The following is a 121,896-nucleotide window of genomic DNA, read 5'->3' as shown; positions in this document are numbered from 1 at the left end:
TACTCCCTTTACTTGATAAACTATTCCCAGGAAATGATCCTTTTTCTTTATCAGTTTTTGACTTTACTTAAAAATGAATGCTTGAAGCTCACTATAAGCTCACAATATCCCGAGTGCATCAAAAACACCATTCACAAGCATCATAAAAAATAATTAAATAAAAACAATATTTCAATTATGGTGGCCTAATAGAACAATTTAAATGAAATTAAGAAATTCAAACAGGGCCTACCTAATATGACAGGAAATTAACACTGATAATCTTGGGGAGAAAATACATACATACATGTGCGCATGTGCATACTATCCTGTATCACCTGAAGGACAATTACTAGCATTAAATATTTGAAGTAAGTTATTACTGGTGACACCTTTAATTTTGAATACAGGATTATCTGTGAGGTCTAGCTTTAATATAAAATTATGTGTACTATTTTCGCTGCTTTTTCTAGTCTGATTATCAAATTAAACCTGTCTCCACACTGAGTGGCCGTTTGTATGTGACGTCAGAGCAGAAGATGCAGGAGGGGCGGGTTTTATCCAAAAGGGGCTGGCGTAAATCTGAGATAACCATTCAAAACCAACAGAGGGAAATTAACTTCCCGTGTCCATCACATCACTCCAGCCGAAGCATCAGCAGCACCACTAGCAGCACCACTTTGCCTACACAGCTATCAAGATGGCCCCTATCTGCATCAGGACCGTGTTAATCAGTGAAAGTGTGGACCCCCGCTGCAGGGCCATTCTGGAGGAAAATGGCATCCGGGTGACGGAGAAACAGAACATGAAGAAAGATGAATTAATCGCGGAAATAAAGGTGAGGTTGTCACTCAGTGATGCTCAATGAATTTCACGTGAATTCTGTGCTTTTAATTTCCTCTACGCAACAGAAAGTTTGGACGCTTATGCTAGCATCATTGTGAGAGCTCGTGGTTTTTTTTTACCCCTGCACTTGTCTTGGGGGAGTGTTTGTGAAGCTAAAGCCCAGAAGCACTTGTTTTCTTAATAGAAAGTTAAATGAAAAGATGTTTGCACTCACTGTGCTTTATTCGTGGTTTTAGATAGTGTAGTTGACGCTTTTGTCTGTGAGCCCTGCACACGTTTAGCCAGGCTGAGGTGACCGGACTGTAATGGTAGTACCGCCCCTTGTAAAGCTGATGCAACTCATCCCAGACTTTACCGAGTCTCCCATCACTCTGAGGACCACACGCTGCAGGCTTTCAGCAGCATGGTGCACGGGATGCGTATTGAACAGAAACAATGTCCCCTACTGTATGAATCAGACGTGGCAGATAAGGAAGTAGGGACTTGTATTTATTTGCGCTGTGGGAATAAACGACTAGGGCCCCGTTTTGGCCTAGTGACCCCCCTGTAGATACCCCCTGACAGACTAGAGCACAAAAGATATGTTGGGATTTGTTTGTTTTCAGAAAATGAATATATTCTCCACACATGCCTTCATTAGTGAAGAACATAACAAATAGAAAATACTGTATTTTAAATGTGTTGCAGTGAGCCCTTTAAATCCAGAGGACAGCAGAATTAACTCTGGCTTTTCACATTTCTGCTGCTACAGTTGCTTCTCCCAGTCTACAAGCTTGAAAAGGGAGGGATTCGTTACCAACTCTGTGCCATTAAATCCAACACACTTGTGCTTTCAAGTCTCCAAAACAACGCTACCACACCTAAATTTAGGTAGTTGAGCCAAGAACAAATAGGAAATTTTACACAGAAATAACAAATTATTCTGCAGAAGAACACAAATGAACCTTTAATGATTTAAAACTAAAATATATTTAAGCCTGTATAAGAACGACAACTGTGCAAAAAGTTAGAGCACAGGAAATTTGAGTTTTATAGAGAAAAAAATAAGATGTGAAAAACTACAAGCTTTTGTTAGCATTTTTCTAGAATAAAAGTATGTGTGCATTGTTAGTGGGTTTCAATATGTGCAACAAATGCTGACTAGACATAATCAGAAGTATGAAATATGCAAGCATGTAGGCAGGTTTACATGAGGTAGAAAGGATCACTTAAGATAGTTAATAAGTGCAAGTGTGCTTATGAAGTGAGGATTTTACCACAGTGAGCTTTCTTAGTGTATTTGAGTTATGGTGAATAGAGTTATGACTTGAAGCATTTGAATATTGTGAAAAGATTAAACTACTGTTGTATAGTACATAGATTAAATTAGTAGTTAGTATGGTAAATATATGAAATAGTCACTATTACCGCAGTAAATAGATTAAATTGGTCAGTATTACCGAAGAGATTTAAGTTACATTTGCACAGGATGCGTATGGAACAGAAACAATGTCCCCTATTGTATGAATCAGATGCGACAGATAAGGAAGTAGGAACTTGTATTTATTTGCACTGTGGGAATAAATGATTTGGGCCCTGTTTTGGCCCAGTGACCCCCCCTGTAGATACCCCCTAACAGACTAGAGCACAAAAGATATATTGATATATAACAAATAGAAAATACTATATTTTAAATGTGTTGCAGTGAGCCCTTGAAATCCAGAGGACAGCAGAATTAACTCTGGCTTTTCACATTTCTGCTGCTACAGTTGCTTCTCCCAGTCTACAAGCTTGAAAAGGGAGGGATTTGTTACCAACTCTGTGCCATTAAATCCAACACACTTGTGCTTTCAAGTCTCCAAAACAACGCTACCACACCTAAATTTAGGTAGTTGAGCCAAGAACAAATAGGAAATTTTACACAGAAATAACAAATTATTCTGCAGAAGAACACAAATGAACCTTTAACGATTTAAAGCTAAAATATATTTAAGCCTGTATAAGAACGACAACTGTGCAAAAAGTTAGAGCACAGGAAATTTGAGTTTTATAGAGAAAAAAATAAGATGTGAAAAACTACAAGCTTTTGTTAGCATTTTTCTAGAATAAAAGTATGTGTGCATTGTTAGTGGGTTTCAATATGTGCAACAAATGCTGACTAGACATAATCAGAAGTATGAAATATGCAAGCATGTAGGCAGGTTTACATGAGGTAGAAAGGATCACTTAAGATAGTTAATAAGTGCAAGTATGCTTATGAAGTGAGGATTTTACCACAGTGAGCTTTCTTAGTGTATTTGAGTTATGGTGAATAGAGTTATGACTTGAAGCATTTGAATATGGTGAAAAGATTAAACTACTGTTGTACAGTACATAGATTAAATTAGTAATTAGTATGGTAAATATATAAAATAGTCACTATTACCGCAGTAAATAGATTAAATTGGTCAGTATTACCGAAGAGATTTAAGTTACATTTGCACAGGATGCGTATGGAACAGAAACAATGTCCCCTATTGTATGAATCAGATGCGACAGATAAGGAAGTAGGAACTTGTATTTATTTGCACTGTGGGAATAAATGATTTGGGCCCTGCTCTGGCCCAGTGACCCCCCCTGTAGATACCCCCTAACAGACTAGAGCACAAAAGATATATTGATATATAACAAATAGAAAATACTATATTTTAAATGTGTTGCAATGAGCCCTTGAAATCCAGAGGACAGCAGAATTAACTCTGGCTTTTCACATTTCTGCTGCTACAGTTGCTTCTCCCAGTCTACAAGCTTGAAAAGGGAGGGATTTGTTACCAACTCTGTGCCATTAAATCCAACACACTTGTGCTTTCAAGTCTCCAAAACAACGCTACCACACCTAAATTTAGGTAGTTGAGCCAAGAACAAATAGGAAATTTTACACAGAAATAACAAATTATTCTGCAGAAGAACACAAATGAACCTTTAACGATTTAAAGCTAATATATATTTAAGCCTGTATAAGAACGACAACTGTGCAAAAAGTTAGAGCACAGGAAATTTGAGTTTTATAGAGAAAAAAATAAGATGTGAAAAACTACAAGCTTTTGTTAGCATTTTTCTAGAATAAAAGTATGTGTGCATTGTTAGTGGGTTTCAATATGTGCAACAAATGCTGACTAGACATAATCAGAAGTATGAAATATGCAAGCATGTAGGCAGGTTTACATGAGGTAGAAAGTATCACTTAAGATAGTTAATAAGTGCAAGTATGCTTATGAAGAGAGGATTTTACCACAGTGAGCTTTCTTAGTGTATTTGAGTTATGGTGAATAGAGTTATGACTTGAAGCATTTGAATATTGTGAAAAGATTAAACTACTGTTGTGTACAGTACATAGATTAAATTAGTAGTTAGTATGGTAAATATATGAAATAGTCACTATTACCGCAGTAAATAGATTAAATTGGTCAGTATTACTGAAGAGATTTAAGTTACATTTGCACAGGATGCGTATGGAGCAGAAACAATGTCCCCTATTGTATGAATCAGATGCGACAGATAAGGAAGTAGGAACTTGTATTTATTTGCACTGTGGGAATAAATGATTTGGGCCCTGCTCTGGCCCAGTGACCCCCCCTGTAGATACCCCCTAACAGACTAGAGCACAAAAGATATATTGATATATAACAAATAGAAAATACTATATTTTAAATGTGTTGCAATGAGCCCTTGAAATCCAGAGGACAGCAGAATTAACTCTGGCTTTTCACATTTCTGCTGCTACAGTTGCTTCTCCCAGTCTACAAGCTTGAAAAGGGAGGGATTTGTTACCAACTCTGTGCCATTAAATCCAACACACTTGTGCTTTCAAGTCTCCAAAACAACGCTACCACACCTAAATTTAGGTAGTTGAGCCAAGAACAAATAGGAAATTTTACACAGAAATAACAAATTATTCTGCAGAAGAACACAAATGAACCTTTAACGATTTAAAGCTAATATATATTTAAGCCTGTATAAGAACGACAACTGTGCAAAAAGTTAGAGCACAGGAAATTTGAGTTTTATAGAGAAAAAAATAAGATGTGAAAAACTACAAGCTTTTGTTAGCATTTTTCTAGAATAAAAGTATGTGTGCATTGTTAGTGGGTTTCAATATGTGCAACAAATGCTGACTAGACATAATCAGAAGTATGAAATATGCAAGCATGTAGGCAGGTTTACATGAGGTAGAAAGTATCACTTAAGATAGTTAATAAGTGCAAGTATGCTTATGAAGAGAGGATTTTACCACAGTGAGCTTTCTTAGTGTATTTGAGTTATGGTGAATAGAGTTATGACTTGAAGCATTTGAATATTGTGAAAAGATTAAACTACTGTTGTACAGTACATAGATTAAATTAGTAGTTAGTATGGTAAATATATGAAATAGTCACTATTACCGCAGTAAATAGATTAAATTGGTCAGTATTACTGAAGAGATTTAAGTTACATTTGCACAGGATGCGTATGGAGCAGAAACAATGTCCCCTATTGTATGAATCAGATGCGACAGATAAGGAAGTAGGAACTTGTATTTATTTGCACTGTGGGAATAAATGATTTGGGCCCTGCTCTGGCCCAGTGACCCCCCCTGTAGATACCCCCTAACAGACTAGAGCACAAAAGATATATTGATATATAACAAATAGAAAATACTATATTTTAAATGTGTTGCAATGAGCCCTTGAAATCCAGAGGACAGCAGAATTAACTCTGGCTTTTCACATTTCTGCTGCTACAGTTGCTTCTCCCAGTCTACAAGCTTGAAAAGGGAGGGATTTGTTACCAACTCTGTGCCATTAAATCCAACACACTTGTGCTTTCAAGTCTCCAAAACAACGCTACCACACCTAAATTTAGGTAGTTGAGCCAAGAACAAATAGGAAATTTTACACAGAAATAACAAATTATTCTGCAGAAGAACACAAATGAACCTTTAACGATTTAAAGCTAATATATATTTAAGCCTGTATAAGAACGACAACTGTGCAAAAAGTTAGAGCACAGGAAATTTGAGTTTTATAGAGAAAAAAATAAGATGTGAAAAACTACAAGCTTTTGTTAGCATTTTTCTAGAATAAAAGTATGTGTGCATTGTTAGTGGGTTTCAATATGTGCAACAAATGCTGACTAGACATAATCAGAAGTATGAAATATGCAAGCATGTAGGCAGGTTTACATGAGGTAGAAAGTATCACTTAAGATAGTTAATAAGTGCAAGTATGCTTATGAAGAGAGGATTTTACCACAGTGAGCTTTCTTAGTGTATTTGAGTTATGGTGAATAGAGTTATGACTTGAAGCATTTGAATGTTGTGAAAAGATTAAACTACTGTTGTATAGTACATAGATTAAATTAGTAGTATGGTAAATATATGAAATAGTCACTATTACCGCAGTAAATAGATTAAATTGGTCAGTATTACTGAAGAGATTTAAGTTACATTTGCACAGGATGCGTATGGAGCAGAAACAATGTCCCCTATTGTATGAATCAGATGCGACAGATAAGGAAGTAGGAACTTGTATTTATTTGCACTGTGGGAATAAATGATTTGGGCCCTGCTCTGGCCCAGTGACCCCCCCTGTAGATACCCCCTAACAGACTAGAGCACAAAAGATATATTGATATATAACAAATAGAAAATACTATATTTTAAATGTGTTGCAATGAGCCCTTGAAATCCAGAGGACAGCAGAATTAACTCTGGCTTTTCACATTTCTGCTGCTACAGTTGCTTCTCCCAGTCTACAAGCTTGAAAAGGGAGGGATTTGTTACCAACTCTGTGCCATTAAATCCAACACACTTGTGCTTTCAAGTCTCCAAAACAACGCTACCACACCTAAATTTAGGTAGTTGAGCCAAGAACAAATAGGAAATTTTACACAGAAATAACAAATTATTCTGCAGAAGAACACAAATGAACCTTTAACGATTTAAAGCTAATATATATTTAAGCCTGTATAAGAACGACAACTGTGCAAAAGTTAGATCACAGGAAATTTGAGTTTTATAGAGAAAAAAATAAGATGTGAAAAACTACAAGCTTTTGTTAGCATTTTTCTAGAATAAAAGTATGTGTGCATTGTTAGTGGGTTTCAATATGTGCAACAAATGCTGACTAGACATAATCAGAAGTATGAAATATGCAAGCATGTAGGCAGGTTTACATGAGGTAGAAAGTATCACTTAAGATAGTTAATAAGTGCAAGTATGCTTATGAAGAGAGGATTTTACCACAGTGAGCTTTCTTAGTGTATTTGAGTTATGGTGAATAGAGTTATGACTTGAAGCATTTGAATATTGTGAAAAGATTAAACTACTGTTGTACAGTACATAGATTAAATTAGTAGTTAGTATGGTAAATATATGAAATAGTCACTATTACCGCAGTAAATAGATTAAATTGGTCAGTATTACCGAAGAGATTTAAGTTACAGTTTACAGATAAATTAGTGCAGGGGAGGCATTTTACCACAGTGAGCTCTCTTACAGTGTCTGAGCTACAGTGAAAAGATAAATTACTCATACTATTTGAGTGCAGTTAATACATTAAATTAGTCTTTATTACAACAGAGATTTAAGTAACAGTTTATAGATTAATTAGTGCACATGTGCATATGAGGTGAGGCATTTTACCACAGTGAGCTTTTTACCGTACATGAGTTACAGTGATTAGATAAATTACTCATACTACTTGAGTATGGTAAATAGATTAAATTGGTCATTATTACCTAAGAGATTTAAGTTACATTTAATAGATGAATTAGTGCAAATGAGCATATGACGTGAGGCATTTTACCACAGTGAGCTTTTTAAACAGTGAAGTTTGAGCTACAGTGAAAAGATTAACTAATAGTATTTGAGTACGGTATATAGATTAAATTAGTCACTATTACTGCAGGAATTTAAGTTACAGTTAATAGACTGATTAGTGCAAATGTGCATATGAGGTGAGGTATTTTACCCCAGTGAGCTTTTCTTACAGTATTTGAACTACAGTGAATTGATTAATTACTCATACTTCTTGAGTGTGGTTAATAGATTAAATTTGTCATTATTACCGAAGAAATTTAAGTTACATTTTATAGATAAATTAGTTCACATGTGGATAAGAGGTGATGCATTTTACCACAGTGAGCTTTTCTTACAGTATTTGAACTACAGTGAATGGATAAATTACTCATACACCTTGAGTGCGGTTAAGACATTAAATTTGTCATTATTACCGAAGTGATTCAAGTTACATTTTATAGATAAAGTGCTTAACTTAGTACAGTGCTTCTTGGGAATAAATCTTGTACCATTGGAAAGTTTATTTCCCTTTTAAATGGTGCAACATTTGTAAGGATCATGCATTTGTGGGATGAGCAGCAGAGCTGATTATGTGGGTTGCGCCCATGAAAAATTTGCCAAATCTTGCCAATGCCAAACGGCTTATTTTGCTGCTGCTATTGACTCTTGTTTTGAGCATACAGGATATGGATTTTACACTGACTTGAATTTAAACCATCAATCTCTCAGACCAAAGTCAGCAGGCTAACCCATTGAGCCATCCAGCCACCGGAGAGCAGAATATGTCACATTAAGCCTTGCGAAGGTGCTTATTTAATGGAAGTTTGATGTTCTGGCACCCTGTGACAGTTGAATTAAAGAATGGGACCCATTTGGTTTTGGTTTGTTTCATATTTGTGGTTGCTCTTAAAAAACGAGTAGACAAGGCACACACTATGAAGACTTTTTCAATTAAGTGGATTTTTAAGCATGTAAACAAAAAAAACAAAAAAATTTAAAGCTGTGACTGGACCTATTCTGTCAGAAATAGTCACAGATAGGACGCTGGACCAAAAGATTCTCTCTCAATAGTATTAAAATAAAGCTACTTTTCTGGTGCTCCCTTTAACCCACTACCTATTCTGTATCTGCCAAAATATACACAAGCCAATCACACCTCTGGCTTTACTTCCCTTCACTTCCCAGCATGAGAAAATGTTCAGAGTAATAAGCTGAGACACATGGTTGTGACAGCAGTTACTGAATAATCTTGTTGTATAGGCTGTGGATCACTTTCTCTGACCGGGAGACAGCTCTGCTGACACATGCATTTGTAAGGATTTGTTTGCTTTCATGCAGCAAATGAACCACACCAGTGTCCCTTCTTTTTCAGGGGGCTGTGGTCGAGTAGAGAATTCTGCTTTAGAGTCCTGACTGCATTAATACAACAAGGAAGAAAATGAATATAATACAAGGAAAAGCCCACCAGAGACCAGCTCTTTGGTTAGATTTTTTTGACCTTATGTTTAATAAGGAAACTCAGACACAGGAGGTTTATATCATGGTTCAAATTCCCTTAAAGCACCAATGTAGACTTTTTTGACTGGCTGTGGAAATGACCAAAATTAATGCCTTAGATGCTTAATGATCATTGAAAGCAAACAAGGCCATCATCAGCATATATATTGACTGTCTCTGTAGGATTTTTAATGTCTAAAACCGATGCCACAGGGTAGGTGTCAGACAAGGTTTTTTTTTTTTTCATTTTTCAAGGCATTTATTCTTAACAAATCAAACATTTGACTAAAGAGGAAGCATAATAAGATTTTTTTTGGTTAGATAAAACAACAACATATAGGCTACATGTAAAAAAACCCAGCAACGACAGAAGAATCAACCCGTTATCCACAGGGGACGCCAAATTTGATGCGGACTGAAAAATTCCTCACAAGAACTTTAATTTGCTGGTTTTTATTGTTGTATCAAGAAAAAAAGTGATAAATTAAAGACCCTGTAAAGTGAAAAATAAATCAGTATTTAGTTTTTTTGTATGACAGGTCACTGTGTTATGATCCCCCAGGTTAAATTTCTGTCAGATTAAACATCTCTACGTTTATAAAATTAAGCTACATAATCATGAAAAATGAAGCAGTAAAATCTGCTCCGGGATAGTGTGGGCGTGTCTGAATGAGCCGAAGCCACGCCCACCCAGGAGAAATGCGATCCTCTTAAATTTAAAAATGTTACAGTACGAATGGAGGAAAAAACTCATGCCATTGGCCTGCCCTTTGACCTACGTTGACCTTATCATCAAATTGCAGCTGCCTGGCTCTGTGCCAGAGAAGGGACAAATTCTGTTTTCTGGCTCAAATCTCTGTTATGATACTTTCAGTGTTTCATAGACCAGTGGTTCTCAACCTTGGGGTCGGGACACCCTTGGGGGTCGTGAAACACTCTAAGGGGGTCACCAGATGCCTTAAAAAACAAAGAATATTCTTAAAATTACACTGTTTCAACTTTACACCAATTTCCCCAAATGTCAACCTTTTTTCATCACTTTTTATTAATTTTGCCAATTTTAGAACATTTTTGCTACTTAAAACCCATTTTTGTCCATTTTAAACCCTTTCCATGATTTTTTTCTGCCTGTTTTTGCCACTTCTAAACCATTTCTTGCCAATTTTACCTTATGTTGCCTCTGTTGACCCATTATTGCCTCTATCCATCACTTTTTACAAACCTTTTTGCCCATTTTAACCACAGTTAACCAATTTTTGCCAGTTTATCAAACTTTCATCCCATTCCACCAAATTTCCACCAATTTTTTGCACTTAAAAGCCATTTCAGCCACTTTTTAATCCCCTCTTACCACTTTTTGTGCCTGTTTTTGCCACTTTAACCCAAAAATCAATTTTTTGCCGCTATTAACCAATTTTAGCAATTTTAACTTGTTTTAATTATGTTTTTAACAAAAGTTATTTTAATTTTACTACACAAATGAACAAATAAAGATATTCGTCTCGTTGATAAGAGTGGTTGTTATTCAGGTCAAATATAAAACATGGTTTTCAAGGCTTAATTTCACAATGGACCATGGTTTTGCTGACCTCCATGGGCCCCAGTTTGGCTGGGTCCCAGAACTGACTTAACTTTCAATAAAGGCAGTAACATCAGCTAACAACAGACTGCACTGACATGAACTGCTCTGTTATTTTATATTATAGTGCTGTATATCACCAGCCCACATATTTGCCCCGCCCACATTAAACCCAACCTGGAAAGAGGTGAAAAACGTTGTAATGGTCGAAAAAAATCCGGTCACACATAGATCTCAGTGTTTTTGCATGTTTACAGCAACCTTACTCCAGCATATCTAGAGTGTTAAGACACAAATTTCAGATTTCACTTTACAGGGTCTTTAAATTTAATTACCAGAAAGGTAATTGTCACATAGTGAATCTGTGGGCTTACAGTTTGCTTTCCTTATCCTAGAATTATGACGGCCTTGTTGTAAGATCTGCAACAAAGGTAACCGCTGATGTCATCAATGCTGCTGATAACCTCAAAATTATTGGGAGAGCTGGGACTGGTGTGGACAACGTGGACGTTGATGCTGCCACCAAAAAGGGTATTATTGTCATGAAGTAAGTCTCTGATTAGTGCTGAATCAAAATAAATTTCACTGTGTCTTACCCTGGTCATTAACTGTGGCTTGTTTTTGCAGCACGCCGAGTGGCAACACGATCAGTGCTGCGGAGCTGACATGTGCTCTCCTGATGAGTCTTTCAAGGCAGGAAGAGTCATGTTTTTATGAGCTACATGCTCAGGCCTCTTTTTATTTACTTACTTACTTCGTGGTGAACCACTGAAATGTTACCTTTGTGCCTCTGTGCTGTTTTGCAGACATGTGCCTCAAGCTGCAATGTCGATGAAGCAGGGCAACTGGGATCGCAAAAAGGTCAGCACAGATTATGGTTTGTGCCTGTGTTTGAAAGACTGTGCAGACAAAGCAGTTACTGCTGCATGATTGCCTCCACTGTCCGGCCCGTCATTGCTGATCAAATGTGACACCTCAGGGTTTTTGTGCAGCTTTTAATCTTTGTTTTTGTTTCTGATTTACAGTTTATGGGTGCAGAGCTGTACGGAAAGGTGCTTGGCATTGTTGGACTTGGAAGAATAGGAAAGGAAGTCGCTTCAAGAATGCAGTCATTTGGCATGAGAGTGAGTAGCAGATTATACAAGACAACAGTGAGTGCTTACATTTCTATGTGAGTTATTGTCTCTGTAAAGCTGACAGATTTCCTCTTTTCTCAGACTATAGGTTATGATCCAATCACTCCTCCTGAAGTGTCAGCCGGCTGGGGCGTGGAGCAGATGTCTCTGGAGCAGCTATGGCCACTGTGCGACTACATCACTGTCCACACTCCCCTGATGCCCTCTACTGTTGGTGGGTTATCCGCAGGTTTTCTTCATTATATATCTGTCTTAAAGTGTCACTTCATGATGGATTTTTTATCTGTTTTTCCAAAAAGGTTTGCTTAATGATGAAACATTTGCTAAATGCAAGACGGGAGTTAAGGTTGTGAACTGTGCGCGAGGAGGCATCATTGATGAAGCTGCTCTCCTCAGAGCTCTGCAGACGGGACAGTGTGGAGGAGCAGGGCTGGATGTCTTCGTTGAGGTAAGATAATAATAATGATAATAATAATAATAATAAATTTTATTTATAACACACTTTTTATTTCAAGAAATCTCAAAGTGCTGCAAGCACACAGTAAAAAGGAACAGTACAAACATAAAAATTTAAAAAGAGTACTTAAAGTAAATTAAAAGCCTCCTTAAAGAGGAAGGACTTTAGGTGTTATTTGAAAGCATCCACGGTCTAGATACCTCTCATACATAGTCAGATTCTCTTCACAAGCCACTTTATGGCAGTATGGAAGTTTACTTTACAAATTAAACTGTTATTTAGCACATGTTGCTCTAAAAGAAGATGTCGGGTGCCAGTTTAGCTCAGGTAGTAGAGCAGGTGCACATCTACAGGGCTACAGTCAGGCTAGACTTGTACATTTCTTCTCTCACTCTCTCTACCTGCCTAAAAGCTCAATTTAATCTTAAAACAAGGGATTCTGTAAATCATATATAGACTTTTGTGTGTTTTGCAGGAGCCTCCTAAAGACCGCTCATTGGTGGACCATCCTAACGTCATCAGCTGTCCTCACTTGGGAGCCAGCACCAAGGAGGCTCAGGCTCGTTGTGGGGAGGACATTGCTCTGCAGATTGTGGACATGGTGAATGGCAAGAAGCTGATTGGAGCGGTAAGTTCCACTCTGAGTAGACTTTAGAAGTCAAACTAAGTTTTATTATTAGTGTGAATCATCACTGTATTTCCTCTAAGTCGAAGGAACTGGCAAGGCAGCTTAAATTATGGAGCACCATATCCTCCGAAGACCTGAGCCCTTGTTTGAAAAGCATTTTGAGTTTTTCCTTATTATTTGGGATAAGGAGGGTCTGATGAGTTAAAACATCAGGCCGGGTTTTTGAACAGGAATTTAATGGAAAGGTTTTCTCTCCAAAAACCAAAAGAAAAAACTTTAAAAAGTACCCCAAAATTCCTTTAAATAATAATCTAATCTTTTATTGAAGCTTTATCAGAAAGCCTAAATAGTCCTTTTAAAAAAATCCCTCAAAATTACATGCAAATTCATGATCATTTTCAAGCAAATCCCCCAAATATCTAAGAACATTCAACCTTAAATTTCATAACAAATTCTGAAAAAAATTACCAATGCATTCTCCAGAATTTCATGAAAATGATGCAAACATCCAAATAAATTCCCTAAAATTTCCCTGAAGTTCCTAATTCAACTACCCAACATTTACAAATAAATCTTCCAGTTTCCAAAAAAATGCAAAAACAAAAATTCAAGCAAATTTACCCAAATTCTCCAGAATTTACCGACATACAGTGCTTAACAAATTTATTAGACCACCTGTCATAAAAATGAGAAAACATAAATATTTTAGAAATCTTTCAAAACTTTTTTAAAACTAAAAACTAAAACTAAAAACGTTTTACCATTTTGAACAGGAATGAGGAATTTCAAACTGAATTCACCTTTTTAGACCCAAATCTGAGCCAGCTCACTGGGCTTCTCTGAGAACTCAGAAATTAATCAAGCATAACATTCAAGCACTAAAACTAATTTTTCTGTTCAGGAATGCAAGTAAATAACTGTAATTTGACATATTAATCAAGAAATAATAATGTGCTTTACTATTTCTTCAGTTTTTTGGTAAATCAGTTATCATGGATAACAATAATAATTATATTTTAGCATTAAAAATATCATTTGGGTTAAAGAGGTTCTACATATTAGTGTATTAACCATTGCAGAAACATCAAAAATGATTTTGGTAATTACCAATGTTGTTAATTTAGGGCAGCTGTGGCATAAACCTTACTTTGGGTGGTGGTCTAATAAATTTGTTACATTTTTTACTTGCTAGTATCCAAGAAAAGTCCCTACAATATCCAAAAAAACAATGCATCCCAACATTTCAAGCAAATTACGTACACTAAAATGGACATTCCGGACAAAAATCTCAAAAATTCTAATAGCGGAAATTACTACTTTGTTGTAGGGAAGCAAACATGTAATGTCCTCGTATGTGCATGCTGGGTCTTAGGAGGATATATGCATATAGCTATTTAAAGTGCCTACAGAGCTAAAAAAGAAGGCATTTAAAACAATAAATTAGAATTTAAAAAAAAAATTGACCAAAGACAAAATAAAAAAGATATTGATAAAATTTGCTGTGATGTGCAATTATCATTAAGATTATATTGCAAATAAGGGTTAGTTGCAAAGCAGATATAATATTAGACTGATTCAAAAAGAATATTATATTGAATTAAATGAGGTGTTCAAATTAAGATGAGATGAGCGTGAACTTTTGGGAAAGCAGCAGCACCTTAAGGTGTGGTAGAAACTTAAAGCTGCCTTGCCCTGCTTGGTTCTGGGAAAAGTATGTAAACTGTAAATGCTTCATAAGGGATAAAAAGATCAGATAGTTATTATGGGCAAGAGATGCATTAAGATTGATCATTTAAGGTCAGTAGCAATATGAGCAAGAAATCTTCAGTTAAAAGAAGAATCAATATGTGACATTCCTCTCCTAAAACCTCACCTTCCCTATGTCTCTACCATTATCTTACAGGTAAATGCTCAGGTTATGGCAAGCACATTCTCACAGGAATCCCACCAGCTGATCAAACTTGGTGAAGCTGTTGGAGCTGTGCTGCAGTCATGCACTACTGCAGAGAAACCGTTCAGTCATGTCCAAATCACCACTCAAGGTAAAAACCACTGGTCCAACCAGTTTTTAGTAAACAATGATTAGAAAAGGAGAGGGTGGATAGGTTTGGAGTGCAGTATTTTAATGGTGCCCTTTCTCCCTCTGGTGGTATGATTGTGAAACTGCAACTGTATTTACACTTAGGAAGATGCTTTCTGCTGTCAGGAGATCTTTTGAAAATCCATTATTTTGCTTAATGGCAATACTGAACTATTTTCTGAAACCAGGTGATTGCATGAAGTCCTCCACTGGTTACATGACCTCTTCAGTCCTGGTCGGCCTTCTGAATCAGAAATCTGGCTGCTACCCGAACCTCATAAACGTGCTGAGCCTTGCCAAGGAGTCTGGAATCACGGTACAGCAGCAACTTATTTAGGAAAATGCATTAAAATGAAAATGTGTATTTTTTTTAGTTAATTTCATAACCATGTCAACTGACTCTGCAGGTAAACCAGAGCCACTGTGCTTCAAACGAGGCTTCCAGCGGGCTCTGTAGGGTGGAGATCATGTCAAATGGTTGCAGCTACAAAGCCTGTGGTTCGGTTCAGGGTGGTGTTCCCGTGCTGCTGGAGCTGAGTGACAGTGTGTTCAGACAGCCGGTCTCTCTCACTGGAAATCTGCTGTTCTTCAAGGCCTCTGCAAATCCTAATCTCCTGTCCTCAGTGGCTGGTAAGAGTTTAGTTTTTAGTTTATTTATTATTATTTCATTGTGCCATAAACCAAAAGAGGTGCCCAGCCCTCACAGACGTACAAGACACTGAAATACAAAACAAATAAGAGCAATCAAACAATGACAAGAGCAACTCATCACAGTACATATCAGACAGAAACAGATCAAATGTTAACACAGTGTTGCTCAATGGCTATTAGACCTTTTACTTCTTATTAGACAGCAGCTATTTAGGTCGTTTCCACTTAGCGGTCCGGCTCAGTTCGGTGCGGTACGGCACACTTTTTTTGGTGTTTCCATAGAGAAAGGGTCCCAAAAAAACGACCCGTACCATCCCACTTTTCGGCACCCTTCCGTAGGGGTGCCAATCTTACCTAACCGTACCAAAAAAGGTGGAGCTACGCACACAACTATGGGGCTGCACTGACGTTACGTCAGCGCGCGACTCAGCTGCTCGCCTCTGGGCTTCAAACACGGAAGTCTGCACTGTGAGAAGCAGACAAAAACAGGAGAAAAATGGACCAATATCTGCCTAAATGGGAAATATTTGGACTCAACGGAGATCCAAACTGTTTCCTAGTCTGTGGATATTGGTATCTGGCCACAAATCAAGTTTCCTGATGTTTATCTGGATGATTTTAAGAACACAAAGCCGAGCCCAAAGGCTCACATCAGCCTGATCCATCCGCGATGGATGAGAACCTAAATTAATGCAGAAGTTTTGTGAATATGAAGCCTTAGAACAGTTCACTTTTATCTGTAACTAGTTATTACTCTACGTCTTAAATTAGATAACCTGTGAAAACATCACTCTATGGTTGTTAAATGGACTCGTAAAACTTCGGGCTGCAGACTATTTTAAAACGAGATCAGCGCACCCCGGATTTCTGACTTAATCTACCTTGATTTTAACACCAGCTGAACTTTTACTTTATTTTTAATGTGGCAAATTCTCACAGTACAGCTCTAAACTTTCATGTTTTTCGTATAAACTGTTCTAGAATAGGTATATTCACATATAAACGTAGCGTTACAACTCAAACCGTCTCTGTACACATATTCCATCAGCTGAGGATCTTAACTGACAGCGGTTAACATCATTAAGATGTAGTTATTTTTTAAAAAGCACTTTCAGCTGAAATAAAGCTGTTCACTGCTTATTCCTGACTGATTTCTGTCACTCATCCTTTCTATAACTCTGCAGCTGGAACAGCAGACTCGCGCTGTCTGTGACATGCATGCTTTTACAGCCCCGCCCACCCAAGTGAGAGCACGGGTGTCTGTGGAAACGCAAACTATTTGGGGGTTTAGCGTACCAAACCATACTAAACCAAACTGAATCAAACCGGACCCACTGATAGAAACACGGCTTTAGTTTTCTTAAGTCAAATATAAAGTGTCCTCTTATGCTGTTGAAAGGCATTCAACAAGAATTGTGCAAGTTGAAACACTTGGTGTGAAAACAGAAAATGGAGTCTATCTTAATCAGACATATAAAACAAATCAGAGCAGCCTGTAGGCAAGACAGAATTAAAATGTTAGAAGATTAATTAAACGTTACTACTCTTTCTGAATGAGAAAATACAAGAATGAGAAAAAGAGGGAGAAAGACGCAGCTGTTAGCTGAATTAAAATTTATTTAGCAAACCCTCGGCTAGAAAATAAAAGAGAATATTCATATTTAATTTGATCATCTTGATATTGTTTAGTTATTATGTAACTCCTGACTTGAAAATATATTTCATTTTAGGCTATTGCTATTAAATTAACATTACATTACCTTTCTATGAGAATATAGATATCAACAATTATACTTCTATGTGATAATCAGAAATGAAGGCCTGGCTCCAAATAAAGACCCTCCATCTAATAAAGGCCTGGTACTCTCATCAGTTTTGTAAGTAAAGGTCCTGGTCTTTATTTGAGGGTTTACGGTATTTCTTTGACATGTAATTTGTCAAAATACAAGACTTTTTACTCAAGATTTTTTTTTATTAATTCTCTGATTCAGGCTTTAACATACATGTTATTAAGTTTCATCAGTCATTTCTTTCATCCTGCCATATCTAAACACTTTTCCTACATATTAAAGTCAAAAGAGTGGGAAAATTAAAGGTAAATAGAGGACACAAAAAATACAACAAAAAATAAACAGATAAAAAAAGAAAGAGAAAAAAAACCCTATATTTGAATTCATGTAATTATTTTTTTTTTCTATTCTATCTCTCAAGTCCATCTAATTCTTTGACCCATTTACTCCTGATTTTTGACTGAAATTTTCATATAATAACAAAATTGCAGCGATGAATGATCATTAAAAAAACAACCAGATATTAGTTCACATTAGAGCAGCTGACACCTACATCTCAGTTTAACATAAATTCAACAAGCATGGATAATAGTGATATTAAATGTGAAATAAAAAAATTTATTCTTACAGAAACACATAATAAAAACAACCCCTCCCCAGTCACTACCAACACAACACGCACAAAAAAAAAACAGTTAAAAAAAATGCAGCAGATATGTTAGTCCAAGGGTGTCCAGACTTTTTCCACTGGGGTCGCATACAAAAATATATATAAGGATGGTGGGGCCACTTTCATATGCCTCATCTTGAGGATTGTAAAGTTAGCAAAGCCAGTCTTATGGTGGTTAAAATATGCTTAGTTATTGGGTTTGCTTAAATGACTAGTTAATGGATGACAAGGCAAATAGCCAGTCATCTTAAGGATTTTAGGAAGGCCAGACATATTTCAGGGGGCCCTGGTCAGCCCTGGCTACTGCTGGTTCAGCCCCTAAAACACCATCGATACTGCATCATAATCCATCAGGGCATTATATATCAAAATATTGCTATTATGTTGGTTGCCAATGTGTTTTCCATTTACAGGGTTGTCCTCATTTAGTCACAAAAAACTCAAATCTATAAAGTCTTCTTGTCAAAATGTTCGTTTACCAAAATAGCATGGTAGCACTGCCTTGTGCTGAAACAAAAAAGTAAGATACAATCAAGCTCCACGTTTAAATGCGGGCCGTACTTCATTTAATGTTTAGAATTTGCTGAGGTCCAACCAAAAGTGGGCCACAGGCCACATTTGGCCCCCGGGCCCTAGTTTGGACATCCGTGTGTTAGGCTAATAATAATAATAATATTAATAATAATAGTTTGTAGTTTAATGTAACAAATAAAATATATTTGATGATCCTTTGTTTCCAGTTTTAATAGAAAGATGTGAAATTGAAGCTTCAATCACAGACACCTCTGAGCTTAAACAAGAGAAACCAAAGGCAGATAAAATGCTCTGCTGTTTTTTTTTTCAAAGAATTCTGCTATATATTGTTTCGTCACATCAATTAAATTTCCATATTTGTATTGATTTTTTATTGTAATGTGAGATGTCATCTACTTCCTGTTTGAAATCTGCTTTTACTTGTTTTAAAATATGCATATATGCCCTTCATTTTTGTAAGTAAATTTTACAAAGCACATAAATCTAAGCCCAAATGTCTCTTTTGTGGCTGCACACAAATTGGACGTGCTTCAGACTAGCCATGAAACATGAAGACAAATTGGTACTTGGTAAAAGAAGCTGAAGTTGATAGTTATGGTTGAGGTGTTGGCGCTCTATCATTGCTGGTTTTGAATCTTCATTTTGATGAACGGTTGGTTTGAGTTATGACCTCTTAGGACAAAGCGGAGGGATTTTTTTCTACTCCAAATCACACCTATTTTCTCTTCTTTGTGGTTCTTTGTTTAGGATGTCTGGCTTCTGAGGGAGTGGAGATCGAGTCCTTCACTGCTCCTGCAGACCGCACCGGGGATCTGTGGTTCTGTGTGGGGGTTTCCTCCCTCCTGCGTGACCTCGGCGCCTTAAAGCCTCTGGTGAAGGAGGCGGCACAGCTCACCATTTAAAGAACAGCTGCTGTAGAAGGAAAAAAAATCTCTGTGTCCTCAAGGGTGTCCAACCTTAATGACCCAACCTGGTCCCTGTGTTTACAACTAACAACTTGTTTAGAAGTTGAACTTTTGATAACATTCCACTGTTTAGATGGTTTACATGCACTTTGAGTACATCTGAATGAAAGGGTACTGCTTGCTGGTTAGTATGTTGTTTGAGTTCAAGATGTAAGACTTAATAAAACCACTGTAAGACTCCACATCTGGCAGCCGAGTATTCCTTTTTTAATTCACTTGACACTCTGACCTCTTTAGTTTGAACAGAAACGCACAGGCTGAATACATCTGATACAAAAAATAAAATGCCATTTCTAAGGCTTCTGTGAAGAGATTTATCTTGTCATGAAACATAGAAGCTAATATAGATTTCTACATAGACAATGAATATAGATTTTATTTACATGGTCACACCCCATGTACTTGGGCAGCCAAGGTGCGAGTCTGGCCTGTGGCCCCTTTCCGGCATGTCATTCCTCACTCTCAACCCTGTTTCTAACTCTGTCCACTGACATGAATAAAGACATTAAAAACCTGAAAATTATTCTTTGAAAAATGATGCCAAACACAAATTCCCACAGAGACTCCCATTATTGTATCTATGGAAATTAACTAAATCTGGTTGTTTGTACAAGTAATAATGATCTGCGGCTCTGAAAGTGGAAGCTAGGACCCCCTGGGTGGACATGAGCAATAACAGGGTAATGGAGGCAAAAACTGGCAGAAGAAAATGTGAAAAGGCATCACAAGTGGCAAAAACAGTTTTAGAATGATGAAAGTGGGAGTAACAAATAGTAAGAATTGGTTAAAATTGTAAAAATTAGCACATAAATTGGTGAAAATGGGTTAATAGTGGTAAAAATGGGTAAAGAGAGACATCATTAGCCGGAAAGTTGCAAAAATGGCTTAAACATGGCAAACATTGGGTGATGAGTAGTGAATGGGATTAGAAAGTGGCAAAAATTAATGGAAAATTTGGTGAAATGGGATTTTAGAAGCAACAACAATTGGTGATAAGTGACAAAATAGGCTAAAGTGGCAAAAACTAGCAGAAAAAAAGAAAAAGGTGTCACAAATGTCGAAAAATAGTTTTAAAGTGGCAAAAATGGGAGTAACAAACAGAAATGAGCACATAAATGGGTGAAAAGGGGTTAATTAGTGGCAAAATGGGTCAACAGAGGCATCATTAGGCAGAAAGTTGCAAAAATGGTCAGACAATTTAGTGAAATTGGATTTTAAAAATAGTAAAAATTGGTTAAAAGTGGCAAAAATGGGCAAGAAAGGTGGTGAAATGGGAATTTAAAAGCAGCAAAAATATAAAAGTGTGAAAAAAAGTGTTATAAGTGGGTAAAATTGGTTAATAGAGGCAAAAATTGGCATGAAAAATGGTGAAAAAGGCAACACAAGTGGCAAAAATAATTTTAAAATGGCGAAAATGGGGGTAACTGTGATTTGGTGTAAATGTAAAAATTAACATAAATTGATGAAAAAGGGTAAATAATGGCAAAAATGAGTCAACAGCGGCATCATTAGGCAGAAAGTTGCAAATAAGGCTTGAACATGGCAAAAATTGGATAAAGAGTGGTACAATGGGGTTAGAAAGCAGCAAAAAAAAGGCAAAAATTGACAGATAATTTGGTGAAACAGGATTTTAAAAGTAGCAAAAATTGGTTAAAAGTGGCAGAAATAGGCAGGAAAGCGGGTGAAATGGTGATTTTAAAGTAGCAAAAATATAAAAGTGTAAAAACGTGTTAAAAGTGGGGAAAATTGGTTAATAGACGCAAAAACCTACAGAGAGAATGGTGAAAATGTATCACAAGTGACAAAAAAATTGGTTAAAGAAGCAAAAATGGGTGTAAAAGATGGTGAAACTGGATTTTAAAAGAAGTAATGGGGGAAAAAATTGCAGCAATTTGTTTGAAGTGGCAAAAATGGCCAGAAAAAGTAATGAAAAGCATTGAAATATGCCAAGAAATGATTTAAAGTGGCAAAACTGGTCGGTAAAACACCGCGGTTAAAAAAAGGCAAAAATTGGGCAAACTTAAATCTTAAAAAGCGGTTAAAATGGGAAGAAGAAGTGGTTAAGATGGGGTTAAATGTGGTGTAAATATGTAATGACAACAGTACCCAATAATAGTCTGATGCACTTTTCAGCTCGAAAATAAAATAACTGTTAGCCGGGATGCAGGCTAGCATTCAACGTAACCACGAGGCACAAACATCTCATTTTAACGGTTCCCCATTTTTCCTTCCCAATCCATGACAAATTCCTTTTTTCCTTGATAAAGTTCACGTCATTATCCTTGAGTTACCTAGAGTTCCTCTTTCAAAATAAAAGCAGGTCGCTATCCAAACAGGAAGTCAGTAACCCTGTATTCAAGACAGTATAAAAATATAACATGAAACAAAAACGTTTTAGATGCAGAATAGCGAAATTACAGTACAGAAATCCCGAGGTTAACGCTTAGAAAAACACCGTTTCGCCGTTCTGATAATTATACAATTAAGAACGAGTTCTAAAAATAATGCTAGTTGTTGTTTTTATCATTTTTGGCATCAGAACTATTTCAACCTTGTTTCATCACCTGCTATAAATTCCTCACAAGAGCTTTAAGTCCAACTTTCATTGAAAGAACCACACTGAATTAGTTATTAAGCACATTTAATTGATTTTATCTAACGTTTCAAGCCTTGTAACTGTCTCGTGCAAGCTTAAATTCCATCCTATTTTCTATAAAACGACCAGAAAGCGGCTCATGTGGTCTGTGGTCTCGTGCAGCATGAATATCGAGCTGTGTGCTGGTAATCCTTGTCAGGATTAGGTAAAGCTTTGGCCACCCTGGAATTGAGTTCAAAATGCCATGGCAACGACAAGAAAAGGAGGAAAACATGAATGGGGAGCACTGGCTTCATGTCGAGCTGCTCTAAAGGCGATGCTCATTTCTATTAGATTTGTATTCTGTTAACGTTGCTCCTCCGCCGCCTGTGTAAACTAGTGTGCCGTCCGTGAATGCATCACGAGACTATGTGTGGATGGAGGTTATATTTAGACCCAGGGAGGAAAAAAAATCGCGTTGTTGTGTTGAGGGTGATTCCTCTGAATGGTCGCTTGGTTTTGTCAAGGACCTGCTGTAGGAGAGGAGGAGGAGGGGGATGGACGAGACGCAGGAATACCAAAATAGGATCGAGCAGCGTGCGACTGTCCTGCAGGAGCTAAATTAAGATTCATGTGTTTTTGAAGGGAGCATGCAAAGAGAAGACAGGGCCGAATGTCTGTGGACAGCACGAGTCACTCATGAAAACGAGGTTAAAGGTAAGCCTTTTGTGTTTCCAGCCATTTAAAGCCTTTTGTTTTGAGTTAAAAGGTCATTAAAAGGGCATTCGCATTGCAATCAATTATGAATGGGAAGGGGACACCTTGATATTGCTTTGTTTTCAATACTGCAGGTTATTTGAGCTCTGGCATGTGTCATCCCTGCAGAAACAATGTCACATACCCAGAGTGAGATCTACACATACGACTTCTGTGATGGAGACCATGCAGCAGAGCTCCTGGATGCTCTCAGGCATTTCTACGTGGATGGCCTCTTCACGGACGTTTCTCTGCAATGTGGAGAGTCTGGACAGGTGTTCCACTGTCACAAGGCTCTGCTGTCAGCCCGCAGTTCCTATTTCAAAGTCATGTTCACAGCTGATATGATGGAGAGGTCCAACAGTGTCATAAAGCTGACAGGGGTGGACTGTGTTGTCCTGGGTGCTCTGGTGAACTATGTGTACACGGCTCAGGTGTGCATCACTGAAACCAACGTGCAGAGCCTGCTGGAGGCTGCAGACCTCCTGCAGTTCCTCTCTGTGAAACGAGCATGCGAGGAGTTTCTCATTCGCCTCCTGGATGTGGGGAACTGCTTAGGGATGCACGCTTTTGCACAGCTGCATTTGTGTACCAGCCTGGAGAGGGAAGCCCGCAGGGTGATGCTGAGCTGCTTTACAGAGCTCATTCTGCAGGAGGAGTTCCTGGAGCTGGATTATGAGAGGATTAGATCAGTCTTGGCAGCTCAGAGCCTCACCGTGCAGAGGGATGAGGTGTTGATAGATGCCGTAGTTAAATGGGTAACCCATGACTTGGATAACCATGTGCACCATGCTGCAGAGTTGCTGCGCTGCATCCATCTGGACTTGGATGAAGTTTACTTAAAGGCTGCTTTAGAGGTGCATGGACAGAGTTTGCTGCACAGTGAAGGTAAATTGAAAACACTGATCAATCAGGCTTTAAGGTCAAATGGAAAGGAGGTGTCTGCATGCAGAAAGATGTCATCAAGCATGTACATAGTTGGTGGATACTACTGGCACCCTCTTTGTGAAGTCCACATATGGGATCCCATCAGCAACACCTGGGTGCAAGGAAAAGACATGCCTGACCATGAAAGAGAAAGCTACAGCGTAAGCTTACTTGGAGCAAATATCTATGTGACAGGAGGTTACAGGACAAACACGGTGGAGGCTCTGGACACGGTTTCAGTTTATAACTGTGACGATGACGAATGGACAGAGGGCTGTCCCATGATAACAGCCAGATACTACCACTGCTCTGTGGCTTTGCACGGCTGTATTTATGCAGTTGGAGGCTACAGAGGAGGAGCTCCGGAAAAGGAGACAGAATTTTATGATCCTCTGAAAAAGAAATGGTTCCCTGTGGCCAAAATGATCCAAGGTATGCAAAATACAGAGCGAGACATGAATCATTACACCAGAGACAGCAAATTACTGAGATACTCTTGAACATTTCATCACATCACACTGATCAGTTTCTAAATCAGAATGCAAGGGATTTGATTAGGTGTGAAACACTGAAGTAGAAAAAAGAAGTAACACCATTTTTATTAAAGAATATAGTATAGACCAGTGATCATCAACTGGTGGCCTGGGGGCCACATCAGGCCCTCTACAGGTTCCCATCTGGCCCCCAGAAGATTTTTCAAATCAGAAAATGTGCAGAGGAAAAATATGTTCTTTCAAAAACTCCTGATAGGCTTTAAATTGTTGGCTTAATGTTTGCATCCATTTTACAGAAATCCATCCATCAGTCATTTTTAGTGAAAATGATGTGTGATAACACTCATCAGTCCGTTCTTGAATCAAGTGCCTGTTTCACTTGTCAACTTTCCACTTCAGGCGCTTTGATGGTTAAATTTTTCCTGCCATAGAAGCACAACAATAGGTCGGTTTCCCGCTCATTTTCCCCACAAATCACAACACATCATTTTGGTATCAAACCCAGTGATGGACAACATAAATAAGCAGCCAAAATATCACAATCGCCCCTTGTGGCAGTTGCAGTTCAGGCATTTGAGGCTGATCACCTTTGGCTTTGTCTGCTCTGAGGCTGCCAAAATAAGATTAGCAAATTCCGACTAAAACCATGATAAAGCAGTTATTTAGTAGTTTATACAAAGGTCTTTTGATAAGAAACGCATGCATAGGCCTTTTATTGGGGTTTATCAGTGAAACAAGTAAAATTTTTGTTGATTTTTGGTGGCAGTGTTTATATTTTTCTTCTCTCTTGGGTCCTGGGAGGCCTTCACTTTTCTTAGGTACATGGGGGGGTACAAGGAAAAATGGTTGGAAAACACAGGTATAGACATAAGTAATATAGGATTAAATATTAAAACACAAAACTGACAAAAGTTGCAGAGTAGTAGCTTTACAGGTGTGCAGCCTAAATGTAAGTTAATTAACCCTTAGAACTCAGTTATTTTTTTAACCATCATATCTCGTCTGGACTTTTTGTCTTTTTAAAAGCTTGTAAAACATCAACCCTGTGGTGCACAGCCAAGCTCTATACATGCTTTTTTTTCCCCAGGACAACTGGGACTTTAAGAATATATCTAATACAATAATGTCACTGGAATTTTTAAAAAGTTACAGGACTCTAAAGACAAAAGAAAAAAAAAAACAAATTGGAATTTGAAACTCAAAGATTTTTATTGCTAACGCACAGTAAGCAAAAATGACTAAACCTTTTCTTCGCACAGACTTGTTCCTCCATCTCTTGGGGACAAAACAGTGAAAAAATAAACATTCTGTGACTAACGGTTTTTCAAATATCTACATATATACCAAAAAAGTCCATGTGCTTTTTTGCAGGTAGATTAATTTGTGTCAAATGATTATTTGTTCCTCAGAGCAGTAGAGACCCAACAGCTTGCCACTGGTCAACAGCCCCTCCCACAATGCATTGCAGGTAAACAATATGGCGATGCCCGTGATATTCAGCCGAAGTGAAAGATTGAAAATGGATTAAAAATGGGTAAGAAAAGAATGCGTATTATCAGATCAGATGACGTGGATTTAATCTTGCAAGACCTTGGAAAGTCACTAAAGTTCCAGGCTAGCAAGAATGGCTTCCTTTAGGTCTAAGGAGACATCAAGTGCAACAAATAAACGACAAAAAGGTCAGCTTTCAGGGGAAAACAGAGTAAATATCTGTAACTTATGGTTCAAAAGTTATTAATGTTTTTATAAACTTGTCACTTCTTGTATACTACAATGACCCCAGTCAAGTTCTGGGCTTACTAGAAAATGTTTCGGAAGAGCTACAAATGCATGAAGATCATAATCAGTAAAGGCACAATGCAGAGCTTTCATAGGAAAAAACAAGTTAACGTCTATGACTTACAGCCCAAAAGTTACCAATCAATTTACAAGGAGTGTGCCTGCAGCACAGATCCGTACCTCCTGAGCTCTAAGGGTTAACGTCACAAAAACGTCACCTAAGCATTGGGAAAAAAGCCTGTTTTTTGTACTGGAATGAAGTACCTTTATCATAGAGATGCATTGTTTTTTGGTGTTGTTTTTGGGGGCTTTTCATGCCTTTATTGATAGAGGAAGACAGTGGATAGAATCAGAAACAGGGATGAGAGAGCTTGGGAGCAACATGCAGGACAGTGCCACAGGCCTGATTCAAATCTGGGCTGATGCCTCAAACCACTAGGCCACCTGCACCCGTAGAGATGCATTGTTACCTGTAAAATGTCCTGGATTCAAACCTTTGATATAATGATTGGAGATAATAGCATTGAAATGTGTTTTCCATTATGCTGATGGCTTTCAAGATGAACAAACAAATAAAAGCACCAAACTGAATAATTAAAATAAGCAAAACTGTCAAAGTCTAGGAGCTGAGCCTCCTTACAGGTCTGATCCTCACATTTCCACTGAATATGAGTTATATTAGTTAAATATAAGTGATTGATTTACATGTGTGACCTCTGTTTCCTTTAAAGGTGTAGGAAACGCCACGGCCTGTGTAATGGGAGATAAAATCTATGTGACTGGAGGCCACTATGGTTACCGAGGAAACTGCACCTATGAAAAAATCCAAGTCTACAGGCCAGACGTGAATGAGTGGAGTATCTTCACAATAAGTCCCCATCCAGGTGAGTAACAGAGGAAGAGACAGCATGAAAATCATGCTGAGTTTGTCTCTGATTTGAATCCCCTGTTTCCCAGAGTATGGCCTGTGTTCTGTGTCGCACCACAACAAGCTGTATCTTGTGGGTGGACAGACGACTGTGGCGGACTGCTACGACACAGAGAGTGATGAGTGGAGACAGATGCCAGTGATGAAGGAGAGGAGGATGGAGTGTGGGGCAGCGGTTATAAATGACTGTATTTATGTAACAGGAGGCTATTCTGATTCAAAGGGGACTTACCTACAGAATATTGAGAAATATGACCCTCAACTGGACTCCTGGGAGATCGTGGGGACTCTCCCAAGCCCATCAAGATCCCACGGGTGTGTTTGTGTTTTCAGTGTTTAGAGTCATTATCAGTTCTGTTGTCATTTGTGCCGAACCGATCAAAGAATTACCGGAATCTGTCAAAGTGTGAAAATGCCAGGTCCACTACGCTTTTTTACTTCCAACTCAGGGGTTTCACAGTCAGCATTTTTTGTTAAAATGTTTACAGATGGAAGGAAAAACGTCAAGTACTCCAACTCAGAGAAAAAAAATAAGTGGTCTACTTGGCTGTTAAGTGGTTGAATAATAACTGCCATCATAATGTGATTCCTGCCTAAATGAACCACTGTTTTCCACATAAGGTAAACTGGATGTATGGTTTTATTTTTTCTGTTAACTATTTATTAAAAATCTAATATATGAGATTGGAAGTTTCATGTGAACAGTCTAAATTTTAGCTTCTTTTAGTATCAGAATTAAAGTAACTGAGACATGCAACAATTAATGCTTTGCTCAGAAATGAAGATACAAAAAATACATGAAGTATGATTTCAAAATAGTTATGTGCAAACTGATTTAATTTTAAAATAAATGTAAGAATAAAATGTCACATTCCTATAATACAGACATGTTTTTGTAACATTCAAAGGCAAGAAAGGTAACCCTCCTCAAGAGCACAATCTGATAATATTGAATATTAAAACTAGAATTTTTGAGCCAGATTACAGCAGCAGAGTAACAAAGGAATTAATGAGACTGTATTTTGCAGAAGAGCCACACAATGTTTAACTGATTGCCACTGCACTAGAAAAACAGATTATTTTTGTTGTAATTAGATATAATTTTTTTTAGAGTTATTACATATTTGTCACTGTACTTTTAAAGTATTCATTTTTATTTTTTTGTTTAATTTTGGCTTCAACTGTTGCTACCATTGATGCCAATGAAGCATTTTGAACTGAAATGAACTTCATTAAGGAAATAGAGAAACTTATCAAAAACAAATAGTTTCATGAAATTGTGGTGTATAAAATTTAGAGGTAGAAAAGTGCATGACTATTGTACTCAAGTAAAAGTAAAATTAGAGGTGGCCTTGACTTTCCCCCCAATTCCAAAGTTTCAGACAAAATTCCAAAGTTGGAGTAAAATCATAGGAGTCTTGCTAAAGTTGCAGTTCGCTCCCCTTGTCTCAGTCGACTTGATTTTAGCCGTTTTAAGTGGCCTTTCTCCAGTCTTGGTGTTACAACAATATCAAACGTGTTTGATATTGTCTTAAATCTTTAGTCTGGTTGTATGCAAATTGTGTTTCTCATTGACGTAACTGTCTTTCACGACCAATGGGAGCTGATGTTGTGCGTAAGCACATTAACACACTTCATTTTTCAAAATATGAACGTGAGCGAAGATCATTCTAGAGCTGCTGAATGTCAACTCATCCAGGGCGTAGCTAGGGATTTTGGGCCCCCAGAAGGGATATTACACAGGGAACCCTGAACTGGCTAGCCAAGCAACAAATGTTGCATCCTTTCTACAAATATCTATCCATTTTTATGTATTTTTCCAACCATAATTTCCCCATTTATGAGCAATACATTTTACTATGTTTAAATTAAATTTACTGTACCATACCATCTGTAATATTTTTAAGGGAGGAGCAAGGACCCCCCTGTATTTTATTTCACTCTGATACAAATATCGGTCTGTTAAAGGTGCAATGTGTAAAACTGAATATCAACAGCTAGAAGTGGGTTCTAGATTGCATTTCTCTGCTGGAAACTGTGGCAACCAGTTGAATTTAATGTGTATCTGTAATGTGAATACAATACAATACAATAAAACATTTTTTTACCCTTTTTTCCTTTTTTCCTCAATGTTACCATGGAAGCATGTAAAAATCCAAGATGGCAGCATCCATGGAGGGGACCCTCCCTATGTATGAATTAAAGTTTTATTCTGATTTTTTTTTTTTTTTTTTTTTTTTTTCAAAATAGCTATTTTTGAATTTAGATGACTAAACACTTCTTTAGATAGACCGTCTTAGAAAAGTTTTGCTTTATTTTACCAAGTTTGTTCAGCTAAATGCTACTAGGCTAAATATTACACACTGCGCCTTTAACCGATTCATTTGGTCACTTTTGATTCAATAATGACACTAATTACTAAGAAAAAACTAATAAAAACATACTTCTCATTGCAGGCTTCTCAAGCGCCCCTCCCTACGGTGGGCCCGGGTTATCAGTCCCCTTTTTCCCCCCGTGCTACGCCCATGCCGCTCATAACTTAAGAGATTAAAGCACTTCTCTGATCAGAGCTGCTGTCAGATCTCTGCACCTGTGAATTTGTCTGTCAGTTAATTCTAGGCTGACATGACAGGAACAATAAACCGCCACTGGGATTTTAAAAGCAAAAGCCTGATCAGTTTGTTTCTGTGGTGAGATAGTATTTTTATTCTGAAGTGTTTCTGCGATACTTCCTCGGTCGTTGCAGTAACATGCAAAGGTGCTTTGGGGTTTAACTTTCCTTTCGTTTCTACTCGATGTAATGATTTTAAAACATCTGATTAGGAGAGATATAATTAGGAGAGATATAACGCGATCTCCATCTCTTTCTACAGCTTGTTCCCTAATCAAAAATTGCTGTTGAGGATTTCCACCAGATGCATGATGGGAAATAATCTTAAAAGCAATTGTATTTTTGTCTTGTAGTTTGTGGCACCCAGTCTGCAAAATCTTAGCCTGAGACTAAAAACTCAACGGCTTGCCGACAAATTGTCTTTGGATGTGAGAGGGTCTCTGATGCCAGTCTTTTAAGAGTTTTAGAAAACTCCTCTGGTGTAAGGCCAGCATTACACTGGTTTTAAACAGACTTAAGTAAAAGTACTCATCTATAAATTGACTCAAAAGTATTTCATTTAAAGTTTACATTGTATATTGAGAAGTCAAGAACAAGAAGAAGAGAATAGATCTCCAACCAGGCTGCTTAGATAAAGTCAGACCTCAATAATAAAGTACAATACACTGCAATATTGACAGTGTTAACTGAATTCATGTTGACTTAAATATAACCTGGTAAAAGTGTCCATATTGGTCCACACTACTTGTTGTTAAACCACACTTTTGAATGTGTTTGAGAATAATACTACTAAGATGCAGTAACTCTGTATAATTTGTGGCAAGAACAAAGCAGAGTCAACCGTATAGCAAAGCATACAGACAGATGAAAACTATGGGTACATTAGAAGCACCATGAATCCCAGGCATGTAGCTCTAACCCAGTGGATAACTTCACTCATGGTGCAAATGTGTCCCACATTAAAAACAACAATAAGCCACTAGAAACATGAGCAAAAGGAACCCAGCAGTGATCACTGTAAAACAGGCACCATCCAACACAACTAAACACATATTAATTGCATCTAAACACTGTCCAAGGGAATAATGAGGAGCTCCGCCCACACATCCCTCAAGATTTGAAATTGCAGTTGGCTAAACTTAGATCGATTAACTCTTTACAATTCAACTAACACTGGTGGATCAACACTGTCAAATAATATCATTCAAATAAAGGTACTAAAGTGCAATGTCTTCACAAAAACACATGCACACATGACATCTTTACTTACTTGAAATAGATCTAATAGTTCCCGTGTAGAGAGTAATCTTTAATTCAGAACAATTTAGCCCTCTGGCTTTGAAAATAATATAAAAAGACCTGTTTGATAACCAAAGTTGCTCAGCCCTGGCTTAGAAGAAAAGTGCTGCAGAAGACAAGAAGTATTTAATGATGTTCCTGACATTTTTGAGGGAGATGTTTCAAGCTATTATTCTCCCTGCATGTTTAAACCTTCATACATTATAAAAAATTGAAGAATAATAGTTTATGCAATCTCAGCAATCTTATATTCATTTTGAACCACGTTATTACAACCATAATGACAAGAATTATTTCAATAATTTTATTAAATTCAAAATCACATAAAATCCGTTGTCCAAGAAAAGACTTAAACCCTGAAAGTGGTTAAAAATCTTCCCAAGAAAATTGTTTCGAAGAGTAGCGACACCTGCTGACCAGATGGTGCAATGAATAAGAAGTATTTTGAGAGTGCACAGAATTTAATTTCATCAAATCACTCAAGTAAAAGTTTAGTTACTCTGGAGAAAACTTATTTAAGTAGAAGTAAAACTCCATATTTCAAAATGTACTTGAAAAGTAAAAATACCAAAACAACTACTCAAGTAGGCTACTGTAACTTCAGTTAACGTAAGTAGTACCGCCACCCCTGTATAAATGAAAAAATTGACAGTATCAGTGTAATCTACTCCTCTGTGTCACAGCGACACCCTGTGGCTGTGAGCTCACATTGTAGCCTGCTCAGATTCACACCACGGGGTGGGCCGGGGAGCCACAATCGCGTATGCGCTAAACGTTGATCTTTTTGGTCCTCGCTGCGCTCCGTAGCACGCAGTTGATTCAACAACGTGCAAGTAGGAAAGTGAGGACTTTTGGTTTGAACAATTTTAACAGCAGCAGCTAGAGACTCAACGAATCGTAAGTATGCTTTTACACAGCGGTATTATGGGGACTTAACGTTTGAATTACCTTGAAATGTTAAAAATAAAAGTAACAGAAAATATTCTCACGTAGCACGTTTCCTCATCATGTTTTTTTCCTGTAAAGGGGTTGAGACTGAGTATTAATGACTGTTTTAACCCAGTTCCTGGAGAAAACTCAGCGTCCACAGTATCTTAACAGCATCAAACATATAATGAGAACGTAGGTTGTTCTAATAAGAACGCTGAGTTTGCTTTTGACGTTTGTGTTTGGACGCAAGCATGGCCGGTTTAACGTTGCAGCTGCGTTACACAGGAAGCTAAGCTAGCAGGTTAGCCATCAAGCTAGCATTAAGTGCAAAATGACATCGGATAGAATGAAAACTGCTGACTGTACATTCAATGTATGCAGCGTAGATGTTTCAGTTGGCTTTCAAGGTCTCGTTAATTTTGTCAGCTAATTGAAGACACGGTCTGCTGCCTAGATTTGTTCATTTACTGCTACACAGCTGTACAAAATGAGAGTTTCTCCATTTACAGGTACATCCCAAAAAATTAGAATATCATGAAAGAGTTCAATATTTTTTGTCACTCATTTCAGACAGTGAAAATCATGTATTATAAGGTCAATAAAAAAGGAGGCCCAACCGAGTACTGAAGGCATAAAAGTGAGCATACTTTATAGAAGCCTGACATTTCTGTTTAAAATATCCTTTTTTTAATTGATCATATGTAATATTCTAATATTTTGAAACACTGAATTTTGGGTTTTCTTATCTGTAAGCCATAATCAACATTTCAAGAAATAAAGGCTTGAAATATTTCACTCTATGTGTGATGAGTCTATATAATAAATGGGTTTCAATTTCAGAGAAGAGTGACAAAAAATATTGAACTTTTTCATGATATTCTTATTTTTTTTAAATGTACCTGTAGTCCAATCCCATATTCAACCCCAGAGTAGAGCTGCTGTTGGTTCTCACTACAGCAGATTGATAAATAAAGGTTATCAGCAAATCAATACAGACAAATATTATGGTCCCAGGCCCAGTAGATCATCTATAATGAGTTTCTATTTTATAATACACTTTGAATATTCTTTTTCACTGAATGACTCCCAGGTCAGGGACACTAGTCAGCCTTTGATAGAATAAAAACTGTCAATATTATACATTCATCAAGCACAGAATGAATTAAAATGCAACAATATGGGTACGTATAACTGACCTATTAAATATTTTGCCTATGTACCATAGCCTTAGGTGCATTCCTGTGAGATTGTGTGCCTGAACAGAGGAATCAAATAATTATTGATTCACTCATCTGTCGTCTTCTGTTTCTAAAGCTTAGGTGTGGTTACTCTGGAAAAATGAAGCAAGCTGATTATCAAAAGAATTAAACCAGCGAAACGTGAAAGCTTTGGCATAGGGGGAAAGTGCATCATTTTTACTGTTAATTGCATCAGACTGCATCTTCTGCTGTAAAAGAAATACTCAGTACCCACTGGCATTGGATTTACATCCTGAGTCATTACAGTTGAATGTGTATATGATTACCAAAAAAAATCCATGGATATAACTCTCCTTCTTACCTATTAAATGAAAAAGTATGTAAATTTCTAATAGTTGTTGTTTCCTTCACAGAACAATCATGGCAGAAAATCAAGAGATGTCTCCAATTGAGATGAAAGTGGCCCGACAAATTGAGGTAATCATGATTTGAAATGCATATTTTCTGAAGTAAGAGCAACAAGAGAGAAAAAAATCTAACTGAATATTTCATTTAATTTCTGCTCCTAGTACTACTTTGGGGATCACAATCTTCCAAGAGACAAGTTTCTCAAAGAACAAATACAACTTGATGATGGCTGGGTCACTTTGGAGACGATGCTTAAATTCAACAGGTTTGTCCTAACTTCTTTTCCAACCCTTTCCAATTCATTACATTTTCAATTGCTTGTGTTATTTTAATTGGAAAAAGCACAATATTACTACTTCCACTACATATAATCGGAATGATGCGTTCTAGTCTTAATGTGCTGTAAACTGTATATCTGTCATGTGACCCATTTTCTTGATAGTAATCAGGACAGACTTTAGAGTATCTTTCAGTAACCACTCAGTCATTTTATTCTGTACTGGGCGAGATTACTTTTTGTGCCTGAAGAGCACAGACTGTCACTGATTACAGATGCACATTGATGAAATCAGATCCTTTAGGTTTTTTGTATACTCAGTCCATACCAACTCTTTATTGAGATAGTGCTGCCATCTGCTGGTGCCCTTTTTTAATAACATAAGGCCTGTTCCAAAAATCTAGGAGTGTGGTTTGATAGTAATTTTATTTTTTGCAATCCTGTTTTTATCATCCAAGAAATATCTAAAACAAAAAAAAAAGACAATGAAACAGTTTCGCATGCTTTTATATCCACTCATAGATTAAATTAACTGCCTTTTACTTGCCTGAGCCAAAAATATATTTACTGCCTGCATTTAGTTCAAAGCTCAGCAGCGAGGCTTTAACTAAAACAAGGAAATCTGAGCACATCACTCCAATGCTGTCCTCTTTACTTTGGCTCTCAGTGTTCTGCTTTTAGAATTTCATTGATAACTTCTAAAGGTCTCAATGGCCTGGCTCCCACCTACATTTTAGACCATTTATGAGCCAGCACATACTCTGAGATCCTTAGGCAGGAGTCTCTTATCTGTCCCAGGGGCCTGGCTGAAAACCAAAGGGGACAGGGCATTTTTTTTAGTCCAGGTCCCTGGAACACCCTGCCCGAGGAAATCAGATTGGCCGAGTCATTGACTTCTTTTAAATCTCTTCTTAAAGATGTACTTTTATCAAAGAGCATTTCCTAATTTTAACAGTGTTTATTCACCTGATTTTGAGTTCAACATGTTTTGACCTTTTTTTCTACCCGTACCAACTTTGCTGCCTGATTTTACTTGCATTTTATCAGCTTTGTTATCTCTGCTGCTTGTGGAGCACTTTGTTTTAAAAAGCGCTCTATAAATAAGGATGATTATTTTTATTTTGGCATTTTAAGGAAAAATGACCCTAAAGGTGGATGGTTCTTTCCTTGTTATGGATTTAATTCTTGCAGCCAGTCGTATATTATGTAATTTTCCTTCACTAAAATTTACATTTTCAAAACAATGAATTGCCCAAATATGTAAAGGACATGTGTGCAGGCCAAGAATTTGTCAGTGAGCTGCTGGGAGGAGCTGGATATTCTTAGAAAAGGACAGAGAGAAAGAAAGTGGTGACTAATTGGTTCATGACCCAGTTTATGACTCATAACAAGTAGAGCAGGATCGTAACCTGTCTGCGCCCTATTCCTGAAGTGCACTTGTTTACATGTAGCTACAGCATTCACACACACAACCAGACACTCCTTATAAACAGTAAAACTTTGCTGAGATAGATTTGCTTATATTCAGTTACCAGACAGAAAGATTAATCAATAGACTGCTTGGCAAAATCCAAGTGGTGAAAGTTGGATTCTGGTAATTTTATGTGACAAAGTGCATGTTTTAGAGTGGTAGTTCTCAACTGGTCCAGCCATAGGATCCACTATCTACTGTAATGTGAAGTAGGGCCCCAAATTTCTGTTTTTTATTATGTTAATTCAACAGAAAATGTTGAAATTTGGACCTTGGAGGGAACACAAAAAAAGGCTGTACAAAGAGACTGGCTAACACTTTGGGAGGACATGCATGCAAACATTTGATTTCACTATGTTTTTAACACATTTTGGTTGTTTTGTTTTCAAAGGTGACAAGACATTTACAAATTATCATATGAAAACTAACTTTCTTAAAAATATTTCATCCAAGATAACAGGATAAACAAGTGAAGATCTCAAGAAAACAATCAGAATTTACTTACTTAATTTCACTTACTCCCTAAGGCTCCAATATCAGAGATATTTAGCCTTTTTTTTCTGAAACCAGTTCGTGACCCACTGTAAATAACCCCGTGATCCACTTTTGGGTCTCGACCCACCAGTTTAGAACCACTGTTTTAGAGCACTTTTACTACGGCCTGAAGCACGAGTAATTCAAGGCCGGAAGGTATGGAGAAAATCCCAGCCACAGTGTTTGTGGTGATACTTCATAGCTGCACCAGCTGAGACAAATCAAACTTAAGGTCCTTAATAATGACTCCAGCTTTGAGATGAAAAATGCCCAACTGTGTGAATGATTGTTTGCTGCACAGAAATCTTTTCTCTGTCTTTGATTTTTTATTTTATTTTTTTACATCTTTATTTTCTCCTCAGACTGAAGTCTTTAACCACAGACAGCAGCGTCATCGTTACAGCTCTCCAGAAATCAAAGACGGGTCTCTTGGAAATCAGCGAAGATAAGACTAAAGTCAGGAGATCTCCAAACAAACCCTTACCTGAACAGAATGATGACTACAAAGACGCCCTGAAGCACAAATCTGTGTACATTGTAAGTTATTAAAATGCTTAAACTAATTCAGAATAATCACTTCATGTCTAACTTGTTTACTCATACATAAGAACTAGAAGAGCAAATGTAGTAAGCATATGCAGAACATACATGATGTATATGTGCAACACTTCTTTTAAACTACAGAAATAGGAATTTTTCCCCCATGCAAGTGTTTTGCTGGCTAATTAGTGCTTATCATGGCACTCAGTTAACCCTGTGAAGTGAAATCCAAACTTTGTGTCTTAACACACTAGGTATGTTGGAATATGGTTGCTGTAAACCTGTGAAAATACTGAGATCTACATGTGACTGAATTCTGGATTTAGACCTTTAGATTAGAGATATCAGATTTTGGAAAATAATCTGATTGTGGACCCCCCCCCCCCAATATTGCGATTGCAAAGTGATTTGCGATTAGTCCTTAACTTTCTTCAATTCCTAAACAAGGGCTGAACAGTTCTTTAAAAATATCACATATTGGTGATTTTGACTCATATTGCCAAATAGATATGAATCATTGCATTGAATGGTTTTTGTCATTCTCATATTTTATAAGAAAACATTACAAAAATTAAGAAGGTAGGATTTTTTTGTTGACTATTCTAAAAAAAATGGTGCCTGAATGATTTCATCATATGTCATGCATAATATTGACTTAAATTATGATAGAGCAGTTTGTACAAAGGTCTTATGATAAAAGAAGCATTTATATGCCTTTTTTTAAAGAGAGTTTTATCAGTTAAGAATCTAACAAATCTAAATACAGATTTATTATCACTTTACAGTGTCTTTAACTTAAGCTTGGGTTCTCATTGCGCATTTGTAACCTTGGATTTTACATTGCAATTTTCTCTCCGCTTATCCAGAAAGGTTTTCCTCTTGAAACCACCCTCGATGAGGTTCAGGAGTGGCTGAACGGGAAAGGAACCATAGAAAACATTCAGATGAGGAGAAATCTGCAAAGGCAGTTCAAGGTATATTTTTACATAATATGTAACCAAATCAAAATGTTTCACATTCAGTCTGAGATTTGTTTAACCATTTAATATTTTTCAGGGATCAGTGTTCATCTGTTTTGACACAGAAGAGTCCTCAAAGCAGTTCCTCGAGCGTGAAGACATAAAATCTTACAAAGACAATGAGATGCTTGTGTTGTCAAGGTAATTTGTTCTAATTGTTTATCTGCAATGGATAAATGATGCGACTTGATAGAAAATATAAAATAAACTGGTGTATGAAAACAATAATTGCTCTGCTTATTTCAGGGAAGCGTACCATGCAAAGAAAGCAGAGGAGAGAAAAAACTTCAAAACAGAGTCAAAAGCAAAGGCTAGACAGTGAGTAGACAGAGGCAATACCACATCTGTCCTAAAAGCATATTTAATTTAGTGTCAAAATTACTCACTCTTTCCTTTAACTATTTTCAGAGACAAAGAAGAAAAGCAGAAAAATGCAGAGGAAAAAGAAATGGTACGATCTCCTCTAGTGCATTCAAACCATCTGACCGTGATGAGCTCTAAGCATGTAAATAATTAATCGATTGTTTTGTAGGGCGCACTCTTGGATGAACAGACTGGATGCTTGCTGAAGTTTTCAGGAGAGCTTGAAGATGTCTCCAGAGAGGACTTTCATGAACTGTTCTCTGGGCACGGAAAGATAAAGTGGGTCGATTTTACAAGAGGGGCCAAAGAGGTAAGTCATCTTTCTACTGCTCGAGTTTGTCACTGAGGGTTAGGAGATGTGGTGTAGGTAAAATCATGTTTTTTCTTTCTTTAAGGGGACTCTCCTTTTTGATGGGAACGCAAAGGAGGCATTTGAAAAGGCCAAAGAGGCAAACGGAGGAGAGTTAAAAATCAAGGACAACAGCGTTGAGTGGCAGGTGCTCGAGGGAGAGGAGGAGAAAGAGGAGCTGAAGAAGATCATCGAAGCTCAACAGGAGTCGTACAATAGGAAACAAGGAAGAGGTAATCAATATTTTCTAACATGATTCTTCAGATATTAGTTTCTTTTCATTTATGATCTGAGCTCATGCATGTCTCTCTTCTAAAGGCGGCAGAGGAAGAGGAGGCGGCAGAGGAAGAGGAGGCCGAAGGGGAAGAGGTGGCAGGGATCAAGGAAGAAATCAGTTTAAGGGCAAAAAGACGAAATTTGAAAGTGATGATGAAGATGATGGTGAGCAGAACACTTTTCCAGTCTTATTTTTATTTATCACAAACTATGCAGTGACTAAAACATTTTTGTTTGTACGTTTTTCCCTCAAGAACCTACAGCCCAGAAGAGAGAACTAGAGGATGCTGATGGTCCTGCAGCTAAAGTTGCCAAAACTGAGAATGGATCGTAGTCAAAAGGCTGCACCCATAGTTTCTTTTTTGAAAACCTTTATTAAAAACAGTGAAAATACAGAGGCGACTTAATCCATTCCAGTGAAACTGTCAGGCTGTGGAAAACCGTAAGAAGTCCACCTGGATGTCAACCTAGAGAAGACCGGCAAAGCATCTCATGAGTTTTCAGCCTTTTAAGTCCCTGTATGTCGTTGTGCCTCTCATATCAGTTGTGTGACTATTTTTCGTTCTTAAGATACTTTTGATTTTATCAACATAATTCTGTTCTTTGACGGTAATTTAATTTAACCTATACACATAGTTGATTCTGTAAGACCAGTGATCTCTAGAATCTGCGTCATTTGTTTTCTTGTAGATATCTGACATTGAATTATGAGAACATCTGCTTTGCTATTTTTTTAAGTTTGCATATGTGAATAGCAAATAAAACCATTTATAAAAATCAATCAAGGTTCTATCAGTGTAGTTTGTGACATATGGATTGGATACATTGCTGGGAAGCAGGTGTTTCCTGACAGTGTGCCAGAAGAGTAGCTTACCGATTTCTTTTTGTGGAACTTGTAAGAAGCTGGCAGGTCGTATCTTAATTCTGTAAAGGCAATACAAAGTCAGTGTTTGGATACTGTAGTTAAAAATGAGATGTGTTGTTCTCTTTTTACCTGCTATTACTTCCATCTTCACACCCCAGTCATTAGCCTTCTTTTGTATGTGCTGGAACCAGAGGAGGAGTAGTGCATCAGAGATTTATTTAGATTTCCTTATAAATATTGGTTATCAGATTTTGGCAATGAGTACTTGATCATGTCTCCAAAGCTTTATTTAATACAGTGCTGTAAATATGATAACTTGGGGCAAAAATCTTACCTCTCGTGTTGATGTTTTATGAAGTGAGTATACCGCTGTCTTTGCCATTGTTAAAGCAGCCCGCAGAAACTTCATGTCCATACCTTAAAGATAAAATAATGCATGTAAAATTAACCATGTCAGAACTACACTTAGTTAAATGAGGTACTCTACAAAAAAATGACAAATTGTAACCCAAATTTTATGTTTTTAATTTAAAATGGAGTAGTTTCAGCTTGAAATAGAACAAAACATGTAAAAGAGCAATAAATAACTTTATTTATAAAGCACTTTTAAAAACAAGGGTTCACAAAGTGCTTTGACATGCAGAAAAACAAAGCAGCAGAACCCAACAGGAGATAAAGACAGCAAGAGAGCACTCAAGGGAAGAGAACCTAAACAAGATCCACACCAGACTACATGTTCAGCCCAAACAACATTATTACTGAGACATTATTAGAACTAAAAATACAAGGAAGTCATAAGAGCTTAGACATCCCATAACATCACCAGAGCTGAGACAACCCGAGACATCATTAGAACAAAGACATCCTAGGAACCCACAAGTACCCGGCCAACACAGAAACCCAACCACAAAACCTGAGACCAAGGGGACTTAAGTTTTAAAAGGCAAGTAAAATATAAGTAATAAGAACTAAAATCATTAAGAGAGGTAAAACTGTAAAGGAAAAATAAATGTAAAAGAAGTCTGAGGAAGAAAAACACTAAAATGATACAAGCATCAAGAGGGTAAAAGCAAAAACCAGTAAGAACTGCCTAAATAAAACTCAAGATCATAGATATAGAAAATCAATACGAGGAGTAAGAGGTATTAAAACACTAATAAAAAGAGTAAAAGGTATTAAAACAAGCTAAAATCAGAAGTAGTAAAGAATTACTAGTAACAATAATAATAACAGTAAAAGATAACTAGAGGATGCTGATGGCATAAATATATTTTCTCCAAAATAAAAGCACATCATAGACTTTTTGTGACATTTTACCCTGACACGTCCATGACCCACTTTTGGGTACAGACCCACCAGTTGAGAACCAAAGTTCTAGCGCAGGGGTCATCTTCTACATTTGTACCTTGACCAGATTTGTTTTGACAGACATTGTGGGTGCAAGACTATCAAATGAACTAAGTTACGTAAATATTTTGTCCCAATTAACATATTAATGATTAAGTATTTTATTTTATTTTAGGCACAAACAATGAGATCAGCCCTTTCTGCCTCTACTACAGGTAGCAACTGAGATTTTTAAGTGCCATATTTCTGGGGTTACCACGTTCATTACTGGTCTTGACACCACTATACTATGTCCTAAATGGTGAGAAATGTGCAGGAAATTGGTACTTTCTTTGAAATCTCAGGTTTGGAAAATTGCCCTCTGCAAGACCTTGAAGTGGAAAGCTAAAATGCAGGTTTAATCAGGACTTGAATAATTAATGTGTTTATCATGCATCATATTTTCTAATGATGACAGGTGGATTTCTGTAAAAATAGGTCAAACGTGAGTCATTCCTGATAAAACCATTTCAATATTGATCGTTTTTAGGGCAGATTTAATAACCATAGGGATATAAAGACAAAAGATGCACTAAAAAACATTTTTTGAATTTAATAGTCTTTTGGGGATCAGATGGGAAGCTTTGGGGGGCTTGATATGACCCCTGGGTTTCCATTTGATGATCACTGCTCTAGAGTAACTAGGTTGTAAATCTATGTCAAACTCCAGCATTTGTTATAAAAGGTAAACAGTGGAAAACTCTGGCTCCAGCTTTGGACTGTAAACTACAGCCTTTAAACCAGTGTTAATTTCGTCGACTAAAACTATGACCAAAAGTGTTTGTCAACAGCCTTTCTCCATGACAAAAACTAGACTAAGACTAACAAAACATATCTGTGATGACTAAAACTGACAAGGAGTAAGTTTAGTTTTCGTCAAGATGACTAAAACTAGACTACAATGTAAAGCAGTTTTCATCTGACACTCAAAACCTGTTGACATTTCTCCACTGTGGGTAAATCTGTCAAAAACAATGCAGCTCTAGCTATTCAGGCCTCTCAGCTGTAGAAAGCAGGGACCCCAGGTTTGACAGGTTACACAGAACACACTAACATGACTTGGTACCAGATTTAGGTAATAAATAAATAAATAATAAATAATAAATGCAAGGACTAAAAGTAAAGACTTAAAATGTGAGGACTTTTTATGGACTAAAACTAGACTAAAATATTTTTGAGTTTTCATCAACTAAAACTAGAAAGACTAGAAGTGACTAAAATGTGACTAAAACTAAAAGACATTTTATCCAAACACTAAGACTAAAATTAAAAATAGCTGCCAAAATTAACAGTGCTTCAAACAAATGTGAAGGTTTATGCAAACTTCACTCAAACTACCTCAAATCATGACAAAACGTACATGAATGGTTCATACCTAGGTCTTTTGCTAATAACACTTGTGGTTTAGGCTGTTGTGTTTGGCTTCAAACGATGAAAACAATTCAAATGTATGTGTATTTTAGACAGCAATATGTCGCTTTTTATCTTCTGGGGTGCAGCGTTTAGATATGTGAAGGGGGGCTCAATGGAAAAAGGGATGGGAACCACTGGTCTACACAGGTGTCAAACTCAAGGCCCGGGGGCCAAATCCGGCCCATGGAACAGTTAAATCTGGCCCCCAAGATGATCTCATATTTCTGTTATAACTGGGCCATCAGTCTGAGGTCTGCAGATTTCCTCAAGTATAAAAATGTAAAATTATCCTTAATGGTTTAAGATGTCAAGTCACAAAATCTTAAAAAAAATAAGGAGTAAAAATAATTAGATAAAGTCAGGAATGCGGGAAAAGAAATTAATTTGTGTTTCAATTTTTCATCTCACAATTGGAACTCAAACTTAGAATTTTGAATTTTTATTTCATACTTTGAGTATTTTAACTCATAATTTAGACTTCTCATATAATATTTTGGATCTTAAAGATTCATAATTATATTTTTTAAGTGATTATTTGACCTTTTTAACTAATCATTTTGTATGATATTTTGTTTTATCTTATGTTTTCAACTCCAAACTTTGACTTCATAATCCCATAGTTTGACCTTTAAGACACAATTTAAAATTTTGAGTCATATTTTGACCTTTTAAACTCATGATTTCGACTTTCTTTCTAATATATTGGCCATTAAAAACAGTTTTCAATTTAAATTTCATGTTTTGACCATTCTGAATAGTAAATTTACTTTTCTCAGATTGTAAGCCTTTAAACTTATCTTTTTAACTTTTTAAATGTCAAAATTGTTTATCATCAGTGCTAAGATTTTTAAAAGTATTTATTACCTGTGAAACAAGGTTGACAGTGTATGGTTAAAAAGGTGAGCCTGTTAGGCCCTCAGGTTAGTCCTGGATCCAGAGTCCGGCCCCTGCTGTGATTGAGTTTGACACCCCTGGTATAAGGAATATGACCCTTGGCGGTGTCATTACATTTATTTAAGATTTAACTTGACTCCATTATTCAAACTGCACTCTTGGGTGTTAAGAGATTACTTACCCTGGTTGTGTTTAGTCCCAAATGGCGGGTTCATTATTACTGTGTCAAACTTTTTGGCATAAGCCTCAGCCTCCAGACAGCAAAGGTCACACTGGACCAGATCCAAATTAGAAATCTCAAACTCATCTACATTTCTCCTGAAAATGTCCAGAGCGTCGCTGTCAATGTCGAACCCGACGCACAAACTAAGGAAGACAGAAGCACATTGGAGGATCAGATGTGAACTGGATGGGATAAATACAGCTGCTGTGACTGTTGTAACAGTAAGGAGGGATTCACCCTGCATCCAGCATCACAGCTCCGATACTGAGGACCCCACAGCCACATCCCAGATCAGCTATTAGTTTCCCCTCAATGTCGTCAAACGTGTTATGGATCGTATAAAGCATACATGCTGAGGAAAGAAGAGAAAGGGTGAATTAACACAAAGAGAGGTGTAAACAGACTTATTCACGATAACACGTTACAACCCCACCTGCAATATGAGGGCTGGTTGGATACTGCTCAAGAAGAATTTTTGGCTCTTCAAAAACGTCCACCTGCTGCAGACAACTCTCTAACTCTTTAAGTTTCATATCTAGCTTCTGTGAAATACTAAACTGTTGTTACTCCCGAGCAACAGCTCAATTACGCTCCTTCTAACGGGTACCTCCCAACTGAAGTCGCTTTGGATGTTTTTAGCATAGTTTGAGACTACTTCCGCAAGCGCGTGTGCACCCATCAAACTATTCCGTCATAGTACGCGGGGCGCGTGGCAGCAGTTCCTCCCGTTATTAACTTATTTCTAAATTCAGAGATTAAATTAAGTGATGCAAAATAAATGAATGTACCTAAATTAACTCATTTTATGTCTGTCTTGAAAAAACATATAACAAAGTATATAGTACAATAATACAGTTGAACCATAACCAGGTAACTTGAAATGAAATAAAACTAATACTTGATTTAAGAACTACAAAGTAAAGGTTATCCTAAAATAATTCTATTTATTTTTGGTAACGTGAATGATTTTTAAAAAGATACTGAAAACGCGTATACCTCACACATAGAATTCGGTTGTCATGCTTTATCACTTTCAGATGATGATAACTTTATGAAGGAAGACGAACGAGCATCAAAGAAAAATTGCATTAATGCATTAGTGTCTGGTCCAAGATGGTTTAGCAAGCAGGGAGTATTACAGGCGGCAGGTTGAAAAAATAAAGATGATTTTAACAGGCACCATTTTTTTTAAATCTGAAAATTAACAGAATACATTGTATTAAAAAAAAACATAATCAATGTACACCGAATGTTCAAGTTAAAATATACTTTAATGTTGCTGCCAAAGCATATTTAACCAAATGAATCAATATAAAATAACATTGAAACAGTTGATTAATTTTTGTAAATAAAAATCTCATTACATACGCAACGTTTCAATATGTAATGCCATGTAATGTGTAATTTAATGTTGCGTTGTAGTGTAGTTTTAATATTGTACTGCTGGAAGTGTCAGCCAACAACGACGCAACGAGCCGTATCGCGAGAATTTCCGAGAATATGGAAACAAGACAACAAAAATAAATTTGTGGACAACAAGCCAGAGTGCATGATGGCGGCGTCGCTGCTGCGCCGGGACAAGAAAGCCACTGCCGCCCACTTGAAGGCAGACTTAAACGGGACTGATAATAGCACTGGGGTCCGACAACTTCAGGAGCTGCTCGACGTCGTACTAAATCCCGAAAAACCAGCGGCTGACACAGAGGCTCTGGACTGGTGTAAATGTCTAATAGCAGGAGGCGAAGGTTTCGAGGAGTTCTGCAAAACGGTCCGGTCCTATGACAACGCGACTCTGTGCGGCTTGGTCTGGACGGCTAATTTCGTGGCTTATCGATGCCGCACCTGTGGTATCTCCCCATGCATGTCGCTGTGTGCTGAGTGTTTTAATAACGGAGACCACACGGGCCATGATTTCAACATGTTCAGGAGCCAGGCTGGTGGGGCCTGTGACTGTGGAGACAGTAATGTCATGCGAGAGAGTGGGTAAGTCCGAGCTAACTGCAAGCTAAGCTGGCTATGCTATCCAGTGGGTTAGCCAGGTAATGGGTTTGACAGGTCCTGGTGTGAAGTCAGCTGATAAATTTATCTGATTTGCGTCGTTGGTGCTGGTTTCCAGATAAATCCGATTGCGATTTGCTCATGGATGACTGTCAGCTATTCTGAATGTTACGATGCTCTTGTCATTTATTAATAGGCAACCCTTGACTAAGCAGCTCTTGCTCCGAGAGTTAGCCAACCATGCTAACCATAACAATTCTCGGACCAGTGCCTAGCAGGTGTAGATGGGATTTTATTTCTTTAATCTTTGAAATATACATATGTTACATGACTCCGCACTTACGGCGTGAATACAGAGATATAAGAAGGTCATATCATACTACTGTTGTTGTCTAAAATATACTTAAAGGTTCTTAATAAAAACGTCATGTGTTTATTATAATATCATAACACAGTGGTAAAACAATCTTGTACCTGACTACACATTAAACCTCAGCTGTTGAACATTTTTCTCTCTCTCTAAAGCCATACCTTACTATCATAGCTCCCTCAAATCTTGGCTTTCAGCAGGTTGTGATTTCAGATTTTGTCAGTTTCAAGCATCTTTGTGCTGCTCAGCTGTGTAGTTTCACACCTTTCTATGGAGTGAATTTAATGCTGATTTATTCATCTGTATTCAGTGTTAAGCAACATAAGCAAGGGATGCAGTTGTGTTGCAATGGATCACAGGAATAGAAAATATCCCCCAAATCCTTGTCCTGATTTGCTCAACTAATCCAAACCACCCCTCAACCCTTCTCAAACCCAGTAGCCAACTCCATGTCTTGCTGCAAACAAAGGATTACATACATGCAGACAAAGTTAATCAAATCTTATTGAAACCTTTCAAGAGGTTATCTGGTTAAATTAAGAAATAAACTGAACCTCTTGATAGATAGATAGATAGATAGATAGATAGCCTTTATTGTCATTGACACACAGTACAGTACAAGTACAGGTACAGTATTTCAACGAAATTGCGTTTGATGAGTGAGCATCGCTGTAGCTGGATAATTATTGTGCCTGTACTTGTGTTGCACTCATTTTGTGGGGTTTCTTTCAAGAATGATTTGAAATGCAAAATTCAAACAAATGGATTCATTAAAGAATAATAGAGATGACTGCTTTGATCCCGGGTCTATAATAGCATTTTTTTTTCTTTACAGGTTTTGCAGACGGCATCGGTTGAGAACAGGGGAGAACATCCCCTCAATACCTCGAGACCTTCTCTTGATGTCAGAAATGGTTCTTCCTCGCTTTATCCTGTGTATCATACAGTATCTGAGAGATGGCTACATTGAGCCAGGTAAAACTCTAATGAGAACAGCCTTCTCTTCTTCTATTTTACAGTTTATTTATGGTCTGTATCTCTGGCTGCATATCACATGCAAACCAGCTATTTCTGTGCTAGCCGTTACTGTTATACAACCATTTACTTATGTATTTACGTATGTAATGGCTCATCTCTTATCTCGCTTTGCCAGACACCTCAACTGAGAGAGATCTGCAGAAAGTTCTGCAGCAGCTGGAGCCTCAGATCTCCTTCCTGGAGGAGCTAACGAAGATGGGCGGAGCAATGAGGACTGTTTTGACAAAGATCTTAACCAATCAGCAAACATTCAAGGAGTTGAGCATGGGTAAATTCTTGTGTTGTTTTTGCCCATATTTTTAATGCAAAGGATGGGTTAAATTCTTTTAATAAAAAATGAGAAAGCACAAAACTTAAATGATGAAATAAGCGAGTAGAGTTTCTGTGTTGATGTTATTTATCTACTCCTTTTTTGCAAATGCATTACAAGTCTACTATTTAATTTTGGTGAAAAGGGATATTATTAAAAAATGAATTTTTGGGATTAAATTTAAAGCTTTTATTGTCTCAATGTGGAAAAATCACAAGAGGGAAATATTTTCTTCTATATTTTTATCTATGTGGAGCAATCAAGAGAAAGTTATAGTATTCAGGTCTTCAAAGTTTAAATATTGCAGATTTGCCGGTTATTACCTTTGAGTCATTGTGAAATTTTTCCATGATTGTAATTGTTTGAAATTTCTGTTTTACTGTACTGTTACAGGTCAAGAGGAGAATTTGTATGCTAAAAAGAACTATGAAAAGTATTTGTCAGCCTTGAAGAATTCAGGTTTAGTGTCTGTGGAAGAGAAAGCCCAAGGTGCTACTGCGGATGTCACCATAGGTGCTGAAGGGGGTGCTGGAGCAATAGTCCTTTTGGGTAAGTTTGCCATCACACTTTGTTTTTATTATAATTTTTAGAGTTACTTTTTGGGGGGCTGTTTGCCTTCATTGTGAAAGGATAGCTGAAGAGGGACAGGAATTATGGAGAGAGAGAGTGGAACCTAGCAGCCTCTGTTTATGGGTGTCTACTCTACCAAGTGAGCTAAACCTGTGCCTATTTTTATTTCCATTACACTTCATATGAGTCATATTTCCTGCAATCCCTCATCAGCTGTTTAGATTGGTTTTGGAAACTGCATTAAGTTTATGATAGCTTTAAGTCTAAGAAATGTTAACTTAACCTTTTCCCATGCCTCAAACCACCAGGTAATGAAACCTTATAAGTGAAATATGAAAGTGTAACTCATAACTAAACATAACTAAAAGCCTGTTTAACTTTCCTAAACTTCTCCTACACTTCATAAGCTTTCACTATTCACATCTGTTTTACATGTAATGAGTTGGTTAAGGTTAACCAAAAAGCTAATTGCCCTAAAGCAGGGGTGTCCAAACTATGGCTAGGGACCAAATGCGGCCCACGGTCCAATTTTGATCAACCTGCAGCAAATTCTAGAAATAACATGAAATATGGCCACACTGCAACATGAAGCGTGTGCTTGACTGTATTTTATAGTTTCAGGACGAGGCGGCACAACCATGCTAATTTTGTCAGTCAGCTGATCTAACACATATCCTCATTCCCTGACGGCCAGATGATTCGCTCTAAGCACGCTATTAGCCAGTCGCTTTTATGCTGCCTTGTTTAAACTGCTTTTGTCTGGCCGCGCTCTGCTGCCTTTTCTGCAAGCTGCTCTTGCAACCCTCCTCCACCCCAGCTCCTCCTTTATTCTTCTTCTGACTTAATCAAGGTTATATACCTCATCTTGGAAATTTTAAAGTGGTCCCAACATCCTTATATATTTCTGTATGTGGCCCTCAGTGGAAAAAGTTTGGACACCCCTGCCCCAAGGCAAAGATCTCTTCATTGGGGTAGTCAAACCATAACCTCCTATCTCCAAAATTATCACTTTTAGGTGTTAACAAATGCTTTTTTTCAAACAGTTTAACACAGAATGGTGATATTCAGCATCTTTTTTGATACTTTTTATTGGTTAAACCCACTGACAGATGTAAAGTGTGACCAGTAGCACTTATTCAGAAAAATATAAAAACCTGAAAAATTGAGATTAGAGGTTATTGCCTTATGCCAACAATGTGTGATTTTGGAGGAATTGCAAATTTTGTCAAATCAGTCTATAATTAAAGTTTTAAAGTGTTGTGTGCTATGGTTGATGTTTTGGGCATCTAAGTGCAGTGTTTTAAGATGCTACTAATGTTGTGTTTTGTTTGATCAATTTATTTTGTGTCTTAATTTTCTTAAATCTAGGAGCTGCGCCAGGGAGCCCAGATGAGTCTAACAAAGAGGTATGTGCCAACACCTCATGCAGATTTACAAAGTGGTTTTAACCAGTATTGATTTAACTCTTCAGTATGGAGTCTGAAATATTACTCTCGTTTTTTATGACAAATGAATAGTTCTGTTTATTAAAGGAACTGATTTTCAGTCTCATTCTTACTGAATATAGCATATAGTATATTGCATGAATGAACACCTGCAGTTGTTACCAATGCTTTCTGTGACTCTACATTGCAATTTGCTTCTATTCTTTCATTTCCAGTGTTTTGCATCCACAAGTTGAAAGCTGAAAATGTTAGACACAGCTATCAGTGTGTTGCATAACAAAGATATACTGCAAAATAAACGCATCAGGTGAAAAAGTAGTGTAGCATTGCATGTAGACAGTATCTGCAGAGATCTGCCAGCAGGAGATTTCAGCAGTCAAGTATACTCTACACCAGTGGTTCTCAACTGCTCTAGCCTCAGGACCCACCAGTATCTTTGATGATAAATTGCGATTTGACAAAAATGTTTAACAATGCATGTTTAAAAAAGTGAAAATGTTGCACTGAAGATCTTGGATGGAGCAGAATTTATGACAGGAACAAGAGACAGGCAAAACTCATGTTTTACACCCCCCCTTTACCCATGATAGCGTGTAAATTTTAGCCAGTTTTCCAAATATCTTGAGAAATTACTTCATTAACATGGTAAAAGGAGTTCCTTTATTGCAAGAAAAGGAGATCAATATATTGAAATTTCAATAAAACATTTAACTTTTCCCATTATCACAATAAAAAAAGAGTCAAATAAATGGTACAGTTGCATGTTCTTCATAGACTTTTGCCACCATTTTTTTTTTCCTGATGCACAACCGCGACCCACTTTTGGGTCCAGTCCCACCAGTTGAGAAACACTGCTATACGCCAATGGTTTTCTTTAGCTTGGCAACATTTACTGTTAAAAAGTGATTAAAAACCAAAGAAAATGGCAAATTCCCTTTCAGTGCAATCAAAGAGTGCCTGTCACAGAATTCCATAAACAATAAATAAATTATTCACTCTGCAACAATTTAAAATGACAAGACAAGTAAAAAGTTAATCATCAGTTTAAAAGATAATGGTTGAGCATTTTAACGTAGATATTTTACATCATACTTCAATAAATTAAATTATAACCAGGTAACAAAGTTAATTTATTTTTATATGGACTGATCTTTTGAGGAAAATAAATTGTAGTCATGTAATCTGACATTTCCATTGTTGATATTTACCTTTCAGGAGGACCAAGATGCAGGGCTGTCTGTTGGACAGAGGAAGAGGGTTAAACTGAGCAGCAGTACCAAAGGTAAATGTAAAGAAAACCTAATTATGTAGTGTATGTAACATGTTCTTATTATGTCCCCTCTCTGCCCACAGACCCATGTATTATTGAATCACTGAAGCATAAATGCTTTCTGGAGGAGCTGCTGTTCTGGACAATAAAGTACGAGTTTCCTCAGAAGATGGTCACCTTCTTACTAAACATGTTACCAGATCAAGATTACAAGGTATGTCTTTGAAGATATCACTCATGCAAAAATTGAATCAACATTTCATGTCTTCTGTTTAGATTTTTCTTTGCAGATATTTCTGCTTCACTGAAATACTGCTAGTCATGTGTATTCAAGCCACGGCATCTCTGTAGTAAACCTTAATTGTGTTTTCCTCCATCTGTCTTGCAGATCACCTTTACAAAAACATTTGTTCAGCATTATGCATTCATCATGAAAACCCTGATGAAAAGCCACGAGTCGGACACCATGTCCAACCGCATTGTACATATTAGCGTGCAGCTGTTCAGCAACGAGGAGCTGGCTCGACATGTGACGGAGGAGTGTCAGCTGCTGGACATCATGGTCACTGTCCTCCTCTACATGATGGAGAGTTGCCTTATAAAAAGTGAACTTCAGGGTAAGTCTATAATCCATTTTTATACAGCTTATTACAGTACAGAAGTTTTGAGCATTAAATGTGAAATGCGAGACATGACTGACTATATTTTTGGCAGAGTACATGGGGATACTGTTGTGTGAAATAACCGCAATTTAACAACTCAAAATTCAGATTGCATCCATCTACTTTTTATGAGGTGTATGTGATTTAACACAAGAATTTTATTATATTTATAACAATGGGTCAATTCACTCGATCTATTTACTTGTACTAAAAAGAACATGAGGACAGTGAAGTTATTAAAGGGGACATATTATGCAAAAATCACTTTTTCAAGATTTTTTAATTAAAATATGTGCCCCTGGTCTGTCCACAATCCCTCCAAGAATCAGAAAAATCCATTCCCTCCCCCCTCTCTTTCTCCACTTGTAAGAAAATGTGCTGAAACAAGCCTTTCTCAGATTTTCCCCTTCATATGTCATGTGGGGAGTTGGCCCTCCTTGCTTGGAAGAAACTTCCGCCCTCCTCTCGACATCCATTAAGCCACATCCATTTTCTGGGAGGGGGCGGAGTCAGGGGTGGAGTCAGACAGCTCATTAATATTTAAAGCCACAGACACAGAAACATCGTTCTGAGCAGGGCTGAAAAAGAAGGGTTTTTAGACATGCAAAAATCCAATACTGGAGGTTTTTTTTTCCAGCAACAAACTTCATAGGCATGTTTTGGGGACCTCTGAGACCAATATAAACTTGTCTTAAAAGGGTAATTTATGTCCCCTTTAAGATGTATAAAACATTCCTTATGTAGCAAAGAAACATGCACAAATGTTGGACCTTTCTGCTCAGGCTCTGGAGGAAATTTGCTTAATTTTATTTTACATTTCTGCATGCATTCTCTTTCCCTGTACCTCCATTAAGCTGTCATGATGTGTAGCTTGCCAATGATGTGCCATTTACCACACATTTTATGTCTTTCTTCATGTTTTGGTTCATTTAATTATTATGATATAAGCCGATATACCACTCGTGTGTTGATAGCTTTCTTTTGTCATTTTTTCTTCCTCTAGATGAAGAGAACAGTCGCCATGTTGTGGTGAACTGCAGTGAGGCTCTGTTGAAGAACAACACCTACTGGCCATTAGTTAGTGATTTCATTAACATCCTCTCACACCAAAGTGTAGCAAAAAAGTTCCTGGAAGATCATTCGTTGTTGATGCTGTGGATGAGCTTTGTGTCATTTTTTCAAGGTAAGATGGTGTTTGACTGCACATATATTGTCCTTTTTAACATAAGCAAGACGTACTGTTTAAATATGCCACTCAGTATTTATTTCAGTGTCACTACACAATTTAACACCTCATTTATGTAGCTAAAAACTGTACTATTTCTATATAATTGAAATAGATTTTCTGCAGATTTTCATTCTGACTTTATTTCCACACATGCTTAGTCAGATTGGGTGCACCTCTCCTCCCTTTTCCTGATAATAATGCCTCATAGAAAGAGCGAGTTAGGTAGTGTATGACTGGATCAGAATTGTGGTTAGTGCTGCACACTGACCATGTGTACTCTGCCACGACCCTAAAAATAAAACTCCCCCTCACAGTGGGCTGGAGTATCCTCTTGCTGATGTCATGTGGACAGTGTCACTATTACTTTGTATGCTGCACTGCTTTTACTTTGAATGTTAGCATTAGATTTAGTTTGAATTAGGTTTCATCAGTTAAATACCTGTTATATTAAGGCTGAACAATACTGGTGGAAAATGGCATTGTAGTTTTTCTGTTCTGTGGTATTTAAAGGAAGAAATACAGCATGTTATTAGAAAAAACTGAGTGAGAGGCTTAAATATGGGCAATTAACATTTGAATCATGTGATCATAATTTGATTATTTTGGACTTTAACGTCTATTTTTATCTTAGGCTTGTGCAATCTGAGACAAAGTGTGATGTGTTGTATTAGTGTGTTACAGTAACATTGTGAAGAAGGAAAGATAAACTAAGATTAAAGTATCAGTCTTAGCTTTGGCGTTTCTGTTTGCTGTAAGTCTCACCTGAATCCAAAATAAATCCCAAACGCATTTTTTACCATTTAATGGGAACAGTTACTTTAAGTGGAGCTGGCAGCTAGCACAAGCTTCATCTGACTGCATGGATATGGTCTGAAAGCATGGTAATGATACACAGGCAGGCCTGCCCACAGGACTGGCAAACCTGGTGAATGGGCCCACCCTAGTTGGTTGGTTTCAACCATGGTTTCAACGCATGTGTGTTGAATTAGTAGCATTGGTGTTAGCATCCTTGCTAACAGTTACCTCAGCTAAAAATTGTGTCAAACTATTATGGGGTCATGATGTTGAAATTACTTATTTTTTCCAACATTGAACCACACCTACCCATCTTTGCCAGTATTTTTTGCCACTTCATCTATTTTCAGCACTGTTTGCTATTTCTGCCTTTTTTGACCCATTTTGCCACTTTAACCCCTTAATGCCTATTGTATCATATTTGATACACACTTTTATGAGACCTCTATCTAATCAACATGATCCGTGAATTACCTAAAAACATTTTAAACACAATCTGATAAATTATATAAATGCCCTCCAGTGGATTATCAGTTGCCAATATGCCTAATGTATCAATTGTGATACAAAAAATGCTAAATAATATGGCAATTTTTCTTTTTTGGATTTCGGTAGAAGGTTAAATAAAACATGTCAGTTTCAAAAAAATTAGAAATTTCTGGTTATTATTTGACTTATCAGTCATCAGAGGGTTAAACCCATTTTCACCACGTTGTCCCCTTTTCATCTTTTTTGCATATTTTTGCCACTTCAAAAGTTCTTATCAACCATATTTTCCCACCATTTTTATGCCTGTGTTAACACATTTTTGCCACTTTTAATCCATTTTCCCACCTTTTAATCCCATTTCATCACATCTTCTGTTCATCTTTGCCAGTTTTAAACAATGTTTGCCATTTTGGGCCCATTTTTGGCAACCTTATTCTTATATTTGAATCTGTAAAATAAGATAAGAAGTTCCTTTTTTAGTCCCACAAGGGGAAATTCCAATTTACACTAACAAAAAGTATTGTAGACAAGGCGACTGGTGACAAAAAAAACAATAGAAACAGAGAACAAATAAAAGTAGTGTACACAAGCACATTAATACAAAAATATGGAATAAAAAAACATCAGCTTAAGCATTATAAATAGTATATACAAACTGTTACTGTCACTTTTACCCCCTTTCCACTACTTTTGCCCATTCTGCCTTCCTTTTGTTTTTGTTTTAATATGCCTATACACATTGTTAATGTTACATCAAAGAAAGGTAATTATTTTTTAAGACAAGGGGTTTACATTTTGAAAAAGGCTAATACTACTGCATAGATTTTTAAAATTGTTTTTAATAAGCGTTGTTATTATTCAGGTAAAAAATAAATAAATATGGTTATCACAGCTAAACTTTATAATGGACCTTGATCTTGCTGACCTCCATGTGTTCCTTGCAAATGCTCTATTGCTCTAAGGATGTATTTGTCATCTATTATGCAGCCCTCATTAATAGAATATAAATGCTAGTTGAATTTCTCTAACAAGTATATCTTGAGTTTTAATGTGTTTATGAAAGGAGGTGTACACTTATAATAGAGGGGTATGTTTTTGTGTCTTAAAAGCTCTTCAAGTATCCCCATAGCATGTGTTGACTTCTTATGTTTGTTCTGTTTCCCACTGGGATAGGTATGAACCTGAACAAGCGAGAGTTGAATGAGCATGTGGAATTCGAGTCTCAGACATACTATGCAGCATTTGCAGCAGAGCTAGAGGCCTGTGCACAGCCAATGTGGGGTCTGCTAACACACTGCAAAGTCAAAGTAAGTCTTGTCTTTAAACTTCTCTGGCACTCATGCATTCCTTTTATTCATGAATGTTAAATGAATGTACAGCTGAAGCATTGCATGCGCATACAGTATAAACCTATTTGGATCCCTATTGCATGTTTTTTTTAATCTTCATAGGAGACACAGGAATATACAAAAACAGTTGTACGCTACTGCTTGGAGACCCTGCAGATCTGGTTTGATGCTATTGGCTTTATTGATGAGGTAAGTAAAACTACTTTCTTTGCTAGCAAGTGTCCCTCTCATCGTTTCTCATGGCTTTTATGGTTGTGTTCATGTTTGTTCTTTAGCCTGCTCCCAATCAAGTGACTTTTCACCTGCCACTACACCGCTACTATGCCATGTTCCTTAGTAAGGTAAGTCACACGCTGTCATGTACTTGTGAAATGACTGCGTTATATTCTTGTGTTTGTTACACCACATAATTGTTTTGATTTATAAATCTCAGGCTGTAAAGTGCCAAGGCCTGGACCTGGACAGCCTCCTTCCAGACCAAGAGATGCTGATGAAGATCATGGTGCATCCACTCCAAATCCAGGTGTTTCTCAACACACAAGCCATGTAAAGTTATGATCTTCTTCTTATTTGAAGCCATATACTGATTATAAATTTGCTCTGTGTGTCTGTAGGCATGCCTATCAGAGATTCACAGCAACATGTGGGTCAGGAACGGTCTGCAGATCAAGGGGCAGGCTATGACCTACGTGCAGTCACACTTCTGCAACTCCATGATCGACCCAGATGTCTTTCTGCTCCAGGTGGGGATCTCTGCGTCACAGACAGTGCTCAGTTGTTACAGCTGTATGAACAAAAGTACTAATTTATATTTATTTTATAGGTTTGTGCATCAAGATTAGATCCTGACTACTTTATCTCAAGTGTATTTGAGAGGTGAGCTTTAAATTTCAGATGTATTTTTGTCTCCTTTATAAAAACACTTGACTGACTAGTTGTATGCTCATTGACTTCTCTCACAGGTTCAAAGTGGTTGACTTGTTGACCATGGCGTCTCAGCATCAAAATGCTGTGTTAGATTCTGAGCAGGAAAGACCCATGCTTGAAGGAGCGCTGACTTTCTTGGTCATATTGACAAGCCTGCGCATTCATTTGGGTAAGGGGTCCATCAAACTGATGAAGTCAGAGCTTACAATATAATGACAATGGCTCAGGTTTAACCTACTTTTCACTGCTTATTATTTATTTGCTGTAAACATCTAACTTTTTACTTGGATTACTGTTTCTCTAAGCTATATCATTTTTATCCTGTACACCTTTAAACTACTGGGTTTTTCTTTTGCACCTTACATAATGATCAGTAATGAAACATGTCACTTAAAGAGAATGATATATCAACTCAAATACCAATAAAGATTTCTGATTATTAGTAGTTTTCTGGCTGCCATGATCTCTGAGTGTTTTCTTTTTGAACTGATGTTTAGCCAATTAAATGCTCTGTGTGATTCTGATATATTTTTCAGAAAGAAAAAGAGAGAGGACCATGTTATTTACTCACCATTATGATAATGTGGTGCTAAAAATCTCTCTTTAAAAGCCTGTAAAGTAAAATTCCAAATTTGTGTCTAAACACACTAGATATGTGGGAATATGGTTGCTGTAAACATGTGAAAACACTGAGATCTACATGTGACTGAATTTTGGATTTAGATCATTAGAAAGTTTTTCACCTCTTTCCTGGCTGGGTTTAATGTGGGCAGGGCTAATATGCGGACTGGTGATGTTACTGCTATATAATGTAGGGCTGTACTCTTTGTCACTTGGTGTTTACGTTCTTCTTCTTCCTCTCACTAACAGGGATGACGGACGATGAGATCCTTCGGGCTGAGATGGTGTCCCAGTTGTGTATGAATGACCGTACACACAGCGCTCTGTTAGACCTTGTATCCTTCAACACTTAAGAAGTGCATTAAAGAGCCATCACACTCAGTAATCCCAACCGTTTCCCCTTAACTGTGTTTTCTTAGATTCCTGAAAACCCCAACCCAAAGAGTGGGATTGTTCCAGGGAGTTGTAGTTTTGAGAAAATGCTGTCTGACGTGGCAGACTTTAAGGCCCCAGTGTTCGAGCCTGGAGGCTCCATGCAGCAGGGCATGTACACACCGAAAGGTAGGGCGTTGGTGGGGAAGTCTTTTACAAACAGACTGTTATGACAAGTAACATGAAGATTACCTTTTTGAAAAGTTCAAGTTTGAGGGGACAAAGAAGTAATCAGTGATGCTGATGCACCAATCTGTGCATTTTTAAAATGAAATAAAACAGCCATTTCCTTCTGGTGTAAATGTATTAGCAGGGGTGGAAAGTAACTAATAACATTTACTCAAGTTGCTGTAATTGAGTAGCTTTTTTTGTGTACTTGAACTTTTTTGAGTAGTTTTGATATTAGGGATGCACAATATTGGATATTTGCTGATATCTGATATACCAATATTTACAAATTCATTTTAGCTGATACTGATATCAATACTGATATTTAAATATGCTTTTTGGACAAGAAATTTCCGTCCTTTTAGACACACTTTAAGGCTTCAGGGTGACCAAGGAAACAGACTTTAGTCCTTAAAAAACAATTTTAGGTTTAAAGAATGAGGATGAATAAAGAAAAAGACCTCAACTTACTAAGGGTGTTCCAAAGCATCTATTTCTCTATTCGGCTAAACGCTCATTTAAATTTTGTTAAACCCACTAGTCTAAGGAGGAGAAAACCCCTAGAAAACAGTCAAATTCCTCACAGGGTCATTGTGTCAATGGGTGTGACGCTCGCCCAATACTCTCTGCAGCGTGGCTACATTAGCAGCTAGCTCCGCCAGCCTTCGTTCCTCTTTGCAGCTTGATATCGTGCTTTGACATGGGGCCTTTTTTCACTTTGAGTGGAAGTTATACTTGAGTTCAACCCTCGACAGCCTACATACCACTTCATTTCCATTTACCACTTTAAAAAACTGTCATACCACGCTGTTGCTACTACAACTGCTGAGCCACCGCTGAGCTTCTCATGTTTATATCTGCGAAGTGCCAGACAGGAAGGCAGCAATGATTAACTGAAGCTACAGCTGCCTCTAGTGGCTGGAGGTTCATTGCAGTTTACAAGAGCATTATAGACCAGGATTTCAAGCCTGTGATTATAAAAAATAATTGGTAGATAGTTTAACCGACTCGTAAGTCCCTCGCTGGCTAATTTGAAAAACGGATTTGACAATTTTAGCGATTAACTCTGTGCATCCCTACAACTGACATAGGTCTGTTGGCTCAGCCTAAAACTTCACTAATTTATTAGTATATATGGACAAAATTTACAGTCGATTATATGCTGAAATAGACAGGCTAAATATCGGCAGAAATGTTGATATCTGTGGATACGATATTTGCCTTTTTTAGCCAATATCTGCGGATACCAATACCAGACCAATAATGTCGTGCATCCCTATTTAAAATCACTACTTTTACTTTTACTTAGGTATATTTTGAGTTAAGTATTGGACTTAACTACATTTCAAAAAGCATCAAGTACTGAGAAAAAAAATCTAACTAAAAGCCACAATAAGGAGGTCCAAACTTTCTGCCAACAATATGAAAATGACCAAACGTTTGGCTTTCACAACACATGACGGTCAGTACATGCATATGGCACTTTAGGTTAGGCCACACCTTATAATAAATAACCTGGTTGGATGTTCATATTTTCTTGTTGTTATTGCACATTAAGGACAGGTCATATTTCACTGTGAAAGCCCCTTGGGTATAAAAAGTAGCTGCTCACTACTTTGAGTAAATTTTAAATGACATTATTTCTACTTTTACTTGAGTAGATTATAGACCAGTACTTGTACTTCTACTCAAGTAAATTTTAACCTGAGAAACTGAACTTTTACTTAAGTATAATAGTCTGATACTTTTCCACCTCTGGTTATTTGGTATCCGAACCACAGAAACTGTTTAGGCTGGAGTAGTGTAAGCAGAAACAATGACTGCGTAGAGACTCTCTTTATAGAGAGATGGGAGATTTAAAGCCAATAACACATAGAAAAATAATCAATACATTGTGATACATGACCAGAGTATATTTTTTATATCAATTAAGACTGGTAAAATTGCATTTATAGTATTTTGTATTACTGTAGCTGTGGGTAAGAAGAACTGAAATCCAATCTTTATTCTTTAGACGGTTGGTGCTTAATCCAGGTTAGGTGTTTTGATTCAGTATTGAACATAACAGAAAGAAACTTTATGCTCTATTTCCTTCTTAGGTAATCTATCTCTTAAACAGCCCCTAAAGGGGAGAGTGATATAGTGCATATTTTCCCCACCACTCGTTATAGTCTAATTTGGTGATAGAGCTGATTAGAAATGGCCATTTGAAGCAAGAAAAATGCTTCTTCAATTTCAGACCTTTTTCCTTAGACCCAAGTTGACCACAAGGGGGCAACCTTACACCACTTACACAAAACAGGTGAATCAATGTGACTTTGAACAACAGATTGCAAAACATTTCTCTCCCTTTATTCCACTAGCGGAGGTGTGGGAGAAGGAGTTTGACCCCATCATGGTCGTTCTCAGAACAGTCTACCGCCGTGACGTGCAGTCAGCTATGGACAGATACTCAGCATTGTAAGTTAATTCTGCTGCTTTAATTCCCCCCAAACTGATGGTTCTTAATTTCATCAAAAGTGCAATCCACCAAGTTCCCTTAAACACTTTTCTTTGATTTATCACACGTTTTCCTTGCAGCTTTGCTCATTATAGAGGCATATTTGGTATATCAGTGTTAACTCCTTCAACCAACCTGCATCACGCTCAAGCATTGCCTCAGGCTCACCTCCCTTACCTGCATGTGATAACCAAGAAAGGTCACATCAACCATGCGCTCAAGTTGGTTCCAATTAGATAGCTGTCGAGAAAAAATCAATATTTCCGTCTAAATTGTAATAGAATTGAGGAAATCTTTCTTGTCTGATTGTGCTGCAAAGACAAACGTGTCAGATTGAAGCGAAGGGGAAACCCCAGGGTTCATTTTCTTCTAATACTAGAAAAGATCCATCCTGAGTGCTTTTGTGCTTAATGCAGTAGTGTGGAAGATAACCTGGACTAAATTCAGTGATCTAGATCAGTGATGTAGATGATTGTCCCGTGCAGCACATGCTCTTCAAGGGTAGTTTAGGTGTAAGCAAACTGAGGCATATTTCTCCTTGAAACATATTGAAGCTGCTGTGCCACTTTCCGAGTGTGGCACAGCCTCATGTTGCTCATTCACACTGTTTGAAGATGATGGATTGCCTGTCAGGCAACTCTGGTTTTATACAACAATGATCCCATCATCACTAATAGAGAGAGCGGCTGTGCTGCCTATCGACTGTTCTGTTGCATGGACTATGAACCGTTTGTTCTGTGAATTAACTCTGACAACATAAGCTGTCATTCAAATACAACCTCATTTTTCTAATAATTGAAAACAGTTACCTTTGTTAATACAAAATTTTATGTACTTATTTTCTTACTGGCTAAATAAATGATTGTGAAATCTTCTTCCACGATAGTTTAAAACAGTCTGGTATTCACACTGGCAACCCGTGGCCACCGTACAAAGAGAGGACTCCTCTGCATCCCTGCTACAAAGGTCTGATCAGGCTGTTGCACTGCAAGACGCTGCACATTGTGATATTCACTCTTCTTTACAAGGTGAGCCTTTCAGTGATGAATCATGTGATATGCTGCCATACTTCTCGATTTAGCCCTTGGGTTAATTAAGACACTTCTTTTTACCACATTTTTATGCACATGATAATTTTGGCGACAAGTTATTTGTATAAGAAAATGCAAAATGAGATGGAAAATGAGACATAATAAAGAAACAAAAAGGCCAATGAAGCTGTTTATTTAAAAAAAGTGTTAAGCAAGGCTGAAATGTTACAATTTCATTAATTTAATCCAGTGCTTTTTTTCTGTTCTAGATATGGATGGATCATCAGAACATGTCCGAGCATGTGCTCTGCATGGTGCTGTACCTGATCGAGCTAGGCTTGGACAATCAAGTTCAAGAAAACAAAGAGGACGAGGTCAGATATGAGTGTCGAGTTACACCCACTCTTCTCACTTTTGATACTCAGCAGTGTCTCACAGGCTCGTATTCTTCTAGGAGCCTTGCATTGAAGAGCACTGCCATGACAGCTGGTTCCCTGGCACCAACCTGCTCTCCAACCTGCATCACGTCATCAACTTCGTGAGGGTCCGCGTTCCCGAAACTGCTCCTGAAGTGAAGAGAGAGGCCCCTCCCAGCACCAGCACTGAAGCTTCTTCATATGGACAGGTAAGAGGTGGCTCTGCCAAAGGCTGAGCTGGATGACAACATTATCAGTTACAGAGCTGAATCACTGAATAAAGAACTGAGAGGGAAAAATGTGTCTAGAGAGAGTAAATATCAAAATGCTCAAGACCCAGGCGAAATAAGCTAAAGAGCAATGATTAATGGACTTGTTTTTGTCAGGTGTCCAAAACACACCCCAGTGCCAATATTTCAGTATATCTGCTGCTTTGTATAAGCAGGCATTTGACCAGAAGGCTAAAAACACTCGATATGCAAAGAAACATGGCAGACTTACTGTTTTGTTTCACTGTCTTTTTTGGTCCTCCAGTGGAGCAGCATGGGGACAGTTAGACTCACGTTCCTCCTCTTCCTTACACAGCAGGGCACAGAAAGTCAATTTAAAATACACTTCACAATTGAAAATGTGCTGTAGTCTCTCTAGTTGTAAAAAATCAAAAATAAGTTTCTTTGACACAGCTCACAGTTATATTTGATTGGCATGTTGTCAAGTTTCTATAGAATTGGCAAGCTCGGAAAAGGAGCTTGTCAGCAATGATAAACGGCATTTCAGTAACCTATATTGCTGAACTTGAGCCTAAAGACCAACATAAGGATAATATAATCCAAACACATGGTAATTGGTTTAGTGAAGAAATTAAAAACATCTTATTAGACACAAAGCAAATTTAGCTTTGAGTGCGAACGACCCTTTTTCTTAAAACTCTAAAACCTTATTAAGCTTACCTACAAGCAAGTAGAAACAATACAAACTAGTTAACTTCAGTCTAGCAGTGTTAGTTTTGGCAGCTATTATTGATTTTAGTCTTAGTCTTGAGATGAAATGTCTTTTAGTTTTAGTCACATTTTAGTTATTTCTACCCTTTTTAGTTTTAGTCAATGAAAACTCAAAAAACATTTTAGTCTAGTTTTAAGTCCATAAAAAATGTACTCACATTTTAGTCTTTACTTTTACTCCAAGCATTTATTTTCTTGCCTAAATCTGCTACCAAGTCATGGTGCTGTGTTCTTTGCACCCTTCCAAACCTGGGGTCATGGCTTTCTACAGCTGAGAGGCAGAAGAGATACAGCTGCATTGTTTTTTGGTGGAGAAACTACAATACATTTTAGCCTAGTTTTAGTCATGTTGACAAAACAAAACAACAGCGATGTCTCCAGGTTAATATCAAAGGTCACATATTATGCAAAAAACCCTTTTCAGGCAGTTCTAACTAAAATATGTGCCCCTGGCCTGTCCACAATCAGACCAACACCCGCCCAACCTTTCAGAAAATGTGTGCTGAAACAAGCCGTTCTCAGATTTTCCCCTCATGATGTCATGTGGGGAGATAGAACCACCCCCAGGAGGTTGGCCCTCCCCGCTTGGAGGAAAGTTCCGCCCTCCTCTCCTGATCTTCTTCTCAGCTGCTATCCATTTCCTGAGAGAGGTGGAGTCAGACAGCTTATTACATTTAAAGCCACAGACACAGATACAGCTTGAGGGGCTGAAACAGAGGGGGTTTTAGACATACAAAAATAGTGTTTTTTTCAGCAACAAACTTCACAGGCATCTTTTTGGGGCCTCAGAGACCAATATAAACTTAAAAAAAATTTAAGTTTAATATGTGACTTTTAAAAGTTTTCCTTACCATTCCCACCTGCAGAATAATGACAGTTTCACCGCCCTGCACAAAAAACGACACCCATAAAATGACATAAAAATGAAAATAAAGACAACAGAACCACTGCAGGGCATACACTTCCTAATTTGTATTAGTGGTACTGTGGTTCAGAGGTATTGTTTCTATTTTAGGAAGGCCGGGTACAAAAGAAATCTATCGTTCATTTTGCCTTTTATTACTTGGAACAGCATGCCAAATTTTGGTAAATTAAGCAGTCTCCAAGAGACTCCAAGAGATTGTTTTCATTTCTTTGATTTTGACTGATTCACATTCAAAATTGTGGTTTAGTGACAACTCTACTTCCCAGAGGGGTAAAACTATTTTACCTTGCCACCATGCAAATGCTACACTAGGCAGTGTATTTTGACTTTATCTCGATTTTCACCAACAAAAGCAGAGACATGGGTACTATTCATTCATCATCTTGTTTTGTTGTTTGTGGTTCTTTTATGTCCCTCTTTCATGTCATCACCATTTGTGTTCATTTTGCTGTACCGGCTCCACAGAACTCCAGGCGTCTATCAGGGAATTGGAGAGAGGTATCTATCCGCATCCATTTCTGTGAAAAGGCAGATGGCTTCGATGCCACTAGCAGCCTCATTTATCTACTTTTTTATCTTTACCTTGAAAGAATCTCTTTGCACTTGCCTGTTTTTGTGCATCTCAAAGGACATCTACCTCTGTGTGTTACTGTGTGTGTTTAATGCTGTGCTTCAGCAGTTCTCCCCCTTCTTGACTGCTGAAACTAATTACATGTGTAATGCAGGTTTGGGTAAATGCTTTTAACCGCATGTCAGTATGATTGATGTTGCCCAGAGTGGACGAGTTGATGAATGTTTATTTAACAGTGCCGCTCAGGTCCTCTCTGTCAGGTCAGGTCATGGTAATCTCTCAGACAGCTTTTGTGCTTTAACATCAGGATGATTTGAATTTTGTGCAGGAATACGGTTGTTCTGGATGCTTTCAGTGACGCTGTTTGTGAAACGTCAGCTGAAATTTTATAACCGCTATTAAATTTGACCTAAAAGTGCATTGTGCCGCCTCATCATGGTAATTAAGTTTCTCTCCAATCCATCAAAGCCAAGTCCATGTCATGGGCTTGATTATTCTGATGTTTGCTGTGAAAACATTTGTCTGTGTGGCTACTTTACCTTTTGTGAGTAACAATGATGATCTCATAATTATAGCATGCATTATCATGGTAATTGTTAAAATGTTTTGTTTTATGTCCAATGATATCCTAGAATCTGCGTGAAGCTCAGGTGTTCAGCCTCGTAGCCGAGCGCAGGAGGAAGTTCCAGGAGATCATCAACCGCAGCAGCACTGAAGCCGCCCAGGTCGTCCGACCCAAGAGCTCCTCAACTCGCTGGGTCCCACCAGGCACGCCGCCTCAGCTGGTGACAGAGATCCTGGAGATCAGAGAGAGCATGCTGTCACTTCTCATCAAGCTCCACCAGAAGTTGTCATCCAAACAGAACTCTCTGTCCGCATCATGGCTCGAGGATATGGACTCAAGTCGTCACGCTCATGGGGATGGCATTACAGCCATTGAGCGCATCCTCACTAAGGCGGCCACGCGCAGCTGCCAAATCAAGCGTAGCATCCAGGACATTTGTGGAAAAGTTTGTCCTCCTGTTCCACCAAAGAAGAACAGTCCTACAGACAAGAAAGCCATGGATAAAGAAGAGAGGTAACAGCGTCAAGTACACCGTTTTATAACATAACAAACATGCAAACCATTAACTTAAATTTGCTTTTCTTAAAGGATGTTTTGGTGTTTTTTGAGTTGGGTTGTCTAAGGTACTGAGCAATAATAGTGGCATTAGCCTCAAAAGGACATGCCTTGGGAAGTTAAGCTACATAGTTCTGCAGACAGGTTCAGTTAATCCATGTAATTTAGCAAGTTTAAGGTAATAATGGGGCAAGAAAAAACAATGCTGACTCAGTTGTATGCTATATCAGAAGTTTTTGAAGTGTTTTATTTTTCAGCCTGAAAGCCTCTGTGTTTGTTTGTCACTATTTTGCAATCCAAGTTTCAGATACTGGCTTCATGCCTGATCATCTGTTTGGGTCTGCAGGCTTTTTTCAGAGAAAGCAACAACAAACTAAACAAAAGCTAGTTATTCAGGTCATTTTTCAACTTCAACAGCCTGGACAGTGTTTTTATAAAGTAAACATGTCATGCTGACTGTAGCTTGTCTAATTATCAGCCTTTAGAAGAACAAAGCAACATCCATAAAATCACTTGGATGAAAAAATTCCATTCAGCTCTTTTTATCAAGTTGGTTTCTCCAGTTTATCTCCAGAGAGTTAAAGATCTGTAGAACGCCATAGTTTAGCAAGGTGGGGAACTCTGGATGGGGAGTGATGCAGGCTGCAGGCTTCTGTGAGTCGCTATGCTTGATCAGAAATGTCCTGAAGAGTTGTGGTGAAGTCCCATTCGTGACAACAGTAGCTCAGTAGGTATATGCTCCCAGTTCCCGCAACTATACCATCAAGTAACTTTGGATCTCTCCACTAACTGGTCTCCAATGAAGTTTCTCTCTCTCTTTCTTACCTCTGAGTCTCATCTGTAGAAGCTGTTCCTCTGTGTACTCTGGCTCATAAAAGTATCCTCTCATACCCACAGTACAAACTGTGTCATTGCCTCTTGAGTCGAAATTGCTCATTTTAGTTTTGTTGTAGCTTTTATTTCCTCTGACGAAGCCTGCAGGCCCAAACAGCTGTTCAGATACGCTGAGGCGGAAGAACACCTTGCCAGTAGCTAAAACTCACATTGCAAAATAGTGCCAAACACAGGCTTTCTTGCTAAAAATAAAATGCCTCAGAAATGTTCAATGTACCCTTCAAAACAGCCAACATTGTTTTATGATGCCACTACTATTGCCAAGTACCTTATACAGCAACATTTCAAAAGTACTGAAATAACCCTTTAATACTGTGCATTTAACAGTCAAATTGTTAATTAATGTGTGCAAGGACAACGAGTCACATTTGCTTTTTTAATGCACTTAATAGAATGCTGAACGGTTGGTTAGATACAGTGTAGGTTAAAGGATCACTAATTCTGTCTTGTCCTTTAGCAGCCAGAGCAATTCACTCTGCAAGGATTAACACAAACATCTTATGGGGAAGTGTTGGTTTTCCTGTCTTAAATAGAAATAATAAAGATGACATGAATATGTGCCCCTGACCTGTCCACAATCCCCCAAGAATCAGAAAAATGTCCATTCCTTCCCCCCTCTCTTTGTCCACCTTTCAGGAAATGTGTGCCTAAACAAGCTGTTCTCAGATTTTTCCTTCATGATGTCATGTGGGGAGTAAGCCCCGCCCCCAGGTTGGGTTGGCCCTCCCCACTTGGAGGAAAGTTCCGCCCTCCTCTCCTGATCCTCTTCTCAGGTGGCAGCTGAGAGGAGGATCAGGAGAGCAACATCCATTTCCTGAGAGGGGCGGGTCAGACAGCTCATGAACTTTTAGCCACAGACACAGAAACAGCTCATTCTGACCAGGGCTAAAACAGTGTTTTTTAGAAATGCAAAAGTCCAAAACTGGAGTGTTTTTTTTTCAGCAACAAACTTCACAGGCATGTTTTGGGGACCTCTGAGACCAATCTAAACTTGTCATAAAGGGGTTAAATATGTGACCTTTAAAGACATTAGAATTCCGTTTACTACCCTTTTCCATTCTGAAAAGAACAGCCCTACAGTACCATGGAAATGGGGTGTACTGGCTGTTTTAGCAGAGAGTGGCTAAAACTTGTTTGGCTTTGGCTTTTCACCTCACATTCACCCGCTAGTCCGTGTCCTCCATTCCTCTTCTCTAATGATGATGGAACAGGCTATAACCATTTCATAATTACCTGCTTTTGGGGTTGGCTTCACCCCACAGACTCAGGTAAAGGTAGAATATCTCAAATTCACATGAACCAGTGCTGTTTCCAAGGCAACCGAGGGGCAGCAGTGCAGTAGGCAGCAGCGAGAGGTGGGGAAGCTGCTGTCCATTTCTCATGCTGGTTGTCGGCAACCCTGAAGCCATCAGTGAAAATTATTGAGCTGTGACACTCCTGTCAGTATTTGTTTATGTCCTCTTATTAGGGACTTAATTTACAGTCAGCTCTCGCCCCGTGTGCCAGCAGAGCGGGACTCAAACCACCGTGTTAGTTCAGTGATCAACCTTTCCAACTTTACAACACAGCCATGTAAAAGCTAGACACCTGCTGTGTGTTTAACTGTTTAGATTGCACATGTAGAGGGTGATCAAGGGAAACATGATCCAGGATACTGTAGTTTCTTTGTGAAGTGGTTAAAGCTCCACTATGGAGCAGGTGAGTGACAGCATGCAGTCGTTTTTGGGAATGCATAAGGTATCTGTTTCTCTTGCTCGGCATATTTTTGCCTTCAAAAGTTGGATTTCTGTAGATTTATGTAATTCAACTACTCACGCAGTAACTATTGATTTATTTTTTATCTCAAGGGAGTACCGTTTTCATGAAACAGCACTTCTTGTTCTTTCTTTCAGGCGTCAGAGAGCTCGAGAAAGACAGCAGAAGCTGCTTGCTGAGTTTGCTTCCAGGCAGAAGAGTTTCATGGAAACAGCCATGGATGTTGGTAAGGAAATCCAGGTCATGTTTTTTCCACAACTTGTTGTACAAACAAATCATTCACAGCAGCTACTTGCATAATCTCTGCAAAAGAAGCAGCAGAAGTGGGTTTTTCATGCTCATGCGATGTTTTATTGGCACACTTACACTGCCAAAGTTGTAAATAAAAGCTCAGTATTCAGACTGCAGACTTAGTGCCCTCAGCCAAACAAGTGAGCCAAGTCTGCTGAATGTGTCCTCTTAATCATTACACTTAAGTCCCAAGCTTATTTGTTTATAATCCATATAATTGAGTCTGTAGTTGTAGTAAGATATACTGTATTTCTACATCATTTCAGTTGGTTATTTTTCACTGCTGCTCTTTCTTACAACACTGCTGTGGATATTTATGTCCCCAGTAAGGGCTAAGTTGACAAAGCTGTACTGTGTGCAGCTGGGGCTTTAATAGAGTAAGCTTATCTAGCCTGGTTTATTCTGGCTTCAGTGTACGTGGTCTTCCAAAAGCACAAAACAAACATTCAGACTTTGTTTGAAGGGCATTTTGCCACAGTAGCCTTTGAAAAAAATGTGCTGTTGGCTGAAATAAACCCATCATTGCTGTGCCTTTCGCTGGGGCAAGGTGACAGCGGCCCGAGTCTTAGCTCGTAGTCTCTGCAGGCCTGTTAGGAGAAATTGAGAGGAGAGTGCTCCTGTGGGAGAGTGGGTGGCCGCTGGCTGAGGGCACACATGATCAAAGCACTAATAGTAGGCCGGACTCTTAGGGCCCACCCTGACACAGCATGGTTAGTGAATGAATAATGGCTGCCCTGAACGAATGGGCCATTGTAGCAGGACTGTACACTGACCTCTTTCCACTCACTTCCAGAAACTTCAGTTGCTTCTGGATTTACAGAGAGTAAGATTACAAACAGAAGGGAGGACTACTATTAAATCAAATAAATGCAAATATAGCTATCAGGCCTGCTTTAAGAATTTTAAAAGAAATAAAAAAACATATATGCTCATACTATTCTACAAATGAGGATTCAGAAATGTGTGTAGGAGGCAAGTGAACGTTGTGTTTTTCTGTTTCCCCATATGTGTGTGTTTTTTAAGCACATGCGCACACAGTGTTGGCTATATGTACTGGAAGAGCCTGGGGCTAAAGTCGTGATGTTGACATCTACAGTAATGCATCCTTCATTTCCCCAGGAACACCGTGACCTCTCTGGAGAACATATTTCTCCAAAAAGCAATAAATCAATTCTACACAGCTTGACATTTCTACAACAATATCTACTGCTCAAATTGAACACATTTTTTAACATTTAAACTAATTTAGATGCAGTAATTAATCTGCTTTACCAATCATGCAGATAGGGAGCAAGGGAAGGCAGAGAATGAATTCACCCCTGCTCTCTGAATAGATACGTGAATGCTCTCTCCATCTTTGTGAAAATCCTTTTTTGGGTTTTCCACAGATTTTTCCCCTGCTATTTTGTAGTGTAGACACAACGTATACAATGATCAAATATACCAAAAAGTCTTTAAAGTTTATTATTTTTTATTTAACTTAGAGAAGTATTTGTTACTTGAGTAGGGACAAGATCTACCCAAAAAGAAAGCCATTCAAGAGCATTTGTCAGAGCTTTCCAATTACCAGGTCCTTCATGTTTTTGCACATCTTTCCTCTTTATGGGGTGTAGTTATTTGCTTTGTCCTGTTTTTTAAAGATCTTTGTCGTCTCTTTATTTTTCTGCCTTCATCCTCCTACTGCTGCGATTGCTGCTGCTGTAATTTCTATGTACAGATTAAACATAGAAATATAGAATCTGTACATAGGGGCTGTGATTCTAACTATTTTAAGCGCTCTAGTCTCTGTTTGTAGTGCAGTTGTTGTCCGAGCTCTATTGACCAGTTACAGATTAGCAGGATTTTCTGTGTAAAAATGAAATGTTCCTTGTTGACAACAGTAATTGGAGCTTTGTCCGCACTGACGAACCAGACCCTCGGGGGTATTCTTATGATGTTTTTTCATCTCTATAAGCAAAGCTCTAACCTTGCAAAGCAGATGGATTTGCCCGTTTCTGTGTTGCTCACTTGCAAATCCATCTTGCAAAGCTCCCATCTGAACAGTTTGGGCCCGGTTAGAAAGTGACAGGACCAATCAGTGTAGAGGGACAGTACTTTTGGGCGTGACATATGCAAGCAGTGAGAAAGAGGCCGGTGCAATTACGGCGGAAGATATTAGCATGGATGCTGCTATAGCGTAAGTTTTATCAGGACTTGACAACATTTCTTTGTTAAAGTAAGAACAAAGAACAGCAGTGAGTTGTTTTCTTTCAAAAACAACAAAAGTTGTGTACTGACATGTCTACAGTCGCCATGGTTCGCTTATGCAGCTATCTATGGCGTTTACTTGTCAATAGCGACGTACCTTGGTCTGGGGCTATGACGTCACATGTTTTGTTGTTCTGATTGGCCCGTGAAGATGTGACAGACAGAAAGTTCATCCAATCACCCTCCGAGTTTTTTTTCAAAGGCTCTGCCCTTTCCCAAAAGCCGTCTATGGAAGGTTTTACAGATGGATGTGTGAAACACATCCATCTGGTGTGTCAGGTTAGCAAACCTCTACACTGAAGTGAAATTAAATATGTCACATTTTATTTTCAAATTTTTTTTCTCAAAACTAAGATTTGGGTTTTGATTTTTGCATTCAGGTCAGCTTTAGCAGTCGGTGAAAAAAAAAAAGTAATTAAAGCACCCTCCTTCTCACCACTTTAATGTGACTTTCATGCGCAATGTATAGTTAATCTTCTGTAAATGCCTGTCTGTTTTTCCAAGAGGCCTTCTCAAACTTGTAATATTTTTCATTTTAATGCCAGAATCCCCTGACACTGAAGCAGCCATGGACCTGGGAGCATCTGAAGTGATGGACTCTGAAGTTCTTTATGACTGCGTGATCTGTGGCCAGAGTGGACCTTCCACTGAGGATAGACCCATTGGCCTCGTAGTTCTCCTCCAAGCATCCTCTGGTATGGCATTTCCCAGCAACCCTCCATCCTCCTCCTCCTTCCTTTCTCAGACACTAACACTAAACGTTGACAGCAAAGACGGGGTGCTTGGATCATTTTGGATCCGCGCAAACAAACAGACTTGATGATTCCCTTTCCCTGTTCACACTGCTGCACTTTAAATCCAAACAGTTATTTATGGCACCTTTGAGCCACCATATCTAAAGTCTGACTTTAAATAGGTGGGTTAAATGCTGTTTTAATTGGCTCATTAATCATTTTCCAGTTTACTGGACAGAAGAGGATCACTCACTGTCACCAAGCCAGTGGCATGTTTGATTAGTGATTAGTCAGTGTGTGAAACGGTTCAAATAACCATGACCCTGTGACTATGACATCTTTACCTACCAGGTCTTTTAAAGTGTACCAGTACATTGTTCTTCTTGGCAACCTCTAAAGATTATCTAAAGCTGTGCATATTTCTGTTCTGATTTATTTTGTGCAAAATGCCACATTGTTTTTGATTTAAGCAGTTATTATGTTGGGTATAAAAATCAGAGCCTCTAAGAGGAGCTCTATAACTGAAATGAATAGTTAACTCAGTGATACTCACAAGCATCACAAGTAGTAAAGTGTGGCTCTGGAGCTGCATGTGGCTCTTTTATGTCTTAGTTTGAAATTTTGTTCACCCAGGAAACCTTTAAAAGGGAAACTTTGACCTCAGAAGTTATCCATTGCAAGTAGCATTAATCAGTTTGTTTCCCACACTTATACAGTAGGCTTTAATTGTCAAACTTAATTGTCAACCTATATTTTTTGTCTGACTCCGTTGCCCTAATTTGCAATTTTTGCAAATCATATCATGTCTTGCAGCTTTTAGCCAATTTTTGCCTCTTTTTTGCCACTTTCTGCCAATTTTTGCTACTTTTATCCCATTTTTGGCATTTTTTTACCTGTTTTTGCCTCTTTTATCCTGTTTTTTGCGATTTGTATTTTCCCCATTTAAGTTGCCTCTTGCCATTAAATGTCACTTTTTCCCATTTTTTTCCCATTTTCCCACCTTTTTGCTGTTTTTGCCCATTTTAAACACTTTTGACTAAATTTTTGCGACCTTATTTGCTGCTTTATGACCATTTTTGCCACCTGTAAGACATTTTTTGTTACTTCTCACCCATTTCTGCCACTTTTCTCTCCATTTTTGTGACTTTTCACTCAGTTTTTGCCCAGGCACCTAGCCACATTTTGCTGCTTTTTGACCTTTTTTTCCAGCTTTAACTTATTTTTATTGCCACTTTAACCCGTTTTTCACCATATTCACCACTTTGATTGTGGCTCTTGCAAAGGTATTTTTCAACAATTAGGCTCTTTGGTTGAGCGGGGTTGAGTAACACTGAGTTTACTAATCAGTGAATTGATGGATGCAAATTAATCAGTTTACCTCCCCACGTTGTTGAACAAGGAAGAGAGCTATACAGCCAGATTTAGCGGCTCATTTTTGCAGCCGCTGCCTTGAAAAGTTTCGCATCTTCTTTTCTTTATTGCATGATTAAAACATTTTAATATTTAAAGATTTCAAATGGTTAGTAGTAAGGTAAAAAATGCTTTGATAACACTTTGGAAATTGGGCGTTTTGGAAGGTGTTGTTTTATTACTTCATGCTATCTTACAAATCCAAATAACTAAAAGAAATTCTGAAAGAGTAGGCAGACTCATCATCAAATGACTCATCACTGATGTCTGTGATTGGCTTTCAGTGCTCGGGCATCGCTGCAAAAACAAAGAGGCGAAGAATCTACCTACTAGTGATGAAGAGCACATCTACGCTGCAGACACGTGTGGAGTGGCTCACGATGTGCGGCTCACGCTCATGCAACGGTTCTTCAAAGATGTAGGTGTCATAAAAAAAGGCCTGCTTTTTAAACTGAAGAGAGAGGGTGATTAAAACACCAAGAGCACTACCAAGTAAATGGGTTTTTGTGTTTAATTACACTGCTAGCTGCTCTTGTACACTTTCATCATGCGTCTTGTATTTTCCTGACATTCAGCCTGAGTTTATGGTAGTAATGTTTACTCTTATGCATCTGGTAATGAGGTTTTAATATCCAAGTCTGAGTGTACCTTACTGAAATCCTGCAGACCTATACATCTCACTCTGTTGTTTATTATTAATCAGAAATGTATATTTTTGCTAATCAACATCACAAATAAACAAAAGGCCACAGAGGTTGAAAGCCTGATGTGATCTTTCTCTTTTGTTTTTTGCAGAGTTCTTGTCTGCAGTCTGTGTCGATAGGCTGGGATGGGGGCGTCTACGTTCAGACCTGCGGACACACTCTGCATATAGATTGCCACAAGTCATACATGGAGTCTCTGAGGGTAAGTGGAAGCTTGACCTCATGAAATGATTAGCCATTATGCTAATTACACTAATTATTTGAGTGAAAATGAATCAATAACAACTTTAACCATCAATTAATTATCTAACTTACTAACCAGTGAAGCACTTTAAATTATAGCTTTGACCGGATTAAAGAAAAGATCTGGTTCACACCTTTAATCCTGCCAAGGCTATCTTTCATACTGCACAAACACTTACCTTTAAAGTCCCTGTAAAGTGAAATCCAAACATGTGCTAACACATTAGATATGTTGGAATAAGGTTGCTATGAAAACACTGAAATCTATGTGTGGCCTCTATTCTGGCTTGGTTTTATTTGGGCAGGGCAAATATAGGGACCAACCACGTCACTGGTCGCTATGAGGAACCCACCCCCCCAAAAATGCTACAATGATATAAAATCACAGAGCAGTTGATCTAAACACAGCCTGTTGTTAGCCGATGACACTGTCTTGATTGAAGTTAACAGCCAGTTATATGTTGTGTTTTTGTTCATTGGCCTACGTGTCATTAAAAGTATCATAACAGAGAGATCTGTACCAGAAAACAGTAAATTTAATCCCCACTCACCATCTCTCTGCTCTTGCACCGAGCAAGGCAGCTGCTCCCTATATAGAATTCCTTGTAAGGTCAGGGGGCAGGCTAATTGCTGGAGTGCTCGTCTATTTTTTACTTAAATCAGATGCACCAGAAACAAACATCTTCCCTGCTGAAGGTGTTTTAATCCATATATCACTTGTCTTTAGTCCTGGATGAATAAAAGAAGTGGGCTATGACCGTCTCTCTCCAAGCAGAAACGGTTTAATCCCCCCTATCTGTTAGCATTGCAGTGTTATATTTTAGAAAAGCATCTGATCATTAGACACAGTATTTCCTGTCAGTTACATTAAAAGCCTCCCTTGCTAATCATCATTGAAGACTTTTATTTTGAAGATAGACATCAGGAAATTAATTTTTTTCAGCCGCAACTTAACAACAAAGGCAACTCATAAACGGAGAGAAATATAATTTCGCTCAGAGAATAAGATATCAGAAATTCCTCTAGTGTGAAATACAGGTTAAGAAATGAAACTGAGACTTTTTAGCTCTAAACTGTCTTTCTGTCATGACATAAATGTGGTTGTTTCTCTGGTAGCTGACACAGCGAGCTGACGGGTCTAGCAGTGTAGACGGATGATTCCTTCTAAGAAAATTGTATTTCTCGTGAGTGGGTATGGCTTTGCGACTTCAGCTGACGTGCCCACACCTTCCTAGAGCAGATTTTACTGCCTAATTTTTCATGACTTTGAAGCTTAATTTAAAAAATTTAGAGATTTTTTTTGTAACTGAAATTTGGCCTGATGTTTCATAACACAGTAGCCTATTGTACAACAAACCTAAAATGCAGATTTTTTAAATCACTTTACAGGGACTTTAAGAATCAACTCTCAGTTGTTTTGGGTTTAGATTGTAAAGGTCAGATTTATCTCATATGTTCTTTCTTTTTTCTCCTAGAATGACCAGGTCCTCCAGGGCTTCTCTGTTGACAAAGGTGAATTTACGTGCCCACTGTGTCGACAGTTTGCCAATAGTGTCCTTCCCTGTCGCCCTGGGCGGGGCACCGAGTCTCCTGCCTGGCATGCACCCACTAACAAAAAGACGTGTTTGATCGTGAAAGAGGTGGAAGATCTTCAGGAGAAAATCGGCCTTTTCCCAGTAAGATTCACCATATGCCTCCTGTGTATTTGACACAGATGTATGTAAAGCACATAGTCCAGTGAGGTCACAGTTGGCACAATTCTGTCAGTTAACCTATATAAATGGGTGTCATATTTGCCTATTTATTCTAATGACTAGCGAAATGATTTGTCTCCAGTGATTTACCCAGTTATTTTTACAGGAAGACCTTTTTACCACAGTGAAAAAGTTAATGTAACAATGTTTTTGAAGGTTTTATCTCTAATTATTACAAAACATATATTTAGACCAACTTAGCACCCATTTTTACAGTATTATTTAATAACGTAAGAAATAGAAATGTATTTGTATTGGTATATTTAATATGTTACTGTTTTTTTCATGGCATAACACATGGCACAAATATGTATTTACTTTAGCTTGGATCAGGGAACATTCTAGTCTAAGGGTTGCTATGACATCTTGAGAAACTTTTTCTACATAAACTAATTTTTTCTTATTTTGTTGGCCTCTAAAAAATGCTTGTTCTAGAAATAACACTAATTCACTTGTGTTCTTTTCTTCAAGACGGAATCCAACCTGACTAAAGAAATGGAGTTGGTCATCAAGGACATCAAGAACACCACCCAGAAGAAATACATGGACTACGGCAAGAACCCTGGCTCACCTGACAACGATTTCCTCTTCATGTACTCCGTGGCAAGGTGAGCAGTTTAAATTGGATAAAACCCTTCTTCTTTTTTTTTACATTTTCAGATCTGTAGCGTGTAGTTTGGTCTCCAGCGAAAGAGAAAGCCTGTTCAGATTTATAGATTTGCTGGAGGATGTCCTCCACTATGTTAATGTTAAGCCTCCAAGGGAAGTCTTTCATTAAGGGAGGCCACAGTACTTTGGAAAAACATCGGATTCTGTAATTCAATATCTGATGTGGTCTTAGGAAGGACTGACAATTTTGTTAAACCAGGATTTATCACAAGGCACTTATATGATGCCAGTTAATGGTGGAATATTTAAGGTGAAAGGGTTAGGCGAAGTTGTTCTACCATTGAAAGTACTAATACAGGCATAATGGGGGGGAGATAGTAAAAAATATAGGGTGGAACAGTGCTGTGTATTTTTGCCTGCCTGAATGTGTGTTAATGTGAAGCTCCCACAGTGTGTTTACAAACTGTACCACTCAGGCTTTTGCAATGCTGCAAGAAGATGTAAAACCAAACACTTGGATGCATTACAGAATACAAAGCCATGAAGACAGTTGAATGACTTCATTGCACTGTTTCAGAATTTCAATCTTTAAAGGCCTATAGATTCAGTTAGTAATTTAACAGACAGTCTCCAGGTACATTAGACAAGTTGCATTTGACTGGAAAGACCTTTGGCTATGGGACAGATTGTTTTGAAAGGCTGTTGAGAGTCTGAGGCCCTGTTTACATGAAATACCTAAACTTTTGTAGAGTTTTGGCTGTCCGTTTACACGGGAACGGTGTTTTAATGCCTGAAGATGGAACAATTTGGATATGGGCGGCAGAGTGAAAGTTTTTCAAAATGCCCCCATCTCCATCTTCATATAAACAGGGAGAACAGGGGCACACACGCTTCACCTCCGCTGCTACAGCTCCATCCTAGGGGAAACACTGGACATCGTATGTGGAAAAAGTGTTTCCATTGTACCTTTACAATATATTTCTTTTTTTTTTTTTAAAGATTTATCTTTGGGCTTTTTCATGCCTTTATTAGAGAGAGGACAGTGGATAGAGTCGGAAACCGGGAAGAGAGCGGGGAGAGACATGCAGGAAATAGTGCCACGGGCCGGATTCGAACCCTGGTCGCCTGCGTACATGGTGCGCGCCTTAACCCCTCGACTACCAGCGCGCCCCTACAATATATTTCTATATCGAAACGTTTGAAAAACCTCATGAGAGTGTAAAAACTTTGTAGCTATATTTGGATGTTTTTTTGAAATTCAGGTGTTTCCATTATCAGTTTTTTTATTTTCATTTCTTAGGGTAATGAAAAGGCAGCTATTGTTTTCAAATGCATGTACTGTAATATGGAGATTTTGGAGTGTTTTTGTGGGAATGTGTGCCCATTTATTCTGCAGAGCATTTATGAGGTCTGACACTTGTGTTGGATGAGAAGGCCTGGCTTGCATAGGTCAGGACTCTGTTCAGGCCAGTGAAGTTCTTCCACAGCAAACTCGTCAAACCATTTCTTCATAGTCTTTGCTCTGTGCACTGGGTCACAGTCATGTTGGAATAGAAAAGGGCATCCCACAAACTTTTTCCACAAAGTTGGAAGCATATGCTGGTCTGATAGAAACACCTGAATTCAGTTAACAGGTGTGGCCAAATACTTCTGTCCATATAGTGTATGTGCAGTGAGGGACATTTACTACTTTGTTTTGCTGCCAGTATGATGAAGGCTGGTGTAGAAGGGAGATTACCTATTTTTCTGTCCTTCTTGGCTTGCATACTTGGTAAAAGTAAAAGGTGCATTTATGTTGCATGCTTGTGCATCTGGATTTCTCATCCAAAAGATGTGGGATGATGGCACTAGTATGTCTATGAATCTCAGTTTTGGCTTCCATTTATATTAGACTGTCTTTTGTATCTTGTGTTGTCATAGCTGCAGTGAAAGACTCTTGATCCACTTTCTGCAACATCTCACACGTTTTTACCAACATGCACACACCACTGACTTTTAGGATCAGTGGAATAAATGTCACCCTGTTCTTTTGTTCTCTGTTAATGTCAGCTCCTCTGCTTGAATAACAATGAAGGTCCATGAAAAAGAACTTCAGTGTCCTCTCTTATTATCAGAGTCCATCTTTGTAAAAGTTTTTACATCCTTGAAATTGAACCGAAATTCAATACTGCAGCTGTAGCAAAGTACCTGCATAAAACATATAGATTGCTTGACTTGTTTTTCTAAAAGTTGTGCAAGAAGCTGTGAAGGATTTCTTGATTTGTTTTCTTGATGATTGCCATGTTGATGCATCAGTTGTGGAGGTGTTGCAAGTGGCATTAGCAGGTTTGTCACTTTAGTTTTCAGTAAAAGGGTGCTGACCCTTTCTGTCTTTACTTATTAGGTCTGATATGATACAGATCTGTTTAACCTCCTGTGGCTGGTCTTTTAGACTGTGCATGACACCATTCCTTTACCCTACTTTATGATGTATTTGACATCTCAGCATGTGCTAGTAGTGGTCAAAGGGGCATGACAAACTGGGTTGGATCAGGGCAGGAGTTTGTGTCATTATCATCCATTCAAGAGGAGCTAACATAATCAAAAAAAAAAAGGAATTCCCTTATTTAGATCTTCTCACCAAGCAGGACACAGGTCAGAGTAGCGCCCTCTTTCCAGTTCACCTATCAGCCTCTAACTTTTTACTACTTCCATTCCAAAACCACTGCCCTTTCTGCAGCGTAACCATCCACACCTTTTGCCCACCCAGTGCCTCAGTTCCCTCAGCTCTTCACCCTGAACAGAAAAGATCCCCTGAGTGTGTCTGGATGCCTGTTGGCTCTCTGAAGTTCAATGAACAGCGCAAATTGCCTGAGGAGTGGAAAATTCCTTTGTCACAGGGGCACTCTTATCAGCAAAAGCCAGATGGAGCTTCACCGTGGCTGCATTATCTATGTGAAATTGCTTTTTCTCCCAGGAAACCCAAGGATTTGCCCCCACCTCCTTGGCCCATAGAAGGAAATGGCCAGCGGCAGAGAAGAAACAGGCCGAGATCAGTCTTATTTTAGTAGTGCATATCTGCTTTCCACATCTATGCACTTTGGAGTTGGTTCTGTATTTTTTCTCTGTTTTGGTATTGGAAAATTAAAATTCTGAAATAAAATGTGATTGGTTATGCACAGGAAGCGCATATTGGAGATTATGCATGATCTGGGCCTGGAAACAGCTTTTATGCTAATGGTCCAGCTTGTGCAAAATCAGTCTTGGAAAGCTGTCATTTACTTGATACGGATTTACTGCTGCAAAACAGGCACATTATACGGCAAAATGGCTAGAGTAGGAAGCCTCTTTCTTCCTCCTAATCAAAGTGGCAAAAGAGGCAGGCATAACAAACAGACAGACATTTATACTACTTACACCACCCACATCCTGTCTTTCAGGGGCTTATTGCACCCAAAATTGATCACTTTTGTGTCAGTATTGTGTCATCCAGTGACTCCTGAATAACTTTTCTGTAATGCAGTCAGACATGGCAGGAATTATGATTTATTAAAGATGGCTAATTATTAATTATTAATTAATAAGTTTAAATTAATAATTAATAAGCACCGTGGCAGGCGAGATGGCAGGCGCGCACAAGAAAGGATTTATCGGAGGAGAGTATCACTTTTTGAATTGAGCAACAATGAAATCATCTGCAGATACCGGTTGCCAGGCTGCATGATCTTTGCGCTACTAGATGCCATGCGGCTTATTGGAATCAGAGGCGCAAATAGCGCTCAGCTGCCAAACTGTGTGGGCGTGTTAGCACCTGCATATGATTAGAGCAAATTCTTTTGAGGATAAGGCGCTAAAACAGGGCAGATTGCGTGAACTAATTCTGTGCAAATAACGGCACTATTAGCAGGAGCAATCCATTCTTTGTGGATCTGGCCCACCATGTTATGTTTTGATCATAATGATATAGAGTGTTACCAGTTATTTAAACATTAATCACATTGACTTTATACACCATATTGCTTGCATGACCTCTTTTAAAGTTCTAAAAGATATTTTAACATTTGCTGTAAGATGTAATATATGTATTATCGATGAACTATCACTTTAAGTAGCAGCAAACCAGTCATGGGGTAATGTAAAATTATGTAAGGGTTTATTTATTTGTGTGTCCTTGTGCCTTCTAGTGCTAATTGTGGTTCTGTCTCTCCTCAGGACAAACTTGGAGTTGGAGCTCGTGCATCGGGGTGGAAACTTGTGCTCTGGAGGAGCCAGTGCTGCCGCCAAGCGTTCGTGTCTCAGTGAGTACTTCCAAGACCTTTTGGTCTTTGCTGTTTTACAAGACAACTTTTATACAGTCTGATATTTTATGCTAAAGGGAATGGAAAGACCTGATGTCACTACCATGATGAAACTAAGCCAGATTAAGAAAAAACACCTATCTGTTTTGTTTGGCTAATTTTTCAATTGTTTACAGCTAGGAATCTCTGTAATATCTAAAACTTCCAGAAAGACAACTTGATACTTGTTGGATGATGATCTGTCACATTGGAAAATTCCCCCAGGACTGTAGCTCCATCCTGAACCTTCCTGCAATCACATTTTTTATCACTCAGTGCATAAAGAATATAAATCTCTTTCTTTCTTCTGGTATCCATGTTGAAAATATTCTGGTTTCTGTTTAGGCAAGGCAGCAGTAGAGATGAGGTGTTTCCTTAGCATCATCTGTTGTTTATCTACTAACCTAGAATAAAATGAGGGGGGAAATTAATGCTTTCTAGTGGGGTAAATTCGACCCACATGGCAGTTCTAGGTATAAAAGGCTAATTTCATAATCTGGATTAATGTGAGAAGTTTTTAACAACACCAGGTGATACACAGCAAACTTTTAGAAAAAGTCATCAACTTACAGACTTTAGATTTATATTATTACTAATTTAGACACATTTGAAAAACAGCCTTGAGTAAATTTTGCCCCATGGCAGTTCTCGTGTTAAAGTTGAGTATGCAACTCTGGGGGGACCAGGCAAGGATAAGCATTGTTTTTAAGGTATTGTGTTAAACAGGAAGCCAAAAAGCAACACAAGCGAACACATGTACATACACTGCTTACAGTGCAAGAAAGGACCACCCAGACTAGTGCATAGGCGGGCGTCTGTGGAGTTACCAACCTGTGCATGAATAAAAACTTCTGCATCTAATTCTGATAAGATGGTAGCTCTTGAACAGGGGTGTCCAAACTTTTTCCATGGAGGGCCACATACAGAAATATAAAAGAATGTTGGGGCCACTTTAATATCCACAAGTTGAGGTATATGAAAGTTTGTCAAATCAGTGTAATGTAGGTTAAGATAAGCTTAGTGATTGAGTTATGCCTATGCTTAATTGGCCAGTTCATTGACAACAGAATAAAACTGATAAAGTCAGAAGCAGAATGAAGGAGGAGCTGGGGTAGAGGAGGGTTGCGAGTGCAGCTTGCAGAGAGAACAACAGAGCATGGCTAGACAGAGCAGTTTCAATAAGGCAGCATGAGAACAATTAACTAATAGCATGCTGAGAGAAAATCAGCTGGCTAACAGCTGATGAGGGCTTATGTGGTGATTATGGCAGTGCTTGGCTCCATGGCCTTCCTGAACTTACACTAAATGCTTAATTTTATGGCTTACAAGGCAAAGAGACAGTTATTTCCAGGTTTCTGGGAGGCCAGTCAGGTTTCAGGGCTTAACTACCATTGGCTCTGCCTCTGGAACATTAGTGGTACTGTTATTTGCTGCTGTAACCCATCAGAGAGCTAGAAAATAAGATACTGTTATCATTTTGGTTGCCAGAATGTTTACCATGTAGAGCTTTGCCTCAATTTAGCCACAAAAGAAAACACATCTTTTCCCAGTTCTTCTTGTCAAAATGTTTGTTTACAGAATCAGCATGGTAACACTGTCCTGTGCTGAAACCATGAAGTACAATACAGTCAAGCACATGCTTCATGTTCGAATGTGGAATACTCGCCATTTTATATCTAGGATTTGCTGTGGGCCAATGAAAATTGGACCACAGGCCGCATTTGGCCCCCAGGCCATAGTTTGGACACCCATGCTCTAGAATGACAGATCAGTGCATTGACTAACACGGAGGTGATTTCCTTTGTACTAGTTAAGGTTGAGACAAATTTTTCTTTCCTTTTTAGTATTTTAATACATAAATTACCACAAAAAATATTATTAAAACAGGAAATGCTTCTCATATATATTGCTTTCTCTACCATGGCTTGTGTTTTTTCAGTGTTATGCTGTGCTTTTACTGCTATTTGAAAGAAATTTCAGTTTTATATGGCACTATGTCAGAAGGCTTTTGATGTTTAACTTGACAACTGCAGTGGCGTTTGCCATTATAGTGAGCTGAACATCATTTCCCAGGAGCCTCTGTGTAATAAAGTGTCTGACTTGAAATCCGACCCATTCCTCTTTGTTACAGCCGAACCATTAAAAGAATTAACAGTCAATTACAAATTACAGGAAAGGATGCAAACTGTCCCATGCAAGCTGTTGGAAGCAGGCAGGCTAAATGAAGCAGACACATGGGTTGAGTGCTGTTTGAACTTACTGTGTAACAAGAGCATTATGTCAAAGGTGTAGTAAAAACTCAAAGGAGAAACCTGTAAACCTTTTATTAATCCTGGACAAAATCTTAAAATTAAATCAGTCGGTAGAGATTTAGCAATAGAAAGTGTCCATGAAGCTCCAGTTTGTTTAGCGGGCTCCCTCTGTTTCCTGTTTGTTTAATTATTCTGTCAAAGTTGCTGCTGCTGCAGTGAAATGGCCTGTCATCCTTGAGTGGCTGAAAAAAGATTTCGCACTGGAGGTTTGCCACTTTTTGAGCTACATTAACCATGTAGCCGTGCTGACAGCCAAATTTACTCAGTTGCAGTACATTAGTGTTCCTTCTTCTTAGGGTAATGGCTTTGGAGGAAAATGGCAGACGTGTGCTAACTGTGAGAGCTCTTGGGGTTCCTAAGCCCGTCTCCCAGAGGGCATTTCTCTTGTTCTAGTGATGAGGATACGACGGACCACTGAGGCAAACTTCCCACAATTCCCTGAAATGAGCTAAATGAAGTATAGACTGTCCTTGGTTTATTTAACTGCAAATATTTGAATTAATCTTTGGGACTATGTGCCTGGTACTCTTATGGGAATTTCAGTGCGTATAACAGTGACCTCAGTTTTGCAGACTTGCAGTGAAAGGAAAGTGTTGACATCTGACATCTGGCATGTATTGTGCATTGACAGCTGTGTTGGCTTTATCTTTATTATAGAGGCTGATTTTACATTTACAACACTTGAGGGTCATATTCCTACTGAATAAGGAAAGGCAGGTTTATTTATAGAGCACCACTTTATTTAAAGGGCTGTACAAAGCATTAATCAGAATCAGAAATACTTTATCAACTCCCCAGGGAAACCGAGCCTTACAGTTGCTTGTATACACAAGAAAGCAGTGGGAAATCTATAAATATGAATAGAAATATGTAAAATCAGTAAATACAAGTAAGAAATACAACAAGGAGAGAGTACTGGAGAAATCATGTTTTCATCATATATGAGAACATTATTAAAGGTCATATATTTTACCCCTTTAAGTCAAGTTTATATTGTCTCAGAGGTCGCCAAAACATGCGTGTGAAGTTTGTTGCTGAAAAAACCCTCCAGTATTGGAGTTTTGTTTGCCTAAAAACCCCCTCTGTTTCAGCCCTGCTTAGAATGAGCCGTTTCTGCGTCTGTGACTTTCAATGTTACTGAGCTGTCTGACTCCGCCCCTGACCTGACCCCTATCAGGAAATGGATATTGCCCTCCTGATCTCAGGAGAGCAGGGCAGAACTTTCTTCCAAACAGGGAGGGCCAACTGAACCTGGGGGTGGGGCTAACTCCCCACATGACATCATGACGGGAAAATCTGAGAAGGGGAGGAGGGAATGGATGTTTCTGATTCCTGGGGGCATTGTGGATAGGCCAGGGGCACATATGTTTGCTAGAAAAGCCTCTAAAAGTGTATTTTGCATAATATGTAACCTTTCAGCATAAGTAAGACTTTAAAATACAATATATGAAAATATGAGACTGGTTTAGACTAGCATAAGCATCAACATAAGCTTAAGCACAAGTCTCTTTCACTTTTATTGGAACCTTTACCTGTACCTGAACCAGACATATTTTAATTCACCTAAGTTTTCTAAATATCCAGAATGCATTTTCTCTTCGGTCCATAGAGTCTCAGACTCATTGTTTATAGGTTCCTGAAACGTTCCTCCTAATCAGGCCAGACCCCTAGTTGTTGCAGTTATTTAAACATGGAGTTTTTATTATTGCTGGTACTTGATTAAAAGCTACATCAAGGTAATCAAATTAAAATGTTGATGTTTATTAAAAACAAAAAAAAAACAAAAACAAAACAAAACGTGTATGCATTATGTGCATTGCCTTTAACACTGCATGGCAGCACCTGCGTCCAATTGGACTTGAAGCGCTTTGAGCCACTTACTGATGTTGTTTCTTCTTGTCTAGATCTTTGCTTGTGTTGTTCTTGCTTTCAAATGTACGTCGCTTCGGATAAAAGCGTCTGCTAAATGACATTGTAGCATTGTAACATAAATATGCTATTATAAATCATGCTTGACAATACATTAAGGATAATACCACTCCTTGCATTTTGGTTTGAGATAAAAGAAGTACAGATATGGTAAACTTTACGGTGCAAAGTTGCGAGAAAGTGTACACATTTCTTTACGAGGAAGGAACTACATACCCCACAATCCATCGTGATACATTTTAACCATTGTTAATGATGGCTTTTCAAGCTTTCAAACCTTGTATGAACCTTTACTGTAGTGTTTACATTTGAGATGAAAATGTTATAATATATTATAGTTGGTGTATTTATTGCTTGATACTGGGGCTGCATGTATTGATGTCATAATCAGTGGATCAAGGTTATAATAGTTTTGGATTTTTCATTAGTATCTATTTTTATTTCGTTTTCACTTTCTGTGTTTGATTTCAGTTTAGTTTTTATTACTTTTATTGTTAGTTTTAGTTTTTTATGGATAGATGTCAAGGCTGAGTGAGAATCATGCATTTTTAAAAACATGGCTACTGTTCACTTATCATTTATTTATTTAATGCTGATGTTTGAATACAGCTCCAGACATAGAACTACCACTATGTGAGGTCTTAACCAACCAGATCAGGCAATTTTACTCCCCAGACTTGGGTGTAGGTGCCAGTCAGATTGGTTGTGTCATAGACTAAAACTAAGGATATTTTGTCTCCATTTTTATTTTATTTTTGTTAGTTTTGTAAGCGCACTTTACAGTTTTAGTTAGTTTTATTTTTTTTGGTAAAGTATTTAGTTACAGTTAACTAAATGGATTTTTTAATTTTAGTTTTAGTTATTTAGTTAGTTTTAGTTAAATATAACAACCTTGCAGTGGACGGCCTTCGTTTTCGGGCGCGTTAGACTTTTCCATTGTAACTGGAGACTGACATTTAAGGATTGAGGGAATTGTAGTATTACGAAGTATTACAAACTTTTGTCTTCTTCAGGAGCATGTGTCATCATTTGACATTCAGGTAACTCCTTGTAAGTCTGGAGTCTGAGGTCTTAACTTGGATATTTCTGATGATATGGAATCAGCTATGGAGAAAGTGAGTGGGGTTTTTGCTTCTGGAACCACACTGTCAAGCATTATAACAAAAAAAAAAGGTATGCCTTTAGATTTGACATGCCAATATAAGAAGACAAAAGGAGAAGAATAGTCATCCTTACAGCCGTGAGCTTTTGGGCTCAGTGTTGTTAAGTCATGTCATTTCTGAGGACCTTGAGCCTTTTCACTCAGGACAGCAGATATCGCACTATACATTAGTGTCCCAGTGAATTACAGTTGTAGTAATGTTAGCATTGTAGCTAAATACTTTATTGTTTTCTATGTTTTAACGCAAACTCATTTAAACTTTATAAACAAAGAAGAATAGAATAGAATAGAAACTTATTCATTGTATGTGTGTCTAATCCATTTGATAATGGCTTGGAAATTAGATTTATCATCAGGAAACAGCTGATTTGTTCCCTTTATTTATTTACCAGAAATTCCCTTTCTTCTATGTCTTTAGATCTTGCAGGTAATTCATGCTAAGATCTGAGTGTGAATGAGGAAAAACAGGGAAAGAAGGATCTGAAAGGACAAATTTGATGGAGCTTAAGACTGACTGAAACACTTAGCTCTTCTGCTGTGTCTTTGTTTGCCTGTGGAGGGCAGTGTTGCTTTAAGTATTGAAGGTTCATACAAGTGAAATTGCAGAGCTTATTATTTGAAACACTTTGCTGCATTACAGCATCATAATTCCCTGTAAAACAAAACCAAATAGGATTAGCACTGTTCAGTGGAAACATTACGGATGTTGCATTTTTCATATGTGATTTAAATCTTTTCCTCTTGTGAAATTTTTACATTTCTGGCATTAAAAGCACATGTACTGAGCTCATGATGTAAGTAGGTTAATTTAAATCTGGAATAATAGGAAAGACAAGGACTTGTATTCACTTTGGAATACGTTACCTAACATCTAAAACGAGCTGGTTAACCTCCTGCCTTCTTCCCGAGGTTGCTGCAATGTCATAAATTTAGCTCTAGTAACTCTCCAGACAAAGACAATCATGGCTGTGAAGTGTCCTGCTATTAAAAGCAATGTGTACATAAAAGATTGCGTGTTTGCGGAGGGGAGGGGGGATTTGTCTTCATGTTCCATTAGTTTCACATTGAACAGGTGTGACCTGACCAAAGAATTGCTCAGGGCTATCGAGCAACGCCGTGTATCCATCTGGCCTGGCCTGGTTTTATCTGAGCCAAACCATTAGCCGGCAGTCGGCTCAAGTCAACAGCTTTCATCATTTGATCTACACTGGTTGCTGCTGCTGCTGCTGGGGTGTGACAACATGCTCTCAGATAAACACACCCTTGCTGGGTTTTTTCCTGTCAGACCCTGTCGAGAACATAACAATGATGTGTTTTTCCTCTCTCTTTCAGATCAGCTGTTCCATGTGCTGGCCATGCACATGCGTCTGTACAGCATCGATTCAGCCTACAACCCCTGGACTAAGCTGACTCAGGTCACACAAAGCAGAGAGGCAGAGTGGGTGACTTTCTTTAAGTACCTCCGCTTAGACTAAATCTATAAATCTGCTCATACATTCCTCACACTTTGCCCCTCCTCACATAAGCATGCAATCAAAGCAACACTTTGTCCTCCTTTAAAACGCCACCACTTCCTCCTGCCCCCAACAGCTTTTTCCCCCTCCACACAAAGAGAAAAACAGAAAAGGGACCATGCGTGGTTTCCATAGATACCGGTAATTGCTGCATCTGGGAAATTACCGGGCACTCTACAAAGAGCAGAACGACCCTGTCAGCTTCACTCTGCAACACACCAACATCATATGAGCATCTTAGTCTGTCTGACTTCAACTGAAATGTGTATTTAGTACATCACAAAAGACGTCACTTATATTTCCTTGGATCCCGGCTCTACATACATGTTATCTTGTGATGCATGTGTTAGCGATTTGAACCAACAGCTCAGAAAAATGAAAAAAAAAAGAAGCAGCACTTAAAATGATGAGCTTAAACAACCTTTCCTCCCTGTTAGTGTTGTAAGACAGCTTTTACACCTGTTACTATTAAAGTGCTCACAGCTATAAAGTATTCCCAGAGGAGCCATTTGGCGTTTAAAAATACTCTGTTAAGACTTCGGGAGGGAGCACTGTCGTTGACACCCTCAGGCAGTCAACCTGATCTAGTTAAATAGGAGGGAGAGAAGTTTTTCTATGCAGATGCACAGCATTGCTCTTGCAGCTCTGTTAGATAAAACAAAGGAATGAATGTATGAGGATTTTACAGTTGGTAAATATAGTTTGCATGCAGAGGTCCATGCAGGGTTGAAAGCTCGGTCCTCTTAGGCTTTCCTTCAATGCACAGAGGAATTAAGTGGTGAGTGCTTTGGTAATGGAAGGTATTATTCTTTAAGTGCAGTTCCCCTGGATGAAAAACCCTGAGGCCTTTCAAGAGCAGAGAGGTGATTGGAAGCTTGCTCAACTGTCAACAAAGCAGAGGACATCTAAATGGAGATGGCACACAATATGAATGTGTAACTAGGACTGCATTAAGGAAGAACAAGCAATGGGCTTTTTAAGCCGTGTATTTGTTAAGCTAATTTAAACAGCACCACCTTTGCACTTACACTGTTTTATAATCCTTTTCAGATGTGCAGATAGCAACACAGCCGCTTCTGTCATAATGTGAAATTTTCATCTTTTTTCACAAATGATAAAACACTAACAGAAAGAGGAAATGTGCTGCTAAAATTAGTTTTTTTTTTAAAAAGTAAGGGTAGGGGTGCTGGTTTAGCCTAGCGTTTTAGATGCCCCACAGCTGTTGTCCCAGGTTAGATTGTTACTAGGGATGGGTATCGAAATACAGAACCAACATAGTACCAGTACACACATACAAAATTAACGTACCGAATTACAAGACAGATTTCGGTGCTTCATTTCAGTATCCCACCACTCCAAAGGAAATGAACAAAAATTGTTATGTGAAGAAATTAAATCTGTTTCCTTTACTTGCATGTTCTGCTTGTATCTTATTTCTGACTTCTTTACACTAGAGAGACAGCGTTTATTAAGCTACCGACTTTTGAAACACTTTTTTTCTCTTAAAAGTATCCATTCAGGCCCCATTCAGGCATTGGCACCTTTTAGAAGTATCACATCAGTACCAGTATCAAAAAAATCCCTGAATGGTACCCAACCTTAAATGTAACCCTTGACATTTGCCATGTCACCCCCTCCCTCTTTTACCATCACTTTTTGTCTCTTAACCCTCCAACTTGTGTCTAAGAAAACTTAAGTCCCCCAGGACCAACACAAAAAAAGGGATAATTTGTGGGCAACATTAGCATAGATTTTAATCTAAATTATTCCATGCATTGACAGACAAAAGTTTAAAGGACCTGACTTGTAAACACAGTCTTTGTGCATGGAAAAAGTTGTACATGAAATAAGCTTAGTTTTCTCTGGTCATTAACTTTTCTTAAAAACTTAAATTTAAAAAAATTGTGATGTTGAGATCTGGGCATAGAGCCTTGTGGCCTTAGATGGATGCCACAGTCTATTTATTAAATATTTTTGCATCAGCTTCACCATTTAACTTCACAGTAAGGATGCACAATACTAGATTTTTGCCAATATCCAATGTGCCGATATTTACAGATTCATTTGAGCCGATACAATATTGATACCGATATTTAAATATGCTTTTGGACATGAAATTTCGGTCCTTTTGGACACACTTTAAGGTTTGAGGATGACCTAGGAAACAAATTTTAGTCCTTAAAAACATTTTAAAGTTTAAAGAATGCAGATTAATAAAGAAAAAGACCTCAGCTGACATAGGTCTGTTGGTTCAGCCTAAAACTTCACTAATTTTTTTGATATACATGGACAAAATCTACAGTCGATACATGCTGAAATGCACAGGCAAAATATCAGATGTAAATATCGGCTGAAATTTTGAGAGAGAGCAAATTTACTGCTGAAATCATAAATCTTTTCATGCACAAGCATTACATGACCTGGTATACAGTATTACTGGGCATTTAATCACGTTTTCAATATCATTTTTGGCTTCCCGTTATCATAAAAGCAGAATAATCATTTGATTACTCCGCCAGACGCCGTGTTACACTCATTTTGTCCATAGGTTTTATCATATGCTAAATGCTTCAGTGTTTATTGTGATATTTTGGCTGTTTATTCATTGTTATAAAATATAATTATACTTATCAGTAGAATTTACTCATGCATTTGTTAAGTTTTAAGTCTGATAAATGCATGCTATGCAGATGTTGTAAAATCAGTGAGTAATCATGTATAATGATCACGATCTTATTATCAATCAAATTAATAGTGATAATGATTTTTGTCAACATCAAGCAGTTGTTTCTGGACGTATACAAATGTTCTGGGATTTTTCTATATTGTTAGGAAAGGATTGCATTAGATTTTTTGAAATACATTTTCCCCTATTTGTTTTAACTCTTTGGGTTTATTAAACTATAAAATCACATTTTCTGTTTCTTCTATCATGTTACAGTGGCTTTGATGAAGAGAGGCCAGAGGTACCCATGCTGTTCCGAGATGTCCCCTCCCTCCTTATCATCTTTGTGCTAACAATGCCGCAGCCTCTGCGAAAAGGTAGGGCTCTTACGTCTGCATCACATCAAATCTAAGAGAGCGGGGAGTCTCTGAGTGGCTGCTCCACAAGGACAGCCCCATTATCAGCAGTAATCAGGTCTGAGTGCTGCAAAGGAGCATTTCACATCTCTTATCTATGCTCTACTCGCTGTTATTTGGCTGTGAGGATCAGAGAGACCACGACCCTGGTGATGGGAGGCCTGATCTTTCATCGGGTGCCCTTCATCTGTGGCTTGTTGCTGCATCTCCTCAGTGGAAAAAGCCACCCAGAGACCTGGCCCAGCACTGGAGTCATGTTTGAAAGGGGATATTGATCATAAATGACTGAATAAGGTTGACCTCTTGCAGTAGAAGCCATAAATAGATGTGGAGATGTCTTATTCACAATTATAGTTGGATATCCTCAATGTTACTGAATCTGATTTTTTTAACCAAGGAGGATTACTCTCAAGGTTATGTGGTGTTTTCTAAAGAAGTGAAATAGAGGAGACCTGATGAGATCTTTGGGGCTGCTTTTCACCAGATTTCTATAGAGCGATTGCTTCCTTTTGTTGTTGTACCTCCTTAATTGTGTTTCCTGTCACTTGTCACAGTGACCAGGACACTGAAGCTGTCAGCAGACCTTTGCTGCAGACGAAAACAAATTGCACTCTTTGTTTTTTCCTAAAACCACACGTCCAAACTTAAATATGCTTCAGGCTACATTTTCCACCTGAAGTGCTCTGCTAATTAGCCTGCACACTTCTCAGTGAAGCTCTCTGTGCAGAGCTCACACACCAAATATAAAGTTTGAGCAAACCCTCCTTAAAGACTTTCAGTTCTGAAGCTAGAAGTTCTTTTTAATTTAAAACAGACGCATGTATTGGCAGAATGAATTTGAGTGATGAATGTGAAAATTGTTCTTTCCCGTTTTCATTTATGATTGCATTTGGTTCTGTTTCTCCTCATGCAGAGCACTTTACATGTGTGGTGAAGATGCTGTACAATCTTCAGTTCACGCAGGCTCTGGCCGCCCTCTCTTCAAAGTTTAGTCCAGAAGAACGGCAGGCCTGGAGCACATCTGGAGCACTTAAGAAGGTAAGAGTCACATGATTGATGATGAATCCCTAGTTCAGAGCAAGACGCAATGCTAAAGCTATATCTGAGATACTTCCAGTAGTGGAGGCATCCTAGAGCAGGGGTTCCCAAACTTTTCAGCCCGTGACCGCCCCCAAAAAACATGTACAAAACTTGCATTTTAAGTTGTTTTTATAACTTTTACTTGCATTTAAGCACAAATATCACTTGATAACTGCCTTTTGATTTTAATATGAACCCATTTTAACAATATCTTTTAAAATAATAGATAAAATTTATGATTTTAATTTAGGAATATTTCCTGCCCGTTTATTTCCTTTATCATAGCGGGTATGCATCAGAAAGTCATTCAAGCCATTGTGATGGTAATTTAGGACATTGTCTGACAGTTTACAAAGGAAAACAAACCCCTCAAAGTTGTTTATTCTGCTCGCGTTTCTGCTCTCACTGTGTAGTGTCTGGAGTCGTACGACCAAAATATCAAACTTGCCAGAAATCCTTCCGATCAGTCGGAAGCCAGTCGTCAGGTCGTAGTCAGGCCATGGTCGGCCGTTGTACCCCCCTGTATACAGCACGACAAACGACGCCCGATCCAACCGAAAGTCGGACTCTAGAGTGAGTCGTGAGACATTCGCGGCTGAATTGGAGGAAAATTGCACAGTGTACACCTGGCTTTAGATGTGTCCGGGCGTTTTATAAACCAGTAAATGGATAATACAGTATATTGATGATTGAACGGCAAAAATAAAACAAATCATTTATTTTATTTTTTATTTTATTTTATTTATTTATTTGTGACATGGGACAATGCACATTAATGGACATAGACATGTAAATGTGCCAGATTGTAGCCATAGGCTAATTTCCATCTGTAGTCCCCGGCAGGATGATGGTATATATATAAAAAAAAAGTACATTAAAAATCTACATAAGAGTCAGACAACACTAAAACAAGACAACATAGATGATACAATAAAATACAGAGACCCAAATAAAACAATACTTAGCTTAGGACAGACCAGAGATAAATTGACCATTCCAGTTAAAGAGCATAAGGCATATGATAAAGTGCTGTAGTGCTAAAGTGCAAGTGTGCTGATATATTGTACATGGTCATGAGTGTGCTTAAAGAAGAAATTGTACATCGCCCTAGGCCTAGTTAGATAAAGTGCTGATATTATTGCACATAGCCCTATTGCACATAGTTAGCATTAACAGACGTGTTTATGCATATATTATTGCACCAAGAAGAAAACATACATAAGTGCATCTATGTCTGAAAAGTTCTAAAAACAAACTGATGAAGGGATGGAAATAGGAAGAGTTAGCGTGCTAGATTCAGAGTTACTAAGGTTTTAAAACTTAGAAACATCTTTCTGAACAACATTAACAAGCTAATCTGCTTATTTTAGTGAAATCTGTTGGTTATACTATTTCATGTTTGGCTTTATATAAGGTTAGCTATAGATTGTCAATATTTTTTGGGTGTTAAAGCAGTAAACAGTCCTCTCTCGTGTGTGTGTTTTATATGAAACTCGGGTTTAAAATGTAGTTTAAAAATAGAATGTGAGCTTTATAAACAGATAGTGTTCTATTTTTATTCATAGTCAGTGGTTTTGTATTTTTAACTAAATTTCCTCCTCAAATTGTTTCATAAATATTCTCCAGGTTCAGTGTTGGATGCTCTAAATTTCCTTGGGAGTACCCCAGACCTCTCTCTGATTTTATAGTACTTGCTGTGATTAAACAAATCCTGTACTGCTGTGAAACATTAGTCCAGCTCTCTTACATCTGGACAACCAAGTTTCCAAATAAAAAAATGTGTGCAACCCGCCCTTATTTCGACAGCGCTTCTTTGACAAAAAGCATTATTCTGCTTTTTAAAAGTTATGATGAACTACCATATAATAGAAAAGAGGCCTTGGATGTACCAGAAGTCATCAAATTTGGGCATTTATGAGCGAAAAAGAATTTCTTTGCCCTATACCATTTGACATTTCATTAACAGTACATTAAATAAAAAACTCAGTCTTGGTCTGGTGTACTGAGAAATATCACATGCCCTTATTTTTGACCATTTGCAGGGCAAAAAGTGGTGCTAATTTTTCTCTTAAATAGTCTTTAACTTGTTTTAAAACGTATAATTATGCGACTTTGTATTGACATTTCTTCTATCTCTAGTAAAAGGTCGTGTTTATTTCTAGACTTTTGCTGATCTCTTACCAAATCTGATGCTTTTTCCTCATCATCCATGTGTGTCTCTTATAATGATTTTAAAGCTAATGTGCAAAAAAAAAAGGCAAAGTGACTGAAAAATTGTGACAAAACAACATCAATGCAGAATTAAATCAGAACCATCACTGTTGTGTATGTCTGGGGACATAATGAGGGGCGTTAAAGAACTACTTGTTTCTCTCTGTTGTGTCCTCTGCTTGTTTCTTAGAGCTGCTCCACAGCAACACTAAATCATTAAGTGTATTACTGATTATTGAGATGAATTGAGCCCTTTCCTCTTTCTTTCTCATGATTTCCTCGGTCGACGGTATCGATCTTCATTATTTGGAGAAGCGTGATAGCTGGAGAGTCTGTTGCATTAATTGGCTATCTATCTTCAGTCTATTAAATCTGTATTAGTGAGTGGCTGGCTTGAATGTCAAAAGACAAATAGCTGAAACCGCCCCTTTAGGGTGTTTCCATCCATAATACAGCAGTGGACTGGTATCGTTCCACTTCTCTGTCATATGCGGTAGTGCAGATGCATTACAGATAGATTTCAAATCCACACTGAGGCAAGCATCCACATTTTTGGGAAAAAGAAATTGTAATTAAAAAGAAGTTTTTAGAAAAAGATGGCGCCTGAACAAAGATCAGAGCCCAGAGGGAGGAAATCCATGGAGCTGAAAATCCTCCTCTATAAATCTTTGACAAAGGACAGCAGACGAGATAAGACTGCTGTTTTATATTCCACCACCTTCAGCTTGATAAATGCGTGCAGCTCTCATTCTATATAAAATACTAAGCAAACCATTTGAATTTTTATCAGAACACATTCAGTAATGTCTATACTTCTTATCAGATGGTACATTGTGGGGAAAGAATTATTGTCTCCCTCTTTTTCTGCATAAGTCATTATATTCTACTGTGGAGTAAATTTATACAGACATGAAGGTAGAAAGAAGCTCCAGTGAAGCATTCTGATCTCTAGACTTCTATATATGACAGCTGAACACCTGAAAACTGATGACAGATTGATAAGACCATGACCTTTTTATGTTTGAGTTTGATTATAGTTTGAAACAAAAGTCATGACAGACATTATTTTGCCTTCGTTGCTATGTATCTTAGGTTAATGCAATGCGCTCCAAATTATTAAGCAAATTGGATTTTAGTGTCATAAACATTTCATTTTCTGTTTTCCAGTGAAACTCATGGATGGTATTGTGTATCAGGGCTTTTTGGATCACTGAAATCAATCTCAGACACCTGTGATAATTAGTTTGCCAGGTGAGCCCAATTAAAGGAAAACTACTTAAGAAAGACGTTCCACATTATTAAGCAGGCCACAGGTTTTTGCAATATGGGGAAGAAAAAGGATCTCTGCTGCTGAAAAGCCTCAAATAGTGCAATGCCTTGGACAAGGTATGAAAACATTAGAGATTTCATGAAAACTTAAGCATGATCATCGTACTGTGTAGAAATTTGTGGCTGATTCAGAGCACAGATGGGTTCGTGCAGATAAAGGCATAATGAGGAAGGTTTCTGCCTGACAAATACATCGGATTAAGAGAGCAGCTTCTAAAATGCCATTACAAAGCAGCAAACAGGTATTTGAAGCTGCTGGTGCCTCTGGAGTCCCAACAACCTCAAGGTTTAGGATCCTCCGGAGGCTTGCAGTCATGTATAAACCTACTATTCAGCCACCCCTTACCAATGCTCACAAGCAGAAATGGTTGCAGTGGGCCCAAAAATACATGAAGACTCATTTTCAAACAGTCTTGTTTACTGATAAGTGCACCCTGGATGGTCCAGATGGAGGAGTAGTGGATGGTTGGTGGATGGCCACCATGTCCCAACAAGGCTGCAACGTCAGCAAGGAGGTGGGGGAGTCATGTTTTGGTCGGGAATCATGGGGAGAGAGAGCTGGTGAGCCCCTTTAGAGTCCCTGAAAGTGTGAAAATGACCTTGACAAAGAAGATAGTTTCTGACTGACCACTTTCTTCCATGGTACAAAAAGAAGAACCGTGCCTTTCATAGAAAAATTATCTTCATGCATGACAATGAACCATCTCATGCTGCAAAGAATACCTCTGAGTCATTGGCTGCTATGGGCATAAAAGGAGAGAAACTCATGGTGTGGCCCCCATCCTCCCCTGACCTCAACCCTTTTGAGAACCTTGGGAGCATCCTCAAGCTAAAGATCTATGAGGGTGGGAGGCAGTTCACATCAAAACAGCGGCTCTGGGAGGCTATTCTGACATCTTGCAAAGAAATTCAAGCAGAAACTCTCCAAAAACTCACAAGTTCAATGGATGCAAGAATAGTGAAGGTGATATCAAAGATGGGGTCCTATGTTAACATAGAACTTGGCCTGTTAAGATTTTTTTGACAGAAATAGCTTTGATTTCAGTAAATATGACCTAATTTTTTTGAAAAAAGTTATCATTGGGAGCTTTGTTCAATAAAATTAGAATTACGCTCTAAAGGCTGATGACTTGAAAAATATTCTGATTGTCATTTGCATCGACTATTTAGGAAAATCAGCGAAAAATATCATTTACAACAATAATTTGGAACACAATGTAGTAATTGTAGTAATGTGTTTAATTTATTTACAGATTTGGTCCAGTGGATTTCAAGACACCTGTTGTGTTAGATAAATAAAGAAAGGACGAATTATACTCCAATGTCCCAATAGGAAATTAATTTTGGACTCAGCCCTGAATGTACACAAAGAGTACAGGAGGCTGTGACCCTGTTTAGACCTTGCAATAACCCCAAATACTATTCGTCTTGAGCATTCAGATGCCAAGTGTTAATCCTTAGTGCTAGTTGTGGACACACCTAAAGGTGTATTGAAGACAGTTTGATGTCTGATAGTCCAGATTGGACTATCCATTTATCTTTACACAGGGACGCCAAAAAAGTGTTGCATTGTTGTCTTTATACTTAAAGTATTAGATGTTGTGTGATTGATTTAGGGGCTGATTTAGACTGCAGATTCTTTTATTTCTACCTCTCTAAATTCATGTATCAATACCTAATTTTGCAGATGTTTTCTCAGCCTCCTTCCCTCATCAATATAAAAATAGTCTGAATATGGTAAAAGTCAGTGGGAGGAACTTCAACAATACAGAGCTCATCATTTTATAGTTGGGTTAAACGTTCTCCACTTGAGCTCAGTCAGGAATAAAAAGATTGAAGCGTGTGTCTGCTTACAGTCACAGGAGATTAAAGGCGAGATCAAAGAGAGAATCTTGGCATTTTTATTTCCTCTATAGTCAACATTTTGACATTTTGATTTTCCTCCACAGAATTCTGCAAATGCTGAGAAATCTTTTGAAGCGCTGCTCAGTCATGTTATCAGTGAGCTCTCTAAGGACAAGAGCGTCTACAAGGTGAACACAGAGGAGACATCAATGGTGAGGCACTAAAAAACAACTGTTTAGCACTTTACAGCCTTCAGGATGCTACTCTTTCTGCCCGCAGTCTCTCTCTCTGCTCTTTTCCATTCTCCCTTCATCATGAAGTGGCCATTACCCTGAGAGACAGCAGCGTAATATCTTACTAATCTCCTGGGGAGATATACATCACAGTATTATTAGTGATGTGTTGGCTCCTTATTGATCAAGTGTTGCTGTTGTTTCCACTCTCCAGCTGATTTCCAGTGTGTGGTCCCCACAGTCAATCGAGTTCAGCCTCCAGCAGTTCTGCCTGCCCTTCCTCCGCCTCTCCTGCCTTTTGCAGCATCACCTCTACGGAGACAACCTGACCGGCTGCCTGGTATGTTTCAGTGTAGATATCACTGCCCCTGCAGAAACTACTCTCCCTTTACTTCCTTGAAGCAAGGACAACACATTTCTACCTTGTTTACTCTTTGGTTAGATTTCCTGTGATGCAGACATGGAATTTTGTCTGGTTATGGCTCATTTTAGACCAAAGATTAACACCTTCATGGTCTCATAAACCCTCTGTGTTCTTGTTTAATAGGAGGAAGAGGAGTTCTTGACCTTGGCTGTGTGTTTGGGGCTCTTACCCTCGGCCCCTCAGCCTTCAAACATCGTGCACAGTGCCTCATGTCTGACGTGGGCGGTCAGCGCCTTTGACTTGGTGACACAGTGGTGTGCTGAGGTCACAGGGCTCTCTCAGATGCAAGCTGAGCAATCACTGGTATGAATGTGAATGTTAGAATGTAGGATAGAATGTTCATTATAAGCTGTTTATTTTAGTTTGTCCTTAAAAATTGAATAATAATATGTAATCTGTGTCTGATGAGTAATTTACTGGTAATGCCTGAATGTTAACATGTATAAGACTGTTGTAGTTAACTAAACTTGATGTGGAAAGACTTCTTCTCTCTAAACAAAATAAGCTGCTGTCTGTATTATTGATTTATGTCTGTTGTAGATGAGTTTTTTAATCGTCAACTGAACAGGAGTTTCCTTCATAGCTTTTTTTTTTTTTTTTTTTTTAAGATTTTGTTTTTGGGCTTGTTTGTGCCTTTATTAGACATAGGAGGACAGTGGATAGATTCGGAAACAGGGAAGAGAGCGGGGAGAGACATGCAGGAAATGGTGCCACAGGCCGGATTCGAACCTGGGCCGCCTGCGTACATGGTGCGCGCCCTAACCACTCGACTACTTGCACGCCCCGTTTCCTTCATAGCTTTAAGTTTCCTACAGTGAACCTTTCACCTTAGGTTTTATATATTACAGATCAGTATTAGATAATTTTGTAGCCTGCAGAGCCAACTTAAATATGATTCCTAGTGTATTTCAATGATCAGTTATATTTCTAGAAAACATCTCATGTTGTTAACTGAGAGTAACTTTTTCATCCTGGTTCAGGGAAAAAGTATTAACTTCTCTCACCAATTAAATATTCAAAGCATGTCTTTTGAACTTGATGTCCTGTAAACGATTTATGTAACTGGAGGACATATTGACACTTTGAAATTGGTTTCAACCTTGCTTGACAAGGTCCAGAGCTGATGGTGTCTCTGAGGAGAGGGACTGAGTAACCAGCCATGTGTCTAACGCCCTCGTCATTCAGTGCTGCAGCAACCTTGGATGTTGTACATCATTTTGTGAAAAACAGAGTGTTGAAAGTGAATTATGGTTGCTAAAACTTAACTTGGGATGTTTTTTCTTTGTTGTATCTGACATACAGGGCTGTTATCTAAGTTAAGATTAGTTTAATTTACTTTAAATGTGGGGCTTTTGTTCCTTTATTATAGTGTTAATAGCCTGAGAGCATTTAGCCTTTTTATTTCTGATTAATTGTGTACTAGAGCTGATAAGTATTGTTTAACCTCCTGAGACCTGAGCGTTTGTTTGGATATCATTTTTATTCTGTCCCATTTATTTGGGATAAATACGGCCTGATAAGTTAAAATATCAGTCTTGACGTTGAACACGAATTTCTTGGAAATTTTACTTTCCAAAACCCCCAAAGATTCCATGATTTAAAAAAAGTCTTTGAAAATTTTAAAACATATTCTTAAAGTATCTCATGAAAAGTACCCAAATATTTCTTCAGATAGTCCTCAAATCTGTCAGTGAAAATTCTTCATACAGCCTGAAAATTCCTATAGAAAATTTCCCAAAAAATGCCATGCAATTCCTGAAAAAATTCAAGCAAATTCCTTGAATATTTAAGTAAATCTCCCCTTAAATTTCTTGGCAAATTCTATAAATTTTCGAAAACATTCAAGTTTTCTAAGAAAAGCCCTGAAAATTTCAATTCAAGGACAATTGTGAACTCCAAATTTCCAATCCAATCCCCTCCAAAATTGGTAATAATTTCCCCATATTCCAATGAAAATGCATGACAAAAACCGAGATATGTTCAAAGCAGTGAAATCTTTCAAAATATACAAATGTATCCTTTTTGTTTACATAAAAATACTTTGATAACTTCCAAGCAAATTCCCTAAAATATTCAAACAGCAAATTATCCCAGCATTTCAAGCAAATACCTTAAACTTGAATGGACATTTTGGACAATTATGACATCAATTCTAATTCCAAAAATGATTGCTCTGATGTAGGACAGTCAAAATGTTAAGTCCTCATATGTGGATGCAGGGTCTTAGGAGGTCAAACTGAGAGACTGGAGGGTTTTGATTAAGTTAAAGGACAAAATGTTTTCAGCACTGCTTCCATACTCTATATTCTACATCATTTCTTGGTTCTTCTCCACTGTAGAGCTTGCTTGTGCAGGATCCTCAATGGGCAGCCCCCCGCCTTCTCCAACTCCCTGACAACTACAACATCATCTTCCAATACTATCACAGGAAGGCCTGCACTGCCTGTAAAAAGGTGCCAAAAGACCCCGCGCTCTGCCTTGTGTGTGGCGCCTTCGTCTGTCTCAAAGGCGTGTGCTGCAAACAGCAGGGTATCTGTGAATGTGTTTTGGTAAGTCTATCCCTGCTTCAAGGCAAGGCTGCAGCTGTTTGATGGTGTCAGAACCAATTTTTAAACATTTTTTATTTGCGTCTTTTTCACTTTTAGCACTCCCAACATTGTGGCGCAGCTACAGGCATATTTCTCCTGATAAATGCCTCAGTCATCATCATCATTCGGGGTCATCGTTTCTGCCTGTGGGGCTCTGTTTACCTCGATGCCCACGGGGAGGAGGACCGCGATTTACGGTATGTTAAAGCACACAACACGGACTGAACATTTTAGTACTCCTGTGCTGTTTTTAGTTCAAATAAACACAAATTTATTACACAAAATGTTTGTATACAGGAAAACAGCACAAGAAACAAGCATTTTTGCAGCAAAAAAAGTGTTTTAAAATTTCAAACAGGAAGTTTCAAATTACACTGTTACACTCAAAACTCTGCTATGTACGAAAGATGATTAGGGCCATGAAAAAACATTTTTGAGATGCTTTTTTTTATAATTTTTAAGAAAAAAAGTCAGAATTCTGAGAAAAAAGTCAGAAATCTGACTTTAATCTCAGAACTCTGACTTTTTTCTCATTAGTTAAAAAAAAAAAAAAAGTATAGAGCTTAGCAAATACACAACTGTGAAATTAAGGATGCTTGGGGTCTTAAAGGGGACGTATTATGCAAAATAACCTTTTTAGGCTTTTCTAACAAAAATATGTGCCCCTGGCCTGTCCACAAACCCCTCAAGAACCAGAAAAATTCCCTCCCCTCTTTCTCCAGCTTTTAGAAAATATGTGCTGAAACAAGCTGTTCTCGCATTTTCCCCTTATGATGTCATGTGGGGAGTTAGCCCCGCCCCCAGGTTTGGTTGGTCCTCCCCACTTGGAAGAAAGTTCCGCCCTTTTCCTGATCCTCCTCTTCGCTGACAGCTGAGCATCAGGAGAGCAACATTCATTAAGCCACATCCATTTCCTGAGAGGGGCGTGGTCAGGGGTGGAGTCAAACAGCTCAGTAACATTTAAAGCCACAGACACAGAAACAGCTCATTCTGTGCAGAGCTGAAACAGAGGGGTTTATCAAAATGCAGAAATCCAATACTGGAGTGTTTTTAGCAACATTACATACTTTACAGGCATGTTTTGGGGACATTTGAGACTGATATAGACTTGCCTTAAAAGGGTAAAATATGTCCCCTTTAAAAAAAGGTCTTAACAAGTATTAAATGTAATGTCAAATTTTCTTCTTATACCTGAAATAAGGCAAATACACCTGCTAAGACTTCATATTTCGTTCTCCATCAATACTTGTTGGTGTAGAATAAACTCATTCTTATTTCCTCTCTGGCTTCTCTCCAGCCGTGGCAAGCCTCTCTTCTTATGTGAAGAGCGGTATCGAGTGTTGGAGCAGCAGTGGGTCTCCCACACCTTTGACCACATCAATAAGCGTTGGGGGCCTCACTATAACGGACTCTAAGATCTTCCAAAGTCCTCTGAAAATGGCAGCCCATGACGAAGAAGGTTTTTTTTAATTTTTTGCCACGATCAAAATATTGGGGAACTCTTTAACATAAAAAAACATCCGATGAGGGTTATTGCTGCCACAGCCTTTGGTTTATGTGAAGTTTGGTGTACAATCATGCCTAAAGATTAACACGTGTGTGTGTTTAAGTGATTTATTGTGTGGTTTTCAGCAGGGAAACACAGAAACAGGTAACATCAAAGCGAAAGCACAACTTTGCCCAAAAATAAAAGTGATTGGGAGCAGGCTTCTGAAGCCTGTCGTATTTATTTGGGTTTAAAAATATATATCAAGTGCTGAATGTCCCTGCAGAGTTTGATTACCTTTTTGCACCATTTATGATGATGTTTATGCATATCCCTTTTTATTTATCCAAATGTGCTCTGCTGTGCTGGCATGAGTTTCAAGCTCCTGATGAGTGTAGCGATGTTATTGCAATGTGCACTCATTGTCTGCTGACATGTGATGGTAGGCAGGACAAGTCCACCCATCAACACACGAGAGTTTATTTGCAGATGAGCAAAGACTCTTTTTTATGGGTCTAGTTGCAATCCATCCTCAGGAATTTTTTTTCTTTTTTTTTGCTGTTTAAAGAATACGTTTTAGATATTTAAATAAATGCTGCTGCTCATTGTTCAAGTAAGTAATTTTAACTTTTGTGAAGATTTTTTTCTAAGGTTGTGCTTTGAGTTTACGGCAGATGGCTGGGAATGTTGACTCAAAACTACTTTTGATGTTTAAGGAGGTATGCGGTCACCTCATTATACGCTCACTACAGCTCTCATCGTCCTGTTCGATCGATGCTTCTTCTTTCTGGTTGGCTCTGAAGAAAATGCCAAGCTACAACCGGAAAATGAAATATCTGAGATTTATCACTCCACAAATTCAGAGTCAGTTGCATACATTTTTCAGGAAAGGAAATGTCGATGCACAGACATAAGGTCCTGCAAGCTGAACGCAGCACGAAAGCAGAATATTTTATGGATTCCGTTAATTTGTTTCCCTGAAGCTATGATGATATAAAAGTATGCAGACAATTTTCATTGTTGTATGCTGTCAAAAATATCATCCCCCTTTATGCTTTGGAGTCGTCACTGCAGTATGGATGATTTAATGTGAAGACTATCCCTTACTCACACATCATCTAGTTGTGATTTGTAGTTGCATTCCAACATCACATGATTATCAGACTTGAGTATCCGTGATACACTGTGCATGACATCCTTTAAGCTACCATTATTTAAGTGTCTTAGCTACTTAATTTTCTGATTATCATCTTTCTTTTTTTCTTGAAGAGAGGAAATTTATCCAGTCGTGCCTGCAAGAGAACATTTTGGGGTGGTTAACGGCGTACCGCTGATATCCCTGCTGTCTGGTTTTTGAAAAGCTGGGCCACGTTGAGGAATCTTTAAGTTAACACTTGAAACACTTCCTCTTTGAGTTCATGCATGCTGCTTTTTTTTTTGTTTACTGAGTTTCTCCTCTCACCTTTGATTTTTGCAGTACCCACTTTGTAAATGACCGCAACCAAATAGCCAACAAGTAATGGGTGTAAATTGTAACAGAAAAGCTCTTGTTGTGTTCTCCTGTATGACTGAAGAGAGAATACAGTACATTACTGTAGGTGCTGACTCAAACTTTCTGAGTTTAACCAGAAAGTATGACTTGGACATTTAATGCAAAATGTAACATATGTGAATAAAATATGAACACACTGATTTGAGTCTCTGTGTTTTCTTTTTGCCATGGCATCAGTCTTTAAATACCCTGTAAAGTGAAAATAAATCTGTGTCTAGGTTTGTTGTATGATAGATCACTGTGTTATAAACCCCAGGTCAAATTTCAGTCAAATAAAACATCTCTAGGTTGATGAAATTAAACAAAAAAAATCATGAGAGATGAGGCAGTAAAATCTGCCCTAGAATGATGTGGGCGTGTCTGTTAAATGAGCTGAAGCCACGCCCACTCAGGAGAAATAGAGTGGTGCAGTCGTGACTTAATTTTGTAGGCAAACCCAGAACTTTGCCCTTATTTGCACATTTTCGCCACTTTTCATCCATTTAGGCTGCCTTTTGCCATTAAATGCCTCTTTTCACCCCCTTTTTGCCACTCTGTGCTGCTTTTTGCCCATTTAAGTCGTTTTACACTCATTTTCTGTCAGTTCTCATACATTCTTTTTTTTTTTTGCCATTTTTTAAACACCTCAACTTATTTTATCACTAACCCATTTTTGCCCATTTTCACACATTTTTTGCTACTTTTTCACCATTTTTGCCCCCTTTAACTTATTTTTATTGCTATTTTAGCCAATTTATGCAACTTTTCACCCAGTTTTTGTCACCTTTTTTGACCATTTTTGGCCCCTGTGCAATGTCTTTATTGCTGTTTTAACCAATTTTTGCCTTTTTTTTTCCACCCAGTTTTTGCCATTTTATACCTATTTTGCCCCCTTTCAGCCATTTTTGCCACTTCATGACCGTTTTTATTTACTTTTAACTTACATTTATTGCCACTTTACCCTGTTTTGCCACTTTTCACTCAGTTCTTACACTTTGTTACTGCTTTTTGCCCATTTTAGTCACTTTTCGACCATTTTCGGTCACTTCTCACACATTTTTTTGCCACTTTTTGACCATTGTTGCCCCCTTTAACTTCTTTTTATTGCCACATTTAGACATGGCTCTTGTAAAGGTACACCCTCTGCCATGCATGTTGTCCAGTGACAACATGGGTGAGACTGTCAGTGCATCTGTTGGCACCGGCAGACAACGCTTCCACCATGATAGTCCACCTGTAGTGAAGCCAATGCTTTGCCTCACTATGTTTCCACCCTACCAAGGAGGGAGAAATCAGTGAATGCCATGGTGGTGGCCACATAGGGACGGATCCAGGAATTTTTTAAAGGATTCTTCATTTTTGGGAGATAGGACTAATGGTGGAGGTCTGTGCTCTCAGAGTGCTTTTCTAGTTTTTAATCATTTTCTTGAAATGTTTCTTTAGCTAAGGCTAGTTTTCCTCTGATAATGAGTTATGATTGATCTGATGTCATTATTTCACTCCCATCTCAGCGTAACAAATCTGGATTTCTTATCAGAAAGAATTACTTTGAAATGTTTCTTAAGATTTTGAATTATCACATTTTCCTTAGCAACATTAACTTTCCTATGATCATGAGCTGTTTTCATAGAATCTCCACTTAATTTTCTCCTTGTCATGGGAAAACAAAGCTGCTCTCTTTAGATTATTTAATCTCTTCATTTGTGGTTTGTTGTTCTCATGATAACAAAGGTTGATTCCTCATGACAATGGGATCATTTTCTTGTGATCCAGAAAACAACTCAAAATTCTGGTCACTGTGATAGACCAGACCTCTACATGCCACGCTGCCATTTCTCAGTCTAGTGTGGTCAGTTTTGCCTGTTTCTCTGTTGTCTTTATGAACACATTCATTTATTTTCTTCTGCAACTAGAAAAGTCTGTGATATTCTCATATCACAAGAAAATGGAGCAGATTCAACATACGGTTGCATGACCACTTTGGGCTTCCATACATTACATCATAGGTTAGGAAGAAAACTGCTGGTTTTTTGTTGTTTTTTTTTTTTTTTTCAGAATGCCTTGTTTTTTTCTATTTACATCCAGAAAAGACAATAGCTCGTGGAAACCAGAAATATGACGCTGCATATCTGCACAGTTATTTAAACTACATGTATTGTTGCTGATATTTATACTGCATCTTTTTAATGTTGCTGTGTATCATGGAGATTATCAGTACTCTTCTAATGCTCCAGCGTAATACTCAAGCATCCAGCATGAAGAAATAAACCAAACCGACTGCTAGAATTATTTCAACGTAAAATTTCTTCTGCAAACAACTATTTATTTCATTTAGCATGCAGCCAGTTATTAATCATGTTTTCAAAGTAGCTGTTTTTACTTTCTTTAAAATTATTATCACATACAACCAGGGCTGGTGCTAGACATAGGCGGTCACCTCGGGTGCAAAAATGGCTGCAAAACACACTGCAAAATAGATTAAAACATACAAATAATGAACATAAAATAACCACAGTTGATGAAAATGCACTAAGCTGGTCTGTGGTTCCCATGGATGTGAACTGTGAGGCAAGAGTGCAAGAAAATATTTGGGTTGTTTGGTGCTAGGTCAGCTGAAATTAAAGTTTAGAATTAGCCGAGTTAGTGGAGCGTAATATTATAGCCTGTTTAGTTTTTCCCCCTGCTGATTCGATCTTTTAACTGTTGTATAAAAACAAAAGCAAGGTTTTCTGGCTTAACTTCTCCAGCTTTAGAGGTCCACTGGAGGATGAAAAAAGTTTCCCCTTTCCTCCAGGTCAGTGTTTGTTGATCTAAAATCACATGACCGTTTAACCGTCTCACTGCTGCTGCTGTCATACAGAACCACATATCCTCCAACAGGCCTGCATGCACTGTTGTAGTGGTGAGTGCAGACGCGGGTGTGCTAATTCTTTCTTGGATGCACTCTTGATTAGTAGGGTCCACTGCCTGCATGTACATATGAGGACATTACAGTTTGGCTTTTAGGAATCATTTCTGCTCTTAGCATTTCTGAGATAATTGTCCAGAATGCCAATCGAAGTTTAAGTAATTTGTTTGAAATGTTTGGAGAATTTCAGGAATATTTATGGAAACAATTATTTTTGAATATTTAGTGGAAATTTGCAGTGAAATTTTCATGTAATCATGGAATTTTTGAATCCTATTTGTATATTTGTTACAGAGTTTTATTGGAAATTTTGGGAATTTGCTTGGATTTTTTTTATATATATTTCATGGGAATTTGGGAAATCTGTTTGGAAAGTTGGGGGAATTTGGAAATTTTCAGGCGTTTCATGGAAATTTGGGAAATGTATTTGTAAAGTTGTGGGAATCTGATTTGAGTTTAAGGGGGGTGTTGCAATGCAATTAAGGTATTTTGATTAAAATTTGGGAACTTTTTTGTCAGTTTTGGGGTGGAACTGTCCTTTGAAATTTTCTAGATTTTTAATGAAAATTTCAGGGATTTTTTCTTTTTCTTTTTTTTTTTTTTGTATGTTTTTGGGGAATTTTACAATGCTTTCGTGGGATATAGGATTTTGTTTGTAATAGTTTGGTGTATGTTTCTAGTTTTAGGGAGAAATTGCTTTGAAATTTTAAGGGTTTTTTTTCTTGGAAATTTGGAAATTGTTGGAATTTGATCAGAATTTTTCAGGCGGGGGTATCCTTTGATATTTAAGATTATATGTAAATTTCAGGGTCTTTTTACGTTTGGGGGATTTTCAACTGTTTTCACAGGATATGGGGATTATTTTTTACATTTTTGGCAATTTTATTTTAGTTTTAGGGGGAATATAATTTCAATTTTTTAAGCATTTTTATTGAAATTTGGGGACTCCAAACTTCTGTACATTTTGGGGAATTCGATTGGGAATTTTATGGGTGGGGGGGCTCTGAAAATTTCAAGAATTTTTATGGAAATTTATTTTGATGTTTGGGGGAATTTACTTTATTGTATTTTGGGTAATTTATTTGGAAATTATTGACAATTTTTGGGTGAATTTGCACTGGAATGTTCAGGCTTTATGATAAAGTTTCACTAAAACTTTTGGGGAATCTTTGAAGAAATTTGGGGGTATTTTTACGTGCTACTTTAAAAATGTGTTCAAGAATTTTTAACTGCTATTTGAGGGAATTTGGATTGATTTTGTTTATTTTGAAATCTTTTTATTTAACTTTTCAACTTTTATAACAACATGCATCACAACAGAAATCATCACAGTTCCAGGTAAAGTACGTCAAGCACAAACACATATACATACTAAAAAAACACACTAATCCAAAATACGCCCACAGGAAAATAAAAATAAGAAAAAAATAGTGCTAAAAATAAATTAAAAGAAATAGAATATTTATATATATATTAAAATAAACTGAGGGGGGTAAGTTCAGGGAACTCCATATGTTTAACGCCTGGATGAAAAAAATTTTTCAAGTAAGTGAGGAAAGGCTTCCAAACTTTATGAAAAATTTGGGTTGACTTTGGAAATGAAAATTTCCTAGAAATTCCAAACTTTTAGTGGAAGTCTTGTTCATGCTTGGTCTGAATAAGTCCTTGTTCATCAAAATAACAGGAAGAATGACTCCACCACCATCCCTCTCAATGCCTGACACCGTTTCTGACTGACTGAAGACAACAACACATCAGATACTCAAAAACCGATCCAGTTCTGTATTTTCTGTTGAAAATGGACCTTCAGGAAATTTGTGGACATCATTTTGGGGGAAAGTATGTCCTGTTCAGTAACAAGACTGAGCTTTTAAACATATCAGGCCCTTCTGATCCCAAATCAAAAGCTCAGGTCTCAGGATGATATCTGTATTTGAATGCATATGGTTGGTTTTATTTATGCCCTTTCATACCTTTAGGAAACATTTTTGAATATTTGAATGTGCTTCTCTTGTATAAAACTAATAACACTCTCATTATACTTTAAACTCTATATATCAAACTTATGTAGTGCATCTAGTCCAGTAGGAGCAGCAGGCCTGAACAAACGGTTGTATTTTAGCATATAGTCACCATTAGGAAGCATGTGAAGCTGCATGGTGTGATTCTAGCAACTTTAAAGAAACCTGACTGACAAGAGTGCTGGACTCAGCTCCTTAAATCTAAAATATAACTTTCTATTATAGCCCTTCTCCCTTCATGTGGACTGTAGTGAGGAAATGTGGATGGTAGGGTGCAGACATTCACCTCAAACTGTGTCCACCAGGGGTCTCAGTTCACTGGAGCTCATCCGATTATAACCTTTGTGGAGGAAATCATGGGACCTAACGGACCTGTAATGTCTCTTTATGCATCAAAATGCAGACCAAGCAACATGCATAAGAGCGAAATATGTCTGAGATCACATGCATGTGTTTGACGTCTGCAGAAAATCTCTCAGAAAAGTAGAATAAGGCTATTATGAACATAAATAAACCTTTGAGGAAGTAGCTGAAAATATCCACCCAAACACTGTTGATTTCTGCATACAGGGTTATCCATCCAGTCCACTGCCTTTTCCTGAGCCCAACAGAGCAACTTCACTCCCATGTGACTGAGCATTTTGAGGATAATTGGGTCAAGTTCCACAAACAAGGGAGGCCCTCTTTTTAATCACCAATGGCTGAACAAAGCCTTTCTTTTCTACCAATTAGTCACAGAGAAAAAAAACAGTCTAGTATGGACCAGTGGGCAGATTGGGTCGGAGTAACACGACAGAATTTGTGCTCCAAGTTTGACGCTGAGAGATGTTGGTGTTTCAGGCGGTGCTGCGGAGACCTCTGGACATCGCCTCATATAACTCCTGTCCAGGTGAGTCCACTGCTGCTTCATGAATACACCATTACAGGCAACATGACGTGTCGGTGGTCAGCTGAGAGCCTCTGGTCTGCTCAGGTGTCCACACTGTTAAAAATTTAAAGTGCTTCACAGAATAAACAAGGCAAATCAGTTCAGAAATGTTGCCATGGAGGGTAAGCTGCATGTCTGGAGTGTTAGTCTTTTATTTCCGCTATACTGAATGCACTGTTAGCTGTTTTACACCTGATCTAAAGAGACTGGAGAGAAACCATCTGATCTCTTAACACCTCTCTCTGTTTTTCAGCTTTTAGAGATGGAAATTCGGTGGCTACAAAGACGAGGTAGGACACTTTCCTCTTCAGAGGGCCTGCTCTGACTGAGGATCTCTTAAACTTCACTATTAGGGGTGTAACGGTACGTACCTCAGTTTTGAAGTCACGGTTTGGTACATTTTCAGTATGGTGATTGAAACATATAAATAAAATCTAATTGTAATTTTTGAATTTAATTGTATTAAAATAAATAGGCTGAATAAATTACATTGAAATTATACATAATGCTGCAACCTCCCTCCAAAAGTTCTACAATGATTAAAAATATTAATAAATAAATACATTTTTGAATAATTAGGTTATTTTCATTGATATATTGACATATTTATACCCATTCTTTAAACGATAAAATTTCCCAGCTAACTTGAACGCATCATCACACAACCACAAGTTAGCTTGTTAAGTATGCACATTAGTGTTTTTTGCCGATTTCAACACAGACTTCAGGACTGGATTACTTTTTTAACCAATGGGACCTACTACAAAGTTTGGAAGAACTTTTCACAGCCCATCTTGAAGGATAAAGAGGTTAAAGCCGCGTGAAATCTGAGGATAATTTTACCTATGACACAGCTGCAGAGTCCCCCTCTCACTCCATCGTGGCTGATAGAAGGTAAAGTTAATGTGAAACACAGAGCCAGAGCGCCGTTACGGGTAATTTACATGAAGCCGGCGGTTCTTCTAACGCCACATGCGCCATAACTCTTCTTCGTTTGTTTTTGTAACTGCTCCTTCTTCTGTAATGACGGTTGCTGGCAGCTTTAAGGCTCATTGCCGCCACCTGGATTGGAGTGATAACTCCACTTTTTTTTTTATTACTTCGACATATTCCTCGTTTTACTGCATGCACCGAACCGTGACGGCCGTACCGTGACGGTGCGGGAGGAATACAAATACCGTTACACCCCTATTCATTATTACCACTTAGCCTAGAGATTAAAAGAGGGAATGCTGTTTAGTTTAACACTTTAAAACCTCAATAAACTGTTTTTTTGAAGTTAAAGGGTAAGACAGTGTGGTGGTAGATGTAACAAACCCTTTCACTGTTAAATATCACAGTGTGGAAACACAAAATAGCAAAAGTCTCCTGTTGAAAGTTGAAAGTTAAACACTTCATCAGCAAACATATATAAAAAATACAAAAGTAACAATTCTCATAATACATTGATGATTCTTTTATATCATAGAACTGTGTAAATTGTGTTTGAAATAGTTAGAATAATGTTAATATATTAGGGATGTATAATATCTGCATGAATTCAGTATGGCTGAAAGCGTCTCAGTAATAAAGGATCTGATCTGGCAGATAAAAACATTCAAACTAATTTTTTTTTTTTTTTTTTTGGTCTTATTTCAAGCATTTTTATCATCATCTCAGTTAACCACCGTTTAAACATGCTGTTTAATGATGTGAATTCACTTAAGAACAGGTCAGGTCTAGTACAGGGGTTAGGGTTTTCTATCAGGTAAAAAGTATACATATGTTTTGGCTGAAATGTATTTGGAAATATCACCACATTGGATATTGGATGGGCTGCACGGGTTAGCACTGTTGCCTCACAGCAAAGTTGGCTTCCTGGTCAGGGCCTTTCTGTGCAGAGTTTGCATGTTCTCCCCGTGCATGTGTGGATTCTCTCCGGGTATTCTGGCTTCCACCCACCACCAAGGACATGCTCGTTAGGTTAATTGGTGATTCTCAATCGGCCATAGGTGTGAGTGTGAGTGTGCCTGGTTGTCTGTCTCTACATGTCAGCCCTATGATTGACTGGCGACCAGTCCAGGGTGTACCCCACCTCTGGCCCAATGACTTCGGGGTTCGCCCCCAGCCCCCCCCCCCCCCCCCCCCGACCCCCAACGGGATAAGCAGTATAGTAAACGGATGGATATTGCAAAATCCAACAGTGTGCATCTCTAAAATATATCAAATACATCAGCAGATTTACCAACATGCAGAGGTAGAAAATGCCTGGGGCCTCGTGTTCTAAGGCAGTGGTTCCCAACCTTTTTTCCTTTCAGCCCCCCAATATGCATCTAATAATGTGATAATTATGATACTTTGTGGCTAACATACATTTTAATTATTTTTTTGTGTAAATCCAAAGAAAGTAGCTCTAAACACAAATTATTTAACCCAACAAAAACTGTATGTATAAACAGTAGAATTTCACTGAAAATTGACACTAAATGTGATGTATTTTCCCCAAAAAAATAAAATAATAATAGATTAAAAAAAGCTTGTGTCTTTAGTGGCAAAATAATGTACATTTTTGTGTTTAATGTAACTTATTTTTTGCATAAAGATGATGGTCTCATGTCTGGTAATCCTCAGAGTTACTCCATTTTAAATCCTTAACAGTTTGTAACAGATTTGGTTAAAACCAATAAACAAAAAAGGATTAAATAAAGTTTTTTTGTGTTCCTGTGCTTCTCTCACTCCTTCATCATGTTTGAGAGCAGCAACCGCTATGCATGATGGTAAATATTGCTGGGCTAGAGGTTGTTCACTACTTTTCCAAATGCATTGTGGGATAGAATGAGTGCACTATATAGTGAATAACAATGCTCACTCAGAATTCGGACACCACTACAAAATGGCGTATTCACTATATAGTGCACTATATAGTGAATAAGGAGTGATTTCGGACACAGGGAGAGATTCTGTTAATATGTGCAAATTTAATTTTAACAACCTCAGGGCAGACAGTGCATCGCAGCCCCCCTGAGATCTCTGGTGCCCCCCTAAGGGAGGCCCGGAACCCAGGTTGGGAACAAGGGGCCTCAAGGTATAGACATACAGCCAAATGAAGTCTGGCTGCAGACCGTAGATCTTAGACACCGTCTCTGTTGGAACAGAAGTGCTGACATTTGCTAGGACAACTTCTTTTCTAACCTGGCACACAAGATGGATTTGTTTCACACATCCATCTTGAAAATCTCTCATAGTCAGCGTAAGGGAAAGGGCAGAGCCTTTAAAAAAGAACTCGGAGGGTGATTGGATGGACATTCTGTCTGTCCCATCTTTATGGGCCAATCAGAGCAACAAAACACGCGAAGTAGCTGCTACCAATGAGTAAACTCCATAGAGAAGTGCATAACCCTGTGAACCATGGCGACTGTAGACATGTCAGTACATGACTTTTGTTGTTTTTGAAAAGAAAACAACTCACTGCTGTTCTTTGTTCTTCTTTTAATGAAGAAATGTCATCAAGTTCTGATAAAACTGGCACTTTAGCAGCATCCAAGCTAAGCGCTTCTGCCGTAATTGCACCGGCCTCTTGTCGCTGCTTGCTTACATCACAACTCAGCCACACCCAAAAGTACTGCCCCTCATCGCTGATTGGTCCTGTCACTTTGTAATGGTTCAGACGAGAGCTTTGCAAGATGGATTTGCCAGTGAGAAACATGGAAACAGGCGAGTCCATCTGCTTTGCAAGGTTACTTATTTCAAGGTTTAGATTTAAAAAATATATAAATCATATGCTGACAAAGAATGGCAGTTAAATTTTATAAAATAAAAACACTGCAAACATTACAGACTATGCAACATTTCAGAAAGAAAAATAAAAAATATTTTTAATCGCTTATAAAGCCTGGAAGGCCACCGTCAAATTCTAATGTCATATTGGATCGTAAAGTGTTCTTATGGACACTCAAACATTTCAGATTTTTGAACATTTAAGTAAAAATTACAGTATTTGTGGTCATTTTGGAAATAATGTAAAATAAAAAGCTTGCTTATTGCTAATCAGGGATCTGGTGGCTTTAAAAGCTATAATCAAGCTCACAACTTTGGAGTAAGTATTTCATGTAGTGTTGCATTAGTTAAATGTTATATTTAGAGGTATGAGTTTGCACATTATATTGGCTCTTTGCATAGAGAGTTGGACCTTTAAACTGTAGAGTAATTATGCTCCATTTTTATTGGAATGATACCACACCATACCATGTTATCATGTCTTCTTATAGAATATTGTTCTGCCATAATCAGACTCAACAGCTGAGTGTCTGCTCACACAGCTGTGATGTTTGTAACAGGATGGCTCAGACTAATGACAGTCTTCTTTGATTGATTATTTTGCTGATGATGTTGGATTCTCCTTGATTAAGTTGATGTTTGCGTATCCAAATCTGCTACTCAGAGGTTAATAATCACACAGCTGCTCTGCTAAATTTAGGTTGTGATTCTTCTGGTTGTGAAGAATGCGTTTGTGTCTGGTTGTGTAAGGCTTTGGTCACTGAGGGTGAGAACAAGGGCACTGTGCTTTCGGTCTGGCTTGTGGCGAGTGGAGGTTTACTGCAAAGCCTCTTCATATCCCCTTAAACGGGATTATAGTTCAGAGTTTTTTTCTCTCCACAGACTTACCAAAGGGTTTACCAAGTGGAGTTCCCGCGAGGCGTTTACCAGCGAGGGCGGGATTGTGTGAGTTTGATGGAAGCAGAAAATTAGATTACCCACTCTCACTTTGCTCTGTTTCTGGTGTCAAAGATGATCCTTGTGCTGCAGCTGTTCACGGCGTCTGAAGCTGATACCACCTCCAACCATCACTGAAACTCTGAATCATGTAGAGTCACATGAAATGCACACATTGCACAAGGCATTTGCATTTACTTAACCAGAGAAATATCTATTTTTTACTCCTATTCCAGAGATCTGCCTCTGCAAAGAGGAGATGTTCTTTTTAGGAAGCAACGTCACAGAGACTCACTGACCTGCATTTAGTACAGCAGGAACAATGTTGGCTTAATGTATGCTGACACAGGGAGGTAAACAAAGGGTAATCTGAGCGTCACCTTCGAGAACCAGTGGTGTCCTATTCTAGCAAGACTCATGATGTCTCCTGTCCTTTTGAGTAACAGGATAAGATGAGCATACTTTCAATAACAAATATTTGAGTGAGATTAGATTTTGGTTGGCAGTTATTTTGCATTATTTAAGGAGTAAAGGAGGCTTTTTAATCTCACTTTACAAAATGTTAGGACATGAAAGAGAAGGAAATAAATCACAGTCCCAGTAGTCAAAAATAATGCAGCAATGACAAAATGTAGCCTAATGCAAAACTAAGTGGAAAAATGTTACCTCTGTGGAAAAAAAGATTAAAAATGACTAAAACTATCCTGATAAACCCATTCAGTCAGACTTTACATTTAAACTTACGTTATAAACAGTTTTTCCCTAATTTTGTCGAGACGTCTGCTGAAGACCGTAGATCTCAGACACCTCCCCTCGAAAACCATTATAGAACAGAAATACACACTAAAACTTTCAAAATGAAATTACGTGAAACTCTGGGGTTAAGGTGAGGGTTAGGATACTAAAAGTTAAAAACATGACCTGCTTAATAAAGCTGTGTAAACAGAATACTTACAGGAAACAAGTTCGTCCTCACTGAAAACATTCCAACGTAGCAAACATAAATCACATACCGTAGCTACAATAGCTGCATAAGTTATTGATAATGGAACTACGTAGCTAAAGCTCACAAAGCCCATGGATATGTATGATCTTTTTCTAACAAAGCTACTAGGGAGGCACGATATTGGATTTTTGCCAATATCCGATATGCCGATATTTACAGATTCATTTTAGCCGATACTGATATTGATATTTAAATATGCTCTTTGGACAAGAAATTTTAGTCCTTTTGGACACTTTAAGGTCTGAGGATGACTGAGAAAACAAACTTTAGTTCCTAAAACACACTTAAAAGTTTAAAGAATGAGGATATATAAAGAAATAGACCTATACTGACATAGGTCAGTCAATTCAGCCTAAAATTCCACTAATTTATTAGTACGTACTGACAAAATTTACAGTCAGTATATGCTGAAATACACAGACAAAGAAATCAGATGTAAATATCAGCAAAAATTTTCCCGATATTTGCCTTTTTAAGCTAATGTCTGCAGATACTGATATCAGACCGATAATATCGTGCATCCCTAAAAGCTACAAAGCTGACATTAGCTATGCAAGCTATGTAGCTAAGTTATCTATGTAGCTTTCCTAGCAATGTTAGCTTTAGCTATGTTTGCTTAAGCTCACATTACTAAAGCTATCTTGGCTACATTGGCTTATGTAGTAATGTAACTATGTAGCTAGCATGGGTATGTTAGCTTTAGCTAAAGCTAACAAAGCTCAAGTAAGCTAACATTTGTGTACCTACTTCTAGAATGGGTCAATTTAATTTAACTCTTATATTTTTCTGTTTTATTTATAAAATGTTGATCAGTCTGTACTTTTTGCAATGTAGTTATTTCGTGAATGTCACTGCCAGACTTGTTTATGAATAAAGTTGTATTTTCAAAAATCTTAGATTGGAAATATGCTGTACCGGCAAATTTAAGTAACTGTCTGTGAGAGGAGATCTACAGTCTGCAGCCAGATTGTTTTGAAATTATGGGGCACACAGAGTACTGCAAAAATTAACTAATTAATTTATTACCTCCACCAAGGAGGTTAGGTGATCAGGTAGGTTTGTTAGTTAGTTTGTCAGCAACATTACTCAAAAAGTTGCAGACGGATTTTGATGAAATTTTCAGGAAATGTCAGAAATGGCATAAGGAAGAACTGATTAGATTTTGGGAGTGATGTGGATCACCATCTGGATCCAGGAATTTTTTAAAAGATTCTGTTCTACTGGGAGAAAGGGCTAATGGCGGAGGTCTGCACTGTTACCACTTTACACCAGGAGATGGCAGACATGAGTAACTTCAATCACAGCAGCATTTTTGGGTGTGTTTCTATTCAAAGTTTTGGAGTTTAGAAAGTTTGAAAGACACACGCCCGGTCGAGGAGATGAGTCAGAGCATAACAGAGAGTAAGCCAGCGAATTGTAGCAAGAATACTCACAATGCTGGGAGGAATAGAGGAATATTCACCATGCTTGTGCGCCATGCTTGTCAGTGTCATGTCAAGTTTTTCTCATTGACCAATCAGGAAGGGACTGGACTTTCGATATCAGCATTGGCAAGAGCAAAAACACTACAACAGAGACAGAGGAGGAAATACCAAATCTGACTTGTCTTTTCAAGGGTGTAATTTCCTAACCTGACTCACTGGATAAACTGTTTCATAATCCATTACACAGGATATATTTGACACTCATCTGGGAAACCTCCCATACAAAATGTTTGGGAAGAATCATTGAAGGTGATTAGACGAACATTTTTTCTGTCACATTTATGATGGGCCAATCAGAGCGACAAGACAGAATGATGTACGAGATAACCTGATCTGTACAGGCTAGTACATGAAAGGCGGAGCTTGTTGGCAGATAAAACTCATGCCAAGGCCCAAAGGGGGACGTGCAGAAACGTCTTTGTTGCAAAGAGAAGCTTTTGGTGTGGCTCTTTACTCTTGTAAATAAATAAATGTGGTCCATTTCTAACAAAACTGACGCTACACTATGGCTACATCCAAGCTAAAAGCTAAACTGGTTTCAGCCATTGCTATCAGCATCCAGTACAACTAGACCGCGTTTATAGTTACAGCCTTGTTCTCCCTAAATGATGCTGATTGGTCTGTGCCATTTTTTAGGTCTGGCACAAATGCTGTAGATTGTTATTTTTTATTGAATAAGATAAAATATTAAGTGTACACATCCATTTAAAACAGACCTTATAGATAATACTGAGAGAAGCGGGAGTCAACTTATAGACACGTGTAAGAAGCGCTCTGAAACTGAGGTCAAAGGTGCAACCAGCGTGAAAAAACAGCAGCTGTAGACACGGTCCCTAAATGAGTGAATATGAGGAAAGGAAATAAAGCTGAATCAAATCAGTTTAGGACCAAAAATAAAAAAAACTCAGATGCTAACAATTCTACCAAGGATTGTGTTTGCATTTTAACTACTGAACAGTAGTCGAGAAAAAGTAAGAAACTTTTTGCTCTTGACCCCTCAGAATAATTTCAAAAACCTTGCTAATCCTGCCAACACACTGCAACCAGGTCATCAGGGGATTAATATTCTTTTTCAGTTTATTTTCAAAGGAAAATTATCTGTTAATCTACAACAAACAAAAACAAGAATTAGAAAAAGAATTCAGTAGCAGATTTCAGATTTAAATTGTGGGTCAGTCAAGTTAAGAGGAACTTGACTGACCCTTATGTTTTGCACCACTACTCTTCATTTAAAATAATAGAGGGGAGCATTTTCTTGCAAAACATGTCAATTTTTTTAAATGACACAGATTTTAAAAATGCCTTAAAATGAACATTGTTAATAGATTTCAGTTAAATCACAGATTTTTATCAGCTGTATAGTCTGTGTTTCATTTCATTCAATTTCCAAGCTTTACCTATTCTTAAAAGTAGGGATGCACGATATTGGATTTTTGCCGATATCGGATACGCCGATATTTACAGATTCGTTTTAGCTGATACCGATATTTAAATGTGCTTTTTTCGACAAATAATTTCAGCCCTTTTGGACACTTTAAGGTTTAAGGATGACTAAGGAAACAAACTTCAGTCCTTAAAAAACACTTTAAAGTTTAAAGAATGAGGACAAATAAAGAAAAAGACCTAGGTCTGTTGGTTCAGCCTAAAACTCCACTAATTTATTAGAATATATGGACAAAATTTATAATCGCTATATGCTGAAATACTCAGGCAAAATATCGGATGTAAATGTCGGCAGAAATTTTGATAACTGCAGATAATGATACCAGACTGATAATATCGTGCATCCCTACTTAAAAGAACATTGAGATTTCTTTTATTTCCTCTGAGACTTCAAGCATACTTAAACAAGTGAAACTAAACAACAAACTCTAATCAATTACAAAAACAGAAGAAAACAGTTGAAACTAGGGCTGGGCAATTAATCGCAAATTAGATTAAATCGTAATATGGCCTGCTGCAATTTACAAATCGCAGAAGTTGCAATATTTCTTTAACTTGAAATTTGTCAAAATAGCAGTTTGATACATTCATTTTTTGCTGCAGCAGAGATTTTATGCACATTATGCAATAATTCAAGTGTCAATTTTAAAGAAATGTTTTACAAGAATCTTCCTTTTCGTGTTTTATGGATGTTTTGTTTTAGTCAAAATGAGTGACATAAAAATAATAATCTCCTTCAATAAAGAAACAGGTATCAAATTTGCAATACGAGCAAAATTAACTAGCTTATTCTATTTAATATTGATGAAGCTCAGCATTAGTTATAGCATTAGTTCCTACCCCCAGCTGCGACCAGCTTTTAGCTAGCTTCACCTCCCCCACCCCAGCCGCCTCCTTTATACACAGGTATAAGAAACCAGTATAATAACCAATAAAAATAATTGGCTGCTGCATCCTTGATTAAATGCAAATTGATTACATGTCCCCACTGACTGTCACGGCTAATATTTTATGTTTTATTTGTTTAATGCAGTGCAGATTCTGCTCAGTTCTTAGTATCTGACTAAACATGTAAGTTGGGATAAAAGTGAATGTAGATGTGTTAGTAATTGGACAGTTAAGTTGAAAAATTTTGGCATATTGAGTATTTGCAAAAAATCTGATGTTGTGCATTTTTAAAGAAAATATTACAGGTGTTACTGGTGTATTGACGGACACATTTGTAAAATGTCAATTTATTAATGAAAACCCAAACCCTTTCATGTGAATAGTAAGCATTTTGTATTATGCATGTGACATGGAGCAGTTTTAGGTCTGTATTCCTAAGCTTTAATTGTGTTGAATGTGCAAACCACAGATTTTTGGATTGGACCTTAATTCACTCATATATTTGGCATGTTCTGCAATGTTTGATATGACAGCTCCATTCACACTGAAAACGCCAATGCAAAACTGTCTTCCTGTAGAGCAGTTCACTTGGGATTTTTTGTTGTCAAAATAAATGCGTTGGTTTAATGCAAGACTTTTTTTTTTTTTTTTTGGTCTTATAACAAGTAGGTGTGTGTCTTGAATGTAGAACAGTATAACTATTGTAGAGCTTATTACAAGGTAAATGCACTTAAGACTATGGCTTATGATGGCACAAAAAGTACTTCCTAAAACAAGACAGGAATGCTAATTCAAGACATTTTGCCTCAAAATACCAGTTTCTAATCCTATTTTAAGTAGGTAGTGGATTTAAATTGAGAACTGTGTCACTTGTATAAAACATGAAATGAGTTACATACACTCAAAACAAAGGGGATGATATGGGAGCTTAAAAACAAAAGGTGCTACTTTTGAGGGGGAAATATAAATTTTGAGCATTAAAGGCTTATTATAAGATGCAAAAACATCCCAATACTGGTAAAATATAGCTTAGAATGAGTTTTCTTGGCTAGTTTTAAGACTTCTCTTATTTTGTAAGGCTTGAATAAAATATCTTATTTCAAGAAATCTAATCAAAAGAATTTTCACTTGTTCCACTGGTAGATTTTTTTGCTTATTACAAGCATGAGACACCTTGTTTTAATTTTTTTTTTACTTATTTTAAGAGGGGCCTTTTTTCCAGTGTAGCTTAAAGCTTGTCGCACCCCAATATTCAGATTCATGCTACTGTGGATGAATTGCTTCGAAAATTATTTCTTTCTTTTCAATGCACATTGTCATTTATGTATCGATGTGTATCCAAAACATGCTGCTTGACTAACCCATGGAACATCTTTAGAGCAGAGCCTTCTCTGCCAAGTTAAAATGTACATCCATTTTTGCAATAAAATGGTTAAATGTATGATGAGTGTTCCTGACTGATTTTAGGTTATGATATAGAATGATTTATTGCTTGAATTTGTTGAAAAATACATCAAGGAACCTAATAAGAATCACATATTAAATCACAATATTGGGTAAAAAAAATCACAATTAGATTATTTTTGCTGATTGTTCAGCCCTACTTGAAACCAATACAATTGAAAAAAAGTCCTAAACTCTGAAAGAGAAGGGAAAACGCCAGTTTAAGAGTTTGTTGCTGGGTGTTCTGTGAGCTCAAGGCACCAAAGAAAGTTGCAGTTGTACAGAGTTCAGTTTGAGCGCAACCAGCCAATCAGCAGAGAGGTCCATGCAGTTTCCAGAATTCCACTCCATTTAGTCTGAGATGTAAGGTGGTAGTTCTCCAAAAATCACCTTGAAAATATATTTTAAAAAACGCTGATTATACCTCATTTTAAGAGAAAGCTCAACAAACAGGATGGTATGTACTAAAAACATGTTTAAGCATCAGTGAGGTGTTTGTTACGGAAGGGGTTGTGGCTTTAAGGCAATCAGATTAGTGCATGATGAAATTATGCTAATGCCAACAAAATGCTCACCTTTTGAGCTCTTTTTAGCACAGTTTGTGCTGATAGCCCTCTCAACAGACACTTTAAATCTCATGTCAACAGCATCACCCAGTTTTACGTGTTTTTCAGGTGGAGTAGTGTTGTATTTGAGCTCTATTTTTGCATGCAAGCTTAAGGTTGTTGATCCAGAAGGGAAGGCAGCTCTAGCCTCTTTTTTCAAAGATGGTTTTTATACAATTTCCCTGACATTTTTCAGAAATAAGTGTCACACTACCTAATGAAAAATAAACAGCTGGTTGTGTAACAAACATGAAGTACAGGGGGGATACAGCTGGCAGCCATATGACTTAGCAACTATCGTGGACTTCCTGGTTACCTGTGTGCAACCTGAGATGCTTCATATCAGCCTCCATTATGAGTGGATACATCTGCCACCTGAATATTTAACACGGCTGCAGATCACGTTGCAGATCACTGGTGAATTATTAATCCCTGTAGATTAGCATGAATTAGTGTGGAGCGTTTTGCTGTGAGGGAGAGAGGAACACTTTCACAGACTAACAGGTACGGGTGACTTTTGGCTTTATGATCTTCTTACTTTCAAACAACTTTTGAATTTTTAACAATGGTGAACAGTCAGTGATGTAACTGTTTGTTGTGGCTACAGGCTCTTGTTAAGTTTGTCATTAATTTTCAGAATATCATGCTGTGTTGTGTAACTAAAGAACATAACAAACAGATGCTGCTTTTTCCAGCAGTTTGTGAAGTTTGGGGACAAAAACAGGTTTTAAAGAATGAGCCATTGGTCGCTGATTTTTCTACAAATACATGTAAAAGTGGTTGATTAGAAAGAGACATATCATTTATTCTGCTCATGATAAAGCGCCTGTTTACTGCCTTTTTTACTGCTTATGAAAGAAACTGAAAGCAATGCTTATGCTTCTTAATAACCTCCAAAAGCATCCCAGATAATCAGTGACATCACTGACTATTTCTGTGTAGTTATTATAAATGCATTCTGCAGAGGGTAGGTGTCAGACAAAACACACTGCAGAAATAGTCTTTGCACATTTTCTGTGCTCAAGCTTTTCGTTAAGTGATATATTTAAATATTTAAAGAAATCAGGGTGTGTTAAACACAATGCATGTGCAAGAGTAGGGTGTTATTATTGTCTGTAAAACTGTGAGTCTTTGTGTGCTGTATTCTGAGTGTTCTGTGATCATCATATTTTATAGACACAGTACTCAGCAGATCTTTTAGGCATTTTTGGGCTGAAAATTGTGGCTGGAGTAAGATGTAGATGTAAGTAGGCTGCCTGAGGGCAGAATCGGGCAGGAAGGAAGACTGACACAAAACCAGCTGTGCTCTGGATGTCTTTGCATATTACCAGGAGCATGGGGGGGTTGAGAAAATAAAAAAGTCCACAGTGGGGTAGACGTGGCTGGTAAGCGTGGTCTAGGGTACAGTCGGGGCAGGTAGTGTTGCGAATTGCTCCTGTTGAGCTGTGGGTGTTCCAAGGGCTTGAAACCCACTGGTATTTCCATGAGTGAAATGGCCAGGACAAAAGAGATGCTGTCGAGCTTGACCTTGATGAATCCTGAGTGCCCTACGAACATGATTGTTTATGTGTTTATATCATCTACAGAGCAATTTAGCTATTCATCATGCATATTAACAGTCGCAGATACATGGATTAATGGGCACTGTCTTAATTCAATAAATGCATTAATTGCATGAATAAATAAGAAAATAAATAACTCGGCATCATCAGCAAAGAGATATACGTGCTTGTCCAAAGATTGCACTTAAGTAACACAAATGTAAAATTCCTAATACAATCTTTAAATTACAAAAACTTTAAACAGGAGATATTTAAAGCTCCTGTGAGGAACTTTTGATCAAAAGTTGATTTTGAACCACCTGTAGGCAAATCTGTTTTTTCTTGATCAGTAAAATAATACTTTCAACAAAAATTCTCAGCCTGCCTTCTTTAATGGAAAAAGATTTGTCTCACTGAGAGTCTTTGCCATTGATTGCCTGACACCTACCCCCTGGTAGCAGCACTTCCAGGCTCTAAAAATAGCTATACATGTGATCTGTGTGGTCGCTGATGATCTTGTTTGCTTTCGTAAATGATAAAGAGCTACTAACATTGATATAAGTCCATTTCATGACAAGATAAAAATTGTTCATGGGAGCTTTAAACAAAGTTTCTGACAACACAGTCTAGCTGCAGACCAGAGCTCTCAGACGCTCACTCTCTCAGATGCTCACTCTCACAGACTGTTAATGTGAGACACCGTCTCGGTCAGCACTCAAGTGCTGTAATTTGCAGGTAGAATATATTTCAAGTTTAATTTTTCTTTCAACTTAATTCATAAATAAAGTCCGGCAGTTATATTCATGAAATAACCAAATTTTATAAATCAAACCGAGAAAAGGCCAGGGGTCACATCCAAGGCAAATTATGTCTAGATCCATTTTAGAAGTAGATA

At 37.9% G+C, this 121,896-nt stretch overlaps 5 protein-coding genes across 7 annotated transcripts; 4 read left to right on the top strand and 1 right to left on the bottom strand.

Annotated features, from left to right (window-relative positions):
- The first annotated feature begins 593 nt into the window (after positions 1-593).
- On the top strand, positions 594-19,790 carry phgdh (phosphoglycerate dehydrogenase). The gene is made up of 12 exons (XM_041807364.1): positions 594-817; positions 11,093-11,244; positions 11,325-11,390; positions 11,504-11,558; positions 11,723-11,821; positions 11,915-12,047; positions 12,133-12,281; positions 12,766-12,918; positions 14,822-14,960; positions 15,187-15,314; positions 15,406-15,628; positions 19,391-19,790. The coding sequence occupies exons 1-12, from the start codon at positions 680-682 to the stop codon at positions 19,543-19,545; spliced, it is 1,590 nt and encodes a 529-aa protein (XP_041663298.1). The 5' UTR covers positions 594-679; the 3' UTR covers positions 19,546-19,790.
- A 3,045-nt stretch (positions 19,791-22,835) lies between these two features.
- Positions 22,836-27,855, top strand: klhl23 (kelch-like family member 23). 2 transcript variants are annotated; one of them, XM_041807575.1, is made up of 4 exons: positions 22,836-22,900; positions 23,035-24,298; positions 26,871-27,023; positions 27,097-27,855. In XM_041807575.1, the coding sequence occupies exons 2-4, from the start codon at positions 23,074-23,076 to the stop codon at positions 27,405-27,407; spliced, it is 1,689 nt and encodes a 562-aa protein (XP_041663509.1). In that variant the 5' UTR covers positions 22,836-22,900; positions 23,035-23,073; the 3' UTR covers positions 27,408-27,855. The 2 variants fall into 2 exon arrangements, with proteins under 2 accessions (XP_041663509.1, XP_041663508.1); XM_041807574.1 differs by having other exon boundaries at positions 22,843-22,900; positions 23,069-24,298.
- A 3,869-nt stretch (positions 27,856-31,724) lies between these two features.
- On the top strand, positions 31,725-39,124 carry ssb (small RNA binding exonuclease protection factor La). Its single transcript, XM_041807786.1, has 12 exons — positions 31,725-31,874; positions 33,520-33,583; positions 33,676-33,779; positions 36,159-36,333; positions 37,203-37,310; positions 37,393-37,496; positions 37,602-37,673; positions 37,764-37,806; positions 37,888-38,028; positions 38,114-38,300; positions 38,386-38,508; positions 38,598-39,124. Exons 2-12 carry the CDS (start codon positions 33,527-33,529, stop codon positions 38,675-38,677), a joined length of 1,194 nt encoding a protein of 397 aa, XP_041663720.1. The 5' UTR covers positions 31,725-31,874; positions 33,520-33,526; the 3' UTR covers positions 38,678-39,124.
- mettl5 (methyltransferase like 5) lies at positions 38,698-43,796 on the bottom strand. Its single transcript, XM_041807787.1, has 7 exons — positions 43,558-43,796; positions 43,362-43,476; positions 43,083-43,267; positions 39,543-39,625; positions 39,338-39,389; positions 39,218-39,267; positions 38,698-38,810 (listed from the first exon to the last, which is right to left on the bottom strand). The coding sequence occupies exons 1-7, from the start codon at positions 43,655-43,657 to the stop codon at positions 38,769-38,771; spliced, it is 627 nt and encodes a 208-aa protein (XP_041663721.1). The 5' UTR covers positions 43,658-43,796; the 3' UTR covers positions 38,698-38,768.
- An 849-nt stretch (positions 43,797-44,645) lies between these two features.
- On the top strand, positions 44,646-102,203 carry ubr3 (ubiquitin protein ligase E3 component n-recognin 3). Of its 2 annotated transcripts, XM_041806699.1 has the most exons (40): positions 44,646-45,107; positions 46,328-46,467; positions 46,646-46,798; positions 47,234-47,389; positions 48,779-48,816; positions 50,071-50,137; positions 50,209-50,339; positions 50,514-50,742; positions 51,791-51,970; positions 54,473-54,606; positions 54,751-54,837; positions 54,924-54,989; positions 55,082-55,171; positions 55,263-55,391; positions 55,472-55,524; positions 55,611-55,744; positions 56,446-56,531; positions 56,616-56,757; positions 59,160-59,256; positions 60,183-60,324; positions 60,597-60,701; positions 60,782-60,952; positions 63,135-63,167; positions 63,873-64,318; positions 67,147-67,235; positions 70,093-70,242; positions 71,976-72,109; positions 72,487-72,597; positions 74,114-74,314; positions 74,864-75,000; positions 79,193-79,278; positions 86,053-86,158; positions 89,176-89,276; positions 90,229-90,353; positions 95,885-95,992; positions 96,228-96,353; positions 96,561-96,740; positions 98,777-98,986; positions 99,083-99,222; positions 100,323-102,203. In XM_041806699.1, the coding sequence occupies exons 1-40, from the start codon at positions 44,674-44,676 to the stop codon at positions 100,438-100,440; spliced, it is 5,565 nt and encodes a 1,854-aa protein (XP_041662633.1). In that variant the 5' UTR covers positions 44,646-44,673; the 3' UTR covers positions 100,441-102,203. The 2 variants fall into 2 exon arrangements, with proteins under 2 accessions (XP_041662633.1, XP_041662634.1); XM_041806700.1 differs by lacking the exon at positions 63,135-63,167.
- The last annotated feature ends 19,693 nt before the right edge of the window (positions 102,204-121,896 follow it).

The sequence above is a fragment of the Cheilinus undulatus genome, linkage group 15 (assembly GCF_018320785.1).
Source record: "Cheilinus undulatus linkage group 15, ASM1832078v1, whole genome shotgun sequence".
Taxonomy (NCBI): domain Eukaryota; kingdom Metazoa; phylum Chordata; class Actinopteri; order Labriformes; family Labridae; genus Cheilinus; species Cheilinus undulatus.
Note: the sequence above shows the minus strand (reverse complement) of the source record. Positions and strands in the feature narration are given on the sequence as shown.

Bases quoted from the DNA above. Each gene is read 5' to 3' on its own strand.
- phgdh (XM_041807364.1), top strand. From the start codon at position 680: ATGGCCCCTATCTGCATCAGGACCGTGTTAATCAGTGAAAGTGTGGAC. The intron at 12,919-14,821 runs GTAAGTTCCACT...ATTATCTTACAG, and splicing joins GCAAGAAGCTGATTGGAGCG to GTAAATGCTCAGGTTATGGC. The intron at 14,961-15,186 runs GTAAAAACCACT...TTCTGAAACCAG, and splicing joins TGTCCAAATCACCACTCAAG to GTGATTGCATGAAGTCCTCC.
- klhl23 (XM_041807575.1), top strand. From the start codon at position 23,074: ATGTCACATACCCAGAGTGAGATCTACACATACGACTTCTGTGATGGA. The intron at 24,299-26,870 runs GTATGCAAAATA...TTTCCTTTAAAG, and splicing joins TGTGGCCAAAATGATCCAAG to GTGTAGGAAACGCCACGGCC. The intron at 27,024-27,096 runs GTGAGTAACAGA...CCTGTTTCCCAG, and splicing joins CACAATAAGTCCCCATCCAG to AGTATGGCCTGTGTTCTGTG.
- ssb (XM_041807786.1), top strand. From the start codon at position 33,527: ATGGCAGAAAATCAAGAGATGTCTCCAATTGAGATGAAAGTGGCCCGA. The intron at 37,674-37,763 runs GTGAGTAGACAG...AACTATTTTCAG, and splicing joins TCAAAAGCAAAGGCTAGACA to AGACAAAGAAGAAAAGCAGA. The intron at 38,029-38,113 runs GTAAGTCATCTT...TCTTTCTTTAAG, and splicing joins TTACAAGAGGGGCCAAAGAG to GGGACTCTCCTTTTTGATGG.
- mettl5 (XM_041807787.1), bottom strand. From the start codon at position 43,657: ATGAAACTTAAAGAGTTAGAGAGTTGTCTGCAGCAGGTGGACGTTTTT. The intron at 43,268-43,361 runs GTGAATCCCTCC...TGTCTTCCTTAG, and splicing joins GCTGTGATGCTGGATGCAGG to TTTGTGCGTCGGGTTCGACA. The intron at 38,811-39,217 runs GTAAGCTACTCT...GGTCTTCTCTAG, and splicing joins AGTTCCACAAAAAGAAATCG to GTTGACATCCAGGTGGACTT.
- ubr3 (XM_041806699.1), top strand. From the start codon at position 44,674: ATGATGGCGGCGTCGCTGCTGCGCCGGGACAAGAAAGCCACTGCCGCC. The intron at 54,990-55,081 runs GTAAGTCACACG...TATAAATCTCAG, and splicing joins ATGCCATGTTCCTTAGTAAG to GCTGTAAAGTGCCAAGGCCT. The intron at 72,110-72,486 runs GTAGGTGTCATA...TGTTTTTTGCAG, and splicing joins TGCAACGGTTCTTCAAAGAT to AGTTCTTGTCTGCAGTCTGT.